General features: G+C 48.3%; 6 protein-coding genes across 11 annotated transcripts; 3 read left to right on the forward strand and 3 right to left on the reverse strand.

Annotated features, from left to right (window-relative positions):
- The first annotated feature begins 24,382 nt into the window (after window positions 1-24,382).
- On the forward strand, window positions 24,383-26,851 carry Egr4 (early growth response 4). Its single transcript, XM_028762251.1, has 2 exons — window positions 24,383-24,701; window positions 25,019-26,851. The coding sequence occupies exons 1-2, from the start codon at window positions 24,569-24,571 to the stop codon at window positions 26,320-26,322; spliced, it is 1,437 nt and encodes a 478-aa protein (XP_028618084.1). The 5' UTR covers window positions 24,383-24,568; the 3' UTR covers window positions 26,323-26,851.
- Window positions 26,852-33,990: 7,139 nt separating this feature from the next.
- On the forward strand, window positions 33,991-66,929 carry Fbxo41 (F-box protein 41). Of its 3 annotated transcripts, XM_028762437.1 has the most exons (14): window positions 33,991-34,276; window positions 50,779-50,958; window positions 52,007-53,044; window positions 55,745-55,970; window positions 56,421-56,494; window positions 56,735-57,093; window positions 57,873-58,114; window positions 58,296-58,411; window positions 58,562-58,714; window positions 58,852-58,947; window positions 60,914-61,032; window positions 61,222-61,380; window positions 63,148-63,263; window positions 63,369-66,929. In XM_028762437.1, exons 3-14 carry the CDS (start codon window positions 52,146-52,148, stop codon window positions 63,429-63,431), a joined length of 2,622 nt encoding a protein of 873 aa, XP_028618270.1. In that variant the 5' UTR covers window positions 33,991-34,276; window positions 50,779-50,958; window positions 52,007-52,145; the 3' UTR covers window positions 63,432-66,929. The 3 variants fall into 3 exon arrangements, with proteins under 3 accessions (XP_028618270.1, XP_028618271.1, XP_028618272.1); XM_028762438.1 differs by lacking the exon at window positions 50,779-50,958 and having other exon boundaries at window positions 33,991-34,282; XM_028762439.1 differs by lacking the exon at window positions 50,779-50,958.
- Window positions 66,930-68,054: 1,125 nt separating this feature from the next.
- Window positions 68,055-85,632, reverse strand: Cct7 (chaperonin containing TCP1 subunit 7). The gene is made up of 12 exons (XM_028762353.1): window positions 85,499-85,632; window positions 77,629-77,782; window positions 76,719-76,825; window positions 75,433-75,558; window positions 75,027-75,079; window positions 74,398-74,569; window positions 71,626-71,790; window positions 70,479-70,667; window positions 69,871-69,968; window positions 69,372-69,504; window positions 68,721-68,927; window positions 68,055-68,391 (listed from the first exon to the last, which is right to left on the reverse strand). Exons 1-12 carry the CDS (start codon window positions 85,502-85,504, stop codon window positions 68,167-68,169), a joined length of 1,635 nt encoding a protein of 544 aa, XP_028618186.1. The 5' UTR covers window positions 85,505-85,632; the 3' UTR covers window positions 68,055-68,166.
- Window positions 85,633-85,661: 29 nt separating this feature from the next.
- Window positions 85,662-90,449, forward strand: Pradc1 (protease associated domain containing 1). 3 transcript variants are annotated; one of them, XM_028762354.1, is made up of 6 exons: window positions 85,742-85,870; window positions 86,265-86,520; window positions 88,642-88,742; window positions 89,200-89,309; window positions 89,551-89,718; window positions 89,934-90,449. In XM_028762354.1, the coding sequence occupies exons 2-6, from the start codon at window positions 86,454-86,456 to the stop codon at window positions 90,052-90,054; spliced, it is 567 nt and encodes a 188-aa protein (XP_028618187.1). In that variant the 5' UTR covers window positions 85,742-85,870; window positions 86,265-86,453; the 3' UTR covers window positions 90,055-90,449. The 3 variants fall into 3 exon arrangements, 2 of the variants coding, with proteins under 2 accessions (XP_028618188.1, XP_028618187.1); XR_003710705.1 differs by lacking the exon at window positions 86,265-86,520 and having other exon boundaries at window positions 85,662-85,870; XM_028762355.1 differs by lacking the exon at window positions 89,551-89,718 and having other exon boundaries at window positions 85,723-85,870.
- Window positions 90,450-90,816: 367 nt separating this feature from the next.
- Smyd5 (SMYD family member 5) lies at window positions 90,817-105,019 on the reverse strand. 2 transcript variants are annotated; one of them, XM_028762463.1, is made up of 13 exons: window positions 104,901-105,019; window positions 99,595-99,703; window positions 98,942-99,081; window positions 97,800-97,921; window positions 97,382-97,451; window positions 96,812-96,916; window positions 96,008-96,070; window positions 95,797-95,867; window positions 95,391-95,497; window positions 94,949-95,005; window positions 93,058-93,152; window positions 92,266-92,336; window positions 90,817-92,186 (listed from the first exon to the last, which is right to left on the reverse strand). In XM_028762463.1, the coding sequence occupies exons 1-13, from the start codon at window positions 104,994-104,996 to the stop codon at window positions 92,039-92,041; spliced, it is 1,254 nt and encodes a 417-aa protein (XP_028618296.1). In that variant the 5' UTR covers window positions 104,997-105,019; the 3' UTR covers window positions 90,817-92,038. The 2 variants fall into 2 exon arrangements, with proteins under 2 accessions (XP_028618296.1, XP_028618297.1); XM_028762464.1 differs by having other exon boundaries at window positions 95,391-95,488; window positions 104,901-104,995.
- Window positions 105,020-108,922: 3,903 nt separating this feature from the next.
- Window positions 108,923-113,399, reverse strand: Noto (notochord homeobox). Its single transcript, XM_028762253.1, has 3 exons — window positions 113,021-113,399; window positions 111,864-112,075; window positions 108,923-109,069 (listed from the first exon to the last, which is right to left on the reverse strand). Exons 1-3 carry the CDS (start codon window positions 113,397-113,399, stop codon window positions 108,923-108,925), a joined length of 738 nt encoding a protein of 245 aa, XP_028618086.1.
- Between the last annotated feature and the right edge of the window lie 22,224 nt (window positions 113,400-135,623).

Consider the following 135,623-nt stretch of genomic DNA (forward strand, 5'->3'; position numbering starts at 1 on the left):
GTGTGTGTGCCTATATGCCTTTGTGTGCATGTGCCTGTGTGTGTGTGCCCGTGTGTGTGTGTGTGTGTGTGTGTGTGTGTGTATGTCCCTTGCTCATTCACCTTTTGATAGATGTCTAAGTTGACTCCTTATCTTGACTATTAATAACGATGCTGCAGGGAACACAGTGGGGAGCACACACATTCCTTCAAGATCTGATTTCATTTCTTTGGATATATACTTAGTAATGAGACTGCCAGATCATATGGTGGTTCTATTTTTAATTTTTTGAGGAACATCCTTACTTGTTTCCATAATGGCTGAGCTAATTTACATTCTCATTAACAGCACAGCTCAATTTTTCAAGAGTCCCAAGATGTAAAAGGACATCTAAGAAAGGACAGCACTGGCCCCACAGTCACCAAGATTTGAAAAGAATGGCCCCTTCTCCCATTCCCAGAGTGAGCAGTTACTGTCATTCCCTAAACTCAATAACCCCAAGAGACCCTGGGGAGCAGGAGACCAACCTAGGAAGATGGAGAATGTCCCCCTTCTCCTGGCCTCGCTAGGATGCTCATTGTGTGGGTACCTATAAACCATTTAAGTCCCAAGAGTCTTGGAATCAACCAAAGGAAATTGCCCACTTAATTTGAGGGTCTTCTATGTGGGAAATGTACTTACATATAACCCTTTTACTTCTATTCTCTGTCTTTAGTCCATATTCCCTCCCAGAGAAAATGGAATAAAATGTTTGTGCCAGTGCTGTCATGAGAGAAGCCAGCCCCAAGGAGGCAAGAACAGGAGAGAGCAGAGAGTGAAGCAAGGAGGGAAGAATCCAAGTCAAGGAGACCTGTCTGTGTAGATGTTTGGTCTGAGTTGAAGGATTCCCCAGAGGGAATCACCTCAAGACTCTGGAAGTTCTCAAAAGATAGTTAAGGCTCAAGCCAGGCATGGCGATTTAAAGAGAAGTTGGTGAGTGCAAGACTTCACTCTGGAGGCAGAAGCAGGTGGATCTCTTTGAGTTCAAAATCATTCTGGTATACATACTGAGTTCCAGGCCAACCAGGGCTACAGAGTGAGACCCCATCTAAAAAAAAAAAAAAAGCAAAAAACAAAAAACAAAAAACAAAAAAAACCATGAACAACAAAGGGAGGGGCCAGCGGGTAAAGGATCCCTACAGAAGGAGCTCCTATAAGGTGCTCACTCTTATATGTCTGCTCATACCAAGACAAGGACTTCCCTTTTCTCTCTGAGAGGTCTTTTGAGCCAGCCATGTGGGCCATAGAGAGAAAGAAAACAGCCAAAGTCAAAGAAGAATGTCCAATTTCCATGTGCAGGAAGATAAATTACAGCCAAGAGTGTGAAAATGATATCTTAACTGGTGGTGTAGGAGATGTAGAAACTCAAGGGAAATTGTAATACTCACCTCTCCCCTCCCCTCACAAATAACACAGGCATCTCCTCTCTCCTCCTGGTATTTGTGATTCTTCCATAAAGAATGCCACCACCTCTGAGAGTTCTATAGAACTTCTATAAGCTGTCTTTTTGTTTTTGTTTTTCAAGGCAGGGTTTCTCTGTGTAGCCCTGGCTGCCCTGAAACTTGCTCTGTTGACCAGGCTGGCCTCAAACTCAGAGATCTGCCTGAGTCTGTCTCCTGAGTGCTGAGTTTAAAGGTGCCACCAACGCCCGGTCCTATGAGTCTTTTGAGTGCCACACTTGTGAACCTACATACACACTAAAGAAATGTAATAAAAAATAGTTTTTAAAAAATTCAGTAAGTTAAAAACTCACGAGCCTAAGAAACCTCGTCCCTCCCCAAGGTTATGGAAGCAGTAAGGACTGCTAAGGAGACAGAGCGGCTGAGCTGCCTAGAGGACCCTTAGCTCAGTTGAGCGACCTAGAGGAGGCTTTGGGTGATATGGCTAATGCAGGTAACCTTTCACCCACACTCCTGTAAGTAACCCAAATAAACTCATCAGTTTACCAAGTTGGGACTTTGAAGATTTTATTATTTTGGTCTGCCATTAGTTCCCTATCTGGCATGAGAAGATGCTTGCACATGTCTCTCTAGTGTCACACACAGCCCATAGCCAACCAACCATTACCCACAATCACTCCTGGTTACTCCTGTATACGAAGTGTCTTCCAGGTAAGCCACATGGAACCTCTCTACCCAAACATGGTGCTTTAGAGAAGAGGCAGGGAGCTAGAAATCCACATTCTAGTAAGTTCTCCTGGGGGTTGACAGCCAAGTCCATGCACCACTCTGGAGAGCAGTGAGTGCTCTTCACCACTGAGCCATCTCTCTATCCCAGACCACAGGTTTTCTTTTGAAACAATCTGTATCTCACCAGCCAGGCTAGACATGGCTATTTTTGTGTTGGTTCTGGGGATCAAATGCAGGTCCAAATGTTTACAAGGCAAACGTTCCATCAACAGAGCCATCTCCCCAGACCTTACAACAATGTCAGTATCAGGCTCGTAGATCAGTGGAATTCTCTGTGGAAGAGAGAAGGGATGCCTGAATTACTTGGGAGGAATTTCCCATGAGTTTCTCCATCTTCTGCAGCACCAGATAAGGCACCACTTTCACATGCTTGGCTGTAATTTACCTTCCTGCACATGGAGACTGGACATTTTTATCTGGCTTTGACTGATTTCATTCTCTCTAAGCACTCATGATTGGTCAAAATGACCTTGAAGGAGAAAAGGAAAGACCCTCTCTTGTTGGTGTGAGCAGATGTTTGTTCCTGAAAAGGCTCGTACCTTATGCTGGATCTTTTGCAAGGCTGATGGACTTGTTAAAACTTCAAGGATTTGGAGAGTTTGGGATATTCCAATCCTAGAGTCAAATTATTTCTGGCTTTCTTTGGCACTTGTAATAACCATTTATTGCCCCCCCCAGTATGTGACCTAATTCCCTGTGACCATTAGGTGAATCCTTTGAAAGGTACAAACAGGACCTCCATTTCTGTCATCACATTCCATCAAATCTCCCTCTACCTTAGCCTGCCAACCTGATGTCCCCACCAACACATCTTAAAAGTGCCTTGATTTATGACTTTCTCCGTTTGTTACTATGAAGAATCACCGAATTGTTACTCTGTTGGACAAGGGAATTTGGGGTCATCCTAGCCTATGTTCATGGACCAATAGCATTGATATTTGGCTCTAGAATAAACTATGTCTTACTCCCTTTGAGGTTAGAGTTCTGTTTTTGCATTGATGTTGGCAAGATGAACCTAAGAAGGATTACAATTAAGAGTGTAAGGGACAGCAGGAGGGCTGTGACACCAAACCAAGCTTAGTGATTAGACGCTAGAAATAGGAGTGAATAAATTTCAAGCAAAGGAAAGCAATCCTGTTACACTGAGAGCACACAATTCATTGTTGTCAAAGATAGAAAAAAATAGACACAAGAGACTTAGAGAAACTTAGAGAAACAAAGGAAACAACAAAGTAATAAAGCTTGAAATCTGATGAGCTACATCAGTTAAGATTTTCCTGACGGGTCTGGAGACAGACAACTCAGGGGGGTTAACACACTTACTGCTCTAGCAGACTAGCAGAAGCTCCAAGTTTGTAGTTCAGCACTCACCATTAGGCTACCTGTGACACCAGCTGTAGAGGATCTGGCAACCTTTTCTAGCCTCCACAAGCACTGCACTCACATTGACAGAACACACAGAAACCATACACTCAAAAGTAACAACCAGAGAGAGAGACAGATTCCCCCGTAGCTGCAGTTACAGGCACTTATAAGCTATTTGACGTAGGTGCTGGCAATCAAACACCTGCCCTCTAGAAGGTCAAAGTGCTCCATGCTCTAACCACTGAGTAATCTCTGTAGCTCCTCAGTCACCTCTTACAGAGCCTAGGACCACCTAGAAATAAGCTTGGTGCTGGGAGGGGTGGCTAACAGCAGCCTGTGTCTCTCCAACCAGTAACCTCTAAATTATTAGACTAGAAGAAAAACTCAGGAGCCATTATACCCCTTGTCAGAACCTCAGGAGAAAGCACTGACCAGTCCTGGACAGGAGGCAATTGTCCTGGGAGAGGAGCTGGGTGGGCTCCAGTGGAGGTTCTCTTAGCCTATGAGTCTTGCCCTAGTGGAATTTCCAGAATGAGTAGAAGGAAGTTATATCCAAATTGGTGGATGATGGCTTCAAGATGAATAATATCTCAGCTATATTTGAACTCTTCTTAAACATAGAAAAAAATTGCTACAAGAAATAGCATTTAATCCGAGCGCTCCTCTCTGCCAAGTGAGGCCATTTAAGGATCTGCTAAATGTTAAATCCACTGAGCTGATTTGCCCTATTGGTACAGAACAGAGTAGATAGGAGGGAGACACCACAGAATAGGCCTGACTGGAACATGGAAAAAGTCATCTTAAGTGAGGGACTGTGCTGGGTGGGACTTGGATTAAGGTTGCATGTGGGTTACTATCAAAAGACTTGTTTGTTGAGTTATTTGCTAGGTAGAGCTTATTACATTATTAAAGTTAATTAAATAAAAGTTCTTTATGAGGGGGAGATGTGGGGTGGAAAACCAGAAAATCTTGTGCATCTTCACATTCCTTTTAAATTGAATGTCCATTTATTTTTAATTTACTGTGTCTGTGTGTCCATGTGTCTGTGGATGTGTCGCAGTGTCAGAAGACACCTTTTCTCCTTCCACCATGTGGGTTCTTGGGATTGAAACGATGTTATAAGGCTTGACAACAAAGTACATTCACCCCTGAGCCATCTCACTAGCCCACATTTTTGGCTTTTTTTTTAGATAGAGTATCACATAGCCCAGGCTGGCCTTGAACTTGCTGTGCAGCCAAGAATAGCCCTGAACTTCTGATCCTCCTGAACCCACAGCCAAGTCTGGGATTATCAATGTGTACCAGCATGCCTAACAAAATTGGGTATTTGTCAATTTAGAAATATTAGCTACACAGAAAGAAACACACCTCTCCAAATCTTATGTGTTTCAGATGTGTAAAGTAAATGGTATTCTCCTCAAAGTCTCAAAAGGGACATCGGAGAGCTTGGGGTGAACACCTCCTCAATGATGAACTGCTGATGTAAGAGGAAACTCCTGGCATCAGAACATACAATATCTACTTGTATAATATCACAAAATAAATAATTAAAAAAAAAGAGGTCACTCTTTGGCTTCATCTTCTCCCAACTCTAGTCCGTTTGATAAAAATATCTCTTTAAGGGAGCTAGAGAGACGGTCTTGTGGTTAAGAGCACTTGGCTGCTCTTCCAGAAGAGCTGGGTTTGATTCCCAGCACCCACATGGCAGCTCACAATGGTCTGTGATTCTGGTCCTAGGGGATCCAGCGCCCTCTTCTGTACCTCACTGGCACTCTACTCTTATGGTGCACAGACAGACTTGCAGGCAAAACATTCATGCACATAAAATAAAGGTTCCAAATATCCTTTAAAAAAATCTTCAAAAGTGCTTCTATGACATGGGGCCATGCAATGAACAGGGGGAAGTGAACAGGAATTCTGGAATTCCTACAGGCTTGTAACTTATAAATGAGGAGGAGAAGATGCATCCAGATCATCCTGAAAGTGCCAGATCCTGTTTGATCTCAGAGACTAAGCAGGGCCATATCCGATTAACATTTGAATGGAAGAAATGGCTAAGAAAAGCTGAGAACCTGAGGGATTAGTCTGATTTTTATTTTTGAGACAGAGTCTCACACTATGACTCAGGATGGCCTGGAATTCTCCAGTTGTAATACATGAATGCTGGAATTACGGACATTATCCACCTTGCGTGCATTCGTGTGTGTGTGTGTGTGTGTGTATGTGTGCGTGCACATGTCTCTGTGTGGCTATGTGCAAGTCTGTGGATGTACCCTCAGAAGCCAAAAAAAGATGCTATTCCCTGGATCTGGAGTTACAGGTTGTTTTGATCCTCTCTTTGTGGGTGCTAGGGTTCTCTGCAAGAGCAGTCTGTTCTCTTAACCTTTGAGCCGTTTCTCCAGTGCAAGGGGAATGCCTTGGTTAGGGTTTTACTACTTTTAACAGACACCATGACCAAGGCAACTCTTATAAAGACATTTAATTGGGACTGGCTTACAAGTGCAGAGGTCCATTAACATCAAGGCAGAAGCATAGCAGCATCCAGGCAGGAGGAGCTGAGAGTTCTACATCTTCATCTGAAGGCTGCTAGGAGAAGATTGGCTTCTAGACAGCTAGGACTAGGGTCTTAAAGCCTACATCCACAGTGACACACCTACTCCAACAAGGCCACACCTACTCCAATAAGGCCACATCTCCTAATAGTGGCACTCTCTGGGCCAAGCATGCTCAAACCATCACAGAGAGTAATTGATGAAGATAGTTCTGTTGACTTCTGACCTGCACAGGTAAGTACTTTGCACATACTCATACCCTTGTACACACATGTATATATACACATGCACTAGGTGCACTCTCAGACACACAACAAAAAGCAGTAAGCTACTAGCATAAAAACAGACAAATGGAGTGACAGAACAGAATAGAAAGCCCACAGACAAACCTACACATCTCAGACCAACTGATCTCCAACAAGGCTATCACAAGAGACGCAATGAAGAAAGGTAATTTGTTCAGTAGCTACCACTGGGGAAACAGACCCTTGCAGTAAAGAATGCAACTGGACCCTTAGTTTACAATAGTACAAAAATACAAAACCCAACTCCAAACAAATGGAAGGATTACTTTAAGACAGGAAACCTTTAACCACTAGAAGTCAGCGTAAGTGAAGAACTTCTTGTCATAGGTCTGGGTGAGAGTTTTGACAGTGTAAGCCATCAATAAGGACAGCATCCAGCCTGGGGATGTAACTCAATGGCAGGGCACTAACCTGGCACTTGAGAGGTCCTGGATTCAATCTCCAGCATTGAAAAAGAAGAAGGAATGAAGAATATGTGAGGGAGTGGGTAACAGAATGGAAAGGCAACCTTTAATGAAAAGATAACTTAAGATCACATATCTAACAAAGGATTAAGCCCCAAAATATATTAGAAACTAATAATTTGAGTAACAACAACAATAAAACTAACGGGGAATCAGAAAGTATGACCTTTCAATACCACGTTCTTCAGATTCCTCCCCTATAAACGTGTATTATAAAATCATCTGCCTCCCAGGTACCTCCTAGTGAACTGAAAGGAAGTTTAAAAAGCTGTTCTTCTTCAGGCCTGTCCTTAAATTGAAACATTCCCTGTAAGATTCAAGAAGTAAACAGAATTTACAAGCTTTCAGAAAGCTCCTGAAATTTACAAGATTCAAATGTCTAGTGTCATTTCCTCTGCCCTCCCCAGACTCCCCCAAATTATATAAATAGTAACACTTGTTGAGAAGACCAGATGGTGCCTTCAAGTTTTGTAGGGAGCTCCGGAGGTGAGCACTGCTGGGAGGATGGGCTTCTCCATGGCACAGCTGCCTCCTACCTGCTACAGCTCTTGTGAATGACCTCTTAAACTTATTGGAGCAAGAGCTGAGTTTACATCTTAGTCCCCAGTCACAGGCAGAGAGAGCTAATGGGAATGACGTGCACTTTTGAATCCACAAAGCCCACTCCAGTGACACACCTCTCCCAACAAAGCAATACCTTCTAACTCTTCTCAAATAGTTCCATCTACTGGGAAATAGGGTATAGCTTGGACAGCACCTGCTTAAATCACTGTTCATAGTAGTTCTTCTCCAGTAACCCGAGTGCATCTCTCTACAACCATTGGGTTTTTTTTTTCTGGCTACAGCAAACTATATTGATGGTGTTTGAGAGAGTATGGCTCCCTTCTGCCCATACAACATCAGTGGATGTAGGGATACTATTCAGGGCAGCCGCACAGCAATCACACCAGTTTCCCAGAGAGGCTATCCACAGTCTTCTGGATGATGGCATGGACTGTGGTCATGAGTCCCTCGGCAATGACAAAATTGTTATGGATGACCTTAGCTAGGGGGACTAGATAGTTGGTGGGGCAGGAGGCATGGCTGACAATCTTGAGTGAGTTGTCATAGGTATTGTACATAGTTCATATCCATTATAAGCACGACATCACCAGAAGAGGCTGAGGTAACAACCCTTTTGACTCCATCCTGCAAGTGGGCCCTGACCTTTTCCAAGGTAGTGAAGATACCAGCAGACTTCATAACATACTCAGCACCAGCACCACCCCGTTTGATGTTGGTGGGATCTTATTCTTGGAAGCTGGAGACGGCCTTCCCATTGACGGCAAGGGTCCCACTCTCACTGTTCACTGTGCCGTGGATCAGAAGAACTTGGGCTTCTGAAGCTAAGCCTGTTAGTCTTCTTGTTGCTGTAACAGAACACCTGGCACACGTAAATTAAAGAAGAAAGGGCTTACTGTGGTTCACAATTTGAAGGAATATAATCCATCATGGTAGAGAGGGCATGAAGGCAGGTGGGTGGTTACGTTGCAACCACAGTGAAGAATCAGAGAGTGAGCTAGCTCAGCAGGTAAGCTACTTATACAGGTCTGACTCCCCAGAACCCACATAAAAGTGGAGGAGAGAGTTGATTCCACAGATTTGATCCTCACATTTGTGCCATGGCATATGCATGCCACATACACAACACACACACACACACACACACACACACACACACACATTTTAAAAATAAAATAAAATGAAAAAGCATAGAGAGGTAGATTCTGGTACTGGATCTTTTTCCTTTTTATTTAGTCCAGAACCCTAGCCCAGAGAATATTGCTCACATTTGCGGTTTGTCTTCTTACCCATCTATTTCACCTTTGTAGTGAGGGACTGAGAGATGGCTCAGCAGTTAAGAGTCCTTGCTGTTCTAACAGAGGACCTGAGTTTGGTTCCCAGTACATGGCAGCTTGTAACTCTCTGTAACTCCAATCTCCAGAGATCCATGGTGCCTTCCTTGGGCCTTCGATGTTACCAGGCACACATACAAGCAGGAAAAACACTCATACACATACATAAAAAAAATATTCAATTTAAAAACCTAAACCCTTCTCTGGAGATGATCTGATAGACACACTCAAAGGTGGGTCTCCTAGATGACTCCAAGGTCACTCATGGCGATGATGAGCATGAACCAGCACAATAAATAACAGGGGTACAGTCCCTTCCTTTATCCCTCTTCCTCTGCTGTCCCTGAAAGCCAATCCCCTGCTGTGAGGAAGCCAGGCACTCCTAGACTGACAGCTGACACTCCTGCATGCGCCAACCCTCTTGGAAACAGTTGTGCTTAGACTCTTCTGGAGGACTCTGAATTCTTTCAAAAGCTGGATTGTTACTTGCTGGGTCTTACACAAATGGGAGAATTTTATTTTTTTAATATTATTTTTTGTCTTTTTTGAGAGAAAACTATACTCAGTAGCCTTGGCTGGTTTGGAACTCACTCTGTAAATCAGGTTTGTCTCCAAGTTTTGAAATCAAGCCTCTTGCCTCAGTCCTCCAAGTGCTGGGGTTACATGTGAGCCACCTCATCTGGCTCTCACACATGTACAGCAGATCCTTCCATCCAGGGACAGTCTCCATGCTGAATCTATTTTTAGTTGATCTTCAGAATAAAAAGTTTATACTCGTCTCCATATTTGTCTGGCACATTCTCAAGCTTATTACTAGATTTTAAAAGTGTTTGAAGTAAAAGATCTTCCAGGGCTGGGAAGATGGCTCCATGGGTAAAAGTACTTGCTCCCTGTGGTGGTTTGAATGAACCCTCCGTAAGTCTCAGGCATTTCAATACTTTGTTTCCAGTTTATTTGGGTAGGACTGGAAGGTGTGGCCTTGCTAGAGGAGTTATGGCACTGGGCACTATCTTAAAATTTCAAAAGCCTCTTTAAGTTCCCTGTCCGCTGTGTACTCTCTCTGCTAACAGGATGTTAGCCTCAGCCACTGCTCCAGTGCCATACTAGCCTGCCGGCTGCCATACTCCTTGCCATGATGGTGGTGGACTCCTGCCCTTCTTGAAACTGTAAGCTCCAAATAAACCCTTCCCTCTGCAAACTGCCTTGGTCATAGTGTTTTATCACAGCAATAGAAAAGTAACTAAGGACACCACCAAACCTGATGATCTCAGCTCAATCTCCGGAACCCTCATAGTGGCAGGAGAGAACCTACCCCACAAGTTATCCTCTGACCTCTACACATATGTCACAGAGTGCTTGTGTATACACGCACAAACAGAAAATCATTTTAAAAGGACAGAATGGAGAGAGGAAGGAATGAAGACCAAAGAAATGAAGGTAGAAAGACAGCAGGGATAAATGGAATCTTTCCTTGTATAGATGGTTCAAAAATATGCAAAATAGGGGGACTGAAACAATGGTCCCATGGTTACGAACACTTGCTGGGGGCTGGAGAGATAGCTCAGCAGTTAAGACCACTGACTTGCTTTTCCAGAGGTCCTGAGTTCAATTCCCAGCAACCACATGGGATCCAGTCCCCTCTTCTGGTCTGTCTGAAGACAGCGGCAGTGTACTCACATACATAAAATAAATAATTCTAAAAAAAAAAACAAAACCAAAAACACTTGCTGGTCTTGCAGAACACCCAAATTCCCTTCCCAGGTTCACATGGCCGAACACATGACCTGTAACTGCAGCTCCAGGGGATCAGGTGCTCTCTGCTGGCCTCCTCAGACACCGGCACCCATGTGCACATATCCACACAAGCACATGATTGAAAATAAGTATTTTTTAGTATGCAGAATTAATCTTTGTTCATAGAATTGAGGAAAGAGGTTACTTGAAAGGGTGTCTAATGGCTAGAAAAAGGACAGAGATGCTTCATGTCTTGATTTTGGAGAAAAGTCAACAAATACATGAAAGATTTGTTATTGTCCTGTATGTGAAATGCAGCTCCATAAATAAACCCAGTGCGTGGGTGGGAAGATCCTCCTCCTCCTGATGCTGCTGCGGCTGCTGGTTCTCCACCTGAGTAAGTACCCAGCCCACTGTCAGGAGAACCCAGGAACTCTGTTCCCTCTGCCCAAGTGAAGCCAATCAGCTCCGTGTGTCCTTCATGGGATGGCTTCCAAGCTGGTGTGCAGCTCAGTGGTAGAGCAGCCAGCATCTGAGGACTGGGGGGCGGGGGGAAGATACTACTCCCTATTGCCATCACATGGTACAAGGCTGGTGGGGTCCTCAGAACTGAACCTTGCTGACTTTCCTTGGGAACATCTCCTTAGTCACACTGATCTTTCTACATTTAAAAACTGTCACCAGCAGTGCCTAATGGCACACGCCTTGAACTACAGCACTTGGGAGCCTGAAGCAGGCAGATCTCTGTGAGTTTGAAAACAGCCTGGTCTACGTAGTGAGTTTCAGGCCAACTGAGTCTCTATAAGACCCTATCTCAAACCAAACAAACAAACAAACAAACTCTGTCTTACCTATAAAGCTTGAGTTTTCCTGATGCCTTTGATTTCTTAGTGAGTAGTCAGATCCAGATGCCTTAGCAAGCGTTTTAAAAGATCCTGCATGGAGGGTGGGCAGAGGCGCTTGCTAACAAACCTGATGGTCAGTTCAATCCCCAGGACCTACAAGGTAGAAAACTGATTCCTCTACCTGTCCTCTGAGCTCCACACTGGTGCTCGTGGTTTGACATGCACATGCATAATACATGTAATAAAAATCATTCTTAAATGAAAGGTCTTCCTTGATCTTAAGCATGTGCAGCTCTGCAGCTGAACCCTTGCTTCTCCTTTCTGGCCCCTCCCCCAACTTCTTTTCCTGCCTGGGAGGACTTTCTTCAGCACCTTGAACGTCATCTCTTTGTTCCTTGTCTCTGACTTTGCTACACTGTATCTTTTGCCTCCCACATCCACCCTCTCAGACTTTCTCCCTTCCTTGGGTCACTTCTACCAACCTTCTGATAGCAATTCTAGTAACAGTCCCTTGGGGATTCATCCTGCAGGATCCTGACTGGATAACTACTTCCTGCCTCGCCCCTAGTTTCTCAAACCATGCAGTTCCACCACTGTCGTGGGCATCACACGTTTTATGTAACAAGTCAGTGAGCGTGCTGACATTTAAGTGATCAGTAAAGATTTAGATGGATGGATCAATGGATGAAGGAGAGAAAATTGCCAGATGGTGGCACGCCTCTGTCCCCACACACCTTTAGTCCGGAGACAGAAGGGCTGGATCCATGTGAATTTAAGGCCAGACTGATCTACATTTTTAGTTTCTAGGCTAGCTAGGGATACAAAATGATACCCAGTCTCAACAACAAAGTACGTGCCAGAAACATAGAATACAAGGCTATCCACTGTTTCTTCTCTTAAGAGATATATTTTATATAAAGTGTTTTATCTGCCTGTATGTACGTACAGCTGTCCATGAATCCAGAAGAGGTGGATGAACAGCCTGGAGCTGAAGTTAAAGAGGGTTGTGGCTTGTCTCATGTGAGTCCTGGGAACTGAACTCCTGACCTCTTGTAAGAACAGCAAGTGCTCTTAACTGCGGAGCCATCTTTCCAGTGGCAACCCCCTTTCTTAGCTGAATATATTGTGTCTCACCTTGCCAACTGTTTTCTTTTGTTTTTCCCTTACTATAGCAAGTACTTGAGCCTCAACTAGTTCTTTTGTTCATTCTAACTCCTTTTTTGTTCGTTAGTTTTTGCTTTGCCTTGCTTTTATGGTCATTGTTTTGAGATAGTATCTCATGTAACCAAGGCTGGCCTGGAATTCCCAATGTAGGCAAAGCTAGCCTAGAACTAATCTTCCTGAATTCCACCTCCGATGTGATGAAATTACAGGTATGGGATACCTCACCTGGGATGTGTGGTGCAGGGCATGACACCCAGGGCTTTATGCCTGTCAAGTAAGCTTGCTACAGACCTTGCTACAGTCCCCAGCTGTGCTTTGAGTTGTACACAGGGTTGGCTCACTATGGAGTCCTGACTGGGCTGGCTGAGTCTTGAATGCTAGGATTAGACTTCTGTCACCATGCCTAGCCTTAATTCTAACTCTTTTCCAATTCTTACTTGTGAGTGTAGGTAGGTAGAAGAAATCCCGAACCAGGACTTCACTGGTAAGGAACCACAAGAAAGGTTAGCCACATGTTCAAGGTCAGAGAACACGTGGTAGAGCAGGGTTAATTCACTTCCTATTACTCCCAGCTTGATGTCTTTACTCTTTTATTGGTGTCTCTGTCTCCCTGCAGAACATGTATCCCTAACAAATGTAGGGATCACTGGTTCAGCTTTTGTGGGAGCTGGTGTTTGAAGTCCTATTGGAGTTCTTTCTTCTCCCTAGCTACTCTGTTCCAGAGACCCACTGCAGAGCACTGAACAAACCGGCCTTGTTCTCAGCCCCTGCTTGCTGCTGCCTGGGAAGTGACCACAGGCCCTCTTCTTGTGCCTTGACTAACAGAAGTTCCTGCTGGTGCACGGCATGAATATGTGGAACCCACTAGTTGCCAAGCCAAATGTAGCTCCAGATTATTCTAGGAAACAAATAAGTTGTTTTGCTCTGGATTGCAGGAATTTCTAATTGGGGATTTTTATTTTGGGCAGTGTTCCTTGGAGCTGGCAGACAGATGGAGGAGGTGACTTGCTCCAGGGGCATGTTAAGGAGAGGGAACTACTGATTTGCCCTGGGGTATGAGAAGGTGCCAGGGCCTATGGTGGCCCAGCTCTTGTCTTCACTGGTTGAGGTTAAGGCCTCTTGGAAGTCTTCCTGGTTCACAGTGGTCCCTCTTCTCTTAGAATGGCCCTGAAAACAAGTGCAAGCCGTTAATGATGTTGTTAGCTGTGTGCTGCCCTGCCCAGCAGCCAGAACACTGCCTTAGGAAACAGGGAAGGCCTTCCCTGCCTGGCACACACTCCCTGCCTGGGACTCCCTGCCTGGGACTCCCTGCCTGGGACTCAGAAGGAGCCTTCCTTTACCTCAGCAGTAGAGAGTAGCACAGGAATCTGCTAATAGCCAAGTTTTCAGTCACAAGTGAGACTACAAAGAAGACTTGAGAACACTCTAGAAACTCTTTGCTTCCTGACTTAGCTATGGCCCAGACTCTCTCATTTTGTTATTTTGTTAATCAAATAAGTTGATTCATTATCTGTTCAAGGTCATGGAATAAGCAAATGGCAGACCTGGGCTGAACCCACCATCTCTGACTCCTAAGCATAGGGTCTTTGCTCCATTCTTGGGTCTTTGAATTCCTCAAATGTAGGCATCCCCTTTAGCTGATAAACTCCTCCCCCAACACCACCCCAAACTCACTCAGGTTGTATTTCTGTCCTTTAAAATTAGAATCCTAGCTTGATGGTGGACAGGATTCAGGGATGCAGACAGAATATCCAGACTCCAGGTTCATAGACCCATGTGTGTGTTGGCTATCTGGTATTTTAGAGTCATGTTGGGTCCTAATATAATGACCAACCTATTTCAGAGGGAAAAACTAGCAAAATCTGAGTCAGTCAGCAAAGTGCTTGTCATGTAAGCTTGAGATTCTCAGAGCTCACATGGAAATTCTGGATTTGGTGACATGCGATTGTAATCCGAGTGCTGGGGAGTGGGGTGGAGGGAACAAGGTACAAAGTTCAAGGTCATCCTCAACTACATACTAAGTATGAGGCCAGCCAGGGCCACCGGGGCCACCGGGGCCACCAGAAACCTTAACTCAAACATAAAAAAAAAAAGATGGAGGAAAAAATGTGGAAAATAAAAAGATGAGCTCAGGTTAGATGAGAGGAAGCAGGGCTGGAGAGATGGCTCAGCGGTTACAGGCACTGACTGCTCTTCCAGAGGATCTGGGTTCAAACCCAGCACCCACATGGCAGCTCAACTGTCTGTTACTCCAAGATTTGACACTCTGACACTGACATATATGAAGGTAAAACACTGATACACATGAGAGAGAGAAAGAGAAGGGGGGGGAATTCAGGGATGCAGACAGAATATCCAGCTCTAGAGTCTCAGTTCCGTTCTAGAATCCTAGACCCGCCAGTCCACTCCAACAGCCTCCCTTTTCTCCTGTTCAACCCATGAACTGAAAATCAGTGTTCTTAACATTACCATCAGCTAACATATCCAGGGCTGCCAAGATGGCTTAGTGAGTAAAAGCGCCTGGTGCCAAGCCTGACAACCAGAGTTCAAGCCCCAGAGAACCCAGATTTGATTCCCAGCATCTACACGGCAGTTCAAATGTCCAGATCTGAGGAACCCGACCCCCTCTCCTATGTGATACCCTCAGGAGACCACATGCTTCCCAAGTGTCCCACTCTCATTTCTTCTACTGTGATAAAATACCTAATAAAAGCAAGAAAGAAAGCATTTATTTTAGCTCACTGCTTGAGGCTTTAATCCATCACTGCAGACACATCATGGCATCACACACATCAATACAATCAACAATTATATTGCGATGAGTCGTTGGTCTGGAGGTCTCTGGCTTCTGTGACACCATCAATATTGGATCCTCACTGGGACTCCGGCTATCCTGTTGTTGCACTGTGTCACAGAGATCCTGATCTTCGGATTTGTGGGACTGGCTCTTTTACACATCCCAATAGTTTACAGATGATACAGATTTTGGGGTGGGCCAACTCAGCCTTGAATCTGAGCTTGGGCGGTGGCTGAGCTGGTCAGCATGTTGGCTCTCCCTTATCCAAACCACCAGGGTGAGCTCTCCAGCACTGTTCCAGCTAGGCTACCCAGTGCCTCCATCCACAGGAAGCAGGGTTAGCTCTCCTGCTCTTATGCCCTTGGAGATGGCTCATCCACACCCACACCTCCAGAGCCAGCTCCACTGTGCCTGCTGCCCAGTCAAGGCAAGGGGCACAATCCCCCAAGTGCTGCAGCTTTCAAGGGACTGGCTCACCTGTGCCTTTGTCATCAGACCCAGTTCTAATAATATGTTGCCCAGACATCCATGCAGGCACAACACCCATACACATACCATAAAAATAAATACATCATTAAAAATAAAACAAGCTGCCAGGTGGTGGTGGCACACACCTTTAGTCCCAGCACTCAGGAGGCAGCAGCAGGTAGATCTCTGTGAATTCAAGCCCAGCCTGATCTACAGAGAGAGTTCCAGGACAGCCAGAGCTACACAGAGAAACCTTATCTTGAAAAAACCAAATAATAAAATGATGATAATGTAATAAATAAATCAATAATAAATAAAATAAGCTGTATATGATGGCACATGCCTTTCATTCCAGCACTTGGGAGGCAGAGGCCAGTTGAGCTCTGTAAATTTGAGGTGAGCTTGATCAGCCTGATAGTGAGTTCCAGGACAGTCAGGACTATGTAGAGAGAGAACCTGTATCCAAATAAATGAAGTGAAATAAAAATAAAGCATACAAGAAATCCATATCCATCGTTGGCCTCAAGAGAGGACGAAGCTTAGATACAGAGGGAGGCTGGCTCCAAATCCTTTGATCCATCTATAATTCCTTAGTCTTACCTTTCCAGTGATTATCCACCCCTCAGCTCTGTCCAATATTTACTCTTAGACTTTTCTTAGAGACATAAATAAATCAGAATGGTTCTTTCCAAGTCTAGTTTGAATTTTAATTATAGGAATATGGGAAACACAAAGGCAGCTAAACCATTAAAGAAGTATAATCCCAGTCAACAGCCTCTTATATAATCTTTGGGAAAGGAAAAGCCTCAAGAGGATCTTAGTATTGTAGTTAACTTTAATTTTCAACTTCACTAAATCTAGAATTATATGGAAAGAATCTACAGAAGGGATTGTCTTCATTAAACTGGCCTTTGGGAAATTGTTTTGATTATATTAGCTGAAATGGGAAGACCCAGTCCACTGTGGATGGCACCATTCCCTAGGCATGGGGTCTTAGACTGTATAAGAATAGAGAAATCCAGCTAAGCATGGGGAATGGGGGACGCATAGGTTCATAAATTTCGTCTGTGCACTTGACTACGCATGTGACTAGCTGGTTCAAGTTCCTACTGTCTGTGACTTCCCTGCTATGGTGGGCTGTAATCTAGAATTTTGAGCTAGAATAAATCTTTTCTCCCTTAACTTGTTTTTGTCAGGGTATTTTATCACAGCAACAGAAATGGAAGGAGGACACTTAGGATGACTCTGGTCTCTCGAGGGTCTCGTGTGGGTTACCACCAATGTTATGCCTCAACATGGCCACCATGGGGTACAACCTAGAGGAAACAGTCACACTAGAGACGAGTGCAGAGTGGAAGAGAAAAGGCTAACTTCCCTCATAGCGGGAGAGTAACTTCTAGGAAGCCATCTTGTTCTCCTCTCCACATCCCCCATCAGCCAAAGCAGAACAGTGTAAGAAGGGTGCAGAACCAACCCCCAACTCCAATCTAGTCCTTAGCCCAGCCACAGCAGAAAGCCTCACCTTCAGAGTCCACCATGCCAGCATAAGGATGCTTTCATTCGTGTGCCTGGGTGAGGGGAAAAGACATGCAAACGGCCTGCTCAAGGATGCCCATCCCTAAAGATAATGTTTACAATGCATCTGGGAAAGCTTGCCAGCTGGCTGCCCAGTGCCTCTGCCTGACTGAAGCCATTTTTTTCCCAAGGAAGGCTTGGCAGTGTTTATAATGTTAAATGTTGCTACCTTTGACCCAGCCACCATTTTTTAATCTTGGAAGTCTGGGGAAGCTAACAACTTCATGCCTCAGTTCCCTCACCTGTAAAATAATGGTACCCATGAGCTTGTAGAAGTCGATCATGTTGTGTGTGTGAGGCTTTCAATGCCCAGCAAATGGTGCCCATAGTAAGTGATACCTAAACATTAGCTGGCATACTAACATGTTAATACTCCACCAATACGGGCTGGAGAGATGTCTAAGGAGTTGGGAGCAATGGCTGCTCTTTCAGAGGACCTAGGTTCAATTCCCAGCACCCATATGGCAGCTCACAACTGTGTAACTCCAATTTCTGGGGATCTGACTCCCTCAAACATACATACATACATACAAGCAAAACACTGATGCATATAAAATAAGCAAATAAATATACCTTTAAAATATACTCTACCAATACACCACGTATGAACAAAAGACTAGTGGCAGTTGGATTTCTTTTTATCAATTTTTCAGATAAGGTCTCACTATGTAGCTCTGGATGTCCTTGAACTTATGATCCTCCTGCCTTCACCTCCTGTGTGCTAGGTAGACATGGTCTACTGTGCCTGGCTCCTGTTTTAGTTTTTTTCTTAGATTTTTCTTTTTGTGTGTATGTGTGTGTGTATGTACACGTGCGTGTATGCACACACGAGTGCTGGTATCAGAGGAGTCCTAAAGTGGGCATCAGATCTCTGGGAGCTGGACTTGCAGGTGGTGTGGGTGCTAAGAACCAAAAACTTGGGTCCTCTACAAGAGCAAATTTGCTATTAACCACGAAGCCATCTTGCCAGCCCTTTTTTTAGTGTTTTAAAATTTTTTTATCTTTATTTTACTTTGTGTGAATATTTTGCTTTCATACATGTGCACCATTTGAGTGCTTTCTGGATGCCCTGGAACTGCAGTTGCATGGTTATAAGCTACCACGTGGGTACTAGGAATTGAACCTGGATCTTCTACAAAAGCAACATAGTGCCCTTAAATATGGAGCCAACTCTCTAGCCCCAGTTTTACTTTGTTTGGGCTCAAACAAACAAAGGGTCTCACTGTGCAGCCCAGGCTGGCCTTGGATTCATTATGACATAGTGGCTGTGTAGCCCAGGTTGGCCAGTCCTACCTCCTCTACTTCCCCAGTACTGGGACTAACTCAAACACAAACCACTGTGCCCAAAGATTTTTTTCTCATTAGTTACTATAAAAAATACCCAGATTTTTCTTATAATCACTAAACTTTGGAGTTTAAAATATTCAGATGATGCTGGGAATGTCACTTGGTTGTTAGAGGGCTTGCTCACATACCCAAAGCCCTGGGTTTGCTCTCCAGCACTGTATAAACCAGAGATGACAGTGCATGTCTATAATCACTGCTCTTTGGAGGCAGGAGTACGAGAACTAGGAGTTCAAGGTTATCCTCTGCTACACAGCAAATTCAAGGCTAGTCTTGGACTGTGAGACCTTCTCAAACAACAACTACAATAGCAAAATCATTATGTGTACATGGCAGAAGCAGCACTTGTCCAACATATCATGAGGACCTGGATTTCAGCCCCATCATGAGATTGAGAAAAAGAAAGAGAAGGGGGAAGGGAGGAGAAGAGAGAATGAAAGGAATAAAAAATAAAATTCCTGCCTATTTTGCAGGGAAGAGAGAAGGGACAGAGGACCTGACAGGGGTCCCTTGCTCCATGACCAGATGATTAGATTCCTGCCCTAGTGCTCACGGAAACCTGAGGGCTCCGCATGAGTTGAGGGGAGGCTGGGCACACTGTGGACACTCCTTCCATCCCTGCTGAAGCTTCATTGGCCTTCTGACTTGTCAGTCTGGTAGCCCTATCCTGCTTCTGTTTTTAAGTAAATTCTCCAGGAATTGGAAAAGGGGAGGGGACAAAGAGGGAAGGAAAGAAGGAAGGTTGGAAGAGGGGCAAACCAGAGAGGAACGAGAGGAGCAAGCTAGGGATGCAGGGACCCTGAATCCTCATGGCCCCGGGAAGTGGAGCAGGGAACTGCTCTTCAGCTCCCTCAGGAGTCACCATGGCGACCGAGCACTGGTCTCTTCATGATTAATACTCCCAGGCAGCTGTCTTCTTGGAGTCTTTTAAAATACACACAGTATTATTTGAACACAATGATATTTAGAGCAGAAAGATCAAGGTGGGGTGTGGGGAAAGAGCGGTCCTGTTAGCAGAGCTTTGGCAGGGGCTGGGTTTCTTCCCTTCCTGGAGAAGAAAGTAGGCTGCCTTCCCTGCCATCCCCTCCTGGCTCAGCTTGCTCTCTGGATGCAGTGCTTCCCCTGCCAGGTGCTGCAGCAGCATCACCATCTGAAGGGCCCTCACAGCACCTGGCATCAGGCTGTGTTCAGTGAATGAAACCATCCATCCGTCCATCTATCCATTCATTCATTCGGCACCATTTTGTTCGATTATCTAAAAATAAACTTCACCTTGCCTCTACCATCGAAATATGAAATATCCTTTTCCTCTCCTCAAGGACACACACACACACCTTACTGCCACCACCATCAGGTCAGCTTCTTGTCCACAGTGAGCCTGAGAGGTTCAGTGATGGCTAGGTTGTGTTCCCTACTTGAAAAGTTAGATCTTCCACCACAAATATGCTTATGTGAGTCATTCTGTAAAGTAAACAATGCTTTAAGTAATCTTGTAGACTAGCCTGAACTCACCACTCTGCTCCCTACCATAGAACAAAAGTTGCCTTGGGCAATTCACACAACATCTCCAGTGTTTCATCCTTGATCCCTGAAAACAGGAATCTGCAGCTCCCTGCTCCAAGGAGGTAACAAATGATACAATGTTTGCAAAGTCTAGGTGGATATTATTTCCCTTTTGAGAATGCATGTTTTTCTATCTGAGGTGTAACCCACCAGAGCTCAAAGAGCCAGGCTTCCTTATCTTCTAACCCTTCCTAGAGACCTTTATTCCCTTTGGACCTAGAGTGTCTTTACACCCTGGTAAAAGTTTGGAGGGAAGGCGAGGGAGATAGTTCAGTTGGTAAAGTACTTGCTCTGAAAACATGAGGACATGAGTTTTACTCCCAGAACCCATGTTAAAATAAAAAACAAATCAAAATGAAAACCAGTCAGGTGTGGTGGCACATTCCTCTAATCCTAGATGAGGGCCTAGGAACCTGGGAGTCAGCTTGTCTTTCAGAATCAATGAGCTCTGGGGTCAGTGAGCAATCCTGCCTCAAAATACGGCAGAGATCGGTTTCTACTGCTGTGATAAACACCAGGACCAAAAGGAACTTAGAGAAGAATGGGCTTATTTCAGCTTACAGTTGTAGTCCGTCATGAAATCAGGACAGGAACTCAGTGCAGGAACCGAGAAGCGGAGACTGAAAGCAGAGCCACAGAGGACCACTGTTTACTGGATTGCTTCCCAATGGCTTGGTAAGCCTGCTTTCTTATACAACCCAGGACCACTTGCCCAAGAGCAGCAGAGCCCGGAGTGAGCTGGGGCCTCCTCCATACCAGTCATTAATCAAGAAAATCCCCCAAAGACTTATCTACAGGATAACTGGATGGTGGTTTTTTTCCTCAGTCGAGGTTCCCTTTCCCCAGATGACCCTACCTTGTGTCAAGTTGACAGAAAATTAGTTAGCACAAGAGTGATCGAAGACACTTGACACTGACCTCTGGCCTCCACATGAACTAGCACATATGTGCAAGCACACATGAACATGTACACACACATGCATGCATAAATGGAAGAAAAGGGAGCCACACTGCAAGGGGAGTGCTCGAATGTCTCTGATTCAGTCCCTCCTTGTTCACAGGGAGCCAAATAGAGATAGATCTTCTTTAACCTCCAGGAACAGTAATTTTCTGTGAATGTGTCTCCTGATGGAAGTACACAGAGATGGACACCTGTACCCACCCACCCACATGCACACAAACATACACACACACACACACACACACACACCTTACTACCACCGCCATGTCCAGTCGGAGTGTGCCAGCCCTAACTCAGAGGACAGTCTTCCAGTCTCCTAATCTCTCCTTTCTAGCCCTGCCCCAGGTCTTGACTCTAGCAAAGAGCAAATTAAGGTGACTTGGATGCTTATCCCAGCACAGATCTAGCCCAACAGCCCTTGGCAGAGAGTTGCAGTGTCCTGGCACCTCACCACAGGACTAAGGGACTTATCCATGACTAAGAGGGAGGAGGGGCGCTGTGGCGGAGGGAAGAACAGCAGAAGGAATAGGCATCCTGGGGCTGGCCAATCTGGCCCGACGGGCCACCCAGGGAGTCCTGGACACCTGCCCAGCCAAGCTCCTCTCTTCCCCTCCCCTTAGGCCACAAGATGCCAGAATATATGTGAGACACGTGTGCCCTTCCTGTCTGGTGTGGGCTCGCCCGGCCTAGGCAATGCATTTGGATTGGAGTCAAGCTCTGGGTCTGAAATAGAGCAGAAGGAAAATTTTCTGTGTATGTCTGTACATTCCTTACAAACAGGTTTCTTTTTAGACAAGGTTTTATGTAGCACAAGTCTGGCCTTGAACTTCTAACCCCCCACTTCTACCTCCACAGTGCTGGGATTGTAGACATGAAGCATCACACCTAGTTTATGTAGAGATGTGTATGCTAAGCAAGCACCTACTACTGAGCTGCATAAACATCCCCACTTCTGTATTTTTATATGGACACCATGTGTGCTGACAAGACAGCATTGGAACTGTGGCCGCCATGGGACCACATCTGTGCATGGTTGTAAAGAATCTCTCATCCAGCTGTAGACTTGGGAAGATGCATGAAAGTGTATCAATGTGTTCTGCAGATGAGTGTGTGATGGAGCTTATCCTGTGAACACTTGGGAAGTCACTGTGGGGTGGAGAAGTGGCTAAGGATGGAAGTGGACCTCTCCAGTAGCAGCTGAAATCTACCATCTGGGCCCAGAGAGGAACCTAGGGGATGAATAATGAGAGGGTGCTGAATGTTCTGTCATACTGAGTTTATACAGTAGATAAAGGGGCACAGACTCTTGAAAAGGCATGAGGGGAGGGGATTCTCGGAGATACACTGACAGCCTCTCTGTAGCCCCACAAAGAATTTATCTCCGTTTTGAGGAGAATGGAAATGAAGTGGGGGAACATCAAACCTGCTACTCCTGCCCTCCAGTACCCAGAGTCCCAGAAATTGAAGCTCTTTACTTTTCAATTTTATGTTAAACTTAATCATTTGATCAAACTACTTCAGGCTGGAGAGGCAGCCCAGCAGTTAAGAGAACTCACTGCTCTTGCATAAGACCCAGGTACTGTTCCCAGTACCCACACTGGGCTACTCATAACCACCTATAACTCTAGCTCCAGGGGGATCCAGCAGGTCTGGGCTCTGTGGGCATCTGCACTTTCATGCACAAACCCCACCCACACACACATATCATTTACAATAATAAAACTAAATCTAAAATGTAAGAAATGCTATTTCAAACTGATATAATGGCTTTTAATCCCAGAAGCATCAAGTTCACTGCAGGTAGCAGAAAAGGGACTGCCACGAGTTGTCAGCTGTCTGTCAAAAACTGAATATCCTGTAGCTTACACTTACACTCATAAGAATTTATCCCAGATGTGTTCACATTTATATAGTTAAGGACAATGACATCAACATTAAAAACAAAAAACAAAAAATTGCAAGTTACCCATGTGTTCATGGATAGGAACCAACCCAAGGCTAATTCAGTATCTTTCTGTGCCATGGATAACTATTCAGCCTTAGATAGCAATCTAGGTCTTTGTCTTCACACATGATGCAACCTCTCAGCTAAAGTGAAAAAAATTTCCAGAACAGTTTGAATGTTGTATAGACAAAAACATTTTCCCAAAAACTACTCAAGACACGTCAACATGGCTACCTCAAGAAAAAAAAAATGAAAGCAAGAGAAGCCTTTAATTTTCAGAATGTACTCTCAACTTGGCATGGTGACATACACCTTTACTCTCAGGACTCAGGAGGCAGAGACAGAGGCTGGTGGATCCCTGGAAGTACAGGGCCATCCTGGTCTACACAGTGAGTTCCAGGTCATTCAGAGCTACATGTGAGACTCTCAAAAAAACAAAAAAACAAAAAAACAAAAAAAAAAAAAAACCAAACCTCTTGTATACTAGTTGATCCCGCCCACCTCCATCATCAAATTTTTCATTATAATTTTTGTATCAGTTACTTTTTCAAAGCACAGAGTAAAATGTTAAAACAAGAGCAAACACACACACAAACACACCTAAATAAAGGCGACCCCTAAGGACCTGCTTATCTCAGACTCCCAATGCAATCACATCTGGCTTTTTCTGTGGTTTCAAACTCAGGTCCTCGTACAACTCAGTCCTGTTTGCAGCTCAAGTGTTCTTATCCGTTTCTGGGTTACTAACTGTGCCCAGAACTTCATGTTATCTGGTTATGTCTCTCCTTAGCAAGCTCACAGGTGAGGAAACTGGTGTTAGGTGGGAGCAAACGTTTTTTAAGTGGGAAACGGTGGATTCGAACCAGTGATTCTACGTACTGGACAGCAACGCGCAGCCTGGGCTCTCACACAGCGCTCGGCCCCTGCAGGGCGCACCCGTGGCCCAACGCGCACGAGGTTCCACGCTCTGGGGACTCGCGCGCACGCAGCGGCGCGAGCCCGGCGGCGGCAGCGACGTCACAGGCCGAGCTTTCCTTTTCGGGAGTCCCCGGCACACATCCTGTGTCCATGTTTGGTCATTTACGTCACGGCGCCAGGGCCGGGGCCTCCCGAAATGGCAGTGGCCCGGGGAGTCGGAAGCCCGGAGCCAGCGCCGCCGCAGCTATATAAGTGGGGGGACTGTGGGTTGGGAGAGCCCGGTTGCACTTTGGAGAAGCCAGGAGCCGCCGCCCGAGGCAGGTGCGGGCGAGCCAGGGAGCCGCGGCCCCCGAAGCCTCGTCCCCGAGCCAAGCGCCGGGAGCCTGGAGCTGGGGCGCCCGGATTCCCTGCCAGCCGCACGCGCCCCAGCCCAGCGAGGCCCCGGGCGCCCCGCCGCCACCGCGCCATGCTCCACCTGAGCGACTTCTCCGGCCCCGACGCGCTCCTCTCCAAGCCCACCGAAGGCTGCGCCCACGCCAGCCCCGAGCTGCCCCGGCTGCCTGCTAGGGACGCTCCCTCGGCTGCCGCGTATCCTGGAGGTAAGGAGCGGGGCTAGGAGATCGAGGACGCCGAACGCGACAAGGGGTGATGGGAGAGGCGCGCGGGGTGGGGAGGTCCCCCAAGCGCGCGGTACCATTCCCACCCCCACCAAGGCCACAGGCGCTTGTGCGGGAGCCCTGCGTGTGTGCGCCCTGGGGCGTCCGTGGGGGTCCCTCCGCTGCGGGATCGGAAGTGCACGAGGCGCTCTGCGGGTGGCTTGCGCCGGGAGGGCTCCGGTGGAGGGGGTCGCGGCTGCAGGCTTCAAGGCACGCCCTTTGATGTGTGCGGGGCTGATGCGTGGTCCCTCCTTTGCCAGGCGACTTCTTGAGCTGGGCTCTGAGCAGCTGCGGCGCCGGAGGGGACTTAACAGACTCCTGCTTCCTGGAGGGCCCTGCACCCACGCCCCCTTCGGGCCTCAGCTACAGCGGCAGCTTCTTCATCCAGGCGGTTCCCGAACACCCGCACGACCCGGAGGCCCTCTTCAACCTCATGTCTGGCATCTTGGGCCTGGCACCTTTCCCCAGCCCCGAGGCGGCAGCGTCTCGGTCCCCCCTGGATGTCCCTTTCCCCACGGGCCCCGATGCCTTGCTGCCGGACCTTTACTCCCCGGATCTGAGTTCGGCCGCCTTCCCGGAGGCGTTTTGGGAGGCCGCGCCTTCGGCGGGCGCTCCCTCGCAGTGCCTGTTCGAGCCCCAGCTCTCCCCGCCCGACGTCAAGCCCGGGCTGAGGGCGCCTCCCGCTTCGCCAGCGCTGGACGCTGTTGCTTCGGCCTTCAAAGGGCCCTACGCCCCCTGGGAGCTGCTGTCGGCCGGGACCCCGGGGAACTGTGGGTCGCAGGGAAGCTTCCAGACCACCCCGGAGGCCCGCTTTTCCGCGGTAGGGACCAAGGTCGAGGACCTGCTCTCCATCAGCTGCCCCGCCGAGCTGCCCGGCCCCGCTAGCAGACTCTACCCGGCAGGGGCCTACGACGCCTTCTCGCTGGCCCCAGGTGACTTAGGGGAGGGGACCGAGGGCCTCCCGGCGCTGCTGACCCCTCCGGGCGGGGAGGGTGGGAGCGGCGGCGAAGGCGGAGAGTTCCTGGCCGCCCCTCAAGCGCAGCTCTCCCCTCTGGGCCTGCGCGGCGCCGCCACGGCGGACTTCTCCAAACCCCTGGTGGCCGACCTCCCGGGGGGCAGCGGCGTGGCCGCGCCCGCATCTCCCGCCGCCTCCTTCCCCGCGGCCAAAGCCCGGCGCAAGGGACGCCGGGGCGGCAAGTGCAGCGCGCGCTGCTTCTGCCCGCGGCCGCACGTCAAGGCCTTCGCCTGCCCCGTGGAGAGCTGCGTGCGGAGCTTCGCGCGCTCCGACGAGCTCAACCGCCACCTGCGCATCCACACGGGCCACAAGCCCTTCCAGTGCCGCATCTGCCTGCGCAACTTCAGCCGCAGCGACCACCTCACCACACACGTGCGCACCCACACGGGCGAGAAGCCCTTCGCCTGCGACGTGTGCGGCCGCCGCTTCGCGCGCAGCGACGAGAAGAAACGGCACAGCAAGGTACACCTGAAGCAGAAGGCGCGCGCGGAGGAGCGTCTCAAGGGCCTGGGCTTCTACTCGCTGGGCCTCTCCTTCGCCGCGCTTTAGCCAGACCTGGCCCCGTAGGTCGAGGACGCCGGCCCTCGGCGCACGCGCCACGGTCCGGCCGGTCCTTCGTCCCCGCTGCCCCTCCCTGCCTCTTCCACGCACGTCCGGGGCCACCCACAGTCCAGCTCCCAGTTCCCCCGAAGCGCCCGCCGCTCACGCCCTTCAGCACGGGTTCCGCGGACAGCGCCCGCTGTCTCGGAGCCGCCTTCCTCCAGCCAGCCACTACGGGGACAGTCCTCTCGGTCCACCCCACAGAGCAGCCACTTCCTTGGGGCTGAAGAGAGGTTTTTTGTAACTGGCGTACGCCCCACGCCTTCCTCTTTATCCCTCCCCAGTGACAAGCTGGGGATGTACGAGCCGGTCTCTCAAGAACTTTGTATAGCAAGTCCAGCAAGCCTTTGAATGTGATGTTTTGCTTTGGGGTTATTTCCTTTTTGTTGTTGTTCATTTTTTGTAAAGCAGACGCTACTCTCAAGCATTTGACAAAACTGTTTATTTTTGCAATTAAAATTATTGTGCTAAAAGCTTACCGAATCTGCCTTGTAAAAACTTCTAACCCTGATCCCCCTAACTTCTCTCCCAGGACAGTATATATATGCCAGGAGACAGGAAATACATTGGTGAGATGCAGGCCTCTGACAAGCACCATGACACATATTAGGCATTTCATAAATATAAGAGAATAAATTGATGTACTTCTTCACCACTGACTTAAGGGTTAGCAATGTTTCTGGAACCAAAAGTGGAAGGCAAAGAAAGGTAGTAATAGCATGATGTCCTCTAGGCTTCAGTCTCTAGTACTATTTCCAAAACAGGAAGCAGTCAGTGTAAATTGCTTACTGTGTGATCCTACTAGAAACAACCAGGGTCAGTTAACGTTAACTGGAAAGCAAGGCAGTAGTAGCTTGCTTTCCAGCCGCGGAATGGAAGGAAGGATGAGTCTTTGGAAAAGACAGGAAAGATTTGGCACTAGAGGGCGCCCTGGGCAGCAGATGCTGCTGCATTTTAGTGGAATGTGACTACTCTGTTAATATTTGCTACCACAGATACATCTGTTCAAGAATCACATGCTGTAAAGACCGAAAGGGTCTTTGCGTTCAACTGGGCCAGGCCTTGGGCTGTGAAGAACAAGCCAGAGGCTCCTGAAAGAGCCTCTCCAGGAGATAACAGCCCTACTAAACAGCCCAACTTGGTCAAAACCCTTTCCAAAACTTTACTTCCCATTAACCGTTTATGGGGTGTAGACAGGCACGAGAAACCATGATCCTGTAATAGGGAAGGTGAGACATCCTCTTTAGTCTCTTGTTTTGCTCCTCAAAGTTTTTTCCACCTTGGGCTGTATAAAAGATCAACCGTTGCACCTCCTGAATGACAGCTCTATGCTAAAGCAAGGGTAGGCCAACTCAGCTGACCTCGAGGGGGAGGGAGAGTGTTTAGAGGTCAACTTGATGTAATGTTCTTCAGTAGCCACCTACTAGGGATTTGGGTTGTTTCTATGCGTGTACATGTATGTGCATGTGCGTTTGCAAGTGCACACCTTTGCAGAGGACCTACGTCACACTTCACTGTATGTTTTTTCGTTTTAGTTACTTTGAATGCATGAATGTTTTGCCCGAATGTATGCATGTGTATTTGGTGCCCACAGAAGTCAGAAGAGTGTCAGATCCTTGGGACTGGAATTCCAGATGGCCCTGAGACACTGTGGGTTATGGGAATCCAACCTCAGTCCTCTGCCAGAGTAACAAGTGTTCTTAACCACCAGGCCATCTCCCCAATCCCTGTCCACTGTAGTTTTTCTCTTTCTTTCTTTCTTTCTTTCTTTATTCTGATATGGTCTCTTAGAACCTCGTCACCTATGCTGTGGTGGGCCTTGGTGATGCAGGTATCTTTGAGTCATTTCTGCTTCTGTAAGTAACCTCAATAAAACTCATTGATTCACCAAGTTGGACTTTGGTGGTATCTATACTTCAGTCTGTCATGGGTTTGCTACCTGGGACAAGTAGATGCATGTGATTTGTCACCCCAGGAAATTTTTTGTCACCCAGATGCAACCACAACAGCTGACTAGGGACAAAATGACCCAGTCCCACACTTGTAGCCTTTTCTTTCCCTAGGTATTAAGTACCCTCTCAGGACTGAGGACTAATAAATGAATTGTGACAAATTGATGCTGTCTCTTCCAAAAGAATTGGTATTTCAAAAGTATGACCTGTGGAGGGCAACATTTAACCCTTTGGAGCTCAAGTGGTGGATTGCCAGACACTGAGAGGTAAGTGGTAGATTCAGGAGACCTAAGTTAAAAGGTGAACCTCATTATCATACTGACTGTACCTTCATTCATAGGCATGGACCTCAGACTTCATTTCTATACAGAGTAGTCAAGGAAGAGCGTAAAGGCCCAAGTCCTCCTCTTCTTCTTCCTCCTCTTCTTCCTCCTCTTCCTCCTCCTCCTCTTCCTCCTCCTCTTCTTCTTCTTAACTTTTTATTGGTTCTTTGTGAGTATCACATCATGTACCCCAGTTGTGTTCATCTCTCCATTCCCTTGTATCCACTCTCTGCCTTTGCTACCTCCCCCCCAAAAAAATACAAAACACACAACAAACAAAAGCTAAACAAAGCTTAGAAAACATCGTGGAAGCTGTAGTGTATCATAGTGTGTCCCACAGTGTATCCCTCTGCCCACACATAATCTCTTGCAAATGCTCATTGCAATGAGTCATTGTCCAGGTTCCAGGTCTCTGGCTTCTGTGTCATGAAGATCCTGCAGCTTTGGAGCAGCAGGACAGAAAAGGCTCATACCTTAAGCAGCACCAAACCACACCACCTGAACAAAAGAGGTCACATAGGCAGGCTGTTGGTGGCTAGTCTCTGAACCAGAATGTCCTTGCCTGCTTCTGCTTTGTTCTGTCACTATAGTCTTCTCTGTCCTTTCCTAGTTTGTCCTCATACCCTACTATTAAGTTTAGCATGACAAGAAAAGGGAACTCTAGGGAAGTGACTTTGTAGTAATCCTGGTGACTGGCCAAGAAGTCTTCTTTGTCCCCATTTAGTGGAGATTCCCCAGGAGCTTTAAAAGAAGAGAATGTTAGGCCAGAGATGGAGAAAATTAAAGTCAATCAGAAAACCCAAAAAGCATCAAGGTATGTCAGTTCATTTTTGTTTTGGCTTGATTTGTATTGTTTTAGGGTTTGTTTCATGATTTTAAATATTATTTATTTTGTTTTTAAAAATAATGTATTTTTATACTATGTGCATTGGTGTCTTGCCTGCATGAATGAGGGTGTCACATCCCCTGGAACTGGAGTTATGGACAGTTGTGAGCTGCCATGTGGATTCTGAGAATTGAACAGGAGACCTTTGGAAGAGCAGCCAGTGCCTTTAACCACTGAGAAGTCTGCCATGCTTTGGCATCTTGTTCATTCTCCTTTGTGATCCATTGTTTTATGAGTTATTGTTTTTCGCTTGTAAACTCATCTGGCATTGGGGATTAACCTGGGCAGCAGGGCTCTGTGGCCCAGGTTAAGGGTATCTTTCCCTTACCTGGCACTCTAAGAGGATGAGCCAGTGGTGAAGAGACTTTTGTTGGTTGTTTTCCTGAGTGGAGTCATGTAGCCCAGGCTCTCCTCAAGCTCACTGTATAGCAGTCTCTGCCCCTACTGTGCTGCTATTACAGGCATGCCACACCCAGCTGGATCTTTTGATGGTTCCTTTCTTGGAGTTTCTGCTCTATACAGGTATAAGTAGTTATGATTTTTCAGTGGTAGCTCCTCCTTCTCCAAAGAACTTACAGGCTAGTTGACTTCCACCCCAGGCCTTTCAGGGGCTGAACTCAACATACTTCATGCTTTTGTGCTGACATTTTTTTGTCTTTTTAAATTCCATTCCCTTCATAAAATTTTGTGTCTATCTGTCTGTCTGTCTGTCTGGGACTGTGGACCCAGCCCAGGGCCTCTTGCATGTTATGCATGCCCTCTACCCACTGAGCTACATCCTCAAACCCAGAAATAAGAATTTTGATGAGATAAACTCTGGAAGCCTTGGACAAAGCAGCCTAGAACATTTGCTCTATCTTTTCCTTTCACACCAACCAACCCCCGTTCCGTTTGAAATGAGACCAGTATAACCAGTTTAAACTACCCAACTCTTTCCTGACTCATATCCTTCCATTCCATCACACAGCACTAATGATAGAAACCCCATAAAACACTATTCATGACATAATAGTGTCCCAAATTGACCCAGGACACCTAGCTTTGTACTAAAATACTTATATCTGGGCCAGGGAGACGGCTCTGGAGGTAAAAGTGCTAATATCCATACAAGCCTAATGACTGGAGTTTATTGCCCCACACCTACTTAAAAAGCCAGATGTAGTGGCATGAACCTGTAATCCCAACATTCCTCTCATAAGGTAGGAGGAGGTGGACACAAGAAAAGCACAGGAGAATCACATGGAAGTTCACAGCCAGCTAGCTTGAAGTATGGAAGGCAGCTGCAGATAGATCAAGATGATTCTGCCTTTAAAAAAATGAAAGAAAAGTTTCCCTCTGACTGCCACACACAAAGCATGGCACACATGATCCCATATTCATATATATGTATACATACTAAATAAATATTTTTAAAACATACACACTTGGGGCATGATGGCACCTGCCTCTAATCTTAGCACTCAGAAGGCAGAGTGGATCTCTGTGACTTTGAAGTCAGCCTGGTCTACATAGTAAGTTCCAGGACAGCCAGGCTAGGGCTACACAGAGAGCTCTTACCTCACAAACAAAACAAAATCATGTACATAAAGACTGGAGCGAAGGCTCAGTAAACCAAGAGCACTTGGTTGGACAGGACCTGAGTGCAGTTCCTAGAACACACATGGCAGCCCATAACCTCCTGTAACTCCAGCTCCAGATCATGCTCCCTTCTGGCCACTGTGGCGTGCACACACACACACACACAAACACGCACACGTACACGCACACGCGCACACACACACACACACACACACACACTGTGCTCAGACACACAAACATACATATAACTAAAAATAAAATCTTAAAAAGAAACCAACCACATACTGCACGGTTAAAGCCTCCCATGTCCAATCTAACTTTGTCTTCCCACCACCCCCATCTCTCTATCTTCCCCTTAGATCTAACAACAGAACAGCCCCACCTCTGAGCCCCCTCCAGGGTGGAAACCTTGTTTCATCCATACTTGTGGGTTCATCTCAGCAAGAATAAGGATTTAATCACTGTTCTGACTAGCTCACAAGAGAAGGAGAGAAAGAAGGTGGCCAGCGAGCATGGAGCTGGGAGAGGAGAGATAAGAAAAGGCAGGATGGAGGCCCCGACACGACAGTGGGATCCTGAGAATAGGACTATACCTCTGATTACCTGGGTCCCGGCTGATTCTTAATTCATGATTTCCTGCCTTAGCCTTGGGAGCCCTAGATGTGTTTGTCACTGAGCACTATCTCTTTTGGTTTCTCTGGACCACATGGAGTGGGATTTACATTTTTAGAACAGTGGTTCCCATAACAACCAAGCAGGAACTGTTGTCTGTGAAATATAGCATGGTCACACATGCGCACATGCATTCATGCATATGCACATACATATATGTGTGTGGGAATACCTATGTGCATAAGGATAGCACACACACCCTCACATATACATCCACATGCATACACAACCATGCACACATGCACTCACAAATAAACACATGCATCTATATATACCTGCATAGCCACACATGTATGCCTCCATATCCATTCAAATGCATGTATGCACATGTACAAAAGCACATACACAGCACACTCCATGTCCTAAATTGTTTTCATATAAGCACAACAAGCACAAAGGGCAATATCACAACAAAGGTGGGGCCGAGATGATAAAGAGATACTTTTGGCTAACTACAGAAACAGGTGGATTTATCAAGTCTGCGTTTCGAGAGGCACAGGCTTGGGAACTTTACTGTAGCAAAGAGGTGGCGTGCCGATGCTGTGTTTTGGTCATAGGATGGATTGAATACCAGGCATTCAAATTGTGGTCTTGATATTTGTTGAACTTTGAACTTTAGCTTCTCCATCTCCTGAAGCGGGTGTATTTTCTCACTTCTGTGACCAAAAAAAAAAAAAAAAAAAAAAAAAAAATCTTGACACAAGCAACCTAAGGCAGGAAGGGCTTACTTGAGCTCACTGTTTGATGGCACACAGCCTAGCATGTCCAGGGAGGCATGGCAGCTGGTCACACTGTGTCCCCAGTCATGAAGCAAACACCAATGCTTGCTACACCTTGGTATCAGTTTGGGACCTCGGTGCATGGGACGGTGCTGCCCACGAGGGTGGGTCTTCTCATTCAAACCTCTCTCTCAACTCCCTTTAAGACACACCATAGGTGATTACAAACCCTCTGAGAGAGGCTGACAGAGCTTCTGCTCTGTTACTCTGTTGGAAAATGAATGATATGTAATAAAGCACCATCAGGATGCCTGCTGCTTAACTGACAGGGATTTAGTTAAATCTTAGAAGAAGTGATCTCCCTTCTTAATCTAAGAAGACTTCCTGGAGCTGGAAAGGCTTCAGAGATTCAGGAAGAAACAGAGGGAGTGCTTCATTGGCTTGGCCTCTGTATACTCTCTGGTTTTTGTTAGATGTATTGTTCCCCCTAAACTGCCTGTCTAGTCTAGAGAGTCCTTCCCCATACTCCAAACTGCCTGTCCATTCTAGAGATTCCTTCCCCACACTCCATGTCCCTGGGGCTTCTGTCCTTTCATGTGTGGGATGGGGTCAGTGGAAGCCACACAAACTCTCCAGGGGAGTCCTGGGACTATCCTGGCTGGATTTCTGCTCTGCCACAGGCCCCGGCTGCAGCCGAGGCACCGCTGCGTGGTCCAAGTATCATTTCCCTTTTCCTCATTCTAGTTCAGCCATGATCTTGTTTTGAAACCCCAACGGGTTGTTGTTTTGTTTTGTTTTGTTTTGCCAGCTCAACTCCAGCCCTGTGAACTTCCTCCTGCGCAAGACAGCCAGGCTGTGCCTACCTCAGCAGATAGGTAGGCCTGAAGCCAAGAGGTGCTATCCTGTGGAAATGATGGGTTTATTTGGAGCAAACCAACGCACGGTCGCTGCTCCTTTCCATTTGTAGGTCCAGAAACAATATTAGGTCCAGGAACATGGCACAGTGTGGCCCAATGCAGCCAAGTCTTCCCCAAAGACAACGTGTCTGACCTGAAGTCACAGAGTGCAAGACCTGTACTTGGGCTCGCAGCCCAAGAGGACCCTGTAGAACTGTGATGTATGTCATAGTGTCCATGTCAGCCTCGTTTTGGTCTCCAGAACCACTCATCCCAAGATCTGCTCCTCACTGGGTGCAGGCCAAGTGTGAGGGGTGGGTTAGGGTGGAAAGGCCCTGATTAAAGGTGGGCAGCAGTGGACACAGCTGGAAGCTCCAAGGCACAGGAATGCCTCGGTGGTGGTGCCTGGTGTGGAGGAAGGTTGCATCCCCACCCCCGTAGTGCCCATCCTCCACCCAAGCCACCAGCTTCTGCGGAAAACGTGGGGACCAGGCGCAGCCACTCCTGGCTGCAACTGCCGCTCCCCTCTTGCTGGAGAGCCCGCCCCGGAGGAGGGGCCGGCTCCGCCCCATCTCCGGGCCGCCTCCCTCCCTCTCTCCTAGCTGCGCCGGGGCCGCGCGCCCCCTCCTATCTCCCCCTCCTCCGCCCTGCGTACCCCGCCCGTGATCGCATCGCGAGCCCCTCCCGCTGTGCGGGGCTGGGGGATTCGGCCGCCCCCGCCCCAACCAGGAGGCGGCGGCGGCCACCCTAGGCTGCAGTGGGGACCAAGAGCTAAGGCCTGGCGGCGGCCCTGCGTCTGGACCGGGCACGCGGGGTCTGTGCCTCTGCGCCCCAAGCCCAGGGCCGCGGTGCCTGGTCTCGCCACAGGCTGGAAGAGGTAAAGGCAAGTCTGGAGCGTGCTGCGGGACTGGTCCTGGAGAGGCTAGGCAGGGAAGACCTCAGCCGCTGCCCCCTCCTCCCCTGCCTTCTTCCCTGTTGCCCTCCCGAGGCCGCGAGGCCGCTAGAACTGGGAGAGATTCTGGGCAGGCCAGGCTTCCAGGCATCCAAGGGGTTAATTTAAGGAATTAAAATCAGAACGGGTTTGGGACCAGGCTTCCCCTCCCCCCTCCCGCCTGTCACTGCCTGAGCCTTGTTGGGGGGCGGGGGCGGGCTCCAGAAAAAAACCCACTGGGACTCTGGACCTTGGAGAGGGAGAAGGGGGAGTGCCCTGAAACCCCAGCTCTCTCCACCTGCTGGTGATGGAATGGGGGAGGGTCTTGGTAGGCCTGGCTGGGCACCTGTGCGGTTGTAGGTGCGTGCCGGTGTGCACGTGTGATCGTTCATATATGTGCACACATGTTTCTGCCTCCCCACACCTCAGTGCCTTGGCGGTGACTGTTTCCCACAATGTCTCTGGAGGTGTGGGCTCCACTCCATCGCCTTGCATGTGTGTGTGATACTGTGCCTGTGTACGCTGCCTACAGTCTGCCTAGAGAAGAGTGAGGCCTGCCCCCCTCCCTTTGGTTTAGCCTGCGGTGAGGGGCTCAGATGGTTTTCCGGGTGTGGGATCCAGGTGCTGGAGCCTGCGTGTGTGTGACCTTGGGAGGCGTGTGCATGTTTGCAGGACCACGAGAGGGGGTGCTTAGAACAGAAAGGCAGTGTGTGGGGGGTGGCCAGGAAGCAGAAGACTGCGATGGCTCCTGTGGGTTTTTACCAGGCTGGGTGACTATTCTGGAGGTACCAAGTTTGGGTTATATAGCTGAAGGGCTCAGGCCCAGGCTTCTTGGAGGATTGGGCAGGGGTTTAGACAGGCAAGGCATTCCTTTATTCTCCACCCACTGGGCCATAATGGGGGTATAACGTGGACACCTCCAGTTGCCTCTTCAGCCTCAGAATGCCTCCACCTGCTGGTGGAGGCCTCCTGTAAACACCTAGTTTAGAGCTTGGTGTTGGGGCTTCTAAATCCATCTAACACCACCCAAACCTTCTCCACTCTGTTGTCTGATTTCCGCCTTCTCTGCTTCCTTCCTGGATTTTACATGGGAAGGAGGAGGGAAGAGCTCCTGGGCCCCCGAAGGCCAAGTGGGAGGGGGAGAGAGAGACGATAACCGTGGGTAGGTCAGGCAGCAAGTTGGGAGCCAGAAAGGGAAATCACAAAAACTCTGCTAGCCTTCACTTTTGCCTGATCTGAATTTAACTGGTGGGACAGGGGACAGAGATCTGTGACATACACACATTTATTCCTACATTGAGGAGACCTAGCTTTCAGGGAGGGTAAAGAGGTGGTGAAGGTTGTCAAAATGTAGTAGTTTCCTTGCCTCTGAGTTCCCTAGAACTTCCTCTGATAATGCTTTGTGTCGTCAACAGATATTCCCTTAGTGCTACTACGGGGCCTTTCTCTATGAACACTTCAGGATTGGTACAGACACCCCGCTCTCAGCCAGAAGTAATGTAGCATCGAATATGAGTTGATCAGGAAGTGTTGTGTTCAAATCCCAGTTTGTCAAGGGTTTTATTTATTTACTACTGTATTACAAACGCCCATAGAATTTAGAAACGCTGGATGGCATTTGCTTGTTCGCTTGCTTATTTCAGTGCCGAGAATTGAACTCAGGACCTTATACATACTAGTCATATGATCTACCACTGGCCTTAAACTTGCAGTCTTCCTGTCTCCCAGTTTGCTAGGACTTCAGGCGTGTATCAACCACTAGTGATGACACTATGTCTCATGGTCTGAGCTCCCTGGGACTATGGCTATGGGATCTGTGGATCTCACTTGGAATCACATACACAGCCTCTCAAAGGAGACCTCTCAGCCCCCCCCCCGCCCGGGCCACCTTCCCACTGTAGCCTCAGGTCATCCTACACAGCTGGGACCCAGCCTCTGGGTCACAAGGCTCCCTAAGGGGGAAATGTTCCAAGATGACAAGTCCTGATGGACAACTACTTAGTGGCTTCTGCTTGCATGAAGCTTGCTGATACCCATCTGGCCAAGCTCTGAGTTAGTGTGCGAGGCACACAAGGCACATAAGGGTAACATTAGAAAGCCTGGTTCCTCAGAGGTCCTCATGCAGCAGCAATTTGTTACAGGTCCTTACTGGTCACAGGTAAGTGATCTGACCAATCTGAGCCTTAGCTTCCTCATCCCAGCACTGAAGCCTTCTACTTCCTTGGGAGCATTGTGGTGAACATGGTGACGTGCCAGGAGTAATTAGTAGACAGACATCGATCCACGTGACTTTGACATCTTGTGCTGGGCACATGACATAGAATAAAGCAGGTGATCACGGCGTCTCAGAGTAGAGCAAACCATGGGGACGAGAAGACACAGAGTTCTGTCCTCTTAGTAAGTGACTGGGGAGCCATCATGCTTTACAAGGTCATTTGTGGATTTTTAATCTGTTCATTTAGTTGCATGATGGTAAGTGTTGAAAATAGCTTTGGTTGGGTGCTGAAGACATGGCTCAGCAGTTGAGAGCACTTGTAACTCTTGCAGAAGACCTGACTTCAGTTCCAAGCATGCACACGATGACTCAAAACTATTTGAAACTCCAGGCCCGAGGGATTCAATACCCTTTTCTGATCAGAAGTGCACATGGTGCACGTACATGCAGGCAAAACACTCACACACCTAAAACAAAAATAAATCTTTTCTAAAAATTCATTTTAGAAAATTACTTTGGCTGTGTGAAATTTAAATTTATCCATGACTTGGTGATTCCTCTAACAGGGGCACTTAAGTGCCCCGTGTGAAGATGGTCATTTGTAGAGTTCCTTCCTGCCTGTAGTGTATAGGTAATGGTGGATCTGATTTATGTGTGTACCAATGATCCCCAGCTTGTGGGACCTGCTGTCACTCAGAGATTGGAGTAAGGGAGGACTTGTGCTGTGATGGGACTTGAGGTGTCAGTGAAAGGCTCTATGGAAAAGGTGGCATTTGAGCTGAGTCTACAAAACTTACTAGATGGAGAATAAAGTCTCAAGAAGGGAGACCAGCATGAGCCTAAACTTGAAGATGTGACAGGGCCCAGTGCTTCCCAATGGAGCATGGGGCATCCCTCATGGGGCTCAATGGCAATTTGTGTGGAAAAGGGGGGCAGAAGCTGGTGCTGGCAGAGCTGAGAGCTGGTCAGATCCAGCCGCCCTTGAAGACAAGATCTGCAGGTGTACCTCACTGCTGGGCAGATAGGCTGGGGAGAGAGCTAAGCTGGATTGCTGGTACTGTCCAAGCACTCAGGAGCAGAGGCAGAAGGATCAAAAGTTCAAGATCATCCTTGGCTTCACAACAAGTTTGAGAAAGGCCTAGGCTACATAAAAACCTGTCTCAAAGGAGGAGGAGTAAGAGACCATTCTTCAGAGATTATTTTATTTGTTTGGGGTGTATGTGTGTGTGTGTTCATGTGTGTGTGCATGTGTGTGTGTGTGCATGTGTTAGATACTTTCTTGTTCTTCACCTCATTTTTTACCAAAGGGTCTCTGACTGAACCTGGGGTTTACTAGTTTGGCTGGGCTGGGTGACCACTGTGTCACCTGTACCTCCCTGGTCACTTACTAAGAGGTCAGAACTCTGTGTCTTCTCGTCCCCATGGTTTGCTCTACTCTGAGACGCCGTGATCAGGTGCTTTATTCTATGTCATGTGCCCAGGACAAGATGTCAAAGTCAGGTGTATCAATGTCTGTCTACTAATTACTCCTGGCACATCACCATGCTCACCACAATGCTCCCAAAGAAGTAGAAGGCTTCAGTGCTGGGATGAGGAAGCTAAGGCTCAGATTGGTCAGATCACTTGCCTGTGGCCAGTAAGGACCTGTAACAAATTGCTGCTGCATGAGGACCTCTGAGGAACCAGGCTTTCTTGTTTCCTCCTTCCCAGTTCTGGGATTATAAATGTACACTGGACTTTTAGTGTGAGGATCTGAATTCAGATCTTCATGCTCCCGCAGCAAGCACTTTTTCCACAGCCAATTTTACATTGTAAGTGACATACATGATTGTATACATGATAATACTTGTAAAAAGCTTCAGAAGTCATGAGGATTGTAAGGTAGATGAGTTTAAGTCCAGATAGATGAGGATAAAAGTCTGACGTGCAACCGTGACTACAGGAAAAGCAAGAAGTCAACCATTCAGATAGTGTGTGTGTGTCAAGGGTGGAGATGGAAGAAAAGCTAGAGTCGTGTCGCTGTCCAGGGTGCTGAAAGATAAGGCTGTTGGTTAAGTTGGGAATTGTACAATGTTATTAAGAGTTTAGAATTAGCCACTTAAAGGTTTTGGCTGCCAATATTGAAATAACCCATTTGAATTTTTGTTTGTTTTGAGACGGTGTTTCTTTGTGTAGCCCTGGCTGTCTTGGAACTCACTCTGTAGAGCAGGTTGGCTTTGAACTCACAGAGATCCCTGCCGGTGCCTCCTGAGTGCTGGGATTAAAGGCATGCACCACCACTGCCCAGGGTACTCATTTCATCCTTTACTGATTTCTTTTAAATTCACCTCAAGCTTTAAAATAGAGGAGAGAACAGGGCGGGAAGAGGGGAGGAAGAAGGAAGAGATCTTTAGCTCAGTGTCAAGCTCAAGGCATTTTCTGTATCTCTGACCCATGAAAGTAGGTTATCTCTAAGGTGTTCATCCTCACCTATCTTAAAAAATGCTCCTGGACTCTCCCACACTGCCTACTTCCCAGCACAGGAGACTCGTGTCCACTCAGGGCCTGGCCTTAGCCTATGCCCACAGCAGCCAGACACGTTAAAGCCGCCATCTTAGCAGTCCCCAGTGGGTCCTCCTCAGTCCCAGCCCTGTGTGAGCTTGCCCACTCCTTCCAGATTGCATCCACTCTTCCCTAAGTTCCCTGCTAAACTCCTGTTTCTGCTGTTGGTTCTTGAGAATTCTTTGGCTCTTCTCTCTCTTCCATCTTTTGAAGGTTCCATCTTCCTCTCTACCTCCTTCTGTTCTTTCTCTGTTCCCACCCTGGGCTTGCTGTCCAGTATCATTTTATTTATTTTAAAGTATAAGTTTGGGGCTGGAGAGATCACTAAGTGGTTAAGAGTGCTCATTGCTCTTGTAGAGGACCCAAATAGGGTTCCCAGCACTTACCCACATGGCTGCTCACAGCCATCTATAACTCCAGTTTCAAGGGATCTGATTCTCTTCTGGCCTCCAATGATACTGCATACACATGGTGTACTGATGTATATTCAGGCAAAATGCTCATACACACAAAAATAGAAATAAATAAGCCTTGTTTGTATTTAAGTTAAAAAAAAAAAGATGTAGCCTCAGCTGGCTTCAAACTTGCTATATAGTTGAGAGTGACTTTAAACTTCTGATCCTCCTGCCTCTACCTTGAGTCTTCTAGGGTTATAAGCATTATCTGGCAAGTAATGTATTTAATTTTTTGAAATTACACTCCTTTGCTTTGCGTGTGGGTGCACGGAATTGGGTGTACACGTGGACAACTTGTAGGATTCCATTTTCTCTTTCCACCGTGTGGACTCCAGTTATCAGGAATGTGGCAAATAGCTTTACCCACTGAGGCACCTAACTGTCCCCAAGAGTGTATTTTTGGCAGCATCCTGCAAAGTAGGTACAAAAAGCTTTACTCCTGGTTTATATTACTATTGTCATTACTACCACAACCACAACCACCACCACTATCTTAAATATATGCATGTTTTCTTGCATGTCTGTATGTATGTATGCATTACATATGTTTCTGGTTCCTGTGGAGGCTGAAAGCAGATCCTCTGGAATCAAAGTTACAGGTGGTTCTAAGTATCCATGTGGGTGCTGGGAATCACACTCATCTCCTCTGGAAGAGTAACAAGTGATATTAACTACTGAGCCATCCCTTCAGCCCCATTTGTTTGTTTGTTTTTGCTTCTCTTCACCCCAAGACTGGGCCTCACTCTGTAGCCCTAGCTGGCCTAGACCTTGTAAACCAGGCTGACTTTGAATCCACAGAGATCCACCTGCCTCTATCTCCCAAATGCTGGGAGTAATGGCATGTGCCACCACACCCAACTCTTTTAATTCTGTGAATGCATTTGCCTTCATGTCATAGAGATCATCAGAGTCCCTGAAACCACAGTTAAGTATGATTAGGAGCTGGCTGGAGTGGGTACTGGGGATGGAGCTTAGGGTCTTCTGCAAGAGCAGTACGTGTTCTTAACCACAGAGGCTCTAGTCCTCTCCCATACCCTTTCTGACCATGTCATCTTCTACCCACATTTGTCTGTGCGACCCGTATATGCTGAGCACTGTGCCCGTATAGTGTGTGACACGGAGCAGTACTCAGTAAGTGTACAGAGAATGAATTCATTATTAACCACAGCTTTGGTTGATAAGGTGAGAAGAGGGTTTTATTTAAAGTGACAGAAATCCAATCTTATTTACTTTTTTTAAAAAAGATTTATTTACTTTTATATTTAAATTGGTACACTGTAGCTGTCTTCAGACACACCAGAAGAGGGCATCAGATCCCATTTCAGAGTGTTGTGAGCCACTATGTGGTTGCTGGGAATTGAACTCAGGACCTCTGGAAGAACAGTCAGTGCTCTTAACCACTAAGCCATCTCTCCAGCCCTAATCTTACTTACTTTATTACATCATTTATTCGTGTGTGTGTGTGTGTGTGTGTGTATACTTGTACTATGGCCTAGAATAGGGAGGTAAAAGGACAACTTAAAAGTCAGTTCCTTCCTTCATTGTGTGGGTCCTGGGGTTTGAACTCAGGTTCAGGCTTGGTGACAAGAACCTTTGTCTGCTGTGCCCTCTCACCAGCCCCCGATTTTATTTTAACCAATAAAAGATCTTAACACTTCCTGTGACTGTGAAAAGGGAAGATGAAGGGGTCCTGGGAATAACTACGTGCAAGTTCTCAGAGAAGTGGGGCAACTCCTCAGCTCCTGGCTCTGCTTCCCTGGTTTTTCACATGTTTTCCCTCCATGCATGGACTCTGTGTGGTGGGTCAGTCTGTGCACTGACAGCCCTTTTCTCCTCCATAGTTCAGTGGAGACTGCACAAGTCTCAGAAAGCTTCATCCTAGCATATGATCCCCAAAGGAAAAAAGGAAGACCCCCTCCCCAAATCTCCCAGTGAAGGATTCCACTGACTCAGTTTGAGGAATGTACCCATCCTGGGTCAGTCATTATGACCAGGGAAGTGGAATTAGATCCTGTGTCCACTTACTAGGAATAAGGTAGGCCTTCCAGAAGCACATGGAGTAGAAAGGGGGAGCACATCAAAGAAAGGCCGCATGTCCAAAAGGTGGAGTTGAAAACAATGTCCCCTGCAGGACTCACCAGGGTCCACATGGTAGTGGAAGTCACAGAGTAAGATCACCTGTGCTGCTGGCAGTAGCAACAGGTAAGATTGTGACAGGAGACACTTAGCTTGGGATGATTTATGTCTTGTTTGGAGTGGTGAGATGGGCCTGAAAGGATAAACTAAATAAATAAATAAATAAATAAATAAATAAATAAATAGTAAAATTACTCCAGTGAGTTCTGCCTGTAGAATCCTAGCCAGAGAAATCTGAAAGCTGGGCTTGGAAAGAAAGGAGCCCTGAGATGCCTATACTGGATTGGAGAAGCAGTCTGGGCACAGCCAGAGGGTGGGGCTAGGCATAAATGGGGGTGGGTCTCAGGGCTGCAGAAGTTTTTAAGATGGGAGAAGCAGAAGATACATGAGCATCTCTGACTGTTCTCCCCCCATGCTCTCCCATGCTCTCCCCATGCTCCCCCATGCTCCCCCTGCACAGGCAGGAATCTAAATATCTAATGAAACTGTGCTTGTCTTTTTTTATCTTTTCTCATCCACTGTCTACGTTCCATCATTCTCCATTGTGTGTGTGTGTGTGTGTGTACACGTGTGCACATGTGTATTTTTGTATGTGTAGCACTCATATTTGTGTAAGTATGTCAGCATGTGATGGTCCAAGGTTGATGTTAAGAGTCATCCCCTCTTGATCTTTCACCTCAGTCACTGAGGAAGAGTCTATCAGACGAACCTGGAGCTCTCTGATAGGTCTTGAAGGCCAACTTGTTCTGGGGAATCTCCTGTAACTGCTTTCTGTTGCTGGAATTACAGGCAGGCATCCATGCCTGCCAGGCATTTATGTGAGTTTCTGGGGATCTGAACTCTGGTCTTCGTACTTGCCTAGCTAGCACTTAACTTGAGCCATCTTCCCAACCCCCATCACCTTCTGGGTTGTATTCGGGGAACGCTTCATGCTCACGTAGTGTGAAAGTCTACACAAGAGTACTCCCAAGAACAATTCATAGTCATTTCTCAGGTGCAGTAGGCGGAGGGCAGCTGCGGGATGTGCTGGGGTAAAGAGCTTCTGGGAAATCAGTAGCCACTCTTCCCATCCTCTTTGTTGCTTACCCATAGGCCTGACACAGACCTGTTTCTCTCTCTCCTTGATTTCCTGGAGCCTGGCTAGTAGGGTGCCATGATAGCTAAAAAAGTGTTCTTCAAAAGTGGGAAGGGACAGGGAGAGAGTTGGAAGCAAACATAGGACTCGGCCGTGCTTAGCTGGAACAGACAGGTACACGGGTCAGAACAGCCCTGCTCCCCACCAGCTGTGTACATGAACTGGGGATCTCCAGGCCCACTGTTGTGTGACAAAACACTACACACTTGTCAGCTCACCCCAGATACGGAGTCCCAACAGATCAAAGTATGGGTATCACCAAAGGCCAACTTGGTGAACCGATGAGTTTTATTGGGGTAACTTAGAAGACTGTGGGTGAGAAGTGACTTACAGGCGCAGAAATCACTGAGTCAGCTGCATTACGAAGGCCCACCCCACAAAGCCTGCACCCCACAAAGCCTGGGAAACAGGAGCTCATTGTACAGCCTGCTTACTAAGCTCAACAGGTTGGAGAGTTGCCTTCCCTAGAGACCCAGGTGGTCTAGACTCAGCTTGTTTTCACTTCTTCCTCGAAGCTGGTCCGCATAGCTTGTCTGAGGATGAGTCAGCTGTCTTTATTGTTTACTCTTGGGAGGGAGGGGCCTACTGGGTCCCGGTCAGTTTCAGGGACTTGGCACTATTTTGAGTTGTTTACCTTCTAGTTTAAGGCCTCCTCCAGGATAGAATGTTTCAATTTCAGAAGAAACTGCTCCACAAGTCTGGCCTCAGTCTGGTGTAATGAATCTATTTGGGTGTTCTGTATCTTATCTTTCCCTTTCTTCCTTTCTTCCTTTCTTCCTTTCTTCCTTTCTTCCTTCCTTCCTTCCTTCCTTCCTTCCTTCCTTCCTTCCTTCCTTCCTTCCTTCCTTCCTTCCTTATTTTTTTTCTTTTCGGTTTATTGAGACAGGGTTTGTCTGTGGACCAGCTCTGGGTTATCCTGGAACTTATTCTGTAGACCAAGGTGGCCTCAAACTGATAGAGATCCGCCTGCCTCTGCCTCCTGAGTGCTGGGGTGTAAGCACATGGCACTGTGCCTGACTCAAGCTCTTCCGTTTCTTCTTGAGTCAGTTGGATGTTTTATGTTTTCCTAGAAAAGCATTCAGCTCATTCAGATTTTCAAGATTTGGGGCCAAGAGTTGTACCTAGTACTATTTAGTACTATTTTCATAACTGAAAAAAAGTCTATCTGCATGCCAGTCACGTACCTCGCTTCATTATAAGGTTGCATGTGTGTGTGTGTGCTTGCGCGCTCTCTCTCTCCCTCCCTCCCTCCCTCCCTCCCCCTCCCTCTCTTGCCCTCTCCCCCCTCGCTTTCTCTCCATATATATATGTACATAATTAGTGTTTTCTAGAAAGTCATTTTAAAAATTCATTCCCATTGGCTACTTTTTAGAATTTAATATACTTAAAGGACAGTGATCTTGGCACACTTACTAGTATTTGGTAACCTTAGTCTTTTTTGTATAGTCCTGGGAATTGAATCTAGGACTTGTGTATGCAAGACATGTGCTTTACCAACTGAGCTGTTCTTCAAAATTAATTACCAGATATTCGTTTAAAATGAAGGAAGAAAGGAGGTTAAGTTGGGTGTGGCACAAAGTCCTGTAATCTTAGCACTTCAGAAATGGAGACAGGAAAGTTAGGAATTGAAGGGCAGCCTGGGCTTCATGAGACTCTATTTAAAGAGAAAAGGGGACTGCAGAGATGGCATATCAGTTGGGAGTGCTTGCTGGCAGCTCATAACCGCCTTTAACTCCAGTTCCAGGGGCTCTCTCTGGCTCTCCTCAGGCACCTGCACACTCAGACTCAGACCTACACAGACACAAACACATGAGTTAAAATGAAGTAAATCTTTTGGTTTGTTTTTTTTTTTTTTAAGAAAGGAGACAAGAAAAAAAATCCTCTTGGTGGTTCTAAATGTGGGGAAAAAAAAATCTAACTGTGGATCCAAATGTGAAGAGGGCCACCTGACCCAACATGCTTGCACATCTCTCAGCTGTCAGCAGCTGTGGCAGCAGGGTTGTTTAAAATGCTTATTTTAAAAATATCCTGGGGGCTAGCAAGATGGTTCAGAAATAAAAAGCACTAACTGTTCTTCCAGAGAACCTGGGTTTTATTCCCAGCATCTACATGATAACACACATCTGGTTCCAGTTCTAGATCTAATGCCCTCTTCTGGCCTCTGTAGGCACCAGGCACACAGGTATGAAGAGACATAAATGCAGACAAAACACTCATACACATAAACATAAAGTCATTTTAAAAATTTAAAAATACTCTGGAAAAAAATAAAGCCTTAAGCACTAAAGAACACACGTGTGTAATTGGTAACAGCCTCTGGGTGGGAACAGACTTCCTCAGCGGAACAACGAAATCAGAAATCATTCAAGTTTTACTGAGGTGTACTTTCAACATATCAATAAAAAACATAAAGTAAAAGCCAATCAACATACTTGAGAATATATTTCAGTACATAAAGGACAAGAGATCAATATTATAAAACTCCTTTGCAGATCAGTAAGGATACAGGAATGTTCAATGTAAAAACGAGCAGAACTGGGCCGAGCGTGGCAGCTGGTGCCTGTAACCCCAGCATTTGTAAGGCTGACGAAGGAGGACTGTGGATAGTCTGAGACCAGCTATATGCTATATGGTGAGACCCTGTTTCACAAAACTCGATCTGGTGAGAGATCAGCCGGTTATAGCTTTTGTCCTGGTAGCCCTAACAATCTGAGTTCAGTCCCAGGGCTCACATGGTAGAAGGTGAGAACTGTCTCCCACAAACTATCCTCTGACCTCCATGTATCCGTAGTGTAGCAGTTGTGCACCCCTCCTAGTATGTGCATGTGCACGAGTGCGCGCGCGCGCGTGCGCACAAACACACACATAAATATCATAGTGTATAGTCAAATCACTAAGAGACGTGGATGGCTGACAAATGGCAGGGAAGTGTCCGAACAAGGCAATCTAAGAAACTCAGGTGAAGAAACCAGGTCAGTTTTCACTTTCAAGTTTGTAAGAGCACACAGAGACCAGACAGGAAACAGGAATCTGGTGGTGGTAGGTAGGCAGTGGGGGGCCATGAAAGGAGTCTTTGAACAGAAATCCTGTACTGAAAGAGGGATCTGGAGTGGGGTGTGGAGGCAAATGCCCACACTGCAGACAATGGAGCAGGAAAGGCACACGTAGCAGACCAGCTCAGCCTGGGCTGCAGAGTGAGACATGTCTTAAAAATAACAAAAAAATGGTAATTAATTTAAAGGGGGGCATATCCTTTTGTAGGATGAAGGAGTTGTGAGACTGAAGGCTAGCCTGAGTGTGAAGAACACAAAGCATGGAAGGATGTTTGGGCTGAAAGCATCTGAAAGAGAAAAAAAAAAAAAAAACACCAAGATGGCCAGAGGTATACCTGGGAGGCAGGTGGCAACATGGAAGGAGACCAGGCTGCTGGGAGTGAGTTGGGGTTTAGAATCTGTTTTGACGTTTTGACACTGTGGGTCACTGAGTTCATCTAGAGTCCCATGACTAGAGATTAGCAACACAAATGAGTCATTTGGAAAATTAAAAAAAAAAAAAAAAAGACAAAATACATAGGCTGGAGAGATGGCTCACTGGGTTAAAGCCCTTTCCATGTAAGCCCGAGAAACCTGGGTTTCATCCCAGAACCCATATCAAAGCTGGATGCCATTGTATGCATCTGTGATCCCAGCATCCCTACCATGAAGTGGGAGGCAGACACAGGAGAGCTGGCCAGAAGCCAGCCAGCCTGACTTCCACAGCCACCAAAACAGGGACCAATCCTGCCTTTAAAATGAGATGGAAGGTGGAGAGATGGCTTAGTGCTTAAAGTGCTTGCCCCACAGAAGTTTGGATCCACCATATAAATGCCAAATGGCCATGGCGGCCTGCCTGTGACTCTAGCTAGCCCCAGAAGGCAGAGATAGGGGATTCCCCAGAGAAGGATGGCTGGCAGGACTAACTAGGTATAATCAGTGAGCTCTGGGTTTGATTAAGAAACCCTGCCTCAGTAATTAAGGTAAGAGGGTGATCAAGGATAGTCTCAATATTAGCTTAGGAATTGGAAAGGCGGGGACCAACCCCTGAAAGTTGTCCTCTGACTTCCACACACATGCTGTGGCACACGGAGTCAAATGCACTTCGGCACATGAGAGCCTGCAAAAGTCATATACATCATGTTGGCAACAAAATCTGTATTAAGCAAAAAGTTTTGGGCACATTTGGGTGTCACTGTTCCAGTGACATCACATTTGATGTCAGAAAACAGAAAAGAACCCTTTTCTTCTGTCCCACAGAGAAGACAGGCCACCAGAAGCTCCAGGCTCCTGTCCTGCTCTCTGCACACAGGTCTTGGGGTGCCTGTGTCAACCAGGAGTGGGAGACTTGTTCATTTCTCTCCAGCCAGCCAAACCACGTGTGCTTCCCTGGAGCCAGGGGCTGCAGTCAGCTCTGCCCATTCAGAGTTGACCTGGGAAACAGTTCTCTCTACAAGAAAACTGGGCTCTTACTCTCTTACTCTCTTGCCTCTAGCTTCTCCTCGCCCTTCCTCCCTTCCCTTCCCCTCTCTCCATGTGGTCATGGCCGACCTCTACTCCTCTACCTCTCTGCTCTCTCTCTTTTCTTCCATATCTCCTGAATAAACCCTCTCCCCTTTGGAAAAAAAAAGAAAAAGAAAAAGAAAATTGGGAGTGTAAGGAAGAAGTAAAGCTGGGTAGCAGGACTGTAGGGCACTTTAATAAACACATGGGTTCCCACTTAACTGTTCAGTAATGTAGGATGTTTTCATGTTCAGCCAATGCAGCCAGCCATCACAAACTTAAACTATGGCTGTCCTGTATCCAGAAGAAGCAAGCCCACATTCTCATTCCTGCAACCTAGCCAGTCCGAGTAGAACATTGTGCTATGTTTGATTAAGTAATAATCTAGTCTTCAGGGGTTTGGAATCTGGGATCAAGATTGAATGATGAAGAGAAAACTGTATAGCTTTGGTTTTGGCTTTGTTCAGCCAAAGAGGAAAAGGGGGGAAAACACCTAGTCCACAGCCCACAGCTTTGACTAGTAGCAAGGACTCTCTGACCACCCCCAGCCAACCCACCAGTGTTACAGTCCCCATTCTTGGTGCTCTGAGTCCCCCTGTGAGAGGACGGAAGGGAGCCTCTGTTTAGGGATAGAAAAGACACAAACTTAGGGGTAACATATTTTCTAGGCTTTTCTAGAAATGGTCTTGATCTTCGAGAGGGCTTTCTATCACCTTGCCTCCTTTATCCCCAGAATGTTTATCCAAAGCCAGAGACTTCATTGAAAGTTAGAATTCTAGAATCGATTTCGAGATGGTGGTGAGGACAGGGAATCGGAGTTATCTCTTAGCAACAGTCCCCCTGTGTCACCCACTGCCAGAGCCCAGACTTGGGAGGAGGGCTTTAGCCAGGGCCCCCTGCCATGGGGCAATGCAGGCCCCTAGCTCCTTGGTCCCTTCCTACTTAAGCTGAACTACCCTCACCCAGACTGCTTATAATGGACGTTTCCATGGAGAGGACACAGGAGGGCCAGAGGAGTCAAGAGCAGGCAGGCCCCAGGCTGCCCTCCCTCTGAGTTTCCCGCCTCCTCTCTTTGCTTGAGTTCACTTTAGTTTAAAGCTAAGAACTGGCTCTTCATTATCTCTCAGTCAGATTAGATTACTGGCCCCGGGCAGAAAGGCCCTCTCCAGGCAAGCGATCTTCTCCTTCTGCCCTCAGGTTGGCTGAAGCCAATCTTGTTGGATTTTACTGAAGCAGCCATAGCAAAGACCACGACAGCTAACAGCATCCTAACAATTTTCTGATGATGTGGCAGCCTTTGTGGGGACATGGCCTCAGCTCCAGGGGCTGATTTGCTGTTGTGTCAGGGTTCACCATTTTTATGTTTTTTATTTTATTTTATTTTTTGAGGCAAGGTCTTTCTGTGTAGCCTCAGTTGGCTTGGAGCTCTCACTAGGTAAACCAGGCTGGCCTTCAACTCACAAAGATCTGCCTGCCTCTGCTTGCAAAACAGGGTTTCTCTGTGCAGTCCTGGCTGTCCTGAAACTCACCCTGTAGACCAGGCTGGCCTTGAACTTAGAGGAATCCACCTGCCTCTGCCTCTGCCTCTGCCTCCCAGTGCTGGGTTCAAAGGCGTGCGTCACCACCTCCTGGCTGTTCTGACTTGAAAGCCATTTTTTAACAGCTTGGGTCAAAAGCAGTCTTCATAGGAAAACAACTCAACGAGAAGGGGGTTACTTTAGCTCAGAGATCACAGTTCCATCCATCATGGCAGGGAAGTCAAGGCAGCAGGAACTTGCAGCAGCTGGTTGCATTGCAGGATCAGAAAGCAGGGCATTGAAGGCGAGCTGCTGCTCAGTTCTTAATCCATGCACACGGTCCAAGTCCAGGGTCCCTGTCAGAGAATGATGCCACCCACAGTGGGCAGTTTTTTCCACCTCGACAACTGAAATCAAAATTCCCCAGTGACCCATTTCCCAGATGATTCTAGATTCTGTGAAGGAGATAATTATCACTAATCATCACAGGGCGAGGGAGATGGCTCAGTGGGGTAAAGGTGCATAGCAGGTAAAGAACATTACCACAATCCTGACAGCCCAACCTCCAACCTGGATCCCATGTGGTGGGAGGAAAGAACTGACTCACAGCTTGACCTCTGACCTCCACACATGTGCCATGGCATGATCACCCATCCCACCCACACAAAATAAATGAACTAAGTGTAAAGGGATAAAAAGCCACTTAACTACCATAGGGCTTAGCCTATTATCTGAAAAAGGAGTCTATCTGTCTCTAATTTCTCAGTTAAGATGTTTTCCCCTAGTACAAGGAACAAGAAAAAAGGGGAGTTGATCATTTGCCCCAGTCCACATGGATGGACTAAAAAAGTGGGAAAGGCAGACTCTCCAAGATCCAGGCAGAGTGCTGATCTAAGGAGGACTAGGTCCTGGGTGGCCGTGGGATGTCTCTCTATCGGTGAGGAAATGGCAGAATGCAGGCAGAAGTCTGGAACCCATCAGGAGGGAGGGGTAGAGCTGAGAGTAGCTTCAAGGTGTGAGTCAGTGGAGGCAGAGAGAGGCCATGGGGCTACCACACAGAGGCTGGAATCGATTAAGCACAGAAAGTCACAAAACCCAGAGGAAAATCACCGTCTTAGTGGGGTTTGATTGCTGTGAAGAGACACCATGACCAATGCAACTCTTTGAACCTCAGTTCCAGAGGTTTAGTGCTTTGTCATCCACGGTGGGGAACACAGAAGCTTATTGGCAGACATGGTGGAGATGGAGCTAAGAGTTCTACCTCTTGGTCCATACACTGGGCATAGCCTGAGCATGTAAGACCTCAAAGCCCACCTCCACAGTGACATACTTTCTCCAAGGCCACACCTACTCCAACAAGGTCCTAATAGAGCCATTCTCTATGGCCTTGAGTCTAGGGGACTGTTCCTATTCAAACCGCCACATCCGCCCCGGGCAGTATCATGGCAGCCTATGGACAGATAAAGTGGACAAAGATCTTGACGACAACTGCACTGTCCTCCGAGGGAGCATGAAGCCTGAATTCAGGCAGTTAAGAAAGGAAGTCAGTGAATCTAGAAGTCACAAGATGGGGAAGGGTGAGAAGCTGCAGGTGGAAGGATGGGTGGCTCACTGCCAGGAATGATAGGAAAGGTAATGGGGCCCTTGGAGGGAAGGGCAGGAGCTCCCTGAAAGCCAGTGTATCCAAGTTTGAGGAAAGGACATCAGTGCCTGGAATGGCGGCATGGAGCAGTGCCACCTACAGCATCATAGCTGGGCAAGCATCTTGGTCTCTACAACTTAGTTCTAGGGGTTTACTGGTCTTCATAAGACGAAAATTACCTGTTTGAAGATCTTAGATGTCACATACATGAGCTAGGGCACTCATAATACCCCAGGGTTCATGCACATGTCTGGACGATTTTATCTACATAGGTATACATAAACACAGCCCTGATAGAGCTACAGAACATTCTCAGTAGCATACAAGGTTCCTTCCTGCACCTTCCCAATTCATGAAGCCCTCTGGAAGAGCCCCTTGCTCTGATGTGTGCTTGGTCTTGCCTTCCAGCTCTGGAATCCTGCAGTGTATTTATTCAGTTTGGCTTCTTTCCTGTAATACTAAAACATTCATCTGTTGTTATGGATACTGGTTTCTTTGTCACTACAGAGTAGCAGTACATTATGAATAGACTAAAGTCAATCCATTCTGCTTTCTTGCTTGGGATCTTAACTCTGTAACATTTGGCAGTTCACCTGCCTTGGCCTACTAAGTGCTGGGATTAAAGACATGTGCCTGGGTTCCACTCTGCTGTTGAAGAGTGCTTGGGCTCCCCTCACCCCAGGATGGGAATCCTTACAATTATAAAATAATTATTTCTTTAAGCCAGGCATGGTGGCTCATGCCTATAATCTTAGCACTTGAGAGGCTAAGAAAAGTAAATCCTTTAAAGTTTGAGGCCAGCCTGAGCTATATTGTGAGTTCCAGGAGTTTAGGGATTAAGACCTTGTTTTAAACAAACAAAAAACTTGGTAACAACAATAATTCATTCTCATTTCTATGAGGCAGCATCTCATGTAGCTCAGTCTAGCTGTACCTATGCATGTAGTTGAGGATAATCATGACTGTCTCATCCTCCTGGATTCCCCTCCCAAGTGCTGGGATTACAAGCACCTGCCCCATTGGCAAACTATTTTTTTTAAATCAAACATTCCCTAAATTTTTAAAAAATCATTTTAATTTATTTTTTTATGTATGAGTGCCTGCATCTATGTATGTGTGTCTTGTGCTTGCCTGGTGCCAGGGACGTCTGAAAAAGTTAACAGATCCCTGGAAGTCGAATTAGAATGGTTGGGAATCATTTGTGTGCGTCTGGGAACCAAACCCAGGTACACTGGGAAAGCAACAAGTGCTTTTAACTGCTGAGCAGTCTTCTCCACCCTCTGAAAACAAATATTAATTAAAAACAAACAAACCCAACTACTTAGGCCTAGTAACCCTAGCACTTGGAAAGCAGGAGGCCAGTGGCTATTGGCTGTCTCTGGCTCTTCCATCCTGGACACGTCAATTTCCCCGCTGAATGGGGTACAGGGTTGCTGGACCTGGGAGTAGCGAGTAGGAGCAGGGCTAGCAAGCTGCTGAGCTTCATTTTCTCTCTTCTAGCCTCCGGGGCCCTGGCTGTTGGTGAACTGAGCCTCCTTGATCTCGCAGGCCGGGCCCACCCGCGGCCTCCCATGAGCGCGCCCGGCTGACCCTGGAGGCGGCCGCGGTGGAGCCGGCGCGCCCCGAGGGCGGCGGGGCCATGGCCTCGCTGGACCTACCATACCGCTGCCCGCGCTGCGGGGAACATAAGCGCTTCCGGAGCCTGTCGTCGCTGCGCGCGCACCTGGAGTACAGCCACACCTACGAGACGCTCTACATCCTCTCCAAGACCAATAGCATCTGCGACGGCGCGGCCGCTGCTGCAGCTGCTGCAGCCGCAGCCTCTGGCTTCCCGCTAACACCTGAGCCCGCCGCCCTGCTGGCTGTCCCCGGGGCCCGGCGCGAGGTCTTCGAGAGCACCTCCTTCCAGGGCAAGGAGCAGGCGGCAGGGCCGGCGCCCGCGGGGCCGCACCTGCTGCACCATCATCACCACCACGCGCCACTGGCACACTTCCCCGGTGACCTGGTGCCCGCCAGCTTGCCCTGCGAGGAACTGGGCGATCCAGGGCTCGTGCCCGCTGCGCGATATGCGCTACGCGAAATCGAAATCCCACTGGGAGAGCTGTTCGCGCGCAAGTCCGTGGCATCCTCGGCCTGCTCGACGCCGCCACCCGGACCTGGCCCTGGTCCTTGCTCCGGGCCCGCTTCTGCATCGCCAGCGTCGCCATCACCTGCGGACGTCGCCTACGAAGAGGGCTTGGCACGCCTCAAGATCCGCGCCCTGGAGAAGCTGGAGGTAGACCGGAGACTAGAGCGGCTGAGCGAAGAGGTGGAGCAGAAGATCGCAGGCCAGGTGGGTCGGCTACAGGCCGAACTGGAGCGCAAGGCGGCAGAGTTGGAGACTGCACGACAGGAGAGCGCGCGCCTGGGACGCGAGAAGGAGGAGCTGGAGGAGCGTGCATCTGAGCTCTCGCGCCAAGTGGACGTGAGCGTGGAACTGCTGGCTTCACTCAAGCAGGATCTGGTGCATAAGGAGCAGGAGCTGAGCCGCAAGCAGCAGTGAGTAGGCCCTGAAGGTCCAGCGGGTGGGTGTCCGTGGATGTCACACACTTATCGCCACATGTGTCTGGGGTGTCTCCTTGTGTCCAGGCTTGGAACATAAGTTTTAAGATGAGTCCGTGATGGTAATGTCAGTGGGTTCAAGAATGTCGTGGTGGTGATTTGGGACCTCTGAGTATGTGGTATTGGGACCTTGTGCCCACCCTTGAAAAGTGTTTCTTCACCTTTGATACCCAGGCCAGGCAGCACTTGCCTTTTTGTACCAGATCTTTCCCATTAGCCTACTGGCCCAGTTCTCCGTGTCTTGTACTTCGTGAAAGCAACCAGCTACAACTGCATCCCTTCCATAAAAACAGAAGAGGGACCATAAACTGGCTTCCTCTTGGCCTTCGGCCTCTGTGCTCTTGCTTTCTTGAAGGCCTTTCCTGTATTTCTAGTTCCTTCTTGAGCCTACTCACTGGGGTCAGGTCGCCACTTCCACCATCAGCCACTATGTCATCAGCAAACTTCGAGTTCCTCGTCTTCCCGGATCCATCTACAGCACCTGACAAGACTCCTCCCTCTGTAGCCCTCGCTGCCTTTGAACTCATGATCCTCCTGCCTCTGCCTCACTGGTATTACTGCTCCAGGCACCACCACACTTAGCTTTCCTCTCTCTTTGTTCCTTTTCAGTCATCTTTTCTGGCTTCCCTTTTGTTTCTCTAGTCTCAAAGGGAGCCTTAGGGACTGCATAGGGTCAGACATTGTGCTTGTCGCTATTGTCACATAAGTTCAGGCCAGTCAGGGATTTCCTTTTTTTTTTTTTTTCTTAAGAGGAAAGGGTTTATTTTTGTTCATAGTTTATACTCCATCATAAAGAGAAGTCAGAGGAGGAACCCAAGGCAGGAACTAGAACAGAGACCATACAGGAGCATTTACATACTGGCTTGTTCTCCACACTCAGTTTGCTTTTTAATATTACAACCCAGCACCACGTGCCGAGAGACAGCACCATCCACGGGATTTCCTTTGTTGTTGTTTAGTAATGCTTTCCGGGTATCTCAAATGGTGCCTAGCACCTGGATTAAGTGTTGAATGGATGCATGAACAGCTGAGTGCAGGTGGGCATACACACACTTGGGTAACTGAGTGTGCTGTGATTGTATGTACCCCTTGGTTGATAGAAGGTGGTACCCTGTGGGGCTATAGGAGTTCTTTATGCATGTGTTGATGAGACTCCGTTTTGATGCTTCTAGAGTGCATGTGTGTGTCTGAGCAGGTTGGTGGCCCTGAGCCTCCATGGCTCTTGGTGTATTTCAGAAATGAGTGTGTCTGAGAATGAATATGCTTGCACACATAGGAACATGTTGGGGGTTGTGTATTGAGTTAAGTTAGGATATGTGTCCAATGCTATGAGGCTTTCAATATGGCTGGACATACTCCTTTGTAAGGAGACAGTGTATTGAGGCCACAGAGAAGTGGGAAAAATCTTTTTGTTTATGGGGCTCTTGTGTCTGGAGGTAACTGTGTAGGAATGAGTATACCTGTGACTGTGTCAGGGAAGACTGGGTGTATTTAGTGATTTTGCTTGTTACCCTAACAAATTACCCGACATAGTTTAAAGTGCTGGCAGTTTGTTCCCTGGATCTCGTGGTGGAAGGAAAGAACCAGCTCCTTCCTGTTCCCTCCAGCCTCTGACAGTGTGGGAGCACAGATTTGCTTACGTTTTTGTTTTAGATTTATCTTTGCTATTTTTTGTACAAATGAGTATCATGCGTGTATGTATGACTTCTGGTGCCCATGGAGGTCGGAAGAGAGGGCCAGATCCTCTGAAATTGGAGTTACAGACGGTTGTGAGCCAGCATGTGGGTGGTGGGACCAAACTCAGGTCTTCTGCAAGAGTAACAAGTGGCTGAGTGATCTCTCCAGCCATGTATAATAAAATTTTGTATTTTGAAAGCAACTTGAAGGGGAAACAGTGTATTTTGGCTTGTTGTTTGGGGAAACAGTCTATCGTTGTTGGAATGGTATGTTTGGGGAAACAGTCTATCATTGTTGGAATGGTGTGGTTTGGGGAAACACTATCGTTGTTGGAATGGTGTGGTTTAGGGAAACACTCTACTGTTGTTGGAATGGTGTGGTTTGGGGAAACAGTCTATCATTGTTGGAATGGTGTGGTTTGGGGAAACACTCTACTGTTGTTGGAATGGTGTGGTTTGGGGAAACAGTCTATCATTGTTGGAATGGTGTGGTTTGGGGAAACACTATCATTGTAGGAATGCTGTGGTCTTAGGTATATGAGGCCTCTGTTCACCTGGTGTCAGTCAGGAAACAGAGAGATGGAGGCTGCTGCTCAGCTTGTGTTCAACGTTTTGTTTAGGCTGGGACCCCAGCCCATGGAATGGAGCCACCCAAATTTAGGGTGGATCTTCTCACCTCAGTTAGCACAATCCAGAAACTTCCTCAAAGATTTGTCCAGAGGTTTGTCTCTTATATGATTCTAGATTCTGTCAAGTTGACAGTATTAGCAGAGGTGTCCTGTACTGTGTGGCTCGTGGGTCTGTTTGTGTTGTGGGCGGGAGTGGGCTTTATCCATGGGATCATGAGCAAACCCCTTAGGCCACTGTGTTGGCTATCTTCTCCACTGGCCACTTTCCTCCAGCGGGAGGCTTGAGGGCAGTCAGGCCAGGGACCTGGGGTAAGAGGCTGTTCCCGGCCCAGGGAGGTGGTGCAGATCGACCAGTTCCTGAAGGAGACGGCAGCTCGGGAGGCCAGTGCCAAGCTGCGTCTGCAGCAGTTCATCGAGGAGCTCCTGGAGCGTGCAGACAGGGCAGAGCGCCAGTTGCAGGTCATCAGCAGCAGCTGTGGCAGCACACCCAGTGCCAGCCTGGGCAGAGGAGGTGGGGGCAGTGCCTCGGGGCCTGCGGTGAGAGGCCCCGGCAGAATGGTGAGTGTGTGCCTGCCCTGGCTTCTCATTTGCTCATGTGACCCCCACAGCCTTCCTGCACACTGCCCCAACTTGCCTCCTTTGCCTGTACCCCTAGAAGCAACCCCAGGTCTAAAGTGGGAGGGAGGCACACTTTTGACAGGGCAGCAGTGCTGGCTCTGAGGCTGTGACAAGGCAGCCTTAGTAGCCTCAGCCTTCAGAAGCCCTTCTCTGAGTTTCAGATGAGAGCCTAGAAGTACAAGCTGGGCCCTGGGATGCTGGGTGGGTGGCTTGGGAGGGAATTTGGGAGCCTGCCTGTCTGGACTGTCTTGTCTGTCCATTCGTCCATCTTTCCCAACTGTTTTCTTCTCTCTCCTTTCTTCTCTCCATCTTCCTCTCTGTCCTACAATTGCCTTCTTCTCTGGCCTCCTCTGCCCATCCTTTCTTTCCCTTCCACTCTGGGGGCTGCAGCGAGAACACCATGCAGGCCCAGCTGTGCCAAGCACATACGCCGTGTCACGGCATGGCTCCTCTCCCAGCACAGGGTAAGCCTTGGGCTTGGCCCACCCCTAACAGCCTACCCTCACCCTGGAAGGTCTGCTGGTCCATCAGAGGCTTGTCTCCTTCTGTGCCCACCCCCTTGTCACCAGTGTGGTTTTCCATGCTCGGGAACTTTTGGAAAGCAAGACAGTGGGCTACCCTTGGCTGGTGGTAAGGATGGTGTGGAGAGTTGGGACAGTCTGGTATCCCTCAGCCTTCAGTATGCACTCCCCCACCTACCCCAGGGCCTCCAGCCGTGTGCCAGCTGCATCCCAGAGCTCAGGCTGCTATGACAGTGACAGTCTGGAGCTGCCCCGGCCAGAGGAAGGGCCCTCGGAAGACAGTGGCCCTGGGGGCTTGGGTTCACGGGCCCAGGCTACCAACGGTGGTTCGGAGCGGTCCCAGCCCCCTCGTAGTTCAGGCCTACGACGACAGGCCATCCAGAATTGGCAGCGCCGACCACGCCGTCACAGCACTGAGGGGGAGGAGGGTGACGTCTCAGATGTGGGCTCCCGAACTACTGAGTCAGAGGCTGAAGGACCCTCTGATGTCCCACGCCCTGGACCTGCTGTGGCTGGCCCCTTGAACAGCTGCCGGCTTTCAGGTAAGTCCTGAAAGAGTGCGTAGGGAAGCCAGGCTCTCACTGGGGACACAGGGTGGAGGTGGTGACCCTCCACTCCTATATCTCTCTTCCTCTTGTTTACCTATCAAGTGCCCTTCAAGCCTGGAGCAAGGGTTTAATGTGACAGGGCAGGCCTGCAGTGACCTGAGGCTGCCTCATTTAAGGAGCCTGTGTACATGCTGGGCTCCATCACAGGTAGGGAGAGGAGCTGAGTATTGACTCTTGGCTCTGAAGCACCTGGCACAGAGCAGAGGTTTGAGGGAGTAGCCCTGTACTTATGTGGAAGCCTTAGAGGGTTAGAGTCAGGGTAACCCTTAAAAAGAAAGTTTGGGGCTTTGGGGTGGGGTTCAGTTAATGAAACGCTTATCTAGGTCCATGTGGCCTTAGCTCCAGGCTCCAGCACCTAAAACTGGACACAGTGGTACACACCTGTAATCTTAGCGCTTGGACAACAAATGCAGGAGAATCCGAAATTCAAGGCTATCCTGGGCTTGAGTTCAAGGTTCGGCAGGAATGCATGAGACCCTGTCTACCAAGTTTGGGGCATGAGAGAAAGCAACAGACAACTCCCTTTTCCAATTAGTAAAATTTGGGGTACTGTAAAGAAAAGGAAAGCAGAGGCCCTGTTATCTTCCCGGGGAGCTAGTCTCCAGTGGTGTGGGAGGGCTCATGCTCACCCCTGCAGGACCTTCCCTTCCCCAGCCTACGGTCCTAACTGGTCTTTTACTCTCCATGTCTCCTTTGGCCCTGCTGTTCTCCAGGCCGCCCTGAAGGAGGCAGCAGTCGAGGGCGTCGGGTGGAGAGAGGTAGCCCCTCACGCTCCAATGAGGTCATCAGCCCAGAAATCCTCAAGATGCGTGCTGCTCTCTTCTGTATCTTCACCTACCTGGACACCCGGACACTGTTACACGCTGCAGAGGTCTGCCGGGACTGGCGCTTTGTGGCCCGTCATCCCGCCGTCTGGACGAGAGTGCTGCTTGAGAATGCCCGAGTCTGTTCCAAGGTGCCTGCCCCTGCCCTCCTAGGAGCCCAACTTTGAGCAGCAGAACTGGCCCAAGATCAGTCTTTGTAATCCCTACAGCCCCGGTTCCCCAAGATGCTCTCATGGTGCCTTCTCCTCAGGGCTAACCCATCACCAGCCGGTCAAGTTCAGACCTCTGTTCATATCACTTGATCTTTCCCAGTTCCTGGCGATGTTGGCTCAATGGTGCACCCAGGCTCACTCATTAACATTACAGAACCTGAAGCCCCGGCAGCGGGGAAAGAAGGAAAGCAAGGAGGAGTATGCCCGCAGCACCCGGTGAGGCCTGCAGTTGGTCGGTGGGTCGGTGGGTCGGTGGGTGGGTCAGTGGGTCGGTGGGTGGGTCGGAAATGCAAGACTTCTGTGGGGATGCTTCCCTGGTGAGGAAATGACTACCAGCAATTCCCTGACCTTATTGGTCCTCCCCAGGGGCTGCCTTGAAGCAGGGCTGGAGTCCCTGCTGAAGGCGGCTGGTGGGAACCTGCTCATCCTGCGTATCTCCCACTGCCCCAACATCCTCACTGACCGGTCACTCTGGCTGGCCAGCTGTTACTGCCGTGCCCTGCAGGCTGTCACCTACAGGTGGGTCCTCTCTTCCGGAAGCACAGCTCACCCCTTGTGTGCCTTGGGCTCCAAAGATCCTTGGGTATCACATGGGTACCATGTGGCCTTGCCTCTTAGTGGGGACAGAGGCTACTTGAGCTTCGGCTTTTCCACAGGAGTGCCACAGACCCCGTCGGCCATGAGGTGATCTGGGCCCTAGGTGCAGGCTGCAGAGACATTGTCTCCCTCCAGGTGGCGCCACTTCACCCCTGGTAAGCCTAGGCAAGGGGTTGGCTAAGGAGAGAACATCAGTGGGCCTGATCTGGGGCTGAGGACCGAGCTGTTACTGATGAGTGTAGGAGCTGGGCTGTGATAGAGAACCTGGAGTCTCACTCTGGCTTGCTGGCAGTGCCACTTAAAAATTTATTACATATTTTGGCGGAAGAATAGAGTATGTGTGTGGAGGTCAGGGAACAACTTATAGGTGTCATTCCTTCCACCATGTGAGTCTCTGAGATCAAATTTATGTCATCAGGCTTGGTGGTAAGTGCCTTTACCCACTTAGCCATCCTAACAGCCTGGCATTGCCACTCAGCCCTGTGATTCACAGCACTGATTATGAGAGCTTTTACTACTGGTTCAGTAGCATACTGTCCACAGACACTTTTTAAATATGCATTCAGTCAGCACTATCCTGACACACTACAGGCAGGCCAGGGAAGTCAGTAACAACATAGAAGAAGCTGGGGAGGGTGGCATCATACACCTGTCGTCTCAGCCACTCCATAGCTCAGATGGTGAGTTCAAGACCTCTGTAAACAACTTAGCAAGATTCCATCTCAAAACAAGAACAAATCTATTGTTGGAGAACCCAGGGTGTGGTGAATCGTCCCTTGTTCTACTTGGGACTTCCTTGCATGACCAGGCTTCTCTGTGTGCTGCCCCTTCCCTCCCGGGATCTCTCCAGTGTGCTAGCTCCTCCCACACTATCCCTGCTGGAGTCTGTCCTCATGGTCCCTGCTTGGCTCCCAGTGCCACCCATCCTGACCCTTGATAGTATCTATTCTGTAGTAATTTCTACTTCAGGCTCCTCCGCTAGACTTGGTTCTCAAGGCAAACTCTGCGAATGTTGATTTCTGTGTCTTTGCTGCCATGGGCATATCAGATGACAGAGATACTGATGCCTGAGTGGATGTTGAGGGATGAGGTCTGGAGGGGGTAGGGCAGGTGAGCCGACAATGATAGGGGAAGGCAAGTTGGGAAACGTCATGAAGACTTTGGTAAAGGATGCAGAGTTGCTGGGTTGTGTGGCATACAGCTTTACTCCCTACACTTGGGAAGCAGAGAGGGAGGTAGGTCTCTTGAGTTCGAGGCCAGCCTAGTCTACAAAGTGAGTACCATGTCAACCATAGCTACACAGAGAATCCCCTGTCTCAGGGGATTGCTGGGAGTGAGGGGGATGCAGACCTGTGTATCTCATCTAGAAAGTACTAGGTAGCTATTGAGGAGATTGTCAGTTTTAAGAAACATATTGAGCTAGACATGGTGATACATACCTGTCATCCCAGCTGCTCTTGGGGAGCTGAAGCGAGTGGATCCCTCAGCTTCAGGAATTTGAAGTCATTCAGCCTGGGCTGCATGAGACGCTTTCTTAAAAAATTCTAAACAACAGTAAAAAAAAGTAATAAAGTTATCCAAAGCTAGGTGAGGTCTGTAATCTTAGCACTTGAGGATGAGGCAGGAGAATTGCTACTAATTCAAAGATAGGTGGCAGTGGCAGATAAAGGTCAGATGTTAATGCTGTTGGAGAAGCCAGGGTGTGAGTCTTCCTGTGCTCTTGATGGTGGAGCTGTGTCTTCATTGTCACCCTGCATTCCACAGAGTGGCTCCTCTGGGCTGTAACATACACTTAATGTGGATCTGGTCACCAGGCATGGGGTGAATGGAGACCAGGGTGGGGCTCTGGTCTACAGCTCTGGAATCTGGTCACCAGGTGCAGGGTGAATGGAGACAGGGTGGGACTCTGGTCTACAGCTCTGGGTGGCCCCAGAATCCGAAGCTACCAGATGTAGCAGCAGGGGAAAGGACAGAGTCAGGGATGAGCTATTTTCTGACTTGAAAAGCCAGCTGGGTTGTTGGCAAGGCACTTGCCTGGGGCATGAAAAGACTCCTCGGTGGACTACCACACCCACGGGAGTGCAGTGCCTCCCTGACCACTTCCCACTCTCCGTTCTTCAGCCAGCAGCCTACCCGGTTCAGCAACCGCTGCCTGCAGATGATTGGACGCTGTTGGCCCCACCTCCGGGCCCTGGGCGTAGGTGGTGCAGGCTGTGGGGTACAGGGCCTGGCATCACTTGGTGAGTCTTTCCTTGGGGTCGGAGTATGTAGGTAAGAAGCAGGCAAGAGTGAGATGCTGCCTGCAAAATCCCATGAGGGTTAGGGGATGCAGCCTGGGTGATGGCAAAACTGAGTGCTGGACGGAGGTGGGGGGGGGGTGCAGGCGGTGAAGAGAGTTTGTCACTAGGCCTATCTTCTTCTTCTCCTAGCAAGAAACTGTATGCGGCTGCAGGTCCTGGAACTGGACCATGTGTCAGAGATTACCCAGGAGGTGGCGGCTGAGGTCTGCCGGGAAGGCCTGAAGGGACTGGAGATGCTGGTGCTCACAGCCACCCCTGTCACCCCTAAGGCCCTGCTACATTTCAACAGTGAGCAATGGGGATTTAGGGTTGTAGGGTATGGCTACAGACTATCCCCCGACAGTTTACAGCACTGAGTGAACTCTTCCTGGGGTGATGCAGACAAATGCCTACTCCTCCCAGAAGGGGCATCTGTGATGTACCAAGTAGTGCTACCAGAATCTGGCTGGCTGAACGACGGTGTTTATTGGGCTTACTTACAGAACATGGGTGAGGATTACTTATAGAGTGTGGGTCACCCCAAACAAGCCATTCCACCAAAAAGTCTCAGCACAGATGACAGCTTCCTCATAGCTGCATGGGTGGAGTGTTCTTCATAACTCTGCTGCCTCCAAAGAGCACATGCAGCTGGGGCAGAATTGCACACAGCTGGGAGAGACCGGACAGGGACTGGCTGATAGCCCAGGTGGGGGTCTCTTGGGATAGTCATAGCGTCTCTGATAAGATGGTGTTGGTTGTTATTCTCTTGTACAAGCAGGCAATGTAACTATTTCCTGTAACTCTAACCAGCATGTGCCAGTGCAGGGACAGACAGAGTTTTTGCTTTGGCTTATTTAGTGCATCTGAAGTACTCCAGGCCTGGCAGCATTTAGTGACAACTGTTTAGCTGCACAGAATGGCGTCTGCTCTGTGCTGGCCCACAATGTCACCAAGAGCTGTGTGTGTGGCTCCACTAGTTTGAGTGTGAGGCTCCCACTGGAGTAGAGGCAGAGAGCAGACAGGGTTGTGATACCATTCTTGTACACACGGCTTTGCTTCCTGAGTTCTGCAGTCTCATCTTTTGACTTTTTAGATGGTAGATTAAAGTGTATGTGAGTCCTCAGGGACATTTCTTGGAGATAAGGACTTCACTCTGACTCTTTCTGCTGCCCACGTCATCCCACATCATTCTGTCTGCTCAATCATGTCTGCCTTCACTGTGGACCAACACTCAGGACCAAGTGGCCTCTGGGAGATCACCACGATTTTTCCCCCAGTACTAGGGATTAAGCCACATGCTTTAACTGCTATGTTCCCAGTCTTCACCCCCACCCTACTCCCACCTTTATGAGACAGGGTTTGTCTGTGTAGCCTTGACTGTGCTGGAACTTAGATCAGGCTGGCCTCAAACTCACAGAGACCCATCTGCCTCTGCCTCTACTCCCCGTGCAGACAGTAAAGGTATACACCACCATGCCTGGCCTTTTTGCATTTTTACTTTGAGATAGTCTTACTAAGCTGTCCCAGCAAGCCTTCAACTTGATGATCCTCCTGCCTTGACCTCTTGAGTAGCTAGGGTGACAGCCCTGGGCCATCACTGGTTCACCTCCTGGACCTTCCTGTTACCTTCAGCCTCATGTCTACCTAAATGGCCACCCAGAACTCACTGCCTAGTTCCCCAAATCATGTTTCCAGGCCCCTCCCAGTCCTTGACCTCACTCTGCCTCTCCCTGACATCATGGCTGCTAGGTATTGAAACCTTTGCTTCATTGTCTGATTGCCTCCCACTCACCCCACTCAACACCCAGCCTCAGGTCAACAGCTCTGCCCCTCTTAAGTCATGTCCAAGTGCCCAGGCCATGGCACAGCTGTCACCTCTGCCAGGGAGTTGCTAGGGCAGTGAGCAGCTTACTGTCACACACTTGTCCTCCCAGGATATCTTTACCTGCGGCCTGATCCTCTCGTTCTTGTGGCTGGCCCAGGTGTATTTCTCAGTGGAGCTCTGGTTTCATTCACAAGAGGAAAAGATGTAGCCCACACCCCTGCCTAGCACTATCTCCCTTCCTTGCTTCCCAGGCATCTGCAGGAACCTCAAGTCCATTGTGGTGCAGATTGGGATTGCAGATTACTTCAAAGAGCCCAGCAGTCCCGAGGCCCAGAAGCTGTTTGAGGATATGGTGACAAAGCTCCAGGTGAGAGATGGCTTTTAAGGCAACACACAAGACCCCTTGTCTGAGGCTGGTGAGGGTGGCAGTAGTTTACCTGCCCAACCTAAGGAGAGCTAACCTTGTCTACAGGCCCTGCGACGGAGGCCTGGCTTCTCGAAGATTCTGCACATCAAGGTAGAAGGTGGCTGCTAACCCGGGTGGGGGGCGGCAGGGCACCTGCCAGCCCCACACCAAGTGCTCTTTGGACCTCTGGAGGGGCCCTGGCTTGGACTAGACCTTTGGAGGCCTAGTGTTACTCCAGGTTCCAGACAGTGGTTGAATATCCTGTCCAGTTGGGACAGCAGAGTGACAGGTGACCCAGTTCACTGCCTCCCCAGGACAGAGGCTTGGAAAGAAGCTGCCCTGAGACACCTCTCTCCCTCACATCCCCAGAAGGAAAAGCCTTCTGGCACAACCAGCAAGGAGCTGGCACACCAGCAGCTGGTTGTCACTGCTCAGAGGATCTGCAGTAGCCACCCAGGGGCTCCTCAGCTGCTCAGGCAGGTCTCTCCTTCCTGAGGCCATTTCCTGGTCAGGAGCCTGTCAAGCTACAAGCCAGAGAGGCTTAAGGCAGCTCAGACATGGCAAGGAGGACTCTTTTCCTCTTTCCCTGACCAAGCCCTCTGTAAGGCACTCCCTTTAGACAGAGGGTCTTTCTTCCAGGTCCACATTCTCCAGTGATAATCTAGGCAAGCCTAGGAACCCAGGTACAAGGTTAGCTGAAAGTTGGGGCAGGGCCATAGGGATGAATTTCAAAAGGTAAAATAAAATGTCTAGAATACACCAGGATGAGGCCTATACCTTCCAAGCAGGTAAAGGACTGGCCAGTTGGAGGAGGCTACTTGTAAGATAAAGACTTCTCGTTACCACACTCCAGAGCTAAGCTCAAGCCAGTCTCTCTGTACCACTCCTTGCTGAGGGATCAGAGAGCAGGGGTCCCAGCAAAGCCCTACAGTGAGAAGGGACCTCTGAACCCAGGCATTTTGGCAGAATTCCCAAAGCCTTTCAGGCCCCAAGACCATTGGGAGGGGGGGACCCTGGGCTGCCTGCTTTGCTGGAGTTTGGGGGAGAGGGGCCTTGCTTTACCTAACAGCTTGCTTGAGGAGGCTTTGGCAAGGAGCCAGATCCTGGTGCCAAGGCAGAGGAATAATTTCCACGGTCCATCTTCTCGAGTCTTTACAGTCCTGGGCTGAAACTATAGTAGGAGAATACTTGTGATAGGGTGTCGTTAGCCCTAGCATCGCACCCAAGAAGCCTGGTCACCAAAACCCCACAGACTGAGCATCCCTAACTGAATTCCTCAGACTTGGAGTAGCTGAGGCCGTGAGTCTTGGCAACCCTCATTTGGGCAGCTCTTTCAAATGCCTGGTTTGTCACTTACATCTTAGGGTTTCCTTTACTCCTTTATAAGGTGGGATCCTCTTGCCAGTTTTCTCCAGCTGTGCCACACCCTGGACTGGGCACAAACTCATCTGTAGGTTGCTGCCAAACAAGTCCCTTCCGTTGTTGCACAGCCTCCAGCTTGCTGCTCCCCGATCCTGTAGCTCTGTCCTAGTTTATCATCATCGCTGAGTCGTGTGGCTTGTTCTGTACCTGCTCTTTACAGACTGAAATGCCAAGGCTGTCATGCTGGCTACTCCATCCCTAGTCCTGCATGAAACCTTGGCTGTGTGGTATCTATGCCCCTACCTCTCACAGCTGCCTCCAGCTGCTCCCACCTCCCCAGTCTTGTCCCCAGGAGTCACGGGCAACAGCACAACTTTCATCTTCTTCAGTGGCCCAGAAGGGAGGTGGCAGTGTGCTTGGGCCCCAGCTGCCTTTAGTAGGTCAGTTGTTTTGCCAGCTGCAGCCATGTAGCTCCTGCTCCCTGTGACTCTTAAGGCCAGAGGTGCTGCCCTTCCTGTCTCTTGGATAAAGCACAAAGTAATGTAGTTGGCCAAACCTGCTTCCCAGGGGCTTCCATTTCACAACCCCAGGATTTGGACATCTCCCTGGGCAGGGGAGGCACTAGAATGCCTGGTGTTGGGGAAAATCGATCAGGGTGCACAGCCATCAGGGCAGGAAGCAAGGTCAAGATGCTAGTACCAGGCATTCTGATCCATGGAGAGGGAAACTACCTATAAGTGTTCTTGCTCTGAGTAAAGGTGAGTAAAGTGAAAATTGTAAACCTAAGCCTTTACCAACCTAAGGGACAGGTCACTGTGTCCTGGCTGAGTCTCAGGCATCTTAGTCTTCAGGCATGCTGAGAGCCAGCAGCTCTGTTGCCAAGTTGTGATCCCTTTGCTTTCTCCAAAGGGGACCATCCCTGCTTCTGGGTGCTGTGCTCAGTTCCGTCTTTAGCAGTCACAGAGCCAGTGGGGGATGGGTGGGTGCCTTTCTTTAGCCACTCAAAGGGAAGCCCCCTGTGTCTCATACTAAGGTACAGAAAACTTGTGTGGGCATGCCCTGCTCCAGAAGCACTGGGTCAATGGAGAAGGCTCACAGGTGGCAGTCACTTGTCATCTCTTCCACTCCCATCCCCTGCCAAACAGCCTGGCTCTAGCACTTGTAAGTTGTGGCATGGTTTGGCTTGAATACTTCATGCTTACGCAGGCTGCTTTTCCCCAGTTATGGCAGAAATGTATGCACCCCGCCCAGAACCCCAGCTTTCCACCCATCGAGACAGAGTACCCTAAAATTAGGCTTTTCTTTTTTTAAACCCTATTGACAACAGAGGCTAAGTCAGCCTCAGGAACTGCATCAGAAACCTAACAGGCCTCCTTCCCAAGGCCTGCTGCTCTCTCACCAGCCCTAATCTTGAATGCAGAACACAGGCAATAAGCTGTCAACCCATCTCTGTAAGGCACGATGTTGAAGGAAAATGTCCCAGAGTTGACAGCTGGTGCCAAAGACATAGATAGTTCCTGGTGAACTTGGAGAGGTGAGACTTGAGCGGGACATGGCCCAGTGCCCCATGGAGTTAAGCACTGATGGGGTCTACCCTAGCCACCAGCCTGATAACCTGGCAGTCCTTCTGCCCTTGGTGGCCATGCTTTCTCACCCAGCCTTGGCTCAGGCTAGCATCTCTCTGTGTATATATTACTGTGTAGCGTGTATATTTACTCCTGGACAAGTGAGCCCAGCTGGAGTCCTTGCCCAAGGACAAAGCTTGAGGTTGGGTGAAGAGCAGACGGTTAGGCTTTCCTCAACTCTTTGGGACCTTAGTCCTAAGACTGCCAGACAATCAAGCAGGCACCCCACCAGGAGGCCAGCTCTGGGCCTCTGCCATTACTACAGCCCTGGGGAGGCTTGGCCTGGAATCCTCAAGGCTTTACTCAGTCCTGAGATGGTTCAACAGGGCACAGCTGGCCCCGAGGCCCTGATTCCCTGCACAGCCAGGCTGCAACCTACCCCCATGCACACTAGGCAGAGGGGTAGACTGGAACTTTTGGTTTTAGTTTTGTTTTCTAAAGTGGTGCCTGTACCTCCAGCCCCCAGGGGGCCTTCCCTGGCCCCACTTTTCTGTCCCACCCAGGCATTGCCATCCCAGCACTTTGCTCCATGTCACCCAGATGCCCTTTGCCGAATGTATCTGAGCATATGTATTTAAAAGGACTCATGGGCATCAGAATTTATGGTTCTGTATCCAATAAAAGATGGTGAAACTGAAAAGATGGTGTGTGGCCCAAGGAAATCTGTGGCATGTAGCCAAATCTGTGAGACACCAAACCCTAACCTTTGTTTCTGGTTCTAATGTAGCTCAGACTAGCTTCAAACTCAACACTGAAGATAGTCTTCTTCAGCTTCTGATCCAGTTCTCTGGAACCAGGGAGTACATGTGTGTATCATAGTGTGTGTGATCATGGGAATTGAGCCCAGGATTTTTGCACATGCTAGGAAAGTACCCCATCAACAGACCTCCTCAGGTCGCCTTACAGCTTTTCTGCAGAAAGACACTGAGGTGGGAGGAAGCCAGGCTTTGTTGATTCGATTAATAGCTCCTAACCTGTTTAAACACTCACGTACCAGGTTTCTGGCTTACACTGTTGTACAAGTAATCCTTGAGAGCCAAATGCTTCAAGCTGGTTACAAATCCTGTCTTAAGGCCATCTAACCATGACTGCAGGGCTCTGATCACTTCCCACAAGTTTTGGGAGCAAGAATTTCAATTCTTCAAAATGACCTCTCCAGCTCTAATAACTCAAGCTACAGCTCTCCTTGGGGCAGCTAGCAGAACTGAGGCACTGGTAAATCCCGCCAGTCTTCTGTGCTGACAACTGCCCCTGGTCTGAAGAAAGCAGGAGCTGGGATGGTGGCAGGCACAAGTCAGTTGTCCCAGCTTACTCAGGAGACAAAGTAGGACAAAGCCAGCTTGGGCAATTTAGTGAAACCCTAAGAGCAGAAAGACTGATCAAAGTAAAATAGGGCTGGGAATGCAGCGATGTGGCAAGTGGTTGCCTAGCAAATGTCGAGAAGCCCTGGGTTCAATCCACAGGGATTTAAAGAGGTTTAAACATGATGTGACACTTTCCTTTGCTTTCACTTAAAAACACTGCAAGAGGAAACGTACCTGAGCTCGGAGAACATGAAGGGTGGGCAGAGCAGATGGGATGCACTCTAACTATGATCACAACAGTGCTGTGTGATGGTAATACTGCCACCACTTTGCCACTGCGGCTTCCAGACAAGGCCACCACAGCAGTGCAGGCAGCAGGCCAATACAATTCTTTATTTCTGTTTCCAAGTATTCACAACTCAAACTCTTAGGCAGGGAAATGTTTATGAAAAAAAAAAAACTCTTGACCAAATAACCTTACGTTTTATTTAAATAACCTCCAGTGAGAACACAGCCTACTAATAAACCATTTTCTCACCCCATTCACCTCACAAGGAGGTATAAGACTGCCTCTCAATGGAAGCGGCCCTGGCCTCTCCCTCGGCCAGCTGCTGGAGCTGGAGCATCCACTGTGGAGCGGGGGTTCTTGATAGTCTCATCCACCGACACAATAAGGCACGCGGCCTCAGAAGCTGCTGTCAGAGCGTTGATACGCACCATGGCTGGCTCCCACACAAATGCCTGGAAGTTGTCAGCGATGTCCTCATTGTTGATGTCCACCCCATACCACATGCCCCCCTGAAAGAGAGGAGAGGCACCGTGGCACATTTATTCCTGCACCTTCTAAAGGATTTCAGGAACCTGACTCGATAGCACTTTCTCAAGAGAAATGGCCTAAGACACACAGCATACCTTTCCCTACTTGACCCCAGCCAATACCTGCTTCCAACTCTGGGCATGCTGACCACAAGTACCCAAGCCCTCCCCGGAAGCTGCTGTTTCCAGGACTGGCACTATGGCAGGAGGCAGTTGCCCACTGTACCCAGTAGTGACTATTTCCGGTAGGCACAGCACATACCCACCCTACCTCACCCACCCAATCCCTGAGTCCCAGAGAGTGTGACTACCTGTGCATGTCGAGCCCGCAGCTTGTTGAGGATGTTTGTGGCATCAAAGCCAGCATTGTCACATAGCTGTCGTGGAATAATCTCCAGGGCCTTGGCATAGGCCCCAATCAGCAGCTGCTGCTTCCCTGGGATGGTCCTTGAGTAATCCCGCAAGTATTTGGAGAGCTCCATTTCAATGGCTCCACCACCAACCACCACAGAGTCATTCTACAGAAACCAAGCACATCTCAATGCATCTCAATGCAGTGGCCCAGCTCAAGGCTTCAAGTTGGGCCACAAAGCAAGTCTTCCAGCCCAGAAAAGTAAATATTCAATTGTTATGTCTCCCTTCGGGAACCTAAACACAGCGAGCATGAAGCACATCCCAGCTTCAACCCTGGGTATTTTAAGGTCACTGTCAAGGTCAGCCATAGCTTGGGGGTGGTGACTTCGGGAAGACAGCTAAATAGAACAGCTCAATTTGTTGCCTGAACAAATGTGAGGCTGAAGTGATTTGGGGGGCAAAGAAGACCTAATTTCTGGTATACAGGAGGAAATCAAAGCCCAACATGCCACCAAGGAAAGGACAGGTTACATGAAATCCAATCTTATCAGCTCCAGGATTAGGGCTGATTAGGGGACTGTCAAGGCAAAAGTCTGTCATCCCAGTACCTTGATGGCCCTCCTCACAATCATGATGGCATCATGTAGGGACCTCTCTGTCTCCTCCATAAACTGCTCAGCGCCACCACGGAGGATGATGGTACATGTCTTGGCCTTTGGACAGCCAGTGAAGAAATTGTACCTATGTCGAGGACACAATGGTACACACATCAATTGCCTCCCCCTTGCTATTTGAGCTCCTGCCAAGCATTCTCAAGAGGGAGAAGTTCCTGCTCACTCAGGCTGTCAATCCTAACTTTAAAAGGTAAGTTCTTCAGGCAGGACTGCTGTGGTATCACCGGAGCATCAAAGCTTGTGGGATCAGAGCCAAGATCCAACTACAATTTCTCCCCTTCTGTAACAGTGTCCCTGAGCTCTTTACTCCCCACACCCCAACAATACCATCTTGAAAAAGGAACAGTACAAGCTATATACCACACCCAAAACATGACCAAAAGAGAGCTCAGAAGACCCAAGCAGTTCTTGGGAACTGAAACCATAGGCTCACCGCTCCCCTCCAATTTGAGTCTCTTCAAACACCTGGCAGCGGCCAAGCACATCCTGACTCAGAGCATTCACACTGGTCTGGATTGAGCCTCCACAAGCCTGGGGAGCAAGGAAACCATTAGCAGGACCAGTTGACCTCCCGCCACCCAGTCTCCAAGCTGAATCTGCCATAGAACCTTAGAGCCCTCTGCATAGGATAGCCCACCTTTACCTTGACCTCTAGATAACCCCTACTAACACTCAAAAAGATGACAATCAAAACAGAACACACACACAAAGGCCAAAAGACCTATGTCTAGTGCTCTGGGCCCAGCAACTCTACTTAGGAGCAGTTCTTTAGACTACAGGTTCAAACCAAGAAGGAAAGCCCTGGTTGGAAGCAATACACACTGAGCCTAACCTGCTGGAGGCTGTGCACTACCCACTCCCTGACCTGTCTTGGACAGTGAATTCAAAGGAGTTTCTATTACTGGGCATACAGACACTGGGTTGGAGCATTTCTTGACAGTTAACACAGGGACAACTTGATAGTCTATTCCATTACATCAGGGACAGAGGAAAAAGTTCAGAGCCATGAAGGATAAGCAGCAGTCCAAGAAGGTTTCTTACCATCATTGTCCTCTTCAGATCCTCCTCAGGCACTCGGCCAGCACAGAACATGTCCCTATCAGCAAAGTACTGGGTGGCCACATCCCCAATAGGGAGTTTAGACAAGATGACTTTGGCTCCTGACTGATGGATCTTCTCTAACTTGTCATAGAGAATGTTCCACTCAGCGTCAACAATTGCCTGGTAATCCTAGAGACCCACAAGAAGATGAGGGTGGTTGGAATGGAGGTGGGTATATACGACAGGCTAACCCAACCCCTCCCGTGAACAAAAACATGCTGATTTATCAGGGAATGGGCCAACAGTCCAAATACACAAGGACCTTAACACTTTCAAACACAAACATACTAAGTAACCTCAAGGAAGGAGCTTTGCCAGAATTTGTGGCACTGCTGAGGTATGGAGAATAGTTTAGTCTCTTCTGAAAGCTGTGCCTAGGATTTTCCAATAAGACCTCTCCTATCACAAAAGCCATTCTATGCTGGGAGACACTGCTACCTAGAGGCAGCCTTGGGAACCACAACAGTAGGAAGAAAGTCCCTGAGACTAACCTGTCTAACCAAAACCATCGTAAGCTTGTCATCCCAGATACTCAGGACTGAGGCAGGAGATTCAAGGCCAGCCTGAGAAACTTAAAACTTCATCTCAAAATAAACATTTTTAAAAGGCCTGGCAAGCCAGGCATAGTGGCACATGGCTTTAATCCCAGCATTCAGGAGGGAGAGGCAGGCAGATCTCCATAAAAGAATCCACCAACAGCCAGGGCTACAGAAAAACCTTGTCTCAAAAAACTAGTTAAAAAGGAGCTAGGGACAGGGGGGTATATAGCTCAGTAGCAGAGCCCTACTTGATGTATGTGAGTTTTAGGTCCAATTACCATTACTATGGAGAAAAGAAAACAAAATAAAAACTTCAGGTGTTGTAGGGCCCATCCCCAAGAGGTAGAGAGCACAGTCAGTCACTCAATAACTTTTCACATTCAAATTACCCCACGTGGAAGTCATTTAAGCAGAAAAAAGAGAAAAAATTAGTGGACCAAGATAGCAGACTTGGAAGTGTCCACAGGAACCTCAGAAACAGCTGCCTAGAGACTAGAACCCTCACCCAGAAAGCAACCCACCTCCCCATCCTTGCTGGGGGAGCCTACCTCCACTGTGTGGACTCTGATTTCAGCATTGTCTTTCTCTGCTTTCAGCTCTAGTTCAACATTTAAGAGGGCAATCTTGGGGTTCTTATACTTTTTGGGCTGCATTTCAAACCCAGCATAGGAGAAAGTCTTCTTGAATGCAACACCAGCCACCAGCTGAGACTCCTGGTTAAAGCAGACAGACCAATGGTTTGGTTACAGCCAGAAATCCAATCAGTCCATGAACCCAAGAGTGAACCTCACTTGCCACTGCTGTGACAGCCTCATCATCACCATCACAAAATTTGGGACAAACCCATCTTTTTTTTTTTTTTTTTTTAAGTGATATAGAATACATCTTACTTCCTCCTTTAAGGTAAGATATCCTTCAATTCGTAGAGATGAACATGGTACAGGGTATCTGGGCTGTCCCCTATAGCTGTCCTCTGACGTAGCTGCCAGAGGACAACTACCTATGCACAGCAATGCCAACAAAGGAACAAAAGGTGGGTAGGGGAAAGGCAGACACACTGTCCAACACTCCCGCCTCGCCCTCAAGTCTCTTTATTGCTTGCACACATACAGCACAGCTTGTTTCGTTGGTAGCTGTCCCTGTGGCTCTTCCTTCACCCATCAACCCCCCACTTGTTCAAACCCAACATAATTTCCAGTAGCCAGTTTTAAATACGAAGCACAACAGAGAGTATATATACTTTTCCCCCCAAAGGGGAGGGGGTTTATTCAAGAGATAGGGAAGAGGAGAGAGAGAGCAGAGGGGTAGAGGAGTAGAGGCCGGCCATGACCAAGTGGAGAGAGGGGGAAGGGAAGGGGGGAAGGGCAAGGGGACAGAGAGAAGCTGGAGGTAAGAGAGCAAGAGATTAAAAGCAGAGAATATGTTTCATGTGGGACTGACTTTACTATCATATGATGTAAGTTCTCTCAGAAATCTTTCTTAGCAAAGCATTTCCCATTCCATGAGAAAGCCTGCCAGTTTACTAATTGCCACAGCCTATCAATGAACAGTGTGTGTCTCCAACCCTGTACACTCAAATCCGTAAACTCATGTGGCACTGATTCCTAATGGTGAGCAGAAATTTGTCAAACCAAAGAAGTGGAAATAAAATAGTAGGTGAGTGCATACACGCACTGTCGTCTTGTAGACTTGGAATGAAAAACTTTTTGAGTTGCTGGAATACAAAATAGAGGGCAGGGATCAGAGAGTGAGAGTACAGAAGAGGAAAAGGGGGAAAGGTAGCAGTGACCAGTGTAGGAGGATCTTATGGGCACTGCTAAAGCTTTGGTCTAGGTGTGCAAGATTCAGATATAGGAATGTCACCCTGAAACACAGAGAACGGATCTGAAGGAATCAAACAAGGCAGGAGGTGGCACTGGTCTGACCACCATGCCCACCAGGCTCTTACAAGGCTTTGGAGATCCAAACTCCAGTGCACAAGTTTGTGCAGTCCTCTCTCCCACCGAGGCACCCGTCTCCTGTACTTAATTCTCTGAGAGCCTAAAGCTCAGCAGCTGGGCTAGATGGCTGGCCAGGAGGTTCTGGGTATCTTCATACTGCCTCCAGCCCACCAGCAGAAATGCCGGGTGTCTTGTATGAGTGTTGGGATACTAAGGTTCCTAATGCTTGCACCCACAGAACCATCTTATCAGCCTGTTTAAGTATTTTACAAAAGGCCAAGCACAGTGGTAAAAGCCTGTAATCATAGCACTCAGGAGGGCAGAGACTGGAAAATCTTAAGTCTGAGGCCAGCCTGAAATAGAAAACAAAACCAGAGTTTTTCGAGAATTTAATGAAATGTTCAACACTCTGGGGAAAATTCAAGTGTGCCAGTTAAAACTGTTAGTTCTAAGACCTGGGCACCCTGCAACGTTAGAACACCTGTGTGGCACAGTACAACCCCGTTCACTCTCCTCCACCCAGAAGATATGATGAGTTTTCCTATACAAATGGCTCCCATGTAAGAAGTCTAAGAGTATAGCTCTTAGTCTGTTTTTAGATAGTTGTTAAAAATGAATGTTTTTAAATAGTTGTCAAAAATGGATCACAGCTATGCTGCCATCCAATACAGCAGGGACCAACAACATGTTGATATTTAAATAAAACAAATTCAATTTAAAATTCAGCGTGTTGCTTGTTAGCTCTTATTTTCAGTGCTTACACATGGAAAGGGCTATTGTTCCAGACAGCACAGGACGTACTGGACAGTATCAAGTAATACAAATAGTCATACAGACTAACTGCTGCTATATGCACAAAACCATGGTACAGAACACCATCATGCATCAGAAGCAACCACGGGCATTAAAACAGCATGCACTCACGCACACTATGCATACAAATTGTAGGTTACACTTCATAAGCTGTTTACAGCGGCTGCATAAGGGACAGAAATAGTTATGCAACAATTAACTCTAAGCTTTCTTTATAGTGTGACTATGTATCATCTATACAAAAGAAATTAATAGTTTGACAGTATCCCTTGGAGAGTGAACTGCCAAATATCTCTACAATATATCTTTGGAGAATTCACAAGTCATTTATTTCAACTAATCCTTCTATAGACCCTGACACTGACATAGAGAAACAATATTCTGAATCGGCACAGGTTGACTTTCCCATCCTGATGATAAGCAAACAGATCTAAAGAATACAGGCAGCACGGGGCAGAGTGGTCACATCTACTTCCCTGACTTAGCTGCATCCTCCCTTCACCATTCTGGGAACCGTGCTCCCTCAGGAAGCTGTCTGTCATCTAGGGAGGCCATCATCAGGCTCACCTCTAGGGCTCCGCCCTGCACCTTCTTGATGCCGATCATTTTAAGCTGCAGCAACTCGTCAAGCATCATCACAGCATCCACCACCATCTTAGCGAAGAAGACCTTCTGCTGGGAGATCAGCTTGGAGCTCAGGGCTGTCATTGCACATTTCTCTAGCATCTTCCTCTGTTCTCTGCAGCACAGGGAAGAACTGGCATTGAGCTTATCTGATTCTACTACAGCACAGGAGTGGTGCATGCCATCCAATATTCTTTACACAGTAACCACTACACTGTGTGGCAGAAAATCCACATTTGACACAAGCAGTATTAACCCATCATTTAAATAAAAATCTACCTTAGCAGCTATACACATCACCCCATTACTCTCCCTTTAACCAAAATTTACACCCATTCCTGTTCACCTTTTACCTTCTCCATCATTCGGATCGATCATCAGTGACAGACAGCAGATACAGTCATCCCCTACTGCCACCCCAGTCCATCTATAGCCTTCATGTTCTACAGCCAAGGGTCTGTCAAGAACCACAAAGCTCCTGCCTATACAAAGTCTGCAACATGCTTATTTGGCCACAATAGCCTATTTGGCCTCAAGTCTCAAGGCTCTGACAAGGCCCACTGGAAACTTACACTTTATCTTGCTTCTTCACAGTCACAGCTATCTCTTTGATTTTGTTAACAGCCTGCCGAAAAACACAAGTCGAATGAGTCTCATACTAAACATGGAACAGTGAAGTTGATCCAACTACTGCTAAGATCTTAAGCATATCTCCTGGGCCTGTAGCGGCTTAAGAAAATGTAAAGGTCTGCCACTCAGGAAACTCTGTGTTCTGAAGAATCACCAGGCACTTCCAGGACTTGGCTCTGGACTGCCAAATAAGGACACTTATTTAACAGCTACTGAAGGGTAGAACAGGGAGATGGCTGGAAATGCCCACATACTCTGTGTCTCCTGCATATCCCAGGAAAGGCATCACCCTCTGACAGAAATGCTAAGGTCCATAGGTGTACATCAAATCAGATGATGTCGCCATACCAGCTGGGTGGCTGTGCGGAAAGCTCGGATGATGATCTGGGGGTGTAGACCTTCCTCCACGTAGGGCTTCACCTGCTTCAGAAACTCCGCAGCTAGCAGGGTCACTGAGGTGGTGCCATCACCTACCTGGGAGAGGATGCAAGAATACATACATGTTTTCTGGTAGTCAGGGAATAAAACACTAAAAATCATTTTTAGGCAACCTACCAACTTAAAGTGGACATTGGTTAAATGGATGTCAAGCTCTTTTTCTAGAAACCCACAAATTTTGCAACAAACGGAAAGGTGAAAGCACCCAGGGAATCAACTTTTCTCAGATGGCCTCGAGGCACAAGGTTAATTCTCCAGACAGCACCATTCTCCAGAGGGCCTAGGGACAGTCAGTCTCAGGATACAAACTTAGGGTTTCATGAAACACCATGACCAAAGACACTTGAGAGGAAAGACTTTAATTGGCTTACGCTTCCACATCACAGTCCATCATCAAAGGAAGTCAGGACAAGAAGCCAAGCATGGCAGGGACCTGGAAGCAGGAACTGATGCATAAGCCACAGAGGCATGCTACTTACTGGTTTGCTCAGCCTGCTTTCTCACAGAACCCAGGACCATATACCCAGAGGTGGCACTACCCACATAGGCTGGCCCTTCCACATCAATCACTAAGAAAATGCCCTAAAGGCCCGCTTAAACCTGATCTTATTGAGGCATTTTCTCAATTAAAGCTTCTCTCAATGATTCTAGCTTTTGTCAAGTGACATAAAACTAGTTAATGTATTTTACTATATACAAAATTAGTAAGAAAGTTTCATGTTCACATGACAAATAACTATACAGTACCAAGAAGAAAGATAAACATCCTTTAGAAAGTTTTTTATTTTAAAAAGCTTTGATCCCAGCACTTGGGAGGCAAGGGCAGACCGATCTCTGTAAATACAAGGCCAGCCTGGTCTATATAGCCAACTTTAAGATAGCTGAACTAGAGGGATCCTGCCCCCACCCTCCAAAATATTTGTTAACTTTTTTTTTTTTTTTTTGGTTTTTCGAGACAGGGTTTCTCTGTGTAGCCCTCGCTGTCCTCGAACTCAGAAATCCGCCTGCCTCTGCCTCTCAAGTGCTGGGATTAAAGGAGTGTGCCACCACTGCCCGGCTGTTAACTATTTTTATAAGTATAAAATACTTCAGATTATAATTTTAGACCTAAATAAAAAAAATTCAGTGAGAAGAGAGAGGCAGCAAAGTTTTAAGCATATGTTCCAGCCTCAAGTTTCTGTGTCTGACTTTCTTACCTCGGCATCTTGTGATTTGGCAATGTCCACTAAAGTCTTTGCTGCAGGATGGACAACATCGAGGAGTTTCAGAATTGTGGCTCCATCATTAGAAATTGTTGCTTTGCCTTAGAGAGAAAGACAGTAACACTTAAAGCCCCTCTCTCTTTCTTAAAGATTTACAGACACACCTGAGGAGGGCATCAGATCCCAATTCAAATAGTTATGAGCCACCATGTAGTTGCTGGGATTTGAACTTAGAACTTCTGGAAGAGTAGCCAGTGCTCTTAACATGGAGCCATCTCTCCAGGCCCTGCCCCCTTACTTCTGTTTCCCGGACCTGGACTCCACATATACTTTTCTTGGGATTAGGTCACACACAGGCTTTTAAGCAATATGGGTTCTTGACCTTCTTTTGAGTACAGGTTAACTGAACACAGAGAAATGTTTCAAAAGTCAAGTATGGTGTTGCACAACAGTAATCTCAGGATTTCCAGTTTAAGGCTAGCGGGGCTACACTACTCAAAATAAGAGTAACTAGTTAAGACACTTTGAATACAACTGACATCCTAGTATCTCTACCTGACATAGGTACTAGGACTGATCTTGGTCACAGAAAAGAGCAGCAAGCTTTCCTAACCACTGAGGCCTCTCTCTGCCTCCCTCCCTCCCGCCCCCTCTCTCTCTCCTGTTAGTTCTATTTATGTCTCTGGGCCACTTTACTAGAAGGCACGACTCCTGAACCCAGGTTCTCCCACAGATCCCAACAGGGTTCTGCAGGCAAGACCTTCTATACAGCTTCAGAGTGATTAATTTCTTAGGAGATATCCTGCAAGCAATGGGATTTCTGATGGCACCCTCGAGCCCCACATACTCTCTATCTAGGTACTGAATATACTGTACAAAGCCCTGAGGAACCATGAAGACTTACCTCGGCCATCCACAATAAGTTTGTCCATGCCACGGGGACCCAGGGTGGTTCTTACAGCCTCAGCAATCACTTGGCAGGCACTGATGTTGCTCACGAGCTGAGGGATGCCTTGGGAGCTATCAGTACCCTCTTTCAACAGGATAACTGGTGTGGGCTGGAGAAGAGAGAACAATTGACTGCTTTTAACCATCTGCTACTTGAGACACAGGACATGGGTGGGGAAGATGCTCTCAATACCACCATGGACCAGTTATCCACACTCTTAAAGCACATCCCCCTACTACTGCAACCATGGCAAATTCTGAGACACTGCTGATAATGAAGTCTAAACACTAAACTATGATTTCTCCCATATGGCCCTTTCAACGTTTGACATTTTTGTCTTGTGCTTCACAACCGGGCCACGTGTGTTACAGCACACGGCACAAAAACACCAGGCCCCGCTTTGCATCTCCACCACCAATAAAATACCTACTGGTTTGTGTTAGAGGGGAACTGGTATGGAAACTGAGACACTGTCCTAGAGATGCCCAGGAAGGCAGCTTTATCAGACACCTCAGATGGAATGTAGCAACACACAAAAAAGCATGTTTGTCTTACCTTCCAAACTGACATACTGACTCCATACAGCAGTGTCCTCATATTTCAAAATACATTCATGTGACTCAATCCTAGTCACACCTCAGAGAAAATTCTGTCTTTTTCTTTTGGCATTGACTCAGAAGAGTCCCATCCTTGCAGGGGTTTTCTTTGTACTATCACTCTAGAAACTATGAGACAGTAGAAATGCTGCTTGTTTAAAAACCTACTTGGAGACTGCACTGCTTAGTTCTCTGTCAACCTAATGCAAGCCAGGATCATTGGGGAAGAGGAACAGCAACTGAGAAAATGCCACCATCAAATTAGCCTATGGACATGAATGAGAAATCTGCTTGATTAATGATTGATGTTGAAGGGCCCAGCCCACTGGGGATAGTACTAGGTGATCCTGCATTAAGAAAGGAGACTGAGGGAGCTGGAGAGACAGCTCAGTGGTTAAGACCACTGGCTGCTCTTCTAGGTCAAGGGTTCAATTGACAGCACCCACATGGGGGCTCACAACTACCTATACCTGTATGGGATCCAATTCCCTCTTCTGGTATGAAGACAGACATACAGACAAAACACCCACATATACAATATAAATAAATCTTAAAAAAAAAAAAAAAAAAGGAGGCTGAGCCAGGTTGTGGTGTGAGGCAGAGGTATATGGTCTACAGAGTGAGTTCCAGGACAGAGAAACCCTCCAAAAACAAAAACAAGAAAGAAAGGAAAGAAGTAAGTAAGTAAGTAAGTAAGTAAGGTAGGTTAAGACAGCCTGGAGTGTTCTTCCATGCCCTGTTTCAGTTCCTGTAACGTACACTTCCCTTCATGGTGGACTGGAAGCTGGAAGAATAAACCCTGCTCTTCCCAAGTTGCTTTGGTCATTGTGGTGGTTTGAATGAGAATGGCCCCCATGTGCTCATGTTTGAATGAGTTGTCCTCAAGTTAGTTAAACTGTTTGGGAAGGTGGTTGGAACTGGTTAGGAGGTGGGTGTCACTGGCTTTAACATTTCAAAAGCCCACATCAGGCCCAGTGTCTGTACATCTCTGTCTCTGCCTGTTGCCTGTGTGTCCAGATGTAGCTCTCAGCTACTTCTCCAGCGCCTGCCTGCCATGCTGCCACTCCTCACCATGATGATAATGAACTAATCCTCTAACTACCTATAAGCAAGCCCCCAAGTAAATGCTTTCTTCTGTAAGTTACCTTTGTCATTGTGTCTTTTGACAGCAACAGAACAGTAACTAAGATAATACCAGTGTTTAATCATAGCACCAGAAACTTAACCGGGATAGGTATCTTTCTTCCAGTGTTCAGGAACTAGCAGGCAGCAGTTGGCAAACCAGAGCTCCCTATATATCTAAACCTGGGCCTTCAAGAATAAATGGTAATCTTCTCAGTATTGGACTAACTCTGCATGTCAAAAAGAAGTAGTTAGGAAAACAGCATCTCAGCATATTTATGGCCACCTCTTTTGTTATTAGCTCCAACTGCCATTTACTTTTTATTATGCAGTGCAGTAAATATGCTGAAGGCCATTGTTATCTTGCTCACTCCTCTAGCTGGTGTCAAGCTGTTATCAAACTAGCCAGGACAATTGCAGACACTAGCTGCATATTACAGCACTCTAAGCTAGCAAGGGCAAAACCTCTCAGCAGAGCTGCAAGTGGGCAGCACCAATAAGGAAAGCCAGGCCAATTGTGAAAGCACCACAAAAGATTATGCCTTTGGACATAGGCAGCAGACACCCAAGGAGCCTAGATAACAGTTTCCAGGCAAAAGATGACATGTCTACCAACTGGTAGAGCCTAAGATGGGAAACTGAAGCAAAAGAGGGGCACTGGTCTGAAAATACCCGCCAGAAGATGTCTGGGCAGCATGGTGGACTTGAGCAAGCAACACAGGGAGCAATACTGAGGAGTGCATATACTTTATATCGTGGGCTACGGAAAGTCACTGTATTACAACATGCTCAGACTGAGTGCTACAGGTCTACTACAGTCACTGTCATGAGTACAGTGGTAGCTGCCTTTGCTTAAAATTACCCAGAACAGACCCTGCTCCAGCTGCAAGTCCCCAACGCACCCATAGCCAGCCAACTTACTCTATCTCCCTATCAAGGATACCTGTAATAATTTGTTGCACACTGCAGCCTGAGACTCCACTATCGGAGAGTACTACAGTTAGGGGCTTCAGAGAAAGCTGCCCAAGCTTCTGTAATCATGTAGATTGCCTGCTGGATGTGTCTTTGTGTGAGCAGTACGTAGGCTGGACACAGTGCTAAGGCTTTTGAAGTGGGATGGACAGGGCTTCCATTGCGAGAATTCACTTTTCATGGCACCCCATTTTCTATATGGAATCTTAAAGTGCCTTGATCTTAAAGTGCAGATCTCCTTTGCTTTCCTCTCTCTTGCCCATTTTCCTTTCTCTTGTTACTGAATCCTTCTGTGGCTCTGTTCTCCCAAGAAGTCCCATTCTATGTAGACACCATGGTGGGGGCTGTGATGTTTCCTCCCTGCCTCTCAACTCCAGTGGATGTTAGAGCTGGAAATCACCTTCAGAAATAGCCCAAGTGGATTTACACGTACCCTAAACACATATGTGCAAAACCAAATGGCCCACATCTGAATTTAGGCTGATAAATAGTGTACATTTACCAGATCTCAGACAAGTTATAAACATGGTTTCAGAGCAACATAACTGACAGGAATAAGAGATCCAATAAGGCACAGTTGTGAACAAAAAGATATTACTAGGAGTTAGTTGGGGAGATGGCTTAGCAATTAAAAGCACTGTCTGTTCTTCTAGAGGACAAGGGTTTGAATCCCAGTACCTTCACAACCACCTGTAACTCCTCTGGACTCCATTAGACAATATACAACTGATATACAGACCAACAGGCAGCCAAACATTTATACAATTGAAATAAAATTTAAAAAGGAAATTGACCTAAACAAGACATTAGCAGTCCTATGAGATAAAAATTAAAACACACAGCTGGGCAGTGGTGGTGCACGCCTTTAATCCCAGCACTTGGGAGGCAGAGGCAGGCGGGTTTCTGAGTTCCAGGCCAGCCTGGTCTACAGAGTGAGTTGTTTCAGGACAGCCAGGGCTACACAGAGAAACCCTGTCTAAAAAAAAAAAAAAAAAAAAAACCCCAAAAAAAAGAGGGCTTCCTCCTCTCCCTGAGGACAAAGTTTGGATCGGAATACCACAACTCCATCTCCAAGACCAAATTCACTACCCTTTTCTGGACTCCACACATGTCCACATGAATACACACACACACACATGCAAATACACTAAAAAAATAAAGAATCAGAAGGTTTGAATATTTTGAAGAGCATGCATCAGTCTACTAAGACTGGTTATGCATAAAAGAGGTAAGAGGAGAACTGAAAAAAGATTAGGCTGTAAAGTCTTGGGGAATATTAGCAGAGAGAAAGAGAAAGGCAAGGGGAGGAGTATGCATACTTCCTAAGTCCAGTCAGGAACAAGAAACAATCCCAATTCTATACCTTATTACTTGTTACAGGCAAACTTACCACAAAATAGTAAAAACAATGACCCAGCACATGAGAAAAGAATGCTGCACAGGGAACTCCCCTATGTCTGTCTGGGTCAGGCATGAACTGAAGAGTAAATACGTTCCCTTTCCCAGAGTATCCAGTCTTGTGACAAGAAATGGCTTCTCCATACTCTCAGCATTCTTGGGGGCACTATAGAGGGCCTGCTCCTTGGTTTCATCTAGAAAGAAAATGCTTCCCTGAAGGTCCCACAGTCTCATGGTCCTTCTGAATCATTCCTTAGGACAGTCAAGAGCAGTGACTCTCAACCTGTGTGTTGTGACACTTTTAGGGTCAAATGACCCTTTCACAGGTGTCATTTACGATACAACTCATAACAATAGAAAATTAGTTATGAAGTAACAATGCAACAATTTTATGGCTGGGGTCACCACAACACAAGGAACTATATTAAAGGGTCACAGCATTAGGAAGGTTGAGAACCACTGGTCTAAAGTCTTCTGATACCAAGGCAGGCAAAGATGTGCAAGCTGGGCGGTGGTGGCGCACACATTTAATCCCAGCACTTGGGAGGCAGAGGCAGGTGGATTTCTGAATTGGAGGCCAGCCTGGTCTACAGAGTGAGTTCTAGGAAATCCTGTCTTGAAAAACCGGGGGGGTGGGGTGGGGCGGCGGGAGGACACAAACCCAAAGATGTGCACAGCTATGATCTCAGTGCTTACTTGGAAGGTGGAGGCAGGAGGGCTGCTGTGATATCAAGGCTAGCCATAGGGCAGCAGTACAGTAAGCCAACGGTAAACAAGGCAGGTCCCTTCTGCCGTTCTCTGCAAAATAGTACTGTCTAGCACCATACCTTACTTTCCTTCTCACTCTTGTCCCTTCACTACAAGGGAACCATACAAGGCTTCAGTGTTTCATCCTAATCTCCTCCTCCATTTTCCTTAAGATTGTTTATTAAAGGACTATAAGAATATCTTACAAGAAAGAACATGCCGGGCGGTGGTGGCGCACGCCTTTAATCCCAGCACTTGGGAGGCAGAGGCAGGTGGATTTCTGAGTTCGAGGCCAGCCTGGTCTACAGAGTGAGTTCCAGGACAGCCAGGGCTACACAGAGAAACCCTGTTTCAGGAAAAAAAAAAAAAAAAAAGAAAAAAAAAGAAAGAAAGGAAGAAAAGAAAGAACATTGGCTGCTCTTCCAGGACTGGGGTTCCTTCCACTCCTAGCATCCACACGGTGGCTTACCACATCTGTAACTCTAGCTCCAGAGGAGAGCTGACACCTTGTCACCTCCAGGGGCATTACATATACATAGTAACCAGGCACACATGTAGTCCCAACACCCACATAGGCTAAATAAAAGTCAAAACCATTTATTAAACAATTAGTTGGAAGAGACCCTGGAAATGGCTCATGAGTAAAGGTGCTAGATGCACAAGCCTAACTACCAGAACTCATAAAAAGCCAGTCCTTGTGGTATAAAACTAATCCCAGCACTCCCACAGCAAGATGGGAGGAAACAAGCATCATTAGGAAACTCACATGCTAGCTAGCCTTGAGTATGCAGCACCGCAGCAGAAACAAGAGCTCCTGCTCTTCAACAAGGCTGAAGGTGAGAAACATCATCTCTGGACAACTGTTCTCTGACCTCTCCAGTGGTGAGGTTACCAGTATACACAGGGCCCACACTCTCACTAAATAAATAAATAAGCAAGCAAGGAAGGAAGGAAAGAAGAAAGACAGGCAAAGCAAGCCTGAATGGAACACAGTAGTGCACACCTATAATTCCAGGTACCCAGAAGGCTGGGGCGGAACTATAAGTTCAACACCACTCCAGGTATCTTAGTTTCCTTTCTCCCTGTGATAGCACCTTGACCAGGAAAAACAAAACAAAAAGCAAAAGGGTTTATTTTCATTTACAAATCCAGGATACTGTCTGCTACTTGGTCGGAGGGGGGAAGGGTGTCAGGTAACCTTCACCTACAGCCAAGATCAGAGAAAAATTAATGTATGCATGCTACTCACTAGCTGGTGCTCAGCAAGCTCTCTCCTGAGTCCAGGCTCAGGAAATAGCGTTGCCCATAATGGCTGGGTCTTCCCACATCAGCTAAAGCAACCCAACTAATTCCCCACAGACCAACCTAATCTAGACAATCCCTCACTGGGACTTTCTTCCCAGGTCATTCTAGGTTGGGTCAGGTTAACAAAACCAATCACCACAGTGGGCTACACAGTGACTTCCAAACAAGCCTTGGACTACAAAGAGCAAGACTGCATTAAAAAAAAAAAAAAAAAAAAAGACATTCATGTCATAGCTAAGTAGTAGGAGATCAAATGAGGCCTTAGATCAATACCTAGTACCTGAAAAAATAAAAAAAAAATCACTGCCATTAACATTAGACTTGACATTCTATAGAACAAGATCAGCACTATATCTATCTATGACTGAAAGCATAAATGTAATGCCAAAAAGGAAAAGACACTTCCCGCTATAGATGTACTAAAAGCAGAAAATCAGAATTTCAGGGGACCCTTTTAACTCTCCATTACCAAAGGCTTCTAGACTACCTGACACCAACCAGCCTGTTGACAGCATGGTGAAGATTTCACATTTTAAGAAGGGATACCCAGAAGAACAACAAACCAACTGCACAGAAGAATCATCAATTCAGGTAAAATCCAAATGTGATAGTCTGGGGCCCTTTGGTAAAAGGTTTGCTACTTGTTTGGGGAATGCTGGGCCACACTGGTCACATCTGCGGCAGTGATATTTACTGCAGCACATAAGAGTCTTGAGTTTACTCCTCAGCTCTGGTCTTTGCCAACCAAATCAATCTCAAGAATAAGTAACTCTGAAAAGGACAGTGCTAGGGGTCAGGGAGCTTCTGTAGGGGTTCCTTCTGAGTAGGAGCTGTAATCACAAAGCTGTAATTTGGTAGCAGAGGGAGGAGCACCTTATAGGTTATCAAGTCAGTCTGGAATCTATGGGGATAGGAAGAAGCTGCAAAAGGCAGACATAGGATTGACACTAAAAAGCAAAACTTAATAAGAGTGCTGATGCCAAGCGCACAGGATTCTGTCCTGGAAGCTGACACTGCTCATCAACAACTCAGGCTTATCACAGGGGACAGGGGAGGTATCTGACGTGCTGTCAGGGATAAAGGGGTGATGAAGGAGGACTACAGGCAGACCTTTAAGAGATTCTCCTGCCGAAGGTACCCAGGTCTTCCCATCTCTGATGCTGTGTACAATTGCCCTTTTCCAGGAGAATTAAAAATGCCCCTGCTGAATGACTGAGCGAAAAGAACAGGTTCCAACAGGAATGAAGGATTCTGTCTTTCCGCATGCAGGAATGTAAGCGACCACAGTGCCAGGCGGGGCGTCACTCGGCCCAACCTAAAGAGCCTCACGCTGCCTCTGTGCACCCTAGAAGCTCGCGCCTTCACTTCCGCACCGCCGCCCAGGGCGATGTAACCCGGGCCTATAGTAGAGGTATATAGCTCAACACACACTCGGTTCCGAAAACCCAAGCCTCCATTACGGGGAATTAATTGAATTAGGGGCTCGTGGTCCCAAAGCACCATGAGATCCATGGTTTCCAGGCCCAGTGGCATCGCGAGCCCCATTCGGCTCTGGCCAACCGCTGTAGCTTTGGGTTGAGGCCGCTCTCAGGCAAGGGGTCAGGACGAGCCGCTGTAGACCGTCCGCAAGGCAGACCAGGGTCGCAGGGTCGTGGATGGCAGCGGATGTGCGGGGAGCCACTCACCATCATCTTGGAAGCGGCTTCTGGTACCCGCAACTCGTATGTTCTCCGCCTAGGGGCCGCCCACCTAAGCCCACAATGCTCCGCGCCGGAGAAATCCCCAGAAGCTTCTGCCGAGACGTTAAGCCCGGGAGAGGAAGGGGACGGACCACTTCCGCCACTCTATGGTTAGCTACCGAGATGGCTGGCTAGAGGAGTCGGAGGTCCAGGGACGCTCTAGGAACTCGCGTTAGCTTTGGCGGCGTCATAGAGTTGTCACATGCTTTTGGTCTGTGAGGGCGCAGTAAGGTCCCGCTTCAGCCCGTGTACCCAGACACCATGGCAGACATGCAATGAAATGTCAACATTGAACACCAACTGTGAGAAGCACCTTAGGTGAGTGATCTCATTGCACCCACACAGCTCCGTGGCGTTGGAGCTCTGTGCGTTTTATAGGTAGCCTGGGAAGTTGAGAACAGTGTCCCGGGTCACAGGTGCGCAGCCCGCTCGGGCGCGGGAAACTTGCACCGGGCGGCTTCTAGCTCTGCATCTCCCCTTATCGGCTGAAGCGCCGTCTTGCCGCCTGCAGAGGGTGAGGTCGCGCGCTGCCTCAGCGCGAGGCCGGCGTCTGAGAGGAGACTCGTGGATCCCGCGCGTCCTCGCGAGCCGCCCACCCCAGGATCGGGGAGGTGCGTCTATAATGAGGAGTGCGGGGGCGGGGCTGCGAACTGCAGTTGCTATTAAGAGTTTTGGCAAATCAGCTCCCGGTTCCACTTCTCTTGGCCAATAGGAAGTGGCCTAGGGCGCAGAGGCGGAAAGTGCGGCCACACGAACAGGCGTGGCGGCCAATCAGCCGCCGGCCTCCGTTCCGCGCTCCAACGGGCGCGGAGAGCGGGCCTGAGGGAGGCCGTGGCAGCTGTCAGGCTAAAGTCCGGCGAGCGATCGCGGCGGGACGGCGGCGGCGGGACGGGCCCTGGAGATGAGCCGTGGCGCCGCGGGCTGGTGCTGTCTCGTGCTCTGGCTGCCCACGTGCGTCGCGGCCCACGGTGAGCGGCGACGGACAGGCGGGCGGGGCGGGCATCCAGCGTGCGCGCTGCTCGGGCCGGGGGCCACAGGTCACCTTGGGGACCCCGCGAGTTTGGGCCGGCCATATCCAGGAGCCAGGCGGCTGCATCGGGTGGATGCTGGTTCCTGGGTCTGTGAGTAGGCATAACCCGACAACCCCCCTCCCCGTCGAAGCAAGATCCTTCAGCTTTCCTTCCACTGAGGGACCCTAGTGACAGCTAGAGATCCAGAACAGAGAACGTGAGCGATCACATAGGCAGGAACACACACATGGGCTCACACGCACGGGCACCCACTTACACAAGTCGAACATAAATGTACACACCTACGCGTTAAGTGAACACATGCATATACTGGAATCTTATTAGATAAGCTCATCAAACTCCAGACAGGAGTGTGCTTGAGGAATGGGTTGCCTCATATTAATCCAGAAGGCTTCCTGCGGGGTGTATCCATCTGATGGATATCCATCTGATGGATATCCATCTGATGTACCTACACTCAGAACAAAAAGCTGCAAGCCCCCTTAGCTCTGACCTGTGATTCGGACCATAGACGGGAACACCTATAGCCACAGTCCTGGCCACAGCATACACAGTGATAGCTTTATAAGTGGATTGACTAACAGACCTGAGATCCCATCCATCAACATTGATTTGCCTTTCTGGATTTAAGGAATCCAGGGACTCAAATCCCAGGAAAACATTAAACTTCGATGCTGAGAAGTTTCTATATCATAGCAAAGCTCTGATTGTTATGGCTGTTCTCTTGTTCAGGGCAGCAGAGCTGGGCAGAGTTCTCTGTAAAGTAACCTTTACTGAGCAATCATTGTGTCCTAGGCACTGGGGATTCATTGCTGTGTAAAGTCACATACTTAGAATCATTGCTCTAATGAAAGAAGCAGACTATTATGAATCTACCATAATTACAGAGGAAGTATTTGCTGGAAGAAAGTATATTTTGAGTGGGTGTAGGAAGGAACAAAGCAGTATCTGAGAAATGACAAGTAAACTTTTAGGAAGATCCAAAAAGATGAATAACTGAAAAGCTAGTACAACTTGAACATGGGAAAGAGCAGACAAGATTGGAGTGGGTATAGGAGTCAAATCAGGCAGGGTTCTCCACCACAGCCAACAGCAGAATACACTTTAGTCACTGAAGCTCTTGCAGTGGGGTGGGTGGCAGGTAGACTTTAAGGCTGTCTGTCCCTCCAGTTCTGGGGAGCGGATGCTCTCTTCTCGACTCTGCCAGCACCCGGCACACACATGGTGCATGAAGGTACATGCAGCCAAAGTACACATATGTTTAAATTAAAATTACAAAAAGAATGAAGGGAGATGGGAAACTGAGGCAGGAGAATTGCTTGAGCCTAAAATGTTGAAAACTAGCTTGGGCCACAGCAAAACCCCAATCTGAAAAAGAAGACATGGAAACAAGACGAATTAAGTTGGAACAGTCAGGACAAGAGATGACAGTGACTGATCTAGGAGATATTAGTGAGACCAGAGCTAACTTGTTAGTTTTGGTTAGAAACTTGGGGGCTTCCCTGTCTGAAACTCTTAGGATTTTTTCAAATAAGGGGTGGATGTTGACCTAAGAGCTCTGGGTCTTTGTGGTTCACCTACTGCGGCGGCAGCAGCAGCAAATACAAATCTGCTGCATCCAGTCTGCCCTCTCCAGTAAAGAAACCAGCTCTCCAGCAGGGCATGGTGATGCATGCCTGTATCCATGTTTGAGAGGCAGTTAGGAGAAAGGATTCAAGGCCCACCAAGGAAACAAAACTAGTACAAAGCCAGCCTGGGCAGTATGAGGCCACTGGAAAAAAAAAAGATTGCTGGGTATGATTGCACACACCTTAATTCCAGCACTAAGAGTGTGGGTGGGAGATATCAAAGGCAAGTGGAGCTCTGAGTTTGAGGCCAGTCAGGGCTACACAGTGAGACTCTGTTTTAAAAAAATAAGTTAAAAAAAATCACACTGAGGATCCAATTAGCTGATGCCAGGGTCTCTGGACCCAGACCAGTTAAAGACATAAGAAGCCCCTAATCCAAACCTGAATCAGCCTGCTCTGGAGAAGTCTTCATTTACACTCTTTCCTTTAGGCTTACGCATCCATGACTACTTATACTTCCAAGTGCTGAGTCCTGGGGATATTCGCTACATCTTCACAGCCACACCTGCCAAGGACTTTGGTGGTATATTTGTAAGTTCAAAGATGCCCAGATCTCTGACCTTCAGTCACCTTGCCATCATTTAGCCATGGTGACCCTCATCTGACTTTTATGCTGGGACAGGGCAAGAAGTAGAATCTAGCTATGCCCTCCAGGAGCTGCTGCATACTATAAAAACCAGGGAGGGACTGTCTTTATTGGTGGAAACTACCTAGAAAACCAAGAGTGCCAGCTGTCTTGTCAGTTCCACCTACTTCTCCCTGTCTCTGGGTTATAACCAGTTCCCCTCCCACAGTAAGGCAGGGTGAGGTTGAGTAGTCAGACGGAACTCTGAGAATCAGATTAAAGTGCTCAGGTGTTCAGCCATAGAGAGACCACTCCATTTCCTGCCCTTACCCGTTATGAGGCACCAGTAAGATGAATTGTTAGCCTGTTCCAAAAAGTGTCTGCCTGCACTCTTATTTGTCCAAATGTCTAAACATTTTTCAGCATACACGGTATGAGCAGATTCACCTCGTCCCTGCTGAACCTCCAGAGGCCTGTGGGGAACTCAGCAACGGCTTCTTCATCCAGGACCAGATCGCTCTGGTGGAAAGGGGGTAAGGAGTGGGCAGGCGTGACACACGGGAAGGGCAGATTCTGACCACAGCTTATGGTACTTTGAAATGTCGATTTTAAAATAATTCATCCTTTACAAATCTTTAAGAAATGTCTACTTTCAGCTGCGTCCTGACGAACCTCACTATGAGCTCTCTGTGGTCGTTTCATCCTCCCAGAGAGGACGTAAGGGAGGGGCAGCTGGCACATGCCTTCTTTTGATCCCATCACCACCTTTCCCAGGGGCTGCTCCTTCCTCTCTAAGACCAGGGTGGTGCAGGAGCATGGTGGGCGGGCTGTGATCATCTCGGACAATGCAGTTGACAATGACAGTTTCTACGTGGAGATGATTCAGGATAGTACTCAACGCACAGCTGACATTCCTGCCCTCTTCCTGCTCGGCCGAGATGGGTGAGGACTCATTGCTTCTGGCAGGCCATACTACACTGGGTATCGTGACTTGGCGGGGGTCAAAAACAATCACCCTCTCGCAGGCCCTGTCTTGAATATCCCAGTCAGAGGGCAAAAAAGTTCTGAGTTTCTGGAACTCCCAGAGTAACTGGGGCAGAGGGCAGTGTTGGGTGCTAAGAAAGTGACCATCGCTACTGCTCTTCATGCCCTCCCAGCTACATGATCCGACGTTCTCTGGAACAGCATGGGCTACCATGGGCCATCATCTCTATCCCAGTCAATGTCACCAGTATCCCTACCTTTGAGCTGCTGCAACCTCCGTGGACTTTCTGGTAGAAAAGCTGACTCCAGGTTCCAGTGACAATTGACTCGTGGGAAGAGGAACCCCAAGATTCTGCTATTGAAAGTTTGGAGATAGATTTTGAGGGCAAGTGGGGCCACTAAGACGACAGGGCAGCCAGACTCCCGCTTTCCCTTCCCCGGGGCCTGCAAGGACATCTCATGCTTCAGGAAGAGGCATCTGGCTAGAATTTGGAACAAAAGGTGCTAAAGGCAGGTGGCCCTGACACATAGCACCTGTTTCAGCTTCCAGCAGCCAGGACCTCCTCAATGAGCCTTGTAGCTGTTGCTGAAGTGGTTTAAAGAAGTGGTACTTGGGGACTAGTAAGCCCCTACTTTTAGCAATAAAGCCAAATAAAGCTCATCAGGTTTGTGCCTGTGTCCTAAACTAAGAATGCATGGGTGTGGGAGAGCTCATTTGCTTACTCCCATATCATAAGGCTGATTTTAGGGGAGGCTCAAAGATGACCATGGCTTCTCAAGGTCCTTTTGGATAAGTCCATCAGACTGCCAGTTGTGGTCCAGCACTCTGGGAAGAAGACTCTTATGGCCTAGAGTCAGCAATTGAAATCAAACCTGAGACTCTTGTTCTGGCTTTAAGGACATTTACACACCAGTGTGGGGACACTATGAACACTGCTGAGGAACCTGGAGTATTCTGCTGCCACCCACTGGTCTAACTTGTGCCCTTTGCATTCACCTCCTTGACTACTGCAGGCCCAGAGAGGTCCACCCAGCCCACGCCCCAGCAGGCACTGCTGCAGAGGCCTATCACCACTCACACTTTATTGAGACCAGTGGGCATACCAAAGGAAGAGGGGTGCTGGCTGTTGTGAAGGAGTGTGCCCAATAGGTAAGGGGGCCAGTCAAGCATGTTCCATCTGGCTCCACCTTGAAAAGGGCCTGTAGCATAGGCACTGGTCCTCCCTGGGAGCTAGCAGAGCCATGTGCAGGCCTCTCAGGGAACAAACGGGGAGTGGTAGCTGTAATTCCCACAGTGTCCACCCCAAGAGTGAGATGGTCATCTGTGGCAATGAGGGAACAAGCCCCGGCTCATTTTCATGCATCCTGCCCAGCTCCTTCAGGTTTCTGAAAGACTTTGGTGTCCTCTATGGAGACCCTACAGGAGGATGTCGGAGATCCAGAGACCCTTTGCTGGACCACTGCAGTTGGTCTGGGGAAGATTGGGGATCCTAAATTGTGGAGCACAATCTGTCATCTGCCATACTGTTGGTCTGAGAAAGGGTGGTAGTCTTCATCCTGATAAAGATAGGCCTCTTCAACACCTTAACAAGCTAGCCCCCTTGCCTGAGCCTCAGAGGCAAGACACGGGCACAGCAATTCTGGAGTCGAACAGGTTAATCTCCATCTCTCCAGTGTCCAGTGGGAACAGCCCAGCACCCCTGGAGAGTCTTTCTGCAGTTTTGTTCTAAAGGCCTAGTCCCTTGTTCCTGTCTGTTGCTGCCAAGTGGTGGCCCATTACTTCAGCTGCAGCTGTGGTAGGTGAGCAGTAAGGAAGAGGTAAGGCTTCACATCACCTCTGTCAGTCAAGGAAACCAGTCTGCTCTCTGATTGGCCATTTTGTTGCCACCCTCAAATTAATAGCCAGTCAATAGGAGCCAAGCCTCTGGTGGATGCATGAGTTGAGTCTGGGCTAAGGGGCCCAGAGGAAGAACACTATGAGGCCTGAAACTTGATTGCAGTCTCACAGCTTCACTGGAGCATGGCAGGGGAAGGCCAGTCCTGGAAGGCTTGGTGATGGCACAGGTCCGATGCAGCTCAGCAGCAGTTGCTCAGGGCATGAGGTCTGGTGACGGGTGGGCATGGGTCCAGCCTCTATCCTACCCTCCAGCAGAATGCTAGAAGGGAGAAAGCAGGCAGTGGGTGCAAGGGGTAGGGGATGTTCCTTCCATCCACATTTGTGGAGGACAGGCCCCCTTTTCCAGCAGGGTCTGGGCAGGGCCTTCCAGGCAAGGTAACATCACACGTCAGTCATCTCATCCCCGAGCTCTGCATCTTCTGGCTCTCCTTCCTCCTCATCTTCTTCTTCCTCCTCTTCTGAGGTCACATTGGGGTCATCAGCCTCTGCCAGGCATTTGGGACAGGAACAGATGAACAAGTAGTTCTCCCTTCAAAGTAGAGGGGTGACAAGTCAGACAGTTGCTGGGACAGAAAAGCCCAGAGCCCAACCCTGTCCCCAGTTGGCACCTGAGGATCTTGTGGCGGCTGTGGCGGCTGCGCTCCCGCTGACAGCAGTCTAAGTAGCTGATACAGATTTCCTGTGGGGTAAGAGGAGGGTCTGATTGCCTATGCCCTCCACCAGAAAGGAAAAGAGCTTCCTCAACTATCCACCACTGTTCCCTGCCCGAGAGCTAGGCCTCCAATGTCTTTCAGCACTGATCCATCCCCATGCCTCCAGCTGGCAAGACTCCCATCTGGGTCTAAGACAGACAAGGAATGGAGGTTGGTCTCAAGCCCTGGGGAAAACCAGCCAGTAGCCAAGGTCTGAAGATGGGATCAGAGGTTAATCTTGGTATGATAACTTGTGTAGGAGAAACTGTCAGGCTATGGTCACCAACCAGAACTTCCAATCCACATTAGCTCCTATGGCCCAAGCCACAAAGAAATCAAAAAGGTAGCTGGGGTTCGGGACTGGGCACTTAGCTCTACCTCAATCTGAGACTTTCTGAAGATATTTAAAGAACTGGGAGAGATTAGAGGATACTCACTGCTAAAGAGACTCAGGCCCTGGGGCCTGCGGTGATTCACCGCCATCCCAACAAAGGGGCTCCAGCCAGTTACTGTTGCTTCATAACGAGAAGCCGCAAGGCCTGTGTGCCCACCCCACTGCTGGCCCCTAACCTTGCCTTGCAAGGCCCATGTGCCCACCCCACTGCCGGCCCCTCACCTCACCTGGCAAGGCCCGTGTGCCCACCCCACTGACGGCCCCTCACCTCACCTGGCAAGGCCCGTGTGCCCACCCCACTGCCGGCCTCTCACCTCGCCTGGCTTAATATCCTCCAGGGCGGTAACATGTAAAAGGAAGTTGTTTTCTGGGAAGGAAGTCTCTGCATTGGGGACACAGCTGTGGTTGCCTAAGTCACAAAAGACAGATAACAAGAGAATAGGTGTGTGTTTATAACCCAAGGCCTTGCATATGCTAGGCAAGCATTCCATAACTGGTCTACACTCCCAGCCCCTAGTTTTGAATCAGGGTCTTGCTATGTACCTCAGGCTACCCTTGAACTTGTGACATTTGCCTCTGACTCATAAGTGCATCACTATGCCCACAATGAGAATCAGCTTTAAAAATGGTAGTTCTAGGATAGTAGATGACTCAGCAGGTAAAGGTGCTTACTTCAAGCTTGACAACCTGAGTGTCATCCCTAGAACTGACTCTGACCTCCACATGCCCACCGTAGCCTATGTGTATAAATAAATGTTAAAAACAGCAGCCATGCATGGTGAGACTGGCCGTTAATCAGAGTACTCAGGAGGTGGTGCAAGGGGGTCTTCATAGCAAGTTTTAGGTCATCCAGGGCTACACAGTGAGACCTTATCTCAAAAAAATAAATAATATATATGAAAAAAAAACAAAACGAATGAAACCAAACTAATATTCTCAAGCCAAGCATAGTGATTCACACAAGTAATCTCACACAAGCCAGATAAGATTTGCTATGAGTTTGAGATCCATGATTACACAAGGAGTTCCAGTCTGGTCAGGACTCACGAGACCTTGTTTCAAAACAAAACAAAACCTGCTGGGCACGGTATACCTATAGAGTCAGCACTCAGGAGGTAGAGCCAGAGATCAGGAGTCCAAAAGTCATCCTTGGCTACACAGCAAGTTCAAGGTCAACCTGGACTACACGAGATCCTGTTTCAAAAGTATTTGTTTGTTTGTTTATTTTGATGTGCAGTGGTATTTTGCCAGCATGTATTTTTGTGTAAAGGTGTCAGATCTTGGAGTTATAGCCAGTTGTGAGCTGCCATGTGAGGAACCAAACCCAGGTCCTCCAGAAGAGAATCAGTGCTCTCAATTACTGAGCCATCTCTCCAGCTCTTCAAAAAGAAAAAAAAAAAAAAAGAAAGAAAAAAAAAGAAAGACCTTAATCAACAGAGCTTTGAGTCTCTTTCTTTGTGGTTAAACACTGCAGGGAAGGGCAGGTCTGAGACATCATTTCCTGTTTCCCTACCCAGTGTTCTTTCCTGAAGACCACAGTGAAATACAAAGTGTTTTGTTTCACTGTGGACTCCATACAAACCCCAAACTGACCATTGTGTCCCACTGTCTCACTGAGGGAGGCTTGGGCTCTGAGGGGCCTACAACAGACCAGTTATTTCTGTCTACTGACTTGGATCCCTGACCACAAAACCTGGAAGGAGAGTTAGTAGTGGGGAAAGTGGGTGGTGGAAGGCTGGGATCTGGAAAAGTCTTGACTGGAGGTAGCCTTAGCCTTCCCAGAAGGTGCTAAAGAGACTTCCAGCCCAACCCTCATCCCCAAGATCCTACATGCCTCAGGCTCTCAGTGATTCCTGACTATACTCCACAGGGCAGTGGTGGTGCAATGCCCAAGCTTCCCTTTGCAAGAAGCAGAACTCTGTCCATTCCCCTGTAGGTGGATGTGGCCCATTGCAAATATCTATTAAAACAAGAAGGAGGCTGAAGACGAAGCTTTGGGTTGGACTCCCAATAACACCACCAACAAGCAAATGAGAAAGAAACAAAGAAACTGATAGAGCAATAATTTCCAAGAAAATCTCCAAAGAAACACAGATGTAACCCTACTTCCAGACTTGTCCTGGTCAGCCTAGAAGGAGCAAACTGGGAAAGATGGCCTGTAGGGAAGAAGCATGTAGGCCCATTCCTCCCCAGTCCAAGACTCACAGCAGCTTTGAAGCACGAAGAGACCAGATCCTTCACAGTTAAGGAACTCTCCGGTTGCTGTAAGAAAGTAATGTGCAGATACAGTGGAAAAAGGAATTTAAACTCACAAGAACAGACATCAGCTCTGCTCTCCTGCCACCCCTCCAAATTAGACACCCAGGCTCTACCATTTTGCCTAAATTTGCTTCTCCAAGAAGCCTTGCTCTTCTGACTGTACCACTACCTACTTATCTGGCACTCTCACTCCCCCCATCATGGAGCCTCAGGATGGGTCTCAGGACCACTTTTCACTTCCAAGTCCTGCGGATAGCTCTGAGGCTTCCCATGGGCACATAGGGATTCCCTTCCCTTCATAAGCTTAGAGCTCCCTGGTAAGAACACGTCCACTATCTGACGAGGGAGGCTCCAAGGGTAGAGGAAACCACAGTCCCATCTCACCTACCTGCCTCGATGTCCTTGTACAACTGGTCAATGAAGGTGTCTAGCTGCTCCCGGTCCCGAGGCTTCAGCTCCAGTGCATCACAGGCATGTACCCACTGGCTGAGGGAACTAAGCAGTCCATGGAGGGAAGCAGCCCAGGTCACAGGTCTCCATGTCTAGGCATGTTAAGCCCAGGCAGAGAGTTTCCCACCCTACAGATCCAGATCTGTTCTTTTTCTAGAGTAAGGACCCCACCCTCCAAAAGAGCAAGATTCCCAGTAGCAGATTCCCCTGCCTCATTCTTCCCATCCAGGTCATGGCAACAACCAATCCCACCATCTTGAAAGAATCTGTGGCTACCTTCCTCCAATAACCTTCTATCTGAACCCAGGGGATTACCTAATAGGTCTAGAACATTCTCTCCTAACCTGGTTCCAATCCCTTGACCATTGGTCCCAACAAGGGCAAAGAGAGACCGGAATCCATCTGGTGTGAACCACTGTAGGAGAGAAAGGTAAGTCTGGTGCTGCTTTTCCTAATTTGACTGCACTGGGAGGCTTTGGAAAGTTGTCCTCACTTCCACTCCAGGCATGGAGCACCAAGAAGAAAGGCTTCCTGGGCCCACCTTCCCACACTCACCTGACTGAGGGTCTCCTCATAAAGGGCCTCTGTGAAGAGTCTACGCAGAAGTTCCAGCTGGCCCTGGTTTAGGGGAAACAGAGGGACACTGCAGCCCTGGAGACTTCCCCTTAGTACTGGGTAAGTGGGAAAATCAGATTATAGGAAAAGGAGCCAACTCTGTGGCCTGGGCTTTCCCAGGGGACAGAAGTTTATCTCCAAGTCTGCAGGCTCCAAGTGAGGGTGTAAGCTCAAAACCTTTTTCCTGTTTCCAGTACTCGTTCCAGCAAGGCTGAGGCAGCCTGGCTTACAACACCTCTCCTTATCCTCCCTTGGAGCATCCTTGCTTGGCCTCTGACCAGCTTGGCTTTCCCCTTCTTTCTTCTAGATCAAGTACAACAACACTCACCGGAGAACAACATCTTTCCCACAGCTGCATTCCCACCCTCTTCATCCCTTCTTCCGACAGCCTCTATCTCTGGCAGCCTCCCCACTTGGGCAGCTCCAAAGGAAGGCTGAGGTCCTCTACTCTCCAGAAACCCTGATGTGCCTGCTTCTGCCTTCCTCAGAGTCTTGCCTTCCCACATGGAGTAATGAGCACTCTTGAGTAGAACATGCAGTCCCTTGTCCCTAATTCCAATTTTAGGTCTATATTAGGTCACAAAGGTAAATGGTACTAGGAATGCACATTCTTTTTAGGATGAAGTTTTAACCCCCACTGTAGCTGAGAAGAGACCAAATGTAGAGTTTGTCCCCTTAAAGGTAGCCACAGACACCTCGGGCTACTTGAGGGGTTGGGGAAAGGGGACAAGGGAGAAAACCAACCTTGAATTTGTCCCCCAGGAGTTTGTGGACAATTTCCTCCTCCTCATTGGCTGTCTTGCTGCAGAAATGGGAGAAGAGCCTGACCCAGTAGTCCTTGTCCTTGGCCTGCACAGCAAATACATATGTCCATGTGGAAGAGAGGGATTATGTTTCTCAAGTCCTTCTATGAGGAAATGATCACCACCCAAGAGTTTGGGCCCAGGTCTCCCTTCCCACTCTGTCCACACTCAGCCATTTCCCAGCTGGGGCAGGGCTTGCCAACTCAAAACACCTTGAAAACAGAAGGCCAGGGAGGAAGAATGGTGAAAACTGAAGGGGTCCACAAGACCTCTCACTCTGTGTAAGACACCTATTCATCAAATTCAGGAACTGCTGCTACATAAGACATCTCATAGAAAAATGAAGACAGGCAAACCCAGGGCCTACAGCCTACATCTGATTTCTGGTTAGCATGCTCTAGAGGTTCTACATAGCAAGCAGCAGTCCTTCAGGAAACTCAAACGCAAGAGCATCCAGCAAGGTCAGGAGGCTGAGACCCAGGGCTGACTGAGGTCAGCCTCTCTGGCTCACCTGTTTCACTGTGGCTACCATCCGGGCCATCAACATTATACTTGCAGTCTCAGGAGGATAGTGAACACTCCTAGGGAAAGAGAAAAAAACGTGTAACCTAGAAGTCTCCTCCCTAGGAAGAGAGCCAGGCAAGCCCAGTATGAAGGCTGCAGAGACACTTCCTGCCTAGTCCATCAGTTATCAAAGGCTGGACTTAGGCAATTTTGTATCCCTTAGGGTTTGGTGGACTCTGGCAGTGTGTAAAGTACTGAGGATGGTAGGACTGGCTGTTCAGATTAAAGGCAAGCTGCTGCAACTGTGACTTCTATTTAGGCCTAACAATACAGAACATGACTTAGGGATATAATTCACCAAAGCTCCCCACAGCTGCTGAGCTGAGGCAGGAATGGAGGGAAAGGTAAGGAGAGGAGGGACTTACCTCCATGCCTCCTGCAGCTTATTGAGGGGGTGTCTGGGGTCATCCTGGGATGGGCCTGGGCACAGGGTCTGGTGGTACTGCTCTGCAGCTGCCAGCCGACATTCTGCACTGCAGTACATCACCTGTTAGGTGGAGTGAAGGTTAGCACACAGGACCTGGGGCTTGCACCTCATCTCACTGCATTCTTTCCATAACAGCCCTAGAGCAAGAGCTCAGTGAGAATAAAATAGGGTGTTCTAGGGGCATGTACCTAACCTATGCCTTTTATACTACAAGAAAGGAAAAGAACTTTTCAGCTTCTTGCAGACTCCCAAGAAAAAGGCATGTCCCGCTGTGATGGTTTGGTAAGAATGGCCCTCACTGACTCCCGTGTTTGAATGCTTGGCCATAGAGAGTGGCACTATTAGGAGGTGTGGTCTTGTTGGAGGAAGTGTGTCACGGTGGGGGTGGGCTTTGAGGTCATATATGCTTAAGCAATGCCCAGTGTGGCATTGAAGATCAAGATGTGGACCTCTCAGCTCTTCCAACACCATGTCTGCCTGCACACTGCCATGCTTCCCACCATGATGATAATGGACTAAATCTCTCAAACTGTAAGCCAGCCTCAATTAAATGTTTTCCTTTGTAAGAGTTGTGTGGTCATGGTGTCTTCTCACAGCAATGGAAACCCTAAGACCCACCATACCCATTTTCTTTTTTGTTTGTTTGTTTGTTTGTTTTTGTTGTTTTTCGAGGCAGGGTTTCTCTCTTTTTTTGTTTTTGTTTTGGGGGGGTGTTTTTTTTGTTTGTCTGTTTTGTTTTGTTTTTTTCGAGACAGGTTTTCTCTGTATAGCCCTGGCTGTCCTGGAACTCACTCTGTAGACCAGGCTGGTCTCGAACTCAGAAATCCACCTGCCTCTGCCTCCCAAGTGCTGGGATTAAAGGCGTGCACTACCACTGCCCAGCTCCATACCCATTTTCTGAACAATGGACACTGGCAGCAAAGAAGAAGCTGAAAAATTACTGGGCCCTTTCACTGTCACACACTACGCCATGAGCCTTGAGGAACAGACAAGTTCTTCCAGACTTTGTCTCACCAGTGAAGACAACTAGCACCTCCTTGGCCTGCCTCCTTTCCTCCTGCACTCCTCAGGGGTGCTCACCTGGCAGTGGGGGCAGTTCTGGTGGAGGTCCTTTCGCACACTGCATAGTTCTGGGTGTGGTAGAACCTGGCCTGGTTTCCCAGTCAGCCTCTGGGCATTCTCCTCCGCCTTCTCCAGTGCCCGAAGACAGTGGTCACAGGCTGCAGGGAAGCAAGACACAGTAAGTCCCTCTTTCAAGAACCCTCTAGCTCCTGATCCCACTTCTTCTCCTTCAGATTCAGTCTGTGGGGATCCCTGCCTCCAACTGGTGCTCCTTTCTGATTCTCTCTAGCTTAAGAAAAATATGAAAAGGCTGGGCGAGTTAAGGGCATCTTGCTCTGGCACCTAACTCAGCCTTCACTGAGCATGGCTATATAGTGTTTCAGTCGGGATGTTTGAGGTACAGAGCCCTTCAGCATGATGGCCATGGGAATAGACTCTAAGTTCTGTCTAAGAGAGAGTGGTTCCCAAGGAGCATTCTGAAGGCATCTCCCATCACAGCTATACAGCCCTAAATACAAAGGGAGCCAGAGCCATGGTTCTCAGGTCCTATTCTCCAAGGAAAGATAGCATTTCCTTCCAACACCCAGATTGGCCAAGAGATGTGTGAGGCTCAGTTCCATGCACAAAATGTACATTTCAGCAGCCACCTGAAGCAGGCAAGTTGTGCTCACCCCGGTACCGGTAAAGTGCATTCCAGAGAAACTGTGAAGCTACCAAAGGCCTTTCAATGAAGATGGTCTCTCCCTTCCGGATCAGCTGTGTGGCAAACAGTCCCTTTCCCTAACAGGGCAAAGAACAGACAGGATAAGACATTGCTCCAAACCTGCCAACTGACACATGCCTATTATTCTAGTACATAGAAATAGGGGGATAAGTAGTTCAAGGCTAGCCTGGGCTACATAAGGCCTTGGGTTTTTTTGTTTTTTTTTGTTTGTTTGTTTGTTTAAAAAAAAAAAAAAAGCTGGGCAGTGGGTGACACACGCCTTTAATCCCAGCACTTGGGAGGCAGAGGCAGGCAGGTTTCTGAGTTCGAGGCCAGCCTGGTCTACAGAGTGAGTTCCAGGACAGCCAGAACTAGCTAGGACTACACAGAGAAACCCTGTCTCGAAAAACAAAACAAAACAAAAAACATGCTTGAAAGACGGGTCAGTAGTTAAGTGTGCTTGTTCTAAAATCATGAGGAACAGAATTTGGATCCCAATTCCCATATAATCCAAGTGCCTCTACAAACACCAAAAACCCCAGCTCTAAAGAGAGCAGAACTGGAAGATCACTGGGGCCTGCTGCCTTTCAGCCAATCCAAGTCATAAGCCCCAGATTCAGGAAGAGACCCTACATTGGGGAACAGGTAGAGTGTAATGGAAGAGAAGACCCAATGCCCTCTTCTAGCCTCTTCACATACACAGGTATGCACATCTACATACGCAGATGGTGCTCGGACATACACACACACACACACAAACAGGGCTAAAGAGAATTTAGAATGTTTACTGCTCTTCCACAAGACCCATTTTTGGTTCCCAGCATTGACATCCGGCAGCTTATACCTGTAACTATAGTTCTAGGTGATCCAAGGCCTCCACTGGCACCAACCCCTTGTGAGACACACACACACACAAATATACAAATAAAGAGAAACCTTTAAACAAAGACAGAGCTCCAAGAGCTCACAGGAGGCTACCACTGCTCCTCTCTCAGCCCACAATACCTGGCCAAGGAGGGAGCCACCGCAGCAGCCATCCGGACACCTGGACATTCTAGAATGGCCAAGGCAAGGCCACAGTTCCTAGTAGGCTGGGGCCTCCTATACAAGCAGTGGCTACTAGGATGCTTTAGCAAATGATGGCACCACTTCCAAAGAGGAGCTGCCATCTCAGAGTGGCAGAGGAAATGTCCCATCACTGTTGCTGCCACAACAGTTTCCTGTTTCCTTCAGCACTGGCACTGCAGATGGGCTTTTGCCACACTCAGAGCAAATCTCAGCCTATACATAACCCAGAAAGCTTCTTTCTTTTTTGGACAGTGTCTCTCTACATAGCCCAGGCTGCCCCTGAACTTACAATAGTTCTTCCTAGGCAGGGATAACAGGTATGTGTCACTACCCAGCTCTAGAAGCTAACTATAGAACAGAACAAGTGAAATGAGAGGCAAAGCCCAGAACACACCCTTGGCTACCTTCCTGGAAACCCCATCTCTGTATTTTACTGCCCCAACCAAGCAATATGAAAACTTGGCCTTCCTGGATGGGACAAAGCAGCAAGAAGTGAGACCCATGTGATCTTCTGACAATCTCGAATCCTGAAACTGGGTAACTAGCAAGTGTAGTGGTGCATGCTGTGATCCCAGCACTAAAGCACTAAAGCCTAAGAGGCTAGCCCAGCACACGTTGACTATCAGGATGAAGAGTGGGGAAACAACCCTTGAGTGCCCCCCCAGCACGCCCCCCCCCCGCCGCTTTGCCCCCCCCAGGTTGATTTGAAACTTGTTTTGTCCTCTAGAATACAGAAGCAAGCAGATCTCTGAGGTGAGGCTGAGGCCAAGGCCAGCCTGGACTGCAGCATTCCAGAGTGAGTTCCAGGACAGCCAGGGCTACACAGAGAAACCCTAGGAGAAGAGGTGAGATGTGCAACAGGGAGGATAACTATAGAGCTCTCCCTCCCTTAGGTCCTGGAAGAACAAATGCAGAAAATATTTAGTCACCAAAGCAAAGGAAGGCCAGAGGAATGGTGGTTGGTATCTGTTAACTCCAGCATTTAGGGCAGAGGAAAGACAGTCAGGAGTTCAAGGCCACGCATTAACAACATTCTACTCATTCCTTAAACATACAAAAGTATGAAAAATCGCCGGGTGGTGGTGGTGGCGCACGCCTTTAATCCCAGCACTTGGGAGGCAGAGGCAGGCAGATTTCTGAGTTCGAGGCCAGCTTGGTCTACAGAGTGAGTTCTAGGACAGCCAGGAATACACAGAGAAATCCTGTCTGGGGGGGGGGGGGAGGGAAGGTATGAAAAAATCAAGAAAATTTCTCCAGTGCATAAGATCAGGAAGCACACAAGGTTAGGCATTGTGGCTCACACCTGTTGTCTCAGAATCCTCGAGGCTAATACAAGAGAACAACCTTAAGTTCAAGGCTAACCTGAGCTATATAATGCAGTGGGTCTCAATCTTCCTAATGGTGTGAGCCTTTAATACAATGTCTTATGTTGTGGGGACCCCCAGCCATAAAATTATTTTTGTTGCTACTTCTTAACTGTAATTTTGCTACTGTTATATTGTAAAGTAAGTATCTGGGTTTTCTGATGCTCTTAGATGGCCTGTGAAAAGGTCATTCGACTCCCAAAAGGTCACAACACACAGGTTGAGAACTGCTGATATAATGGGTTCCAAATCAGAAGGAAGAAAAGGACAGAGAAGGAAGAAAAGGAGAGAAGACAAACTTTAGGAGAGAGTTATACAAAACTCTTAGACCAGAGAATATAGTTAAGTCTTTATTAGGCCAGCCCGACGGCTCACAGGTTGAAATGCCTTCTGCATCAAGCCTCATGACCTAAGTTCCATCTCCAGATCTCACACTAAAAACAAGAGAACTAGCTACTGGAAGTTGTCTTCTGAGCTGTACATGTATGATGTGGCACACACACATCCATGTCCAGAGACACATATATCATATACACAAGTAATAATACTGTAAAATACATGAGGTCCCATTAAATAGCTGACTGTTTAGACAAATACAATTATCAAAATAATTTAAAAGGAAGCAAGCCCAAATGAGGGAGCCATGCTGGACTTTCGCTGGTGTATAGCAGTATGACATTCCAACTGGCAATGACTAGGCCTCGTTAGGTTTCATTCTCCACTGATTGGTCCCTGGCCTGACAGTCCACAGATATCTAAAAATCATTCCCACTAACATCCACAAAAGCAAAACAGAGAGCCAGAAGTCACCCTCACTCGTTCCCCTCTGCTCACGCTTCAGGAGTAGTTCAATGAAACAGTCAGAGAATAAGTAATTCTAACTTCACTCTAAGCCAGGCAGGAGTGTTCTATGGTAACCTGAGGAAGACAGCCCAAAGGAAAGATTACAAACCAATCATAACAGACCTCTGCAGCTGCCAGAGCCCTAGATAAGCTCCCTGGCTGTGAGTCCACATGGGAAGGGGATTCTCCCCAGCAGAAGATCAGAAATAGGCAGAGGAATGTGAGCAGCTGGAGTTTGTTTGTTTGTGAGACAGGACTTTACTCTGTACCCTAGGCTGACTTGGAACTCACAAGAGTCCTCTTGCCTCAGTCTTCTGAGTTGCTAGAATACAGGCCAGGGCTACTAGGCCTAGTCACTAGCTGGGGGCTTGAAAGAAGGCTAGGACAGAACCAGACAAGGAGACTGTTGGGAGTAAAAAATGAGAAGGAAGTGAAGAAAGGAGGGGCCAAGGTAGAGGAGGGGTATGGTGACAAAGAGGTGATGTAAATGAAAGGGATCACTGATCCGAGACAGCTCTGGGTGGTAATGGGGGCCCCCCCGGGAGGACCAGCTCTGGGCGGTAATGTGGGACCCCGGGAGGACCAGCTCTGGGTGGTAATGTGGGACCCCGGGAGGACCAGCTCTGGGCGGTAATGGGGATGCAAGCAGCTAAGGACACAACGACCACAGGGAAGCTAACTTCTCACTCATGGATGGACAGGAGCACTCACTCCCAATGCCTATGGAACAGAAAGACAAGAGAACTTAAAATGGGAACCTGGACAGATATGGAGATGCTGACAGCAAATGACCACAGAGCTGACATCTTGGGCCAAGTACCAAGGATATGCACAACATTATTTTTATTATTCAACTTGACTTTTACCTAGAGGACTGCAAATGAAGACAAAACCATACCATTTTGCATATATCAACTGGCAAAGGCACAGAGTGACAAAACAGTGCTGGAGAGAACAAGTCTGTCTGCAATGAAACCCAGCAGCAAGACATTTGCTCTCAGGGCTGGTAAGTAGTATAAAGGAGCCATAAATAAGGATCTGGTTGAGTGAAGTGTAGGCTGCCTTCCCCACCTGAAATTCTAGCGGCCAACTCTTTAACCAAGTAGAAATGGGATCACTGATACTAAAGATGTACTGAAAACATGTATTAAAAAAAACCGTGGGAACAGGGGTGGGGTGTTTCAGCCACAGGGCCTGTAACCCAGCCCCTGGGAGTTGATGAGTTCAAGTTTAGCCTGAAGTACAATTTGGAGTGATTTTTTTTACCTTTACTTATGTGCATTTTCTATTTTACAGGGAATAAAGCACGATTAATAGAGCCAAGCATACTGGCACAAGTCTTTAATCTCAGCACTAGTGAAGCAGAGGCAGCCTGGTTCACATAGTGAGTTCCAGGACAGCCAGAGCTACATAATGAGACCCTGTCTCAAAACAAAAACAAAAGGCACGACAGCAGCAACAAAAAGAACCATGATACAAAATCACGAGACCATGTCATTCTCTTGCTTAAAACCCTTCAGGATGAGTGCTCGCTGTGTAGGTTCTGGTCCAAGTTCCCTAGCTCTCCAAGTCTCCACCCATACCTTAGTCAGAAGGGTCGCTGGGGGCCCAGGCGGCTTTATACCTCAGTTCCCTCGGCTAAGTACTTCCCACGCACTGCCTCCAGAACAGCAGCTAAGTCCCAGCCTAGCCAAGATATCCTTGGCTTTAATCTGGCCCAGGATATCCCTAAACACCGGAACCTTCCAGAGCCTCAACTCGACCCAGGACAGCGGCAGCACGGCCACCCGCCAGTGGACAAGGTTCCTCTGCGAAGGGTGCACACGCAGGGTCCCTGGCTGGGCTTCCCCCGCGCGATATCGCCACGAGCCTGGGCACGAGGACAGACCCTGCACCCGGGCCCAAGCAGGAACCAGACCGGCGCCGAGGGGCCCGGACTCCAGAATATGAGCATAGGTCCCCAGCTTGGCTCTTCGGGAGGGGTCCGACCCGGCCTCACCTTCGCGCTGCTCACAAAACGGACTTCCACGGAGCCCCGGGCACCGCCCGCCACGCCCACGCAGAAGGAGAACACGTCGCACATGGAGGCCGCCATCTTGGGCACGCCTCCGCTTTCTGACCCTTGACCCCCGCCCCGGGAGGCCCCGCCCACCGAGCCTCTGAGCACTCACTTCCCTACCTTACCCCGCCCCGCCCCTGAACGTGGCTGGCAATAGCGACTATTTGCTCCGCAGTGATTCAAGTCTTTTGGTGTCTTGGTTTTGCTTGATTGGGTGGAACCTGGCCTGACTATGTGCTTGGACTTCTGGTAGTCTGAGTCCATGAGTGACGGCTGATGGAGTAGCTCAGGGGAGACCCCTAGCCTATCCCAACTGTGTTCTTAAGTGTCCATAGTTGCTTTTCCCACTGTCTGGTTTTTGAGACAGGGTCTCACTATGTATCCCAATCTGGCCAAGAGTTTGCAGCCATCTTCCTGCTTAAGAAGCCCTTCACCATACCCCCAACACTGAAAAAAGCCGGTTTTAGACCCAGAGAAGGTGGACTTAATTATTTTTGCTCCGACCCTCATCCTGAAAAGCAGTTTGGTTGCTGGGCTCACTTGTTTTAAAATTTTCCCCTCCCTCCGGTGGCAACATTTCTGTACTACGTTTAGGAGAGGTTTGCTTTGAACGTTTGAGTGCACAAAGGCTAGCCTGGAATACATGAAACCTGTCTGAACGAGAAATGCACTTGTTACTCTAGCTGAGGACCCAGATTTGGTTCCCAACACTGGTTTACAACTACCTTTATGTAACTCCAGTTCCAGGACTTCTGATGTCCCCTCTTTCAGCCTCCTCAGGCACCAGGCAGGCACATATATACATGAAGGCAAAACAATCATATGCAAAAGAAAAAATTTCCCTTTTCTATAAATATTAACCAGGTTGGATCAGTGCCTCAGAGAGTAGTTAGGGGCTTTCTTGACTTTGCAGATTTTGGTTATGGAGCAGTAGTAGTAAGTGGACCTCACATGTGAGGACCCCTTAAGTAGACACAAAAATGAAGGCACACAGGCAGAGAGAGGATACAAGTCTTCCTGTTTCTGCAGGTAGACCCGACTGCCATACGTTTTGTTTTGTGCCCCAGTTGACTATTCCTTGACAAGGGACCTGTGTCTGCTCTGTTATGGTTTCATAGTGATTTGGGGAGATTAGATAACAACCTAGTAATTGTTTAGTAAGTGATTGAGTTTTTTTGTGTTTTTTTTTTTTTTTCAGACAAGGTCTCTCTTGGGGGCTGTGGTATTTGAGACAGGGTTTCTCTGAGTAGCCTTGGCTGTCTTGGAACTCACTCTGAAGATCAGGCTGATCTCAAATTCAATAGAGATCTGCCTGCCTCCCTAGTGCTGGGATCAAAGGCATGCACCACAAGCTGAGACAAGCTCTATGTAAGTTGGTTGTCTCAGAACTTGCCATGTAGACCAAATTGGCCTCAAACTCAGAGATCCATCTGCCTCTGACTCCTAAATTTGATTTTTTTTTTTTTAAAAAGTGAGTCAATTGGGACTGTGTTTGCCACATAAGCATGAGGACCTGAGTTTGATCCCCAGCGCCCACATAACAAGCCATCAATCCTAGGATTGAAGTGGTAGAGACAGGGTGACACTGTGGGCTCCCCAGCCAACCAGCCTAGTCAAATGGGCTAGCTCTATGTTCAACAGGAGAACCTGACTCAGAAAAAGAGGAGAGCAATTAAGACACTCAGTGTTGACCTCTGGCCTCTGATGAACACGAATGGGTGTGCACACACACAAAATGGACCAGTTGTTCCTGAAGGAGACAGCTGTGGCTGGATCCCTTTGGTGAATAGGACTTCTGACCTCAGCATTCGGAAGGATTTCCCTGAGGATATGAACAAAGAAATTTTCTGTGTCTCCCCCTTTTTGTTATTGTCTTTGTAATTTTTATTTTTATTTATTTTTTTACCTGTATGAATGTTTGCCTGCAGGTGCCTGGCGTCTACATTTTTAAGTCAGAAAAGGGCTTTGGATCCCCTGAACTGGAGTTATGGATGGTAGTGAGTCACCACATAGGTACTAGAAATCAAACTGAGGTCCTTTGCAAGAGCAACAAGTGACCCTAACTGCTGAGCCATCTCTCCAGTTTTTATACGTGTTTTTTTTTTTTTTCTTACAGTTATTCTGTGTGTCTGTATGTGTGTGGGTGTGTGCACTGGGGGATACCATTCTCTCTGTCCATCATGGAGATTCCAGGGATCAGTCTAAGATCTTAAGTTTGGCAGCAAGAATCTGAATCTGTTGAGCCTTCTCCCAGCCCTTGTTTTTTGAAACAGCATCTAGCTGTTCACTCTAGGCTTGCCCTACATTCACTGTGGTAGCTCTGGCTGACTCGATCCTTCTGCCTTAGCTTCCCTGATGCTAAGACTACAGGTGTATACTGCACGGCCCCGCTGCAAAAGATGGCTTCTTGAGGCAAGACTCTGGATTTCCTCAAACTTGCCACTTAATGGCTACAAGTCCATTGTTTTTTTTGTTGTTGCTGTTGTTGTTGTTTTTTTAAGTTTTTCATGACATGGCTTCTCTGCGTAACCCTGGCTGCCCTGGAACTCACTCTATTGACCAGGCTGGCCTCTGCTTCCAGAGTGCTGGGATTAAAGGTGAGTACCACCATACCTGGCTAAAGTTCACTGTCTTGTATGCCGGGTACTTTCCAGGCTCATCGCCCATCACCCACCTTTCTTCTCCTTTCCCCAGAAAACTGGGCCCTGAGAACAACCTCCCTGAGGAAGATCAGCCCTTTCTTTACCTCTTCACCTCACCTCAGCCCAGGAACTGCAAATTAGCAGTCTTTAGTACAAAAACCAGTTCTTAAATGTTGGAAGCTGATTTCACAGGAATAAGCTCTCAGCAAGCTTCCTGGCAAGAAGCCAAGCTGGGTCAGAGGGTCATTCAGGGAGGAAGAACTGTATTGTCAATACTAGGTGAAAAATGACAAAATTAAGTCAGCATAAATTCTGGGGGGGGGGGGGGGGGGGGGGGCTTCAGAGAAAAAACGTAGCTTGTTGCTCCAAGGAATCAATTAATCAATTACCATAAAATTACCATAAACCCGAGCTCACGGTGACATGAACTCCTATTGAAAGTGGTATCAGAGAAGACAAGAAAACTTTGGGCAAAGCATGGTAGCTCTCATTCATTACCTCAGCACTAGAGAGGCTGAGACAGGAGAATTTCCATGAGTTTGAAGCCAGTCAGTGCCACATAATGAGAAATCTGTGTTAAAAAAAAAAAAAAAAAAAAGGTTGTGATCCCAGCCTGTGGGAAGTAGAGGGTCAGGAATTCAAAGTCATCCTCAGATACAGAGGAGGGTGACAAGACAAAAAGGAATAGGGTCGGAATGCAGGAAACTTTGAAGTGAGCTAAGAAATCTTCCCTGCAGACTCTGGGGAGAGTCTTCCACACCGTGATACTGATTGAAGGAGACCTCTTCTCCATAGCTGGGCCAGGAAAGAGCTGATGAGCCAATCCGCAGGGCAGAGCTAAGACAGCTTCCATTCCCATAAACCTCACTAGCTGGCACTCTGTAAGTGCTTTACAGACCTTAACTCAGGGATGTAGAGATGTGTATACCTCTATCCACAAGAAGTAAAACCTGGCCGGGCGGTGGTGGTGCACACCTTTAATCCCAGCGCTTGGGAGGCAGAGGCAGGAGGATTTCTGAGTTCGAGGCCAGCCTGGTCTACAGAGTGAGTTCCAGGACAGCCAGGGCTACACAGAGAAATCCTGTCTCGGAAAAAAAAAAAAGAAGAAGAAGAAGAAGAAGAATTAGTAAAACCTGGCCAAGAACATAGATCAATCCATTATTCTTCTTCCAGAGTTCTCCTGCTTGTTCAAGTACATTTGGTATCCTTTGACCTTTGACCTTAAGGAAGCTCTTCACTGAGATGTGGGACTGGGAGGGCCAGCAGGTACCACAGGAAGAACTTGTCCATATAACATGGCTAGGGCCTCTTATTCCGTCCTTAACTGCCAACTCCTGACTCAGCATCTTCACTCTGGATGTTGCCATCTGAGCTGCTGGAGGGCTCTTCCATGGCAAAGGAGGAAGGCGATTTCAGCTTTTGCTGCTTCTGATACTTCACCCTGCGATTTTGGAACCAGATCCTCACCTGTAATTGAGGGCAATGAACAGGCATCAGAATTTGACCAGCAGGCCCCTTTACCCGCCACTGTCACTTCTCCTAAATGCCATTCCTGAATTCTCAGTCACAGTACAGTCATCCCTGTCTGTACCTTTGTTGCTGTTTTTCGATCAAGTCTCATATCACCCAGGCAAGACTCAAACTCACTATGTAGCTCAAGATATTCTTGAACCCCTGATCACCCTGCCTCCACTGCCCCAGTGCTGGGGTACCAGGTGTGTGCCACCATGCCCACTTTATGTGGTACTGGAAACCGAATCCAGGACTTCAAGCATTTGAGGCAAGCACTCTACCAATTGAGCTATGTCTCCAGCCCCCAGTGAGTACTTATGGCTACAGTGTGCTGGTGCTCTACTAGGTGACAGTGACAGTGACTGATGGCAGTGAGCAGAAAGGCATGACCCCTGTCCTCTACAGCTCACCATCCAGTCACTGGGAGAAAGCCCAATGCAAATAAGGAGATACATTAGATATAAGAGGAGTTACAGAGGCTTGGGTTGGGGGAGCTCTGATGGGATACATCCTGGTAGGGGCAGGGAGAAGCTGTCTAGGTAGACCTGGAGGACAGCCTATGGAATGGCTTTCAGTTAACATCAAACTCAAGCTGAGGACCAGAAAGAGGATATCGCTGCAAGGGAGAAAGGGCGGGAAAGAAGAGGTCAGCAAGACCCAGGACACCCAAGATCTTGAAGGCCACAGGGAGGGAAAGTCCGTTTTGAGGCTTTTGAATGGGGTGTGACATAATCCTGAAGTAGCTGGCTGGTGTGTGGAGGCTGGAGCAGTAACCCAGGGTGGGGGGGGTGTGGGGGGGGGAGAGTTAGAGATGTAGGAATGTAGAGCAGCAGCAGTGAGGAAACGGAAGCAAGCATGTCCAGATGACTTCCTTTTTAAGGAACCTGGTGGGTGGTATGCCGGTGGAAGAGGAGGGGAACAGATGGGAGAAAATCAATTAAGAATTGAGGTTTTAGCCGGGCGGTGGTGGTGCACGCCTTTAATCCCAGCACTTGGGAGGCAGAGGCAGGCGGATTTCTGAGTTCGAAGCCAGCCTGGTCTACAGAGTGAGTTCCAGACTGCCAGGGCTATACAGAGAAACCCTGTCTTAAAAAACAAAACAAAACAAACAAACAAAAAAAGAATTGATGTTTTATAAAGTTTACAATGCCTTCCTAGAGATGTCCAAGTTGAGATTTTGAGAAGTAGTGGCTGAGGATGTAGTTTAGTGGTAGGGACTAGCCTAGGATGAGGTTCGAGTCCTAGCAGAGAAGGTTGGACTGGGTATATAAATCTTAGCCATCAGATTAGAGATGGTATTTTAAACCATGGCTATAGGTGAGACTAGATGGCATGAAGTCCCAAGGGGACGAGTGGCCTAGAAAGAAGACAGTAATGACCAGAGAAGCAGGAGGAAGGTCAAGAGGAAAGTGTGTCAGAGTAGGGAAACAGTCAATCATCCGGAGAGCTGTGATGCCCAGGAGTCAGCTAAAGGGAGGAACATGTTTGTAGGCCTTGACAAGGATATCTTGATGAAACAGAGGGAAAATCATCATGTTGGGATGACTTCAAGAGAAAACAGAGGGCTGGGATGTAGATCAGTTGGCAGAGCACTGGCCCAGCACACATAAAGCTCTGGACTTGACACTCAGCACCATGGTGAATGTGTGTCATCTTAGCACTTGGGAATTGAGGGCAGGAGAACTAGAGGTTCAAGATTATCTTTAGCTATGTAGCAAGTTCAAGACCAGCTTGGGATACATGAGAACCTATCTTAAAACAAATAAATAATACAAAGAGTGAAGCGGGGGTGGGGGTGGGGCAACAAGATGAGAGTGAGCATAGCAAAGTCCTGAGGAGTTTTCCGGCACATGGAAAGGAGCAATGACACCTTTAGGAATACTCCCTCCTTACAAATGGAGTCTCATCAATATCTGCTTGGTTTGGCAGACAGCCCCTTATTTAGCACGGAAACAATCAGAAAGTGATAGAGAGGGCTGGGGGGATGATCAGATGGCTCAAGTCTCAGACTTGCTAAGAAAGCCTAACAACTAGAGTTCAGATGCCCAGAAACTCACATAAATACCAAGTGGCCTGCCTGTAACTCCAGCCTGAGCAGGCAGAGACAGGATCCCCAGAGCAAGTTGGTCCAGTGAGGTTAGCCATATTGGCTAGCTAGCTCTGGGTTTGACGGAGAGATTCTGCCTCAGTGAACAAAGTGGAAGAACAAAAGCATAAATATATACATATGTGTGTGTGTACATAATTCATTTATTTTTATTTAATGTGCACTGGTGTTCTGCCTGCATGTATATCTGTGTGAGGGTGTCAGATCCCCTGGAACTGGAATTATAAAGTGTTGTGAGCTACCATGTGGGTGCTGGGAATTGAACCCGGGTCCCTTGAAAGAACAGTGTTGTTAACAGCTGAGTGATCTCTATAGGCCCCCAAGAATTATTATTGGCATCAACCTCAGGCCCCCACACATACACACATACTCACACACGTGTGCCTGCACACATGCAAAAACATATTTACACATATGCAAACCACACACACAATAAACAAAAAGGAGGAAGCAGTAGAGGAAACTTTGGTTATGTTTATAATGTGACTCCTGATAGGAATATTACACTGGGAATGTGTTAAAAAAAATAGAGCCTCTCTCCCCATCATCCTAGCCTAGAGGAAAAAGGTCATGTCTTCTTCCCTTCCTACAAGTCTACCAGGTGTCTCCTACACAACTTGAGCCTCAGGTCCCTGTTCTCACCTGGTTCTCCGTCAAGTGTAGCCTGGCAGCCAGCTGGGTTCTCTCCTTTCCTACCAGGTTGTGCTGCTTTGCAAATACCTTCTCCAACTCTTCCAGCTGCTGCAAGTTAAACATTGTGCGAACCCTCTTTTGGTGTCTCTTGGTACCGTGGTCCTGAAGGTCCACGGTGGGTGCCCATTTCAGAGGGCCTAAACAGTAAGGTAGCTCTGGGCCTAAAGAACAACCAAAAACAGAAGTCAGCCAGCAGCCACCTGCCCACACATGATAGGAGAGAAAGAAAACTCACAGGCCCTTCCCCTTGCCCAAGTAACATAGGATAGAGTGGAAGAGGCTGTGTAGAAATAACCCCAGAAGACCTAGGGAGAGGACTCAGTCAGTAAATGGTACAAGGTTGAGGACCTAATTCTAACCCCTAGCACCAAGTTTGTTGTTGTTTGTTTGTTTATTTGTTTGTTTTAAAAAGACTTTGAGGGGGCTGGAGAGATGGCCTCTTCCAGAGGCCCTGAGTTCAATTCTCAGCAACCACATGGTGGCTCACAATCATCTGTAATGGGATCTGATGCCCTCTTCTGGTGTGTCTGAAGAGAGCAACAGTCTACTCATACATTAAATAAATAAATAAATAAATAAATAAATAAATAAATAAGGCTTTGAGGAAGTAGAGACAGGAGTATCCTTGGGGAGATGTTTGGCCAGCCAGTCTAGACATTTGGAGAGCTCCAGGTTAGGTGAGAGCCCCTATCTCAAAATTAAGATGGAAAAGGGTAGAGAGATAGCTTGGCAATTAAGAGTAATTGCTCTTCTTCCAGAGGACCTGGTTTTGGTTCCTAGAGCCCATGTCCAATGGCTTACAACCACTTGTACTTAAGTGTAAATAGCTCTGGGGAAGCTGAAAGGTATTGAAGACACTTGATGATGACCTCTGATATCCACATCCGTGTACACTCACCTGCACACATATGAATACAAATTAAACACACAGAGAAGTATGAAAAAGGCAGGGGGATGTGAAGGAACGCTGTGAAAAGCTGTCTTCTGAATTTGACATGATTATTACAGCTATGAACTCACAGCAGGGATTACAGACATACACCATCACCCCTGGCTAACTCTGGGAGTTCCCTTAATGCCATCTGCCACCACTTCCATACCGATACCTGTGAAGCTGAGGTCCTGTTGGCAGAGGAGGTGAGTCACATTCAGTCCGGGCATGCAAGATGTGGCGCACAGCGGGTAGCCGCCCACGCTCAGGTAGGCGGGCAGCCAAGTCCCTGTAGAGTACACCCAGGGCAGGAACCAGTACTGTGACACAGAGCCGAAGTTCAGACTGGTGCAGGTAGAGAGCGGCAGAGAGGTGGCAGCCTGCTCATGAGTCTTGGGTCTCGCCAGGATGGCCTCGACCGAGAAGGAGGAATCCAGGCGTCCCGGAGCTAGGCGGTGCGAGACTACCGGGGAAACAGGCGCCGGACAGGAGCCCAAGCGCCCGGGCTGGACCTGAGTGCCTGAGGGAGCAGGCTGGGGCACTGGGCTGGACATGGCGCGACCCTGAGGGGACCTACAGGGAAGAGGAGTGGGAAGACCTCCCAGGCTGTGCAAGGAGCTCAATAGGAGAGAGACTACCTTACTAAAGAACAAGAGACTTGTGAATCAGGATCCCTAGGGCCAGCTGTTTGCAAGGACTCTTAAACTTAGCGGGTGGGAGGAGGCGGGGCGAAGGCCTGACTTAATCATCTCAGAGTGAGGCCAGGCCTCTAAAGTCCCCACAGTAGCTGTAGGTTGCATCCTACCAGGGCAGGGGTGGGAGGTGGAGAAGGGGTCTCTTTTATTCTGGTGCTTTGGGGGAAGTACCTTGAATGTGCCATCCCTTCTTTTATTTGAGGTCTTACTGTGTAACTCTGGGTACCCTGGACCATGTAGATCAGGCTGGCCTCGAACTCACAGAGATCCACCTGCTTCTGCCTTGTGATTGCTGGGATTAAAGGCACGCTCTGCCAAACCTCCCCCTCCTCCTCTAGTCCTTCTTTAGTCTGTAGTCCAGGCTGTCCTCCAAGTCACAAATCATGGCAGGATCATGGCGGTCCTGCTTCAGCCTCCCAAGTACATGTGCCGCTGTGCTTGGCTTCGAAACGGCTCTCTGATGATCCTGAATGTGGGTTCTTTGCCCCTGCTCATGACATCTGTGAGGCCAGTCACCCCTACTGGTGTGGGGAACAATGATCTCAGGAGGGTGGGGCAGTGCCTACTGTCCTGATTTTCCTAATCTTCACCCTCTTCCCAAATAAATTTGGGTTCTTCCTCACCACAGCTGGGATACTTGCTAAGTAAGCTCTCTACAGCTGAGTTCTTGGGAGAGTTCTCTTAAAGCAGAAGCCCTGGCTAGCTCCACATAAGGACTAGAATTTTAAAATATGTAAGCATTGTATCAGTAGTGAAAAGTAAACCTCCTAGTCTCCTGAAGCTGCTGCTATTGCCACTTTCTCTGAGATCTTTTCAGGAATACTCTTGCCCTCAACGCAGGGTCTTGCTAGAAAGGTCCTTCCTGCTGGAAGCTGGCACCTGGGATGCTGAAGGAGGAAGATGTACATTTCAAGGCCAAATGTGCTTTACAAAGCAGAACTCTTGTCAGAGAAAGAAAGAAGAATAAACAAGGGGCCATGATGACACTCTCCAGTGATCCTAGCACTTGGGAGAAGGGGACAACAGAACCAGGAAGGCAAGGTCATCCTCAGTTATGCAGTGAGTTTGAGACCAGCCTGGGCTATAATAGACATTGTCTCAAAAACTCAGAGACCTAAAGAGATGGTTCAGAAGTTAAAAGTTCTTGCTACTCTTGCGGAGGACCTAGGTTGGAGTCCCAGCACCCATAAGGTGGATCAAACTTAATCCCAGCCCTCGGGAAGCAGAAGCAGATGGATCTCTGAGTTTAAGACCAGCCTGGTCTATATCATGGGTTCTATGCTAACCAGGTCTATATAGTAAAACTCTGTCTGAAAAAAAAAAAAATGAGAAGGGCCTGGGGAAATGGCGCAGAGGGTAAAGTGCCTGCCATGCAAGTGAACGGGGCCCAAGTTCAAGTTTCCAGAATCTCCTAAAATCAGATGTGTCAGCAAGTATCTGCCATCCTCAGAGCTCCTAAAAGGTGACAGGAAGCAAAGAGGTTAAAGTCCCCAGGAGCTCTGGGGCCAGCTAGCTTAGGAGGGAGGGAGGGAGGGAGAGAGAGAGAGAGAGAGAGAGACAGAGAGAGACACACAGAGAGACACAGAGAGAGAGACAGAGACAGAGAGAGACAGAGAGAGACACAGAGAGAGACACACAGAGAGACAGAGAGAGACAGAGACAGAGACAGAGAGAGACAGAGACAGTCAGAGACAGAGACCCTGTTTCAGACAAGGTGGAATGGAAAGACAGGCAGCCAAGTTTGTCCTCTGACCTCCATACATGTACCGTGGCATTCATGTACTTGTGCATGCACGAACATGTGTGCACACACAGACATTTACAAAGAGAGATATAAAAGGAGAGGGAAGGATGAAAGACAGAGAGAAGAGAAAGAAAGGAAGTAGACAGGAGTTAGTTCTCTGTAGGCAGCAAAAAGAAAATGGCCTTGGCAGACGGTGGGAACAAAGACAATGTACAGAGTTCACTTAACACCAGAGAGACCCCAGCCAAGCTCAGAGACAGACAACACCTTCAAGGTCAGCTCAGCCTAGTGGCCAGCAGAGGAGCCAACCATAGATGGACAGAGGGGCTTGAACATGTGAACCACCCAGAACTGAACAAGCAGTGGATAAACAATTCCTGGCTGTCTACCTGGTCAGCCCAGGAACATGCCAAGGGCATGTGGCTCCCCTCCCATTGGCTTGGCCTATAATAAGCCTAGAGAATTAACCAGTCTCAGTAGAAGTTACCTCAGCCATTGTCCAGTTTCTGCCAGGCACCGGAATAAAAAGCCCCTACTGAGCACCTCTGTAGTTTCCCCTTTCTTGGACCCCCACCCACTCTTAGGAGTTTCTCTCTTCTTCCCACCCCTTATGGTCTCAGTTTCCCCAGTAAATGTCGCTTGCTTTGTTTTGCTTACTCATAGTAAGCAAAAATCAGTATTTAATCATCCTTGTAGAGACTGAGACAAGGAGCTCAAGAGCCTGTCTCAGGACTTGGGCATGGTGACACACACCTCTAATCCCATCCCTTGGGAGGCAGAGGCAGGTGGGTTTCCATGGGTTTGAGGAAGGAAGGATCTTTTCCATATCCAGCACTCTGCATTATGTGTGTGGGGTGTGGGGGCCAGGCACTTGTGTCCCAACTTTGCAGGTGGCTTCTCAGTACTTTCTGAGTTGCAACTCACCATTTGTATTCACCATCTTCGAAGTGGAGAAGAACGGGGGTTACCTTGGCTTTGAGGTGGGGCTTGAGTGAGATAAGTCACACAGTGCTTTAGAACTGCTTGTGAGGTGGAGCCTTGAGAATCCCCAGTTCCCCCTGCTCTCCTGACATCCTGCCTTCCCAAACTTGGACGGAAAGGATTTATTTCTGCTTACAGGTTGCAGTCCACTACCAAGGGAAGTCATGGCAGGCACTGAAGCAGAAAATATGAGGGAGAAAGAACACTGCTTATGTCCTGCATAGGAATAGTACCTCCCAGAATAGGTTGGATTCTCCTATATCAATTTGCAATCAAGAAAATTTCCCACAGACATGACAAAGGCCAAATGATGGAGGCAGTTCTTCAACTGAGGTTCCATCTTCCCAGGTAACTCTAGTTTGCATCAAGTTGATAATTTTTTTCCCTCATGGGAGTGGGATTTATTGAAGATAGAGTGTGAGAGAGAGAGAGAGAGAGAGAGAGAGAGAGAGAGAGAGAGAGGAGACAGGAGACCGAAGATGGCGGAGAGGAAAAAGAGCCAAGTTGATAATAAAAATTAACCAATACACCTATCCTGACTCCCGAGGAACCCTGCAAGAAGCCTGGCTCGTGGAGGTCTAGGGATGTGGCTCAGTTGGTGCAGTGTCTGGCTGGTATGCATGAAGCCCTGGGCTCAGTACTCAGCATCTCATGAAACTGGGCATGGTGGTGCATGCCTGCAACCCCAGCATAGTGCGAGGGAGAGGCAGGCAGAGCAGCAGTTCAAGGTCATCCCTGGCTACATAGGAGTTTGAGGCCAGCCTGGCCTACATGGAAAAAAAGGAAAAACACTTGAAGATGACATACAAATTTCTCTAGCACATAATGCTTAGAAGGATTCTGCTGCCTAGAATTTTCTGAAGACATTAATTTTGTCCATTCACCCTGGAGCAATCAATTTTATTTTATTTTTCTCATTCAACTGTGAATGCCCCTCCCCTATAGACTTGTTCTTTGTAATGGCTGCATTAGGTCCCATGGTGTGGGGAAAGCACAATTACTCAACTGTTCCTTTGTTAAACGAACGTTCAGTCGCTTCCCAGCTTCTGCCTCTACAAACAGAACAGGTAATAGACACTATTTGTAATAATTAATGCTCCACTGGTGATCTTATTTCTGTACAAATTCTGAAAATAGGATGACTGGACATACATTTATATGAATTTATATTTTATGCCACATTGATCTCCAAAATAGTCTTTAATAATTCAGCCCTTGCTACCTGCTATATCCAAGGATCTAACACAATGCCAAGGACTCAAATGACCAAGTTAATAATAAATATTTAAAGCATGGTGTGATGCTGCATGTCTGTATTCCTAGCATCAAGAGGTAGGGGTAGGATGATCAGGAGTTCAAGGGCAGCCTCAGTTACATAGCAAGTTTGAGACAAACTCTCCTTATATTAGAACCTGTCTCAAAACACACACACACACACACACACACACATGGGGGGGGTGGAGAGAGAGAGAGAGAGGAGAGAGAGAGAAAAAGAGAGAGGTGGGGGGAGATTGGTATACAGCTCAGCTGGTAGAGTCCTTGTCTAGCATGCAGAAAGCCCTGAGTTTAATCCCCAATACACCATAAAACTGGGCATGGGGGCAGAGCCTGTAATCCTAGCTTGGTGACATGGAGGTAAGAAGATCAGGAAATCAAGAAGATCAAGGTCATCTTCAACCATCTTCAATTGCATAGCAAATTCAAGGCCAAAATGGGCAATATGAGCAACAAACACAGGCTGGCAAGATGGTTCAGTGAATAAAAGCGCTCACCACCCAGACTGTCAACCTGAATTTAATGTCCCAGGGCCTACAGAATGGGAGGAGAGAACTGGCTTCTGGGGGTTGTCCTCTGGCCTCTGCACATGTGCTGTGTTTGCACAGGAGCACACCTGCACATAAGGTGTACAAATAAATACAAGTGCAAAATGTTGACTTAAAAAAATGGCCAGACATGGTGGGGTGCAACTTTAATTCTAGCACATGGGAGACAGAAGCAGGTGGGTATCTGTAAGTCTGAGGCCAGCTTAGTCTACATATTGAGTTCCAGGACAGTCAGAGTTATATAGGAAATACAAACAAAAACAGTAAAGAGGCTGGGTATAGCGATGTATAGCTTTAATATCAGCATTTGGGAGGCAGAGACAGATAGGTCTCTGGATCTTTGGGAGTTCAAGGCCAGTCTGGTCTAGAAAGAAAGAAACAAGCACACACAATATATCAGTATATTGTGTATAGGTGTTTTTCCTAGATGTACGTTTGTACACCATATGTGTGCAGTTATTCAAAGAAGCCAGAAGAAGGTATTAGATTCTTTGGGACTGGAGTTGTTAAGTTGCCTTGAGGGCATTGGGAACCAAACACTGGTCCTCTACAAAAGCAACAAGAGCTCTTGACCTCTGAACCATTTCTCCAGCCCCCAGATATATATATTTTTAATGGTCAGTAGCACACACCTCTAACCTGAGCACATGGGAAGTTGAAGTGGGCCAATGGTCACTGTGGGCTACACAGGGAGACCCCATTCTGTTTCCAAACACAGTAACTAAAGGAGGCATGGCTAAGATCTATCCAACTGTTCTCACCCCAATTCCCCTCAGGGACTCGCTCTGAGGGACTCGCTCTCCTCTCTTGACTCGCTGAGCACTGAGAAGTGAGTGAGGTATGTGGCAGGAAGCAGGAGTGACAACAGTAACTGCACATGAAGCATCAGTGTGCTTGGCTTTTCTTCCTTAAGTCAAGAGCAGATTTCCTCCACTGGATGGAAGGGTGCCCTCACTAAGACCTTAGAGCCACAGGGCAGATGAGAGTTAGGGAACCCCTTGCTGACCCCCCCACCTTAGCATCCCTGTCTCCTGTTTTCTTTCTTCACTGTCCCTTTTACAATGGTCCCATCCCCCCCCAGCCCACCCCAAAGAGGAGTTGCCTCCATCCTGAAGCCACAAGCTTCGTGATAACCTTGAAGCTCTATGGAACTAAAGTCCACAGCCATGGACTTCAGGTAGAGTACAGCCTTCGGAGAGAGACGGCCTGAAGGTCCCCTGGAGAAGTCCCTCACATTTTTCCCTGCCCAGGCTGCCTCAGCTCCAGCCCACACCTGCTCCTCTTTCTCTGCCCCTCCTCCCATACTGCACCTGACCAAGAGGAAAGAGCAAACAAGGTTGTTTGTTCCTCCCTCTCTGGAATGCTCTGCTGAGGAGGTGCTGTGTGTTGACCCACAGGCACTTAGGCAGTTTCCAAGGGTTTCCTAACTTTTTCTTATGTATGTCGCTTTTAAGACCCTCTGAAGTCCTATGCTCTTTAATTAGAGGGAAGTTAACAAACATGTATTTGTTTGAGCTCTTTACAGTGAGTTGGGTTTTATGAGGGGTACAAAGAGCTATGGGGTGTGTGTTGCCATTTCTGCCTTGGGAACTACCGGTGTCATGGTGGGATGGGAGATGAAACAGAGAGACCCATCTACAACTTGCTAATGCAGCTGCCAAGCCAGGGGACGAGTCTACAGAACGTGTCAGGCAGAGAGATTGGGGATAACTCAGTTTGACTAGCAGTATCTTTTTGTAGTGCTGAGCAATAAAACACAGGGCCTTGTGCAGGCCAGGCTAGCTCTCTGCCATTGAACTGTACCCCAGCACACTTCTTACTTGGAGACAGGGTTTCCTAAAGTGTCCAGGCTGGCCCTGAGCTTACTCTATAGCCCAGACATGCCTTGAGCTTTTGGTGTTTCTGTCTTAGTCTTCCAAGTAGCTGAGCCAATAGCCCTGTATCTCTAGATCTCTAGAGGTGTGAGGAGGCTGCCCAGAGACCTGCCTCTGTAGTTAAGCCCAAAGCAAGCAGGCCTACCAAAGTCCCCGAGTCCTGTTGAACTCTGTAGAAGGGAGGACAGCTGGGCAGCACCTTGTTGACTTTAAGAATGAGTAAGATAAAGTTGGATAGGTCAGAGAGGAGGGGCAAGGATGTAGCCCAGGCTGCCCTTGCCCTTGCTTATGTAGCTGAGGATGACTTTGAACTCCTGAGCCTCCTACCTCAGCCTCCCAAGTGCTGGGCCACAATGCCAGGTTTGCAACAGTCCATGCTGTATCCACTTGGAACTCCTGATATTGGCAACAAATTAGTTGAAGCCCTTTCTTGTGTTGAAAAGGACACCAAGGACCCACTGAAGAAGGAAAAACTTGGTGCAGGCTCTGCCCATCCTGGTGGCCATAGGATAGCTCAAGGCAGGGTCAGTGCCTCATTCAGCCTTTACCCACTGGCCATACCTACTGTGGAGCTCATGCAGATATGCTGGGTTTGAACTCTTTCTCCCAGTTCCCTCCAGATAGTTTCTGAAGAAAGAGTAGAAAGAGGAATGCCCTCAACCTGTTACCATTGCACACACCACAAGGTGCTCAGGCATCCCTGCGACCCCGCCCCTCTCCTGTTGGAACTTTATTCTTATTTCACACACGTAGAAAATAGATCCTGGACAACTAAATGACTGGCTTCATGACAGGATGTCATACAGCCCAGGCTGGCTTTGAACTCACTCTATGAGAATGATTCAATCTTCTCTCCATCTCCACTTCCCAAGTGCTGGCGTGGAAGGTTTTCACCACCATGCCCAGTATATGCAGTGCTGAAGCTGAACCAGGGCTCTTCGCATGCTAGGAAGCACTCCACTAACCGAGCTGCATTTCTAGCCCCATGACTTCTTCATAGCTAGTAGTGTCTAAATCCAGTATGGATTTGTCCAATTGACTTCCAGAATAGGTATTGCTTTATATTTTGAGACCCTGGATTTGATCCCAGCACTAAAAGGGAAACGATCATAGTGGCTTACACATGTAATCCCAATACTAGGGATGTCAAGGCGAGAGGATGACCATGAGGGCTGGGAAGATGACTCAGTGGGTAAAGGTACTTGCCACAAAACCTGATGACCTGAGTTAAATTTCCAAGTGCCAACACAGTGGAAGGAGAGACTGGACTCTCACAAGTAGTCCTTTTGTAGTGCCAAGGAAATGTTAGTGATCCCCAAAAAACACAGACAGGAGCCGATCTGATGCAACTCACAGCAGGGTCTTTATTCTATTCGAGCTAGCTCGGCACCCCCACCCCCACCCCAACGCATCACCATCACACAGGATGGTTTTGGTGGTGGAGGAGCCCCAAATGTCTAACAGGGCAAGGCTTTATAGCAAGCAGCAAGCAGGGAGTATGTGTGCAACCATCTACTTGGAAAGAAAGCTCCCGTGCCCTTTAACATAATTGGCTGGTGCTGGGAGTCATATTATAAACTTAACTTCTGCTCCCCTCTGCATTGGTGGTCGTTAGGCAGGGGGTGGGCTTTAACCTGGGGTGCAGATTTGTTGAGGGAATAACCTGGAGACACTGGTCTTGTTGAGGGTGTAACCTGGAAACGCTGGTCTTGTTGAGGATTAGCCTAGGGACTGGAATTAGGCTCCGATTTTGTTGGGGGGCAATTTGGAAACTAATGTTAGGTACCAGCCTATTAGTTTACCTGAGTTCAGACTTAGATCAGGTTCTCTAAAATAGAGTCTGAACTTAAAAGATTTGGCCTCTCATGCTGACTGCCACACATGTGCTGTGACTGATACATGCCCACACAAATACATACACTCACTAAAAGTAAATAAAAATGTAACTAAAAGTTAAAAAAACAAAGGCATAATGACACATCCCTTCAATCCCAGCACTCAGGAGGCAAATCTCTGTGAGTTTGAGGCCAGCCTGGTCTCTGAAGCAAGTTCCAGCCCAGTTGGTGCTACATAGTGGGATCCTGTTTACAGCCAACCAACCAACTAACCAAAAACAATAGTAACAACCTAACCAAAAACAATAGTAACAACCAACAACAGAAACAAAAAACATTTTTTTTTTGTTTTTTTTTGGTTTTTCGAGACAGGGTTTCTCTGTGTAGCCCTGGCTGTCCTGGAACTCACTCTGTAGACCAGGCTGGCCTCGAACTCAGAAATCCGCCTGCCTCTGCCTCCCAAGTGCTGGGATTAAAGGCGTGCGCCACCACTGCCCAGCACAAAAAACATTTTTTAAAACATCAGACTCCATAACACTTTTCTTCAATCCCAGGACTCCAGAGAAGAAAGCAGTCTGGTCACTAAGAGTTTAAACACACACACACCAGGGGCTAGAGAGAGACAGATGGCTCAGTGGTTAAGAGGGAGTACTGCTTTTACAACAGGTACATCAAGCCGGGCAGTAGTGGCACACGACATTAATCCCAGCACTTGGGAGGCAGAAGCAGGCAGATTTCTGAGTTCAAGGCCAGCCTGGTCTACAGAGTGAGTTCCAGGACATCCAGGGCTATATAGAGAAACCGTGTCTTGAAAAAAACAAAAAACAAAAACATCAGGTATATCAGATGACGCCAGGTCATCCAATGCCTAGGCCTCCCAAAGATGTTCATATTTTTCTCAAACAACAACAGACAAATAACAAAAACAAAACTTAAAACTAAAGGTTGAATTTGATTTGAGCTGATTTCTCTGTACTCACAGCCCTTAGAGGGGAAAGTGAGCTTTTTCTTTTCTTTTTTTTTTTGAGATCAGGAGATAGGAGAGAGTTGGGGTGGGGAGTAAACCTTTATGGCTATGTTGGGTTTTGTGTTTGTTGTTTTTTGAACAGGGTGTGCGTAGCCCAGGCTGACCTCTAACTCTCAGCAATCCTCTTGCCTTGGCCTCTGGAGATCTGGGATACCAGGTGTGTACTACCAGACCTTCTAAGTCTCCTTTCTTTCTCAAGCTCACAATGGAGCCCAGGCTGGCCTGGAACTGCATGTAGATGAGGCAGGCTAATGTGGAACGGACACAGTTCTGTCTGCCGCTGTCTTCCAAGTGATAGAACTACAGGAATGTGTCACCATGCTCAGTTCTAATAGCTCTTCTTTAAAAGTTTCTGCTGGGTGTGGCGGAGCCAGCCTTGAATTCCAGCAATTGGAGGCAGAGAGGCAGGGCCATCTGATCTCTGTGAGTTTCAGGCTAGGCAGAGACTCTTCTCTGTCTTGTTTGTTTGTTTGTTTTGTTTGATTTTTGATTTGTTGTTGTTTTGAGTTTTGGAGGCAGAATTTCTCTGTGTTGCCCCAGCTGTCCTGAAATTCACTCTGTAGACCAGGCTGGCCTTGAACTCAGAGATCCATCAGCCTTTGCCTCCCAAGTGCTGGAATTAAAAGCATGTGTCACCACTGCCCAGCCCCTCCCTTCTCTGTCTTAAAACAAACAAACAAAATGAATATAAGTTTCCATTGTATCCAGATGTGTTTGCTGTATACCTGTAATCTCTGCACTCCAGAGGTGGAGGCAGGAGAATTGCTTCTAGTTCAAGGCTGAACCCGGTTACATAATGAGACCTTATCTCAACACTGCCCTTTGCCACTGGAGCCTGCTCTGAGGGAGAGAAGCACCACTGAAATGACTGAGTTGGTAAGGATGCTTTGTAAGCAGATGGAATCAGCGAGGAGAGAGTATGCTCAAACCACCTAGGATGTGTCTATTCTCAAAGGAAAGAAAAAAGATATACTGCCAATTGTGTACCCTGCAGATGGATGCACCAGGGGACAAAGACAGACTTCGCTGGCCTATGGACCAGCTCAGACCTTTCATCCCTTGTAACCTTTCAAACTCTTCTACAAGTGGACTTTCTGGTTGAGCCACTAAGCAAACCAAGGCTGTGTTGCTGAGCCCGAGGGAACAGTCTGGGAGGGCTCTGGAGGGAGGAGTGATGGATGTTCTGTGAAAGCTCATTTTGCAGGCCAGGTGCAGACCCTAGGGTCTCCTAGTGGGATGGAGGCCTGGCTAGGTGTTTGCTCAGCAAGGATCTGAGAGTCCTGTGAGGAAGTGTGTGTCCTGACTAATTTGTTTGCTATTCACACTTGCACCAAGGGCTACCCCTTGGGGTGGCCTAGGAAGGGGTATAGATTCAGAGTCCCCAGAATCCAGAGAATAGCCTAGAAAAGTCACTGTCCCCAAGTTCCTGGAGGGAGAAGAGCAGGTTGAGCCCCTTCAGAAGCTGTAAGAGATGAGAGGGACACAGCCTGCCCCCTCCTTTCCTGGAAGGAACCATGTGGTGAAAATTCTCCAGTAGAAGGGCTTGGGCTTTGCAGGGACCACCTAGAGAGGAGGTTCTGACTTGGTTGGTCCAACCTGAAGCCAGGGTTGGAGGTGGAGGTAGGGGAGGAGGCTAGCTGTTTCTCAAGCCATAATTGGAACACGAACCAGTGTGACTGTGTCCCTTACCCATTTAGCAGTCTAGCTTGGCACTTAAGCTCCTTACTTATTACATAATTATTTGTGGGCATATGTGTGCATGTGTCTATGGAAGCCAAAGTTGTCTTCACCGATTGCTCTCCACTGTTTCGCTTTGTTTTGCTTTTTGAGACTGGATCTCACTATGTAGCCCTAGCAGGCCTAGAACTTGTTGTATAGAAAAGGCTACTCTTGACCTCACAGAAATCCAACTGCCTCTGCCTTCCAAATGCTGGGATTACATGATTTCAACCCCATACTCTGCTTTCCACTTGTTTTTTTTAAGATTTATTTATTTATTTTATGTATATGAGTACTCCTTTGCTCTCTTCAGACACACCAGAAGAGGGCATCAGATCCCATTACAGATGGTTGTGAGCCACCATGTGCTGGGAATTGAACTCAGGACCTCTGGAAGAGCAGTCAGTGCTCCTAACCACTGAGCCATCTCTCCAGCCCTCCACTTGGTTTTTTGAGGCGGGTTCTCTCACTGACCTGTGTTTCACCCCCCAGTGCCAAGAGTACCAACCAGTACAGAGCAAGGCACTAGGCCTTTTCATGAGGGTGCTGGGCAAATGAACTCAGGTGACTTGCTTTCAACAATTGAGAGTGGAATCAGTGTATTGTAATTTCTGAGTCTGGGTCTTAGGATCTGGAGTTTCCCTTGGCTTGCAGTATTTGTTCTTTGGGTCCAGTGGTTATGTGGAGAAGATCAAGGGGAAGGGAGGGAGGGAGGGAAGGAGGGAGGGAGGGAGGGAGGGAGGGAGGGAGGGAGGGAGAGACAGAGAGAGATCCAGTTAAGATAATTATTTTTTATGTGTTTGAGTATTTTGCTTACATGCATGGCTGTGCACATGTGTATGTACCTGGTGCCTACCAAGGCCAGAAGAGGGCATCTGATTTCCTGGAATTGGAGTTACAGACAGTTATAAGCAACCTCGTAAGTATTGAGAACTGAACCTAGGTCTTCTGAAAGAGTAGCTAGTGCTGTTTACCACTGAGCCATCTCTCCAACCCCAGTTGGGTTATTTTTCCTGGAAAAAAAATGTCTATTCATCTGTGGTGGTTTTGAGAGGCCAAACCTACTTCATTTTGGAACCAGCCTCCATCTTAAAAGAAAAAGGAAAGAAAGAAAGAAAGAAAGAAAGAAAGAAAGAAAGAAAGAAGAAAGCCTGAGAACTTGACCTGCAGCAGAACCCAAGCTGCACACACGTACCAGGAAGGACCCCAGGGCTTGCTTGGACAGAGCTACTCCCTAGTTGCATTCATAGCAACAGTTAACCAAAGATTAGTCTGATTGTTTCAGACATATTTTCAGGCTGTTTGTGGTTGTATACAGTTGTGCTTCTGAGCACCCGCCTGTCCGCGTACAATAGTTATTCAGTTAGATGCTTGTCAGGCTAAGTTATTGTTATTGTTATTGTCCTAGACAGTCTAGTCCCTACTACTATGTGATTGTAGCCAACTACGCAATTTGTGGGAGCCATTGCACAATGAAAATGGAGGACTAAGGTCCAGAAAAATCAACTAGAATTCAAGATAACAGCAGCAGAGTTTTGACTAAACCTCACTGACTAAAGCCCTCTGAGCCTGGGCATACACAAGGTACACACCTAGGAAGCCAGCTTTCTGCGACCTTGTAAGATCTAAGGTCAACCCTGGACTAGGGTCAAGTTCAGCTGGTGCAGTGCTTAGTATTCCTGAACCCTGGATTTGAGCCCCTGCCATGACTGACTAACCGGCTGTGGTGATACTGACTTGTAACCCCAGTATTGAGGAGGGAGAAGCGGGAGGATCAGTAATTCAGCAGGGTAGTGGTGATGCATACCCTTAATCCCAGCACTCCAGAGGCAGAGGCAGACAGATGGATCTCTGTGAGTTCAAGGCTAGCCTGGTCTACAGAACAAGTTTCGGAACAGCTAGGGCTACATAGAGAAACCTTATCTTGAATCCTGCTTCCCCCCAACACCTGCAAAAAAAAGGATCAGTAATTCAGGGCCACCCTTGGCTACATAGTTTGTAGCCAGTGGTGGATATATAAGACCCTGTCTCAAAAAAAAAAAAAACAAAAAAAAACAAAACAAACAGACAGGCATACCAGTCTATACCTTTAACCCCTAGAGATTAGATACACCTCAGATGGTAGAGGTAGGCATGTCTCTGTGAGTTCAAGTCCAGTTTGGTCTACATCGTAGGTTCCAGGACAGTCAAGGCTATATAGAAGAGTCCTCTGTCTTGAAAAACAACTAAAAAAAATTATCTTTTTATTTATTCCTCTGTCCTCTCTCTCTCTCTCTCTCTCTCTCTCTCTCTCTCTCTCTCTGCGCGTGTGCGTGTGCGAGTGTGTATGTGCATGTGTGTATGTGTGTGCATATGTGTATGTGCATGTGTGCACATGTGTGTGTGTGCGTGTGTGTGCACATGTGAATGCATGCGTGCATGTGTGTATTGTGTGTGTTGTGCTACGGCATGTGTGGAAGCCAGGGGGACAGTTTGTGAAATTTGTTTTCTGCTTCTATCATGTGGGCCTCAGGGATCCATCATCTCAGATCCTCAGTTGGTAGCAAATGCCTGTATCTGCCGAGCCATATCATTACCCTCATTCTCAAAGCAAAGCAAAGCAAAACAAAACAAAAAAGTAGGTTCCATTAAAGCCATATGGGTTAGGGGTAACTTGTTATATAACCACAGAAACTGGGTGACTCTCTTATAACACAGAGAGCTGTTTAAGGCTATGTTGTCACAACGTAGTACATCATGGCAATTCATTTAGTTATTTTTTATCTTTTGTTTGTTTGTTTGTTTATTTGTTTGTTTGATGAAGGGTACCATGTCTCATTTAGTTATTTTTGTCTGCTTTTGAGACAGAGTCCTTTTTTTAAAAAAAAGATTTATTTTATGTATATGAGTACACTGTAGCTGTCTTCAGACACACCAGAAGAGGGCATCAGATCCCATTACAGATAGAGCCACCATGTGCTTGCTGGGAATTGAGCTCAGGAATTCTGGAAGAACAGACAATGCTCTTAACCACTGAGCCATCTCTCCAGCCCAAGAGACAGAGTCTTTCTATGTAGCCTTGAACATGCCATCCTCCTGCCTCAGCCTCTCCAGTGCAGGGATACAGGTATGCCTGAATGGGTTGAGAAATACCTAGGAGATTGTCAGACACACTTCTGGATATATCTCTGAGGGTGTTCCAGGACATCAGCTAAGGGACTGAACTGGGGGCCAGACAGAACAAATGCTAGTGCAGGCTTTCTTTCTCCCCTTCTCTCTCCCTGTCTCCCCTCTTTCTTGCAATCCTGGCTCTGCACTATCACACATTTCCACCACGACAGTTCCTCCCCACAGGCCCAGCAGGTAAAGAGCCGTGACTGTGGACAGCATCCTCTGACACCATGAGCCCAATTCCTTCATCCTTCTTAGCTGTTGACACCTACTATTTCATCACATGGATGAAAAGCTAGCCATCACACAGGCCACTGGGTTGGGAAGCTCTTGGGTTAAGACCATTGCCAGGTTTCTGGGGAGGGAAAATTCCTGTACCCTAAGCCCCACTTCAGATGACAGAGTTGCCTTGCAGACTGTGAGTCAAGAACTACGCCGGGCGGTGGTGGTGCACGCCTTTAATCCCAGCACTTGGGAGGAAGAGGCAGGCAGATTTCTGAGTTCGAGGCCAGCCTGGTCTACAGAGTGAGTTCCAGGACAGCCAGGGCTACACAGAGAAACCCTGTCTCGAAAAAAAAAAAAAAAAAGAAAAAGAACTACGCTGGGGCTGGAGAGATGCCTCAGTGGTTAAGGACACTTGCTGCAAGTCAAGAGGATGCGAGTTTGGCCCCACGTTGGGTGGTTCAACTGTAGGTAATTTTACGGTTTGTCGGTATCTGATAGCCACTTCTGGCCTCCCCAGATTCATCCTTCCCACAGAAATACACACACAGAGATCCCCCCTCGCCTGCACCTTTTCTACAGTATCACCAGGTGATACTGAGCCCTTTAAACGGACGTATTATTTTGTTTTGGAAATATCTGCGCTCCCAGGTTTTATTCCAGCCAGAACTCAAGAAAGCACGGCCAGGCCTGTGCAGACTGTCATCTCTCACGGCAGACAGCAGAGGGCGCGCGCAGACCACTTGATGCGGGCGCCTAATTTCCGCAGCGGCGGGACCTTGAAGTTAACAGTGATTCAAAAAGGACATGAGACTGGAGGGTCAGGCCCTCAGACAGAAGCCTAGGAGTTGGGTCCATTTTTGCCAACAGGTCCCTAAAAGCTATGGGAGATGAAGCTCTCATGGGGTAGGAGAGGCAGGCCCCTGTGCCCAGAGGGCAGCAGAGAATGAGGGAGCTGGGAACTGTGCAATCGTAGCAGCGTTGTAAGGAATTAGGAGTGGGAAGAGTTCAGAGTACAGAGCCGGGTAGAGACTTATTTGATCAGTTTGCAAGTGTCTGAATAGCAAGAAAAAAAGACTTCAGAACTCCAAGGAGAGAGGACTGATTGCCACAATGTCCTGTTTCCCAAAGGTGGGGGTCAGAGTGAGGCAAGGTGCAGAGTCCCTGTGTGACTCCTGAGAAAACCTAACATATGGCCTGAAGGAAAGGGAGAAAGCTAAGGACACCGTGTTGCTGGACAGCTGAGACGGGGACAGATGCCGTTTGTTCCTTTAATCTCTGAGGTGAAGACAACCTGGAGGGCTTCCTGCAGGAATAAGTTGGGAGTCAATAGTACCAGGACAGGGAAGGAATTATCAGCCTGCATCGGGAAGGTGCAGGGCAGAAGGGAGGGCAGAGACCAGGGGCTGGGATCTAGTGGAGACACGGCTTCTGTGTGAGCCTCAAAGCACCCAGGAGTCTGTGACTGTCCTTTCCACCTCTGAGAAATTTGACTTAAGACTAAGAAACACACCTCTGCCCAGGACCAAAGGAAGCTGAAGGCCTCAGGACACCAAGGACTCAGAGCTGCACTGGGGAGCAACCAGGTGTTTCCTATGCCATGGATACCTGTGCCAGGGTCTACCCTGGGAGCCTGGGGACTGAGTGTGAGAAGGGAGGAAGAGTCACTGGGCCTGGAGGCAGCAAACGAGGGACTGGAGGTGAGATCAGCGGAAGGGGCCTTATTACTCCCCTTCCATCTTGTGCCTTTCTTGTCCTCCCAGCCTACCCTCTCTTTCTTTCTTTCTGTCTTCCCCCTCCTCTTCTTCCTCCTCTTCTTCCTCCTCTTCCTCCTCTTCTTCCTCCTCTTCCTCTAGCCTCCTCCTCCTCTAGCCTTTTGAAACAGGGGAGCATGTAGCTCAGGCTGGCCTTGAGTTGACTGATGAAGGCTGATCTTGACTCTGAGCCTGCAGCCTGCATCTCCCCACTGCTGAATTGCAAACGTGTGTCACCACCTCTTGCAGCAGTGGCCATCTCCTTGTCTTCCTCCTCGCCTTCCTTCCCCCACTCCCTGTATCCCTTCCACTCCCTTATCTTGGTGTTTGAATCAAGCCCCCCCCCCCCCCTTTTTAAGCGGGGAGTTGGCCTTCCACCTGCTCGAACTTCAGAGGACAGACAAGTTGTAAATTTCGTGGCATTGGAAGGAGAGAAGCCTCTATGGTCCTCAGCAGGCGCCCCTCAGCGTCTCCCCTGGGTGTCCCCCTCCCCGGGAGCAGTGGTTACAGCGGCCGCACCCGCGGGCGGAATCGCGGCCGGAGGATTGAAGCGGGCCCCCTAATCTCTGATACACTTGCGAGTGGGCTTTCTGCCCCAGGCCAGCTCTGCGAGCAAACAGGCGGGCGCGCACCGCATCCCAAATGCAGCATTTGAGTCGCGGGAGGACGCGGGTGCCGCAGGCTGGTCATCGCCCTTTGCGGCCTAATCCCTTCCAGGCCCAGCCGGCTGCGGCCGGAGGATTAGCGCGCTGGGCCACTTTGCTAGCTCCCTAGGGCTGCAGGCTGGTGGGGGCCCTCATCCTTTTCAGTTGAGGCTCTCTGTCCCTGGAAAGGACAGCAAGGTTGCCAGCAGGGAGGTGGCAGAAGAGTGGAGACACCCTCGGACTTGACTTGCTGATGGCAGCTCCTCCCAGACTGAGGAGGACATGCCCGACCACACTGTCTATCGAGGGGTACAGGGTACAGGAACTCATGGCTGCCAGTGGGTTCTACACCCTGTAAGCTCACTATGGAGGTGGGGGAGATGCCCAAACTACCAACAAGACATCAGCGCACCTTCAACGATCTAGCCTGCTACCTCAGGTAGACTACAAGCCCTCACTCTGCTGGATGGTGAAAGGCTGGGGGTTCAGGGGCTCCAAGTCAGACAGACATAGGCAGCTCCACAAATAGCTAATGAGAGAGATCATGGCAGAAAGAGAGACTGTGGGAGCCTCTGAGGACAAGATGGGCTTGCAAAGCTAGACCGTGTCCTGCGTTTGTCCTGTGCTTGCTTCCCCACCTTTCACTGCCTGAGCCAGGTCAAGAGTTCTGTTTGTCTCACCTCCTGCCCAGGCCAGGAAACCTGAGCGCAGCCCCTCTGGCCCACACTGGCAGCTTAGCATTTCTAGACAGAGCAAGCATGGTGCTGTGGGTTCCCTTTTGTCCTCTGTATGGAAAATGAGGCCCAGATCCCCACCGTAGCCCTCAGCAGCCTGAGGAGTTCTCCTGGAGTTTTAGGAACCTCAGCTCAGACTGAAACAGGATTAGTCATTTTGACACAGAAAAGAATATCAGGACTAGCCAGTTTTCTGAAGGAGAGTGGCAGATTTTATTGAAGATTGTAATATCGGATTAAGCAGGAGGATTAGGAGGGAAAGGGGCGTTGGGTAGAGGGGGGTACATCAGAGAGCCCAACTACATCGTGAGCTTCTAGGGCCCCACTCATTGTTTTTTACAATATCACTGGGTGGTTCCTGAGGGGCAAATGACAGGATTACCACAATTAAAGTGAAAGTCTAGCCCACAGGAATGCAGAAAGGTAGCCAGCTATCTTAACTGTCAACAGTTTTGTCTGAGACTCTTAGCCAACAGCTGAGCAAAGCAGGGAGCCCTTTCCCAAGGTCATAAACCAGGTTCACTGTTACTCAAACAGGAACGATCTGTCTATGAAAGGAGTATGTCACCTCATGTTGGCAGCCTTTATCGCAATGTTCCTTTAGAGTCCTGGGTCTCAGCTGGCTGGAGGCTTTCGTCAGACTCCAGGACCCAGGGTTCCTCATCCTCTCGTGTCCCTGCTATTTCCCTCAACTCCTGGAAGGGAAGCTCCAGCTGGGAGCAGAGGCTTCGCTGGGACAGAGACACAGAGACAGAGATGGAGAACTGCACGGCTGGGACAGAGACACAGAGACAGAGATGGAGAACTGCACGGCAAGCAGACCCGCCTCCCAAGTACCAGTTAAGGAGGTGCACTCTCTCACCATGGTACAAGACAGAGCGAGCCACTGAGAGCGAGTGCCGCCTTGCCTCACCATGGAATCAGGCTCCAAGAAACCCTTTCCCTGTCTCAGGTAACGGCTGTCTGGGCTCAGCCCACACTGCCTCATCCACTTGGTTGGTATGACAGGGCACTGTGTCCCAGTGAGACAGCCCAAGGCAGGGCCCTCCTCTCATGCCATCGTTGGCAAGAGCAGTACTTGACAAACACTGAGGGCCTAATAAATGGCTCAGGAGCTAATAACTCTCCTGAAGCCACCACTCACCTCCGGCCTACCTAATAGTGTCAGCTGCATGGCCACATTGGGTTGCTTGTTCTTTACACCTGGGTTTCTTCTATGACACTAAATTCTGCATCTGTCTACAGTCAGACACATAAGACCCTGAGGGCAGGAACCAAACTTAGCTTCAAATTCCTGGAGTAGTTAATGGAATGGACTCCTTCTCACACACTGATTTGGCAGGCTAACCCTCTCTTTTTGTGGGTGTGAGGTGAGACAGTATCTTTTTTGTTGTTGTTGTTTTTTGGTTTTTCAAGACACAGTTTTTCTGTGTAGCTAGCCCTGGCTGTCCTGGAACTCACTCTGTAGACCAGGCTGGCCTCAAACTCAGAAATCCGCCTGCCTCTGCCTCCCAAGTGCTGGGATTAAAGGCGTGTGCCACCACCGCCCGGCTAGCATCTTTTTTTTTATTTAATTAATTTATTTTTTACATCCCAAATGCTGCCCCCTTCCTGGTTTCCTCCTCGCAGAGTCCCTCTCCTCCCCCGCCCTATCTCCTCTAAGGGCATGGGTGGGACCTCCCCTGGCACATCCTCCTCCACCCCTGCACATCAAGTTCATGCAGGGTTAGTGTTAAGCACATCCTCTCCCACTGAGGCAGACCAAGGCAGCCCTGTTGGGGAACAGATTCCACAGTCAGGCAACAGCTTTAAGGACAGCCCCCCCCCACTCCAGTTGTTGGGGGACCCACATGGATACAGAGCTACACGTCTGCTACATATGTACTGGGGGCCTTGGTCCAGCCCATGTATGCTCTTTGGTTGGTGGCTCAGTCTTTGAGAGCTCCCAAGAGTCTAGATTACTTGACTCTGTTGACCTTCCTGTGGAGTTCCTATGCCCGTCAGGGCCTTCAATCCTTCCCCTAACTCTTCCATAAGAGTCCATGGCTTCTGTCCAATCTTTGTCTACATCTGTTTCAATCTGCTGCTGAGTAGAGGCCCTCAAAGGACAGCTATGCAAGGCACCTGTCTGCAAGCATAACAGAGTATCATTAATAGTGTCAGGGATTGGTGCTTGTCCATGGGATGGGTCTCAAGTTGGACTGGTTATTGGTTGGCTATTCCGTCAGTCTCTACTCCATCTTTGTCCCTGCATTTCTTTTAGACAGGACAAATTTTGGGTCAAAAGTTTTGTGGGTGGGTTGGTGTCCTTATGCCTCCCCTGGGGGTCCTGCCTGGCTACAGGAGGTGGACTCTTCAGGTTCCATATCCCCACTGTTATGAGTCTTAGCTAAGGTCACCTGCATTGACTTCTGGGAACCAACCCCATCCCAGGTCTCTGGACTTCCTAGAGATTCCCCCTATACCCCCAGCCCCAGCAGCTGCAGGTTTCCATTCATTCTCCTGGCCCCTGGCCCTCTCCTGAGACAGGACCTCTCTACATATTCTTGGATGTCCTGGAATTCACTATGTAGATCAGACAGGCCTTGAACTCACAGAGATCTGCCTGTCTCTGCTGGGATTAAAGGCATGTGCCACCATGTCCAGCCCCTAACCTCCTCTTGAAGACTTTAGCTGGTCAAGTCCCTTAATGCTTTATTTCCGATGAAAAAGGAGATGTGGGTCCTGAGTCTTTGTAGAGGTAGAACAGGAGCTGAAGTTAGGGATCTGGGGTTGCAGGAGTTCACCACAGTCAGTTGTCACATAGGAGGAGTTCAGGGAGGTGCAATCTCTGGGTCTCGCAGTCTTCTCATGGCCAATAGCTCCAAGGAATGGAGGAGCATACATATGAGCAGGCTGGAGCATGTGTGTGGTGTCTCCTGAATGCATTAGGGTTGATTGTGTCTTCAGTTGACAATGTGTATGGATTCTGCTAGGCGAGTGTAGGCTTCTAAGAGTACTGACTGCCTTTGGGGCATATATCTGGGGACTTTGGTGTGCATATAACATGTCCTGAGTTGTCTAATTTCATCATGTTTGTGGAAGGTGAGAAGAATCCATGTCTGTGGACTGTGCATGCAGTATGCAGGGCTAGGAATATACTCATGTCTCAAGACTTTGTGTGGGTAGATGAGGGTGCCTGCTGGCCGCCTCAGGATGCTAAGTGTCTGCTGAGATTTCCCTGCCACTGGCTTTGGTTCTTATTCTAGGCAAGCAGTCAGAACCTTTGAAACTGGTGTCTGAAGAGACACCATAACCAGGACTGACATAACCAGGGTTTGGGGACTTAGTGACAGATGATAGCTGCAAAAAATAGGCAGAGCCCGTGCTTGGGGGTTTCAAATCCTGTTAAAACTAGATGATTTTAGGTGTAGTGGACCATGTGTATGACTTCAGTGCTCAGGAGGCAGAGATGGGAGGTCAGCCTGAGCTAAATAAATAGTAAGACCATGTCTGAAAAACAAAAAGCAACACCAACAAAACAAAACAACAACAACGACAACTAATAACTAGCTAGGTATGGTAGTAGATGCACATAAATTCAGTCCTCAGGAGATAGAGGCAGGAGGATCATAAATTCAAGGCTATCTTCAGCTACACAGTGAGACAAGCCTGGGCTACAAGAGACTATCTCAAACAACAACAAACAGATAACAAGGGCCTGCATATCATAGACCCCAGAGATCCCAGGCAAGAGGAGATGGTAAATAATGAAGATTGTGTCACAGTACAGGCAGCACTGAGGCTCAGGAGAGTGACTTTTCAAGAAGGGCTGAGCTCAGGTGGCTAGAGAAGGTGAGAGAGGAAAGTGAGCCAGCTCTGCAGGCCCAGGCTTGTCTATACATCATCCTTCTGGGCAAAGACATCCCCATGCAAGGCACAGGACCCTGAGGAGGGTGCAGAACCTGGATCCCAGCCCTTTATTCTTCTGGCCAAGGTGTTCCTATGAGACAGACAACCTACCTGGTCAACTGGAGGGCTGAGCAGAAGTAGCTGGGTCATACTATGCAGGAGAGGAAGGTCTGGGGAGGACCAGAGGTAGCAGTCGGGTAGTAGAGGCCTAGGAGCTGAGAATCTGTCTCCTGAGGCCTAGGAAGAGGACACAGCAATCCAGGGACATGCTAATTAAGAGGGTCAGAGTGGCCACTCTGACATCAGAGGAGGGCCTATTACTGACTATAACCAGTGGCTGTCCCTGCTGCCTCTCCTTGGCTTTGCTGTTGTAGAGAGAGGGTTGTGATAAGAATTCCCATTTCCTGGTCTATTCCCAAGAGGAGCTGGGGTTTAGAGTGTGCTGACTGGGGGTGTCCTCTCTCCAGGCTGAAAACAAGCTGTGGCTAGTCTCTGAGTGCGAAAACCTGAGGCTCTTGTGTGAAGAAAAATGTGTGGCCCTTGCAAAGCTTCAGCTCCAAGAAGGACCCCCTCCCTCCCTTCCTCCTTTCCCCTTCCTCCTTCCCCCCTCCCTCCCTTCCTCCTTTCCCCTTCCTTCCTTCCTTCCTTCCTTCCTTCCTTCCTTCCTTCCTTCCTTCCTTCCTTC

This window comes from Grammomys surdaster, unplaced genomic scaffold (assembly GCF_004785775.1).
Source record: "Grammomys surdaster isolate TR1022 unplaced genomic scaffold, NIH_TR_1.0 133, whole genome shotgun sequence".
NCBI classification, from domain to species: Eukaryota; Metazoa; Chordata; class Mammalia; order Rodentia; family Muridae; genus Grammomys; species Grammomys surdaster.

Bases quoted from the DNA above. Each gene is read 5' to 3' on its own strand.
- Cct7 (XM_028762353.1), bottom strand. The intron at 75,559-76,718 runs GTAAGAAAGTCA...ATCCTCTCCCAG, and splicing joins CCAAATCACAAGATGCCGAG to GTAGGTGATGGCACCACCTC. The intron at 68,928-69,371 runs GTACTGGGATGA...TGGTTTCTGTAG, and splicing joins TTGTGAGGAGGGCCATCAAG to AATGACTCTGTGGTGGTTGG.
- Pradc1 (XM_028762354.1), top strand. From the start codon at position 86,454: ATGAGCCGTGGCGCCGCGGGCTGGTGCTGTCTCGTGCTCTGGCTGCCC. The intron at 86,521-88,641 runs GTGAGCGGCGAC...TCTTTCCTTTAG, and splicing joins CACGTGCGTCGCGGCCCACG to GCTTACGCATCCATGACTAC. The intron at 89,719-89,933 runs GTGAGGACTCAT...ATGCCCTCCCAG, and splicing joins TTCCTGCTCGGCCGAGATGG to CTACATGATCCGACGTTCTC.
- Egr4 (XM_028762251.1), top strand. From the start codon at position 24,569: ATGCTCCACCTGAGCGACTTCTCCGGCCCCGACGCGCTCCTCTCCAAG. The intron at 24,702-25,018 runs GTAAGGAGCGGG...CTCCTTTGCCAG, and splicing joins GGCTGCCGCGTATCCTGGAG to GCGACTTCTTGAGCTGGGCT.
- Noto (XM_028762253.1), bottom strand. From the start codon at position 113,399: ATGTCCAGCCCAGTGCCCCAGCCTGCTCCCTCAGGCACTCAGGTCCAG. The intron at 112,076-113,020 runs GTATCGGTATGG...GTTGTTCTTTAG, and splicing joins ACAGGACCTCAGCTTCACAG to GCCCAGAGCTACCTTACTGT. The intron at 109,070-111,863 runs GTGAGAACAGGG...CCTCAATTACAG, and splicing joins TACACTTGACGGAGAACCAG to GTGAGGATCTGGTTCCAAAA.
- Fbxo41 (XM_028762438.1), top strand. From the start codon at position 52,146: ATGGCCTCGCTGGACCTACCATACCGCTGCCCGCGCTGCGGGGAACAT. The intron at 61,033-61,221 runs GTGAGTCTTTCC...TTCTTCTCCTAG, and splicing joins ACAGGGCCTGGCATCACTTG to CAAGAAACTGTATGCGGCTG. The intron at 61,381-63,147 runs GTGAGCAATGGG...CTTGCTTCCCAG, and splicing joins GGCCCTGCTACATTTCAACA to GCATCTGCAGGAACCTCAAG.
- Smyd5 (XM_028762463.1), bottom strand. From the start codon at position 104,996: ATGGCGGCCTCCATGTGCGACGTGTTCTCCTTCTGCGTGGGCGTGGCG. The intron at 97,452-97,799 runs GTAAGTCCCTCC...CTCTTTCCCTAG, and splicing joins AAGCTGCAGGAGGCATGGAG to GAGTGTTCACTATCCTCCTG. The intron at 96,071-96,811 runs GTTGGTTTTCTC...CCCCTAAACCAG, and splicing joins TCCTGGGGGACAAATTCAAG to GGCCAGCTGGAACTTCTGCG.